General features: G+C 43.1%; 1 protein-coding gene across 1 annotated transcript; it reads right to left on the bottom strand.

The window, feature by feature from the left end:
- Positions 1-59817: 59817 nt before the first annotated feature.
- GLDN (gliomedin) lies at positions 59818-124853 on the bottom strand. Its single transcript, XM_082648123.1, has 10 exons — positions 124479-124853; positions 94959-95010; positions 80708-80725; positions 80233-80340; positions 69962-70099; positions 67539-67667; positions 64764-64847; positions 64541-64666; positions 62852-63002; positions 59818-60487 (listed from the first exon to the last, which is right to left on the bottom strand). The coding sequence occupies exons 1-10, from the start codon at positions 124839-124841 to the stop codon at positions 60010-60012; spliced, it is 1647 nt and encodes a 548-aa protein (XP_082504249.1). The 5' UTR covers positions 124842-124853; the 3' UTR covers positions 59818-60009.
- Between the last annotated feature and the right edge of the window lie 19326 nt (positions 124854-144179).

Below are 144179 nucleotides of genomic sequence, written 5' to 3'. Positions count from 1 at the left end.
TCTGTCGTACCCTATCCTGGACCCTCAGCAGTCCCCGTTCCTAAGCCTAACCCATCTCCAACACGTACTCTAACACTAAACCTCTGTCGTACCCTAATCTGGAACCTCAGCAGTCCACATCCCTAAGACTAACCTTTACCCAAGCCTTAAACTAACTTGTACCCAATCCTAACCCGTCCCCTAACATGAACACTAACACTAAACCTCTGTCGTACCCTAACCTGGACCATGAACCGTCCCCGTTCCTAAGCCTAACATGTCCCCAATCATAACCCATCCCCTAACAGGTACTCTAACCATGAACCTCTGTCGTATCCTAACCTGGACCCTCAACAGTCCCCGTTCCTAAGCCTAACCCGTCCCCAATCCTAACCCATCCCCTAACAACTACTCTAACCCTAAATCTCTGTCGTACCCAAACCTGGACCCTCAACAGTGTCCGTTCCTAAGCCTAACCCTTACACGAAGCCTTGCACTAAACCGCCCCAATCCTAACCCTTCACCTAACAAGTACTCTAACCCTAAACCTCTGTCGTACCCTAACCTGGACCCTCAACAGTCTCCGTTCCTAAGCCTAACCCGTCCCCAATCCTAACACTTCCCCTAACACGTACTCTAAACCTAAACCTCTGTCATACCCTACCTGGACCCTCAACAGTCCCCGTTCCTAAGCCTAACCCGTCTCCAATCCTAACCCATCCCCTAACAACTTCTCTAACCCTAAATCTCTCTCGTACCCAAACCTGGACCCTCAACAGTGTCCGTTCCTAACCCTAACCCTTATACGAAGCCTTGCACTAACCCGCCCCAATCCTAAACATCCCCTAACACGTACTCTAACCCTAAACCTCTGTCGTACCCTAACCTGGACCCTCAACAGTCTCCATTCCTAAGCCTAACCAGTCCCCAATCCTAACCCTTCCCCTAACACGTACTGTATCCCTAAACCTCTGTCGTACCCTAACCTGGACACTCAAGAGTCCTCGTTCCTAAGCCTAACCCGTCCGCAATCCTAAACCGTCCCCTAACACATACTCGAACCCTAAAACTCTTACTCTAAGCTAGGCCTTCAACAGTCTCCGATGCTAATCCTAACCCATCCCCAATCCTAACCTGTCCCCTAACACGTACTCTAACCATAAACCTCTGTCGTACCCTAACCTGAACCTTCAAAAGTCCCCGTTCCTAATCCTAACCCGTCCCCTCCCCTAACATGTACTCTAACCTTAAACCTCTGTCGTACCACATCCTGGACCCTCAACACTCCCCGTTCCTAAGCATAGCCCATCCCCAATCCTAACCCGACCCCTAACACGAACTGTAACCCTACACCTCTGTCATACCCTAAACTGGACCCTCAACAGTCCCCGTTCCAAAGCCTAACCCTTACACGAAGCCTTGCACTAACCCGTTCCCAATCCTAACCCGTCCCATAACATGTACTCTAACCCTAAACCTCTGTCCTACCCTAACCTGGACCCTCAGCAGTCCCCGTTCCTAAGCCTAACCCATCCCCAACACGTACTCTAACACTAAACCTCTGTTGTACCCTAATCTGGAAACTCAGCAGTCCACTTCCCTAAGCCTAACCTTTACCCAAGCCTTAAACTAACCTGTACCCAATCCTAACCCGTCCCCTAACATGAACACTAACACTAAACCTCTGTCGTACACTAACCTGGACCATCAACCGTCCCCGTTCCTAAGCCTAACATGTCCCCAATCATAACTCATCCCCTAACAGGTACTCTAACCATGAACCTCTGTCGTATCCTAACCTGGACCCTAAACAGTCCCCGTTCCTAAGCCTAACCCTTACCCGAAGCCTTACATTAACGCATCCCCAATCCTTACCAGTCCCCTAACATGTACTCTAACCCTAAACCTCTGTCGTACCCTAATCTGGACCCTCAACAGTCCCCATTCCTAAGCCGAACCCATCCCCAATCCTACCCCGTCCCCTAACACGTACTCTAAACCTAAACCTCTGTCATACCCTAACCTGGACACGCAACAGTCCCCGTTCATAAGCCTAGCCAGTCCCCAATCCTAAACAGTCCCCTAACACGTACTCAAACTCTAAACCTCTCTCGTACCCTAAACTGATTACTCAACAGTCCCCGTTCCTAAGCCTTACCCTTAACCAAAGCTTTATACTAACCTGTCCCCAATACTAACCCGTGTCCTAACATATACTCTAACCCTAAACTTCTGTTGTATCCTAACCTGGACTTTCAACAGTCCCTTTTCCAAAGCCAAGACCGTCCCCAATCCTAACCCTACCCCTAACACGTACTCTAAACCTAAACGAATGTCGTACACTAAGCTGGACCCTCAACAGTCCCCGTTCCTACGCCTAGCACTTACACGAAGCCTTGCACTAATCCGTCCCCAATCCTAAAACATCCCCAAACACGTACTCTAACCATAAATCTCTGTCGTACCCTAAACTGGACCCTCAACACTCCCCGTTCCTAAGCCTAACCCTTACCCGCACCCTTACATGAACCCGTCTCCAATCCTAACCCATCCCCTAACATGTACTCTAAACCTAAACCTCTGTCATACCCTAACCTGGACACTCAAAAGTCCCCGTTCCTAAGCGTAACCCATCCCATAACCTAAGCCGTCCCCTAACACGTACATTAACACTAATCATCTGTCATACCCTAAACTGGACTGTCAACAGTCCCCGTTCCTAAGCCTAACCATTACTCGAAGCTTACACTAACCCATCCCCAATCCTAACCCATCCCCTAACAAATACTCTAAACCTAAACCTCTGTCGTACCCTAACCTGGACCCTCAACAGTCCCCGTTCCGAAGCCTAACCCGTCCCCAATCCTAACCAGTCCCCTAGCAAGAACTCTACCTAAAACTCTCTCGTACCCTAACCTGGACCCTCAACAGTCCCCATTTCTAAGCCTACCCCATCCCCTAACACGTACTCTAACCCTAAACCTCTATTGTACCCGAAACTGGATCCTCAACAGTCCCTGTTCCTAAGCCTATCCCTTACCCGAAGCCTTACACTAACCCGTCCCCAATCCTAACCAGTCCCCTAACACGTACTCTAATTCTAAACCTCTGTCGTACAATATCCTGGACCCTCAACAGTCCCCGTTCCTAAGCTTAGACCGTCTCCAATCCTAACCCGACCCCTAACACTAACTCTAACCCTAAACCTCTGTCGTACCCTAACCAGGACCTTCAGCAGACCCTGTTCCTAAGCCTAACCCTTACACGAAGCCTTGCACTAACCCGTCCCCAATCCTAACCCATCCCCTAACACGTACTCTAACCCTAAACCTCTGTCTTACCGTAACCTGGACACTCAACAGTACCCGTTCCTAAGCCTAACCCTTACTTGCAGCCTTAGACGAACCCGTCCCCAATCCTAACTCGTACCCTAACACGTACCCTAACCCTAAATCTCTGTCGTACACTAACCTGGACACTCACAGTCCCCGTTCCTAAGCCTAACCCGTCCCCAATCCTAACCCGTCCCCTAACATGTACTTTAAGCCTAAACCAATGTCATACCCAAACCTCGACCCTCAACAGTCCCCATTCCTAAGGCTAACCCTTACCCGAATCCTTACACTAACCCGTCCCCAATCCTAATCCATCCCGAAACACATACTCTAACCATAAACCTCTGTCGTACCCTAACTGGGAACCGCAACAGTCCCCGTTCCTAAGCCTAACCCTTACCCGAAGCTTTACACTAACCCGTCCCCAATGTTAACCCATCCCTTAACACGTACTCTAACCCTAAACATCTGTCATATCCTAACCTGGACCCGCAACAGTCTCCGTTCCTAAGCCTACTCCGTCCCCAATCCTAACTCGCCCCCTAACACGTACTCTAACCCTAAACCTCTGTCGTGCCCTAACCTGGACACTCAACAGTCCCAGTTCCTAAGAAGAACCCGTCCCCAATCCTAACCTGTCCCCCAACATGTACTCTAACCCTAAACCTCTGTCATACTGTAACCTAGACCCTCAACAGTCCGGATTCATGAGCCTATACTGAACCCTAACACGTACTCTAACACTAAACCTCTGTCGTACCCTAAACTGGACCTTCAACAGTCCCCGTTCCTAAGCATAACCCATACCCAAAGCTTTACACTAGCCGTCCCCAATCCTAACCCGTCCCCTAACACGTACTCTAACCCTAAACTTCTGTCGTACCCTAACCTGAACCCTCAACAGTCCCCATTCCTAAGTGTAACCCATCCCATAACACGTACTCTAACACAAAACCTGTGTCGGATCCTAAACTAGACCCTCAACAATCCCCGTTCCTAAGCCTAACCCTTACCTGAAGCCTTACACTAAACCGTCCCCAATCCTAACCTGTCCCGTAACACGTACTCTAACACTAAACTTCTGTCATACACTAACCTGGACTGTCAACAGCCCCCGACCCTAAGCCAACCAGTCCCCAATTCTAATCCATCCCCTAACATGTACTCGAACGATAAACCTCTGTCGTACCCTAAACTAGACCCTCAACAGTACGCGTTCATAAGCCTAACCCTTACCCGAAGCCTTACACTAACCCGTCCACACTCTTAACCCGTTCCCGAACACGTACTCTAACACTAAACCTCTTACGTACCCTAACCTGGACACTCAACAGTCCCCGTTCTGAAGCCTAACCCGTCCCCAATCCTAACCCATCCCCTAACACGTACTCTAACCCTAAACCTCTGTCATACCCTAACCTGGACACTTAACAGTCCCCGTATATAAGCCTAACCCGTTCCCAATCCTAACCCGTCCCCTAACACGTACTTTAAGCCTAAACCAATGTCATACCCAAACCTGGACCCTAAACAGTCCCCGTTCCTAAGCCTAACCCTTACCCGAATCCTTACACTAACCCGTCCCCAATCCTAACCCATCCCGAAACACATACTCTAACCCTAAACCTCTGTCGTACCCTAACCAGGACCCGCAACAGTCCCCGTTCCTAAGCGTAACCCTTACCCGAAGCTTTACACTAACCCGTCCCCAATGTTAACCCATCCCTTAACACGTACTCTTATCCTAAACATCTGTCATATCCTAAACTGGACCCGCAACAGTCTCCGTTCCTAAGCCTACTCCGTCCCCAATCCTAACCCGTCCCCTAACACGTACTGTAACCCTACACTTTTGTCATACCATCACCTGGACACTCAACAGTCCCCGTTCCTAAGCCGAACCAGTCCCCAATCCTAACCCGTCCCCTAACACGTACTCTAACCCTAAACCTCAGTCGTACCCTAACCCGGACCCTCAACAGTCACCGATCCTAAGCCTAACCCTTACCCGAAGCCATACACTAACCCGTTCCCAATCCTAACCCATCCACTAACACGTACTCTAACCCTAAACCTCTTTCGTACCCTAACCTGGACACTCAACAGTCTCCGTTCCTAAGCCTAACCCGTCCCAATTCCTAACCCTTCCCCTAACACGTACTCTAACCCTAATCCTCTGTCGTACCCTAACCTGGACCCTCAACAGTTCCCGTTCCTAAGCCTAACCCTTCCGCAAGCCTAAACCGTCCCCTAACACATACTCTACCCCTAAACCTCTTACTCTAAGCTAGGCCCTCAACAGTCTCCGATCCTAATCCTAACCCGTCCCCAATCCTAACCTGTCCCCTAACATGTACTCTAACCATAAACCTCTGTCGTACCCTAACCTGGACCCTCAACATTCCCCGTTTTTAAACCTAACCCTTACCCGAAGCCTTACAATAACCCGTACCCAATGCTCACCCATACCTTAAAACGTACTCTAACTCTAAACCTCTGTCGTACCCTAACCTGGACCCCCAACAGTTTCCATTCCTAAGCCTAACCCTTACCCGAAGCCTTACACTAATCCGTCCCCAATACTAACCCGACCCCTAACACGTACTCTGACACTAAAACTCTGTCGTACCCTAACCTGGACCCTTAACTGGCCCCGTTCCCAAGCCTAACCCTTACCCGAAGCCTTACACTAACCCGTACCCAATGCTAACCCATCCCTTAACACGTACTCTAACCCAAAACATCTGTCGTACCCTAACCTGGACCCTCAACAGTCCCAGTTCTGAAGCCTAACCCGTCCCCAATCCTAACCCATCCCCTAAAACGTACTCTAACTCTAAACCTCTGTCGTACCCTAACCTGGACACTCAACAGGCCTCGTTCCTAAGCCTAACTCATCACCTAACACGAACTATAACCCTAAACCTCTCTCGTACCCTAACCTGGACTCTCAACACTCCCCATTCCTAAGCCTAACCCTTACCTGAAACCTTAAACTAACCAGTCCCCAATCCTAACCCATCCCCTAACACGTACTCTAACCCTAAACCTCTGTCGTACCCTAACCTGGACCCTCAACAGTCCCCGTTCCTAACCCTAACCCTTACCAAAGCCTTACACTAACCCGGCCCCAATCCTATCCCTTCCCCTAACACATACTCTAACCCTAAACCTCTGTTGTACCCTAACCTGGACCCTCAACAGTCCCCGTTCCTAAGCCTAACCCGTACAAAGCCTTACACTAACCCGTCCCCAATCCTATCCCATCCCCTAACACGTACTCTACCCCTAAACCTCTATCGTACCCTAACCTGGACCCCCAACAGTTTCCATTCTTAAGCCTAACCCTTACCCGAAGCCTTACACTAATCCGTCCCCAAACCTAACCTGTCCCCTAACACGTACTCTAACCCTAAACCTCTGTCGTACCCTAGGCTGGACCCTCAAGAGTCCCCGTTCCTAAGCCTAACCCTTACCCGAAGCCTTACACTAACCCGTACCCAATGCTAACCCATCCCTTAACACGTACTCTAACCCAAAACATCTGTCGTACCCTAACCTGGACCCTCAACAGTCCCCGTTCCGAAGCCTAACCCGTCCCCAATCTAACCCATCCCCTAAAACGTACTCTAACTCTAAACTTCTTTCATACCGTATCCTGGTCCCTCAACAGTCCCCGTTCCGAAGCCTAAACCGTCCTAATCCTAACCCATCCCCTAACACGTACTCTAAACCTAAACCTCTGTTATACCGTAATCTGGATCCTCAACAGTCCCCGTTCCTAAGCCTAACCTGTCCGCCATCCTAAACCGTCCCCTAACACGTAGTCTAACTCTAAACCTCTCTCATACCCTAACCTGGACACTCAACAGTCCCCGTTCCTAAGCCTGACCCATCCCCAATCCTAACCGTCCCCTAACATGTACTCTAATCCTAAACCTATCATACCCTAACCTGGACCCCAAACAGTTTCCATTCCTAAGCCTAACCGTTACCCGAAGCCTTACACTAATCCTTCCCCAATCCAAACCCGTCCCTTAACATGTACTCTAACACTAAAACTCTGTCATACCCTAACCTGGACCCTCAACTAGCCCCGTTCCCAAGCCTGACCCGTCCCCAATCCTAACCCATCCCCTAACACGTACTCTAACCATAAACCTCAGTTGTTCCCTAACCTGGACCCTCAATAGTCCCCGTTCCTAAGCCTAACACTTACCCGAAGCATTACACTAACCCGTCCCCAATCCTAACCTGTTCCCTAACACGTACTGTAACCCTAAACCTCTGTCGTTCCCTATCCTGGACCTTCAACAGTCCCCGTTCCGAAGCCTAACCCATCCCAATCCTAACCCGTCCCCTAAAACTTACTCTAAACCTAAACCTGTGTGGTACCCTAACCTGGACACTCAACAGTACCCGTTCCTAAGCCTAATCCTTACACGAAGCCTTGCACTAACCCGCCCCAATCCGAACCCTTCCCCTAACACGTACTCTAAACCTAAACCTCTGTCGTACCCTAAACTGCATCGTCAACAGTCCCCGTTCCTAAGCCTAACCCTTACCCGAAGCCTTACACTAACCCGTCCCCAATCCTAACCCATCCCGTAACACGTACTCTAACCCTAAACCTCTGTCGTACCCTATCCTGGACCCTCAACAGTCCCCGTTCCTAAGCCTAACCCGTCCCCCATCCCAACCCTTCCCCTAACACGTACTCTAACAATAAACCTCTGTCATACCCTAACCTGGACCCTCAACAGTCCCCGTTCCTAAGCCTAACCCGTCCCCAATCCTAACCCGTCCTCTGACACGAACTCTAAACCTCAACCTCTGCGTACCCTAACCTGGACCCTCAACAGTCCCCATTCCTAAGCCTAACCCATCCCCTAACACGTACTCTAACACTAAACCTCTGTCGTACCCTAAACTGCATCGTCAACAGTCCCCGTTCCTAAGCCTAACCCTTACCCGAAGCCTTACACTAACCCGTCCCCAATCCTAACCCATCCCGTAACACGTACTCTAACCCTAAACCTCTGTCGTACCCTATCCTGGACCCTCAACAGTCCCCGTTCCTAAGCCTAGCCCATTCCCAATCCTAACCCGACCCCTAACATGAACTCTAACCATAAACCTCTGTCGTACCCTAACCTGGACCCTCAACAGTCCCCGTTCCTAAGCCTAACCCTTACACAAAGCCTTGCACTAACCCGTCCCCAATCCTAAACCATCCCCTATCACGTATTCTAACCCTAAACCTCTGTCATGCCCTAAACTGGACTCTCAACAGTCCCCATTCCTAAGACTAACCCTTACCCGCAGCCTTACATGAACACATCCCCAGTCCTAACCCATCCCCTAACATGTACTCTAAACCTAAACTTTTGTCGTACCCTAACGTGGACCCTCAACAGTCCCCGTCCCCCATCCTAACCCGTCGCCTAACACGTACTCTGACCCTAAGCCTCTGTCGTACCATTACCAGGACCCTCAATAGTCCCTGTTCCTAAGCCTAACCCATCCTCCATCCTAAGCTGTCCCCTAACATGTACTCTAACCATAATCCTCGGTCGTACCCTAACCTGGACCCTGAACAGTCCCCATTCCCAAGCCTAACCCGTCCCTTAACATGTACTCTAACCCTAAACCTCTGTCATACTGTAACCTGGACTCTCAACAGTCCCCGTTCCTGAGCCTATCTCAGCCCCTAACACGTACTCTAACCCTAAACCTCTGTCGTACCCTAATCCAGAACCTCAACAGTCCCCGTTCTTAAGCCTAACCCTTACCCGAAGCTTTACACTACCCCGTCCCCAATCCTAACCCGTCCCCTAACATGTACTCTAACCTTAAACCTCTGTCGTACCCTAACCTGGACACTCAACAGTCCCCGTTCCTAAGCCTAAACCGTCCCAATCCTAACCCCTCCCCTAACGCGAACTCTAACCCTAAACCTCTGTCATACCGTAACCTGGACCCCCAACAGTTTCCATTCCTAAGCCTAACCCTTACCCAAAGCCTTACACTAACCCGTCCCCAATCCTAAACGATCCCCTAATACATACTCTACCTCTAAACCTCTGTCATACTCTAAGCTAGACCCTCAAGAGTCCCCATTCCTACGCCTAACCCTTACCCGAAGCCTTACACTAACCCGTCCCCAAAACTATCCCATCCTCTAACACGTACTGTAACCATAAACTTCTGTCGTACCCAAACCTGGACCCTCAACAGTCCCCGTTCCTAAGCCTAACCCTTACCTGAAGCCTTAAAATAACCAGTCCCCAATGCTAACTTGTCCCCTAACACGTACACTAAAATTAAACCTCTGTCGTACCCTAACCTGGACTCGCAACAGTCCCCGTTCCTAAGCCTACCCCTTACCAAAGCCTTACACTAATGCGTCCCCAATCCTATCCCATCCCTTAACGCATACTCTAACCCTAAACTTCTGTCGTACTCTAAACTGGACACACAACAGTCCCCGTTCCTGAGCCTAACCCGTCCCCACTCCTAACCCGTCACCTAAAACGTACTCTAACCCTAAACCTCTGTCATACCCTAACCTGGACCCCCAACAGTTTCCATTCCTAAGCCTAACCCTTACCCGAAGACTTACACTAATCCGTCTCCAATCCTAACCCGACCCCTAACACGTACTCTGACAGTAAAACTCTGTCGTACCCTAACCTGGACCCTTAACTGGCCCCGTTCCCAAGCCTGACCCATCCCCAATCCTTACCCGTCCCCTAACACGTATTCTAACCATAAACCTCAGTCGTACCCTAACCTGGACCCTCAACAGTCCCCGTTCCTAAGCCTAACACTTACCCGAAGCCTTACACTAACCCGTCCCCAATCCTAACCCGTACCCTAACACGTACTCTAACCCTAAATCTCTGTCGTACACTAACCTGGACACTCACAGTCCCCGTTCCTAAGCCTAACCCGTCCCCAATCCTAACCCGTCCCCTAAGACATACTTTAAGCCTAAACCAATGTCATACCCAAACCTGGACCCTCAACAGTCCCCATTCCTAAGGCTAACCCTTACCCGAATCCTTACACTAACCCGTCCCCAATCCTAACCCATCCCGAAACACATACTCTAACCCTAAACCTCTGTTGTACCCTAACCGGGACCCGTAACAGTCCCCGTTCCTAAGCCTAACCCTTACCCGAAGCTTTACACTAACCCATCCCCAATGTTAACCCATCCCTTAACACGTACTCTAACCCTAAACATCTGTCATATCCTAACCTGGACCCGCAACAGTCTCCGTTCCTAAACCTACTCCGTCCCCAATCCTAACCCGTCCCCTAACAACTACTCTAACCCTAAATCTCTCTCGTACCCAAACCTGGACCCTCAACAGTGTCCGTTCCTAAGCCTAACCCTTACACGAAGCCTTGCACTAACCCGCCCCAATCCTAACCCTTCCCCTAACACGTACTCTAACCCTAAACCTCTGTCGTACCCTAACCTGGACACTCAACAGTCTCCGTTCCTAAGCCTAACCCGTCCCCAATCCTAAACCTTCCCCTAACACGTACTCTAACCCTAAACCTCTGTCGTACCCTAACCTGGAACCTCAACAGTCCCAGTTACTAAGCCTAACCCATCCGCAATCCTAAACCATCCCCTAACACATACTCTACCCCTAAATCTCTTACTCTAAGCTAGGCCCTCAACAGTCTCCGATCCTAATCCTAGCCCGTCCCCTATCCTAACCTGTCCCCTAACACGTACTCTAACCATAAACCTCTGTCGTACCCTAACCTGGACCCTCAAGTGTCCCCGTTCCTAAGCCTAACCCATCCCCTAACACGTACTCTAACCATAAACCTCTGTCGTACCCTAACCTGGACCCTCAAGGGTCCCCGTTCCTAAGCCTAACCCATCCCCTAACACGTACTCTAAACCTAAACCTCTGTCGTACCCTAAACATGACCCTCTGAAATCCCCGTTCCTAAGCCTAACCTGTCTCCAATCCTAACCCATCCCCTAACACGTACTCTAACCATAAACCTCTGTCGTACCCTAACCTGGACACTCAACAGTCCTCGTTCCTAAGCCTAACTCATCACCTAACACGAACTATAACCCTAAACCTCTGTCGTACCCTAACCTGGACTCTCAACACTCCCCATTCCTAAGCCTAACCCTTACCTGAAACCTTAAACTAACCAGTCCCCAATCCTAACCCGTCCCCTAACACGTACTCTAACCCTAAACCTCTGTCGTACCCTAACCTGGACCCTCAACAGTCCCCGTTCCTAACCCTAACCCTTACCAAAGCCTTACACTAACCCGTCCCCAATCCTATCCCTTCCCCTAACACATACTCTAACCCTAAACCTCTGTCGTACCCTAACCTGGACCCTCAACAGTCCCCGTTTTTAAGCCTAACCCTTACCCGAAGCCTTACAATAACCCGTACGCAATGCTAACCCATCCCTTTAAACGTACTCTAACCCTAAACCTCTGTCGTACCCTAACCTGGACCCCCAACAGTTTCCATTCCTAAGCCTAACCCTTACCCGAAGCCTTAAACTAACCAGTCCCCAATCGTAACCCGTCCCCTAACACGTACTCTAACCCTAAACCTCTGTCGTACCCTAAGCTGGACCCTCAACAGTCCCCGTTCCTAAGCCTAACCCTTACTCGAAGCCTTACACTAACCTGTACCCAATGCTAACCCATCCCTTAACACGTACTCTAAACCTAAACATCTGTCGTACCCTAACCTGAACCCTCAACAGTCCCCGTTCCGAAGCCTGACCCGTCCCCAATCCTAAACCATCCCCTAACACGTACTCTAACTCTAAACCTCTGTCGTACCCTATCCTGGTCCCTCAACAGTCTCCATTCCGAAGCCTATACCGTCCCAATCCTTACCTGTCCCCTAACACGTACTCTAAACCTAAACCTCTGTCGTACCCTAACCTGGACACTCACAGTCCCCGTTCCTAAGCCTAACCCGTCCCCAATCCTAACCCGTCCCCTAAGACATACTTTAAGCCTAAACCAATGTCATACCCAAACCTGGACCCTCAACAGTCCCCATTCCTAAGGCTAACCCTTACCCGAATCCTTACACTAACCCGTCCCCAATCCTAACCCATCCAGAAACACATACTCTAACCCTAAACCTCTGTTGTACCCTAACCGGGACCCGTAACAGTCCCCGTTCCTAAGCCTAACCCTTACCCGAAGCTTTACACTAACCCATCCCCAATGTTAACCCATCCCTTAACACGTACTCTAACACTAAACATCTGTCATATCCTAACCTGGACCCGCAACAGTCTCCGTTCCTAAACCTACTCCGTCCCCAATCCTAACCCGTCCCCTAACAACTACTCTAACCATAAATCTCTCTCGTACCCAAACCTGGACCCTCAACAGTGTCCGTTCCTAAGCCTAACCCTTACACGAAGCCTTGCACTAACCCGCCCCAATCCTAACCCTTCCCCTAACACGTACTCTAACCCTAAACCTCTGTCGTACCCTAACCTGGACACTCAACAGTCTCCGTTCCTAAGCCTAACCCGTCCCCAATCCTAAACCTTCCCCTAACACGTACTCTAACCCTAAACCTCTGTCGTACCCTAACCTGGACCCTCAACAGTCCCAGTTCCTAAGCCTAACCCATCCGCAATCCTAAACCATCCCCTAACACATACTCTACCCCTAAATCTCTTACTCTAAGCTAGGCCCTCAACAGTCTCCGATCCTAATCCTAGCCCGTCCCCTATCCTAACCTGTCCCCTAACACGTACTCTAACCATAAACCTCTGTCGTACCCTAACCTGGACCCTCAACAGTCCCCGTTTTTAAGCCTAACCCTTACCCGAAGCCTTACAATAACCCGTACCCAATGCTAACCCATCCCTTAAAACGTACTCTAACCCTAAACCTCTGTCGTACCCTAACCTGGACCCCCAACAGTTTCCATTCGTAAGCCTAACCCTTACCCGAAGCCTTACACTAATCCGTCCCCAAACCTAACCTGTCCCCTAACACGTACTCTAACCCTAAACCTCTGTCGTACCCTAAGCTGGACCCTCAACAGTCCCCGTTCCTAAGCCTAACCCTTACTCGAAGCCTTACACTAACCCGTACCCAATGCTAACCCATCCCTTAACACGTACTCTAAACCTAAACATCTGTCGTACCCTAACCTGAACCCTCAACAGTCCCCGTTCCGAAGCCTGACCCGTCCCCAATCCTAAACCATCCCCTAACACGTACTCTAACTCTAAACCTCTGTCGTACCCTATCCTGGTCCCTCAACAGTCTCCATTCCGAAGCCTAAACCGTCCCAATCCTTACCTGTCCCCTAACACGTACTCTAAACCTAAACTTCTGTCGTACCCTAACCTGGACAATCAACAATCCCCGTTCCTAAGCCTAACCCGTCCCCAATCCTAACCCGTCCCCTAACACGTACTCTAACCCTAAACCTCTGTCGTACTGTAACCTAGACCCTCAACAGTCCGCATTCCTGAGCCTATCCTGGACCCTAACACGTACTCTAACCCTAAACCTCTGTCGTACCCTAACCTGGACCTTCAACAGTCCCCGTTCCTAAGCATAACCCTTACCCAAAGCTTTACAATAACCCGTCCCCAATCCTAACCCGTCTCCTAACACGTACTCTAACCCTAAATTACTGTCGTACCCTAACCTGGACCCTCAACAGTCCCCATTCCTAAGCGTAACCCGTCCCGTAACACGTACTCTAACACTAAACCTTTGTCGGATCCTAACCTAGACCCTCAACAATCCCCGTTCCTAAGCCTAACCCTTACCTGAAGCCTTGCACTAAACCGTTCCCAATCCTAACTTGTCCCGTAACACGTACTCTAACACTAAACCTCTGTCATACACTAACCTGGACCATCAACAGTCCCCGATCCTAAGCCAACCCGTCCCCACTTCTAACCCATCCCCTAACATGTACTCGAACCCTAAACCTCTGTCGTACCCTAACCTACACCCTCAACAGTCCACGTTCCTAATCCTAACCCTTACCCGAAGCCTTACACTAACCCGTCCCCACTCCTAACCCGTTCCCTAACACGTACTCTAACACTAAACCTCTTACATACCCTAACCTGGACACTCAACAGTCCCCGTTCTGAAGCCTAACCCATCCCCAATCCTAACCCATCCCCTAACACGTACTCTAAACCTAAAACTCTGTCATACCCTAACCAGGACACTCAACAGTCTGCGTTTCTAAACCTAATCCGTCCCCAATCCTAACGCGTCCCCTAACACATACTCTAATCCTAAACTTCTGTCGTACCCTCACCTGGACACTCAACAGTCGCCGTTCCTAAGCCGAACCCATCCCCAATCCTAACCCGTCCCCTAACACGTACTCTAACCCTAAACCTCAGTTGTACCCAAACCCGGACCCTCAACAGTCACCGATCCTAAGCCTAACCCTTACCCGAAGCCATACACTAACCCGTTCCCAATCCTAACCCATCCAATAACACGTACTCTACCCCTAAACCTCTTTTGTACCCTAACCTGGACCCTCAACAGTCCCCGTTCCTAAGCCTAACCCTTACAAAGCCTTACACTAACCCGTCCCCAATCCTATCCCATCCCCTAACACGTACTCTACCCCTAAACCTCTATCGTACCCTAACCTGGACCCCCAACAGTTTCCATTCCTAAGCCTAACCCTTACCCGAAGCCTTACACTAATCCGTCCCCAAACCTAACCTGTCCCCTAACACGTACTCTAACCCTAAACCTCTGTCGTACCCTAAGCTGGACCCTCAACAGTCCCCGTTCCTAAGCCTAACCCTTACCTGAAGCCTTACACTAACCCGTACCCAATGCTAACCCATCCCTTAACATGTACTCTAACCCAAAACATCTGTCGTACCCTAACCTGGACCCTCAACAGTCCCCGTTCCGAAGCCTAACCCGTCCCCAATCCTAACCCATCCCCTAAAACGTACTCTAACTCTAAACCTCTTTCGTACCGTATCCTGGTCCCTCAATAGTCCCCGTTCCGAAGCCTAAACCGTCCTAATCCTTACCCATCCCCTAACACGTACTCTAAACCTAAACCTCTGTTATACCCTAAACTGGATCCTCAACAGTCCCCGTTCCTAAGCCTAACCTGTCCGCCATCCTAAACCGTCCCCTAACACGTAGTCTAACTCTAAACCTCTCTCATACCCTAACCTGGACACTCAACAGTCCCCGTTCCTAAGCCTAACCCATCCCCAATCCTAACCCGTCCCATAACATGTACTCTAACCCTAAACCTATCATACCCTAACCTGGACCCCAAACAGTTTCCATTCCTAAGCCTAACCGTTACCCGAAGCCTTACACTAATCCTTCCCCAATCCAAACCCGTCCCTTAACACGTACTCTAACACTAAAACTCTGTCATACCCTAACCTGGACCCTCAACTAGCCCCGTTCCCAAGCCTGACCCGTCCCCAATCCTAACCCATCCCCTAACACGTACTCTAACCATAAACCTCAGTCGTACCCTAACCTGGACCCTCAAAAGTCCCCATTCCTAAGCCTAACACTTACCCGAAGCCTTACACTAACCCGTCCCCAATCCTAACCTGTTCCCTAACACGTACTCTAACCCTAAACCTCTGTCGTTCCCTATCCTGGACCTGCAACAGTCCCCGTTCCGAAGTCTAACCCATCCCAATCCTAACCCGTCCCCTAAAACTTACTCTAAACCTAAACCTGTGTGGTACCCTAACCTGGACACTCAACAGTACCCGTTCCTAAGCCTAACCCGTCCCCAATCCTAAGCCATCCCCTAACACGTACTTTAAGCGTAAACCAATATCATACCCAAACCTGGACCCTCAACAGTCCCCGTTCCTAAGCCTAACACTTACATGAAGCCTTACACTAACCCGTCCCCAATTCTAACCCATCCGTAAACACGTATTCTAACCCTAAACTTCTGTCGTACCCTAACCAGGACCCGCAACAGTCCCCATTTCTAAGCCTAACCCTTACCCGAAGCCTTACACTAACCCGTCCCCAATTCTATCCCGTCCTCTAACACGTACTCTAACCATAAACCTCTGTCGTACCCTAACCTAGACCCTCAACAGTCCCCGTTCCTAAGCCTAACCCTTCCCCTAACACGTACTCTAACCCTAAACATCTGTCGTACCCTAAACTGGACCCTCAACAGTCCCGTTCCTCAGCCTAACCCGTCCCCAATCCTAATCCATCACCTAACACGTACTCTAACACTAAACCTCTGTCAAACCCTAACCTGGACCCCCAACAGTTTCCATTCCTAAGCCTAACCCTTACCCGAAGCCTTACACTAATCCGTCACCAATCCTAACCCGTCCCCTAACACGTACTCTAACCCTAAATCTCTGTCGTACCCTAACCTGTACCCTAAACAGGCCCAGTTCCCAATCCTGACCCATCCCCAATCCTAACACATCCCCTAACACGTACTCTAACCCTAAACCTCAGTCGTACCCTAACCTGGACACTCAACAGTCCCAATCCGAAGCGTAATCCATACCCTGTCCTAACCCGTCCCCGAACACGTACTCTAACCGTAAACCTCTGTCATACCCTAACCTGGACCCTCAACAGTCCACGTTCCTAAGCCTTACCCTTACCCGAAGCTTTACACTAACCCGTCCCCAATCCTAACCGGTCCCCTAACACGTACTCTAACCCTAAACCTCTGTCGTACCCTAACCTGGACCCTCTACAGTCCCTGTTCCTAAGCCTAACCCGTCCCCAATCCTAACCTGTCGCCTAACACGTACTCTAACCCTAAACCTTTGTCGTACCCTAAACAGGACCATCAACAGTCCCCGTTCCTAAGCCTAACCCGTCCCCAATCCTAACCCGTCTCCTAACACGTACTCTAACACTAAACGTCTGTCGTTCCCTAACCTGGACCCTCAACAGTCCACGTTCCTAAGCCTAACCCTTACCCGAAGCCTTACACTAACCCATCCCCAATCCTAACCCATCCTCTAACACATACTCTAACCCTAAACCTTTGTCGTACCCTAACCTGGACCCTCAACATTCCCCGTTCCTAAGCCTAACCCGTCCCCAATCCTAACCCGTCGCCTAACACGTACTCTAACCCTAAACCTTTGTCGTACCCTAACCTGGACCTTCAATAGTCCCCGTTCCTAAGCCTAACCCGTCCCCAATTCTAACCCGTTCCCTAACACGTACTCTAACACTAAACGTCTGTCATTCCCTAACCTGGACCCTCAACAGTCCATGTTCCTAAGCCTAACCCTTACCCGAAGCCTTACACTAACCCGTCCACAATCCTAACCCGTCCTCTAACATGTACTCTAACCCTAAACATCTGTCCTACCCTAACCTGGACCCTCAACAGTCCCTGTTCTTAAGCCTAATCCATCTGCTGACACGTACTCTAACCCTACACCTCTTTCGTACCCTTACCTGGACCCTCAACAGTCCCCGTTCCTAAGCCTAACCCTTACCCGAAGCCTTACACTAATCCGTCCCCAATCCTAGCCCATCCCCTAACACATACTCTAACACTAAAACTCTGTCGTACCCTAACCTGGACCCTCAACAGTCCCTGTTCCTAAGTCTGACCCGTCCCCAATCCTAACCCATCCCCTAACATGTACTCTAACCCTAAACCTCAGTCATACCCTAACCTGGACACTCAACAGTCCCCGTTCCTACGCCTAACCCGTCCCCAATCCTAACCCGTCCCCTAACACGTACCTTAATACTAAACCTCTGTCGTACCCTAACCTGGACCCTCAACAGTCCTTTCCTGAGCCTGTCCCGTCCCCTAACACGTATTCTAACCCTAAACCTCTGTAGTACCCTAACCAGGACCCTCAACAGTCCCCATCCTAAGCCTATCCCTTACTCGAAGCCTTACAGTAACCGGTCCCCTATCCTAACCCGTCCCCTAACATGTACTCTAACCCTAAACTTCTGTCGTACCCTAACCTGGACACTCAGCAGTCACCGTTCCTAAGCCTATCCCATCCCCAATCCTAACCCATCCCCTAACAAGTACTCTAATGCTAAACCTCACTTGTACCCTAACATGGACCCTAAATAGTGTCCGTTCCTAAGCCTAACCCTTACATGAAGCCTTGCACTATCACGTCCCCAATCCTAACCCGTCCCCTAACACATACTCTAACCCTAAACCTCTGTCGTAACCTTACCTGGACCCTCAACAGTCCCCGTTCCTAAGCCAAACCCTTAACCGCAGCCTTACATTAACCCGTCCCCAATCCTAACCCGTCCCCTTACTCGTACTGTAACCCTAAACCTCTGTCATACCGTAACGTGGACCCTCCACAGTCCCCGTTCCTAAGCCTAACCCGTCCGCAATCCTAACCCGTCCCCTAACACGTACTCTAACCCTAAACCTCTGTGGTACCGTAACCTCGACCCTGAACAGTCCCCGTTCCTAAGCCTAACCCTTACCCGAAGCCTTACACTAACCCGTCCCCAATCCTAACCCGTCCCCTAACACGTACTCTAACCCTAAACCTCTGTCGTACCCTAACCTGGACCCTCAGCAGTCCCCGTTCCCCCAGCCTGTGTCTTTTGGATTCTGGTCTACTGAGGTGATAGGCCCATCGGTGGTCCTACCAGATCATATGGTAGCTTACCTTTTACCTTTAAATCATCTCCTTTCTGTTCTCACTACTGGCTGTTACCAGTTTACATCCCACCAGCTGCTAGAGTGTCCACTGTTCTCTAAAACCGCTTCAGCATGTATTGTTTGTGGACTCTTGCTGATGATCATTCTGACTATTGTGAGATGAACGTTTTTGTAGGCTGAATTTGCATGGTTTTATTAATTGCTGATGTTGAGCATTTTTCCATGCCCTTTTATTGTTAAAAAAAGAAAAGAAAAGAAAAAATGTGAGTAAAATATGCCTCTTGTAATTGTCTTTTACAAAGGTTGCCTTCTTTTGAATTTTGTGGTCGATTTTCGACCCCAGGATTAATTTTTTCGGGGCAGGTGTCATTTGCAGGCCTGTAACAATTGTGAATATTAAGTGACCATTAACACTGGATTTAAAGCTGTTGTTGCAGGAAACGGAGACAAGGCTGCAGCATTTCTCCATTCCCAAATCTGGTTACTAAGGGAGCAGTGCCTTTCTGGAAGTCGTGTTCCTAGGTTGTAAATTAGAATGGAATGTGCCAGGAAAAACCCCCATAAGTTGATTTGTCATTACTTGTTCGTTTTTCTAAATTTAATTTCTATTTTTTATCACAGCAAATTTGATTACAATATTTTGTTTGTTCTAGGTGTCCAAGATGTGGTTCTTTTACACATACACATATATCTATTCATCTTAGGATCCATTTCTCATGTAGGTGATGACACAATGTTGAGTAGTCTTCTCTTGGTATTCCCTAGGTCTTTGCTGATTATATATTTATCATGTGTTTGTATATCTCTGTTAACCACAATATCCTAATTTATCCAATCCTCACACCTTTCAATTTGGTGAACCATAAGTTTGTTTAATGAATCTCTGATTGCCTTTCACTGTAGAAATATCTTCATTGGTATCAATTTTTAGGTAACAGATATAAGTGATATCACAGGATATATGTCTTTGGCTCTCTGTCTTACTTCAAGTTGTGTGTGATTATCTCTAGACTCATCTACGGTGCTTCAAATGGCATTGTTTCATATTTTTCCTTGGCTAATATTCCATCTGTACATGTACCAGTTCTTCTTTGTCCACTAATCTGTTGATGGACTTTTTGGTTGCTTCCATGTCTTGGCTATTGGAATACTGCTGCAGTCAGTTTTGTGTCTTTCCAATTCTGTCTTCTTAAGTTATAGGCCCAGGAGTGGGCCTGCTGGATCATATCGTAGCTCAGTGTTACCTTTAAACACACCTCCATTCTGTTTTCATTAGTGGCTCTTACCACTTTACGTCCCAATTTAGGTTGAGGGTATGCATTTCTCCACAGCCCTTTCGGCATTTAATTGTTTGCAGGTTTTTTTGCTGATGGTCATTCTGACTGGTGTGAGCTGATACCTTTATGTAGTTGGATTTCCATGCGTCTAATAATTCCTTATATTGAGATATTAGCCATGTCGTTTTTTTTTTTAAAGAGTGAGTACATCTTACCTATTCAAATAGTTTTCTGGAAGTATGTGTCATATTTTGAATATTTTAGGCCATTACCTCCCTCAAGACATTTTGAGGGCAGGTGTCATTTGCAGCCCTGCATTCCTTGTGAATATGAACTGATCATTAGCACAGGTTTTAAAGCTGCTGTTGCGGGTAACGGCCACAGGGCAGCAGCATTTCTACATTCCCCACTCTGGTCACTAGGGATACAGAACCCTCCTGGAAGTCTTGTTCCTTGGTTGTAAATTAGAGTGGAATGTGCCCGGACAAACCCCCAAAGATTATCGGAGTTTATTTAATTAGAGTGTTATGATTATCTGGGTGTATAGAATCTGGTCAATTATTCATATATATATATCTGTTCATCTTCTGATCCTGTTCCCATGTAGGTTATTACAGAGTGTTGAGTAGACCTCCCTTGGTAATTGGTAGGTGTTTGGTGATTATATATTTTATATGTATTAGTGATTATATAATTTTTATATTTTATATGTTTATATACATATAACATACATGAGTATATGTATGTTAAGCCCATAATCTTAATTAATCCATTCCTCCCACCTTTCATTTTGGTTAACCATTAGTTGGTTTTACAAGTCTGTGAGTGTCTTTTTCTGTGGAAATATGTTCATTGGTAACAATATTAGGATAACATGTATAAATGATATAATACGGTATTTATTTTTCCCTTTCGACTTATTTCACATAATATGATTATTTCTAGGCTCATGTGTGGCCATGAAAACGGCACTGTTTCATTTTTTCCGAGGTTAATAATCCATTAGATACATGTACCATTGCTGCTTGGTCCATTTATCTGTTGATGGACATTTTGTTTGCTTGCATGTCTTGGCTATTGTAAATATTGTTGCAGTGCATGTTTGCCTGCCTGTGTCTTTCCGATTCTGGTCTTTTTAGGTTATAGGCCCGTTACTGGATCAGCCGGATCATATGGTAGCTCAATTTTTACATTTTAAACACAGCTCTATTCTGTTCTCATTATTAGCTGTTACCAGTTTACATGCAACCAACAGCATAGTGGGTATGCATTTCTCCACAACCCCTTCAGCAGTCATTGTTTGTAGACTTTTTACTGATGGCACTTTGAATGTTGGGTGGTAATAACTTTTTGTAGTTTGGATTTGCATGCGACCAATAACTCCTGATATTGAGCTTTTATCCCTGTCCTTTTATTCCCCTAAATAAAAGAGTGAATAAAACTTACCTCTTTCAATTGTTTTCTTGAAAACCTTTGCATGTTTTGAATTTTTGGCCATTCCCTACCGCAGGATGCTTTTTCAGGGCAAATGTCATTTACAGCCCTGAAATTATTGTGAATATTAAGTGACCATTAGCTCTGGGTTTAAAGCTGCTGCTGTGGGAAATGGCCACAAGGCGGCAGCATTTCTCCATTCCCAGATACGGTTACTAGGACAGCAGAGCCTTCCTGGAAGTCGTGTTCCTAGATTGTAAATTAGAATGGAATGTGCCAGGAAAACCCCCCGTAAGTTTATGTCCATTACTTCTTGTTCGATGTTTTAATTCTTTAAATCGGGGTAATGATTAGAATACTGTTTGTTGTAGGTGTACAAAATCTGGTTTATTTGTACATTATATCTATATATTCATGTACAGATCCTCTTCCCATATAAATTATTACAAAGTGTTCAGTAGACCTCCCTTGGTATATGGTCGGTCTTTTTGATATATGTATTTGATAGGTATTTGTATACGTATGGTAACCCTAATCTTAATTTTTCTATTCCTCCCACCATTCCTTTTAGATAGCCATAGTTTGTTTTCTAAGTCTGTGAGTGTCTTTCTCTGTGGAAATAAGTTCAATTGTGTCAGTTGTTACATAACACTTATAGGTGATATCATAGGATATTTGTCTTTTGCTTTCCAACTTACCTCACATTCTCTGATTACTTCAAGGCTCATCTATGGTGCTACAAAGAGCAGTGTTTCATTGTTTTTGAAGGCTAATATTCCACTGTGTACGTGGACTTCCTCTTCTTTGTGCATTCATCTGTTGATGGGTATTTTCATTTTTTCCAAGTCTTGGCTACTGTAAATATTGCTGCAGTGCAGGATTACCAGCCCTTGTCTTTTGGATTCTGGTCTTCTCTGGTGACAGGCCAAGCCTTGGGCCTACCAGATCATATGGTAGCTGAGTTTTTACCTTTAAATGCACCTCCATTCTGTTTTCACCTTCGGCCATTACCAGTTTACATCGCCCCAGCAGCTAGAGGGTACGCAGTTCTCTAAAACCCCTTCAGCATTTATTGTTTGTAGACTTTCTTGCTGGTGATCATTCTGATAAAAGCTCAACATCAGGAATTATTACACTCATGCAAATCTAATCTACAAAGAGGTTTCAACACAAAGCAGTTGAATGCCCATCAGCAATAAGTCTACAAACACTAAATGCTGAAGGGGTTTTAGAGAACTCTGTACTCTCTAGCTGTGGGTGAGATGTAAAGTGGTAACAGCCAATAATGAGAACACAAAGAAGCTACATTGAAAAGTAAAAATTGAGCTACAATTCGATCCAGCAGGCCCACGGCTGGGCCTTTCACCTGAGAAGACCAGAATCAAGAAGACGCAGGCCGGCAAAGGTGCACTGCAGCAATACTCACAATAGCCAAGACATGGAAGCAACCAAAATGTCCATCAACAGATGAATGGACAAAGAAAAACTGGTACATGTAGAGATGATATATTTGCCAAGGAAAAAAATGAAACAATGCCATTTGCAGCACCATAGATGAATTTAGAGGTATTCACACAACTTGCAATAACTCAGAAAACGAAAGACACATATCGTATGAAATCACTTACAGGTATTACCTAAAAACTTATACCACTGAAGATATTTGCACAGAGAAAGACAATCACAGATTCACTCAACAATCTCAAGGATAACCAAATGGAAAGGTGTGTGAGGATTGGAAAAATAAGGATATTGGGATTAACAGAAATATACAAACACATGTGACATATATAATCACCAAAGACCTACGGAATACCAAGAGAAGACTACTCAACAGTGTCATAACCTACATTGGGTAGGGATCCGAAGATAAATAGATATATGTATATGTGTAAAATAACCACATCTTGCACACCTAGAACAAACAAAACATTGTAATAAAATTTGCTGTGATAAAAAATAAAAATTTAATTTTAAAAAACGGACAAGACGTAATGAGACAAACTTATGGGGGTTTTCCTGGCACATTCCATTCTAATTTACAACCTAGGAACAGGACTTCCAGGAAGGCTCTGTTGCCCTAGTAACCAGATTTGAGCATGGAGAAATGCTGCAGCCTTGTGACCATATCCCGCAACAGCAGCTGTAAACTCAGGGATAATGGTTACTTAATATTCACAATAATTGCAGACCTGTAAATGACACCAGCCATCAAAAAAAAATCCTGGGATCGAAAATTGACCAAGAAATTGAAAACAGGACATTTCAACACAACAATTTCAAAAGGTGTATTTTCCTCCACTTTTTTTCTTTTTTTTAAACAACAACAAAAAAGGCGTGGCAAAGTGCTCAACATTAGGAATTATTAAAGACATGCAAATCCAGTCTACAAAAACGTATCCGAATGACCATCAGCAAAAATTCTGCAGACAAGAAATGCCGAAGGGGTTGTGGAGAATTGCATACCTTCAGCTCTAAATGGGATGTAAACTCGTAAGAGCCATTAATGAAAACAGAATGGAGGAGCCTTTACAAGGTAAAAATTGAGCTACAATTCAATCCAGCAGGCTCACTGCTGGGCCTATCACCTGAGAAGACGAGAATCAAAAAGACACAGGCTGGCAATCCCGCATTGCAGCAATATTTACCACAGTCAAGACTTGGAAGCAACCAAAATGTCCATCAACAGATGAGTGCACAAAGAAGTGGTCCATATACACAATGGAATATTACTCCAAGAAAAAATATAAATTAAATTTAAAAAACAAACATAAGGAAGGAGACATAAGCTTTGGAGGTTTATCCGGGCACATTCCACTCTAATGTAAAATCAAGGAACACAACTTTCAGGAAGATTCTGTTTCCCTACCAGAGTGTGTAATGTAGAAATGCTACCACCCTGTGGCTGTTACCCACAATAGCAGCTTTAAAAGCTGTGCTAATGCTCACTTCATATTCACAATCACTGCAGGGTGGTAAATGAAACCTGCCATCTAAATATCTTGAGGGAGGTAATAACGAAAAATATTCAAAATGTGGCACATACTACACGAAAACAATTTGAATATGTAAGTTTTGCTCACTCTTTAAAAAAAAAGCATATGGCTAATATCTCAATATAAGGAATTATTAGACGCATGCAAATTCAACGACAAAAAGGTATCAGCTCACTCCAGTGAGAATGAACATCAGCAAAAATCTACAAACAATAAATGCCGAAGTGGTTGTGGAGAAATGCATACTCTCAAATTTAAGTGGGACGTAAACTGGAAACAGCCACTAATGAAACAGAAAAAGGTGCATTTAAAAGGTAAACTTTGAGCTACCATATGATTCAGTGGGCCCATCCTAGGCCTATGATCTAGGAAGACAGAATTGAATGACACTGGCAGGCAATCGTGCACTGTAGCAGTATTACAATAGACAAGAAATGAAAACAACCAAAAAGTCCTTCAAAAGATGAATGGCCAAAGAAGAACTGGTACATGTACAGATGGAATATTAGCCAAGGAAAAAACTGAAACAACGTTGGTTGCAGCACCATAGATGAGTCTACAGGTAATCACACAACTTGAAGTAATTCAGAAGGCAAAAGATACATATCCTATGGTATCACTTATAGGTGTTACCTGAAAACCGATACCCGTGAAGATATTTCCACAAAGATAGGCAACCACAGATTCATTAAAGAAACATGGTTAACTGAATGGAAAGGTGTGAGGATTGTATACACTAGAATATTGGGATTAACAGAGATATACGAACACATGTGAAATATATAATTGTCAAAGACCTGTGGAATTCCAAGTGAAGACTACTCAACATTGTGCCATGACCCACAGAGGAAATGGATCTGAAGATGAATAGATATATGTATATGTATCAAAGAACCACAGCTTTCACAACTACAACAAATGAAACATTGTAAACAGATTTGTTATTTTAAAAAATAAAAATCAAATTAAAAAAATGAACAAGAAGTAAAAAGACATAAACTTATGGGGTTTTTCCTGGCACATTCCATTCTTCTTTACAACTTAGGAAACCTACTTCCAGGAAGGTTCTGAACACTCTGTATTAATTTATATGGGAAGAGGATCTGTACATAAAGATATATATAATGTTCAAATAAACCATATTGTGTACACCTAGATAAATAATATTCTAAACATTACCCTGATTTAAAAAATTAAATTAAAACAACAAAGAAGATGTACTGAGACATAAATTTATGGGTTTTTTTCCTTGCACATTCCATTCTAATTGACAACCTAGAAACACGACTTCCAGGAAAGCACTGCTGCCCTAGTAAGCAGATTTGGGAATGAAGAAACGCTGCCACCATGTGGCCGTTTCCCACAACAGCAGTTTTCAACCCAGTGCTACAGGTCACTAAATAGTAACAACAATTGCAAGCCTGTAAAAAACAGGCGCCCTCAAAAAAAATCCTGGGGTCGAAAATCGACCAAACAATTCAAAAGAGGGCAAGGTTTTAAGAAGACAATTTCAACAGCTATATTTTACTCGCACTTTTTTTTTTAACAACAACAAAAAGGGAAAATGCTCATCATTAGGAATTATTAAAGACATGCAAATCCAATCTCCAAACACATATCAGCTCACACCGGTGAGAATGACCATCAGCAAAACTTCTGCAAACAATAAATGCTGAAAGGGCTGTGGAGAAATGTGTACCCTCAGCTCTAAGTGGGACTAAACTGGTAAGAGCCACTAATGAATACAGAATGGAGATGCTTTTAAAAGGCACACATTGAGCTACCATGTGATTCAGCAGGCCCGCTCCTGGGACTATGACCTAAGAAGACAGAATTAGAAAGACACAGGCAGGCAAAACTGCACTGCAGCACTCTTACAATAGCCAAGAGAGGGAAGCTACCAAAAAGTCCATCAACAGATGAATGGAAAAGAAGAACTGGTACATGTACAGGTGGAATATTCACGAGGAAAAAAATGGAACAATGCTGTTTGCAGCACCATAGACGAGTCTAGAGGTAATCACAACTTGAAGTAAGTCAGAGAGCAAAGGACACATATCCTATGATATCACTTATTGGTGTTACCTAAAAATGGATACCAATGAAGATTCTTCCACAGAGAAAGGCAATCAAAGATTCAATCAACAAACGTATGGTGAACCAAATGCAAAGGTGTGATGATTGGATAAATTAGGATATTGGAGTAAACAGAAATATACCAACACATGTGAAATATATAAGAACCAAAGACCTACGGAATACCAAGAGAAGACTACTCAACATTGTGTCATAACCCACATGGGAAATGGATCCGAAGATGAATCGATATATGTATATGTGTAAAAGAACCACATCTTGCACACCTAGAACAGGCAAAACATTGTAATCAAATTTGCTGTGATAACAATAATTAAATTAAGAAAACCAACAAGAAGTAATGAGACTAAAACATACGGCGGTTTTTGTGGCACATTCCATTCTAATTTACAAGTTGGAACATTACACCCAGGAAGACTCTTTTGCCATAGTAACCAGATGTGGGAATGGATAAATGCCACAGCCTTGTGACCGTTTCCTGAAAAAGCAGCTTTAAACACACTGCTAAGGCTCACTTAATATTCACAAGAATTGCAGCATTGTAAATGACACCTGCCCTCAAAAGCAACCCTGGTTTCGAATATCGACGAAAAAGTTCAAAAGAGGGCAACCTTTCAAGAAGACAATTTCAAGAGGCATATTTAACTTACATTTTTTCTTTTCTTTCTTTTTTTTTTGGTTTAACAATAAAGGCCATGGAAAAAGCTCAACATCAGGAATTAATAAAGACATGCAAATCCAATCTACAAAAACTTTTACCTGACAACAGTCAGAATGATCATAAGCAAAAATCTCTAACCAATAAGTGCTCAAGGGGTTTTAGAGAACGGTGTACCCTCTAGCTTCTGGTGGGATGTCAACTGGTAACAGCCAGTAGTGAGAACAGGGAGGAAGTGCGTTTAAAGGTAAAATTGAGCTACCATATGATCTGGTAGGCCCACTACTGGCCCTATCACCTGAGCAGACCAGAGTCAAAAAGACACAGGCTGACAATCCTACACTGCAGCACTATTTACCCTAGCCAAGTCTTGGAACCACCAAAATGTCCATTAAGAGATGAATCCACAAAGAAGAAGTGGTCCATGTACACAAAGAAATATTACTCCTTTAAAAAATGTAAATTAAATATAAAAAACAACCATAAATAAGGAGACATAAGCTTTCAGGGTGTATCCGGGCACAATCCACTCTATTTTACAACCAAGGAACACTACTTCCTGGGAGGTACTGTGTCCCCAGTAAACAGAGTGGGGAATGTAGAAATGCTGCCGCCTGGTGGCCTTTTGCCACAACAGAGGCTTTAAAACCTTTGCTACAGGTCACTTCATATTCACAAGGACTGCAGGGCTATAAATGACACCTGTCAACAAAATGGGTTGAGGGAGATAATGGTCAAAAAATTTCAAAATATGGCACGTACTTCAAGAAGCCATTTGAATACGTAAGCTATACTCACTCTTAAAAAAAAAAGGGGGGAGAAGGCGGAAGATGGCGGAAGAGTAAGACGCGGAGATCACCTTCCTCCCCACAGATACACCAGAAATACATCTACACGTGGAACAACTCCTACAGAACACCTACTGAAGGCTGGCAGAAGACCTCAGACCTCCCAAAAGGCAAGAAACTCCCCACGTACCTGGGTAGGGCAAAAGAAAAAACAGAGACAAAAGAATAGGGACGGCACCTGCACCAGTGGGAGGGAGCTGTGAAGGAGGAAAAGTTTCCACACTCTAGGAAGCCCCTTCGCGGGCGGAGACTGCGGGAGGCGGAGGGGGGAGCTTCGAAGCTGCGGAGTGCACAGCAACGGGTGCGGAGGGCAAAGCGGGGAGATTCCCGCACAGAGGATCGGTGCCGACCGGCACTCACCAGCCCGAGAGGCTTGTCTGCTCACCCGCCGGGGCGGGCGGGGCTGAGAGCTGAGGCCGGAGCGCAGGGAGAGGACTGGGGTTGGCGGTTTGAACATAGCCTGAAGGGGTTAGTGCACCACAGCTAGCCGGGAGGGAGTCCGGGGAAAAGCCTGCACCAGCAGAAGAGGCAGGAGACTTTTCCTTCCCTCTTTGTTTCCTGGGGCGTGAGGAGAGGGGTTTAAGAACGCTGCTTAAAGGAACTCCAGAGACGGGCGCGAGCCGCGGCTAAAAGCGCGAACCCCAGAGACGGGCGCGAGCCGCGGCTGAAAGCGCGGACCCCAGAGACGGGCGCGAGCCGCGGCTGAAAGCGTGGAATCCAGAGACGGGCGCGAGCCGCGGCTGAAAGCGCGGAATCCAGAGACGGGCGCGAGCCGCGGCTGAAAGCGCGGAATCCAGAGACGGGCGCGAGCCGCGGCTGAAAGCGCGGAATCCAGAGACGGGCGCAAGCCGCGGCTAAAAGCGCGGACCCCAGAGGCGGGCGGGAGACGTTAAGGCTGCTGCTGCCGCCACCAAGGGGCCTGTGTGCGAGCACAGGTCACTCTCCACACCCCTCGTCCGCGGAGCCTGTGCAGCCCGCCACTGCCGGGTTCCCGGGATCCAGGGACAACTTCCCCGGGAGAGCGCACAGCGCGCCTCAGGCTGGTGCAAAGTCACGCCGGCCTTTGCCACCGCAGGCCCGCCCCGCACTCTGTGCCCCTCCGTCCCCGCCGGCCTGAGTGCGCCAGAGCCCCCAATCAGCGGCTCTTTTAACCCCATCCTGTCTGAGCAAAAAACAGACGCCCTCCAGCGATCTACACGCAGTGGCAGGGCCAAATCCAAAGCTTAGCCCTGGGAGCTGTGAGAACAAAGAAGAGAAAGGGAAATCCATCCCAGCAGCCTCAGAAGCAGCGGATTAAAGCTCCACAATCAACTTGATGTACCCTGCATCTGTGGAATACCTGAATAGACAACCAATCATCCCAAATTAAGGAAGTGGACTTTAGGAGCAAGATCTATGATTTTTTCCCCTTTCCTCTTTTTGTGAATGTGTATGTGTATGCTTCTGTGTGAGATCTTGTCTGTATAGTCTTGCTTCCACCATTTGTCCTAGGGTTCTATCCGTCCATGTTTTTTTTTAAATTTTTTTTCTTAATAATTAATTTTAATAACCTTATTATACTTTACCTTCGTTCTTTCTTTCTTTCTTTCCGTCCTTCCTTCCCTCCTTTAGACAACGAATCATCCCAAATTGAGGAAGTGGTCTCTGACAGCAAGATTTAGGATTTTTCCCCATTTACCTCTTTTAGTGAGGGTGTATGTGTATGCTTCTGTGTAAGATTTTGTCTGTATAGCTTTGCTTCCAACATTTGTCCTAGGTTCTTTCCGTCCCTTTTTTTTTTTCTAAATAAGAAGTTTTTAATTCAATAACTTTATTATACTGTATTTTATTTTTACTGTATCTTCTTTCTTTCTGTCTTTTTTCCTTCTTTCCCTCCTTCCTTCCTCCCTCCCTCCCTCCCTCCTTTCTTTCCTTCTTGCCTTCTTTCCTTCTTTGCTTCTTTCTTTCTTTCTTCCTTCCTTCCTACCCTCCTTTCCTTCTTTCTTTCCTCATACTTCTACTAATTCCCTCTACTTTTTCTCCCTTTTATCCTGAGCCTGTGGATGAAAAGCTTTTGGTGCTCCAGCCAGGAGGCAGGGCTCTGCCTCTGAGGTAGGACAGCCAACTTCAGGACACTGATCAACAAGAGACCTCCCAGCTCCACATAATATCAAACGGCGAAAATCTCCCAGAGACCTCCATCTTAACACCAGCACCCAGCTTCACTCAACGACCAGCAAGCCACAGTGCTGGAAAACCTATGCCAAACAACTAGCAAAACAGGAACACAACCCCACCCATTAGCAGAGAGGCTGCCTAAAATCATAAGGCCACAGACACCCCCAAACACACCACCAGACGTGAACCTGCCCACTAGAGAGACAAGATCCAGCCTTATCCACCACAACACAGGCACTAGCCCCCTCCACCAGGAAGCCTACACAACCCACTGAACCAACCTTAGCCACTAGAGACAGACATCAAAAACAGGAGGAACCACAAACCTGCAGCCTGCAAAAAGGAGACCCCAAACACAGTAAGATAAGCAAAATGAGAAGACAGAAAAACACACAGCAGATAAAGGAGCAAGATAAAAATGCACCAGACCTAACAAATGAAGAGGAAATAGGCAGTCTACCTGAAAGAGAATTCAGAATAATGATAGTAAGGTTGATCCGAAATCTTGGAGATAGAATGGACAATAGATTGGACAAAATGCAAGAATCAGTTAACAAGGACCTAGAAGAACTAAAGATGAAACAAGCAACGATGAACAACACAATAAATGAAATTAAAAGTACTCTAGATGGGATCAATAGCAGAATAACTGAGGCAGAAGAACGGATAAGTGACCTGGAAGATAAAATAGTGGAAATAACTACTGCAGAGCAGAATAAAGAAAAAAGAATGAAAAGAACTGAGGACAGTCTCAGAGACCTCTGGGACAACATTAAATGCACCAACATTCGAATTATAGGGGTTCCAGAAGAAGAAGAGAAAAAGAAAGGGACTGAGAAAATATTTGAAGAGATTATAGTTGAAAACTTCCCTAATATGGGAAAGGAAATAGTTAATCAAGTCCAGGAAGCACAGAGAGTCCCATACAAGATAAATACAAGGAGAAATACGCCAAGACACATATTAATCAAACTGTCAAAAATTAAATACAAAGAAAGCATATTAAAAGCAGCAAGGGAAAAACAACAAATAACACATAAGGGAATCCCCATAAGGTTAACAGCTGATCTCTCAGCAGAAACCCTACAAGCCAGAAGGGAGTGGCAGGACATACTGAAAGTGATGAAGGAGAAAAACATGCAGCCAAGACTACTCTACCCAGCAAGGATCTCATTCAGATTTGATGGAGAAATTAAAACCTTTACAGACAAGCAAAAGCTGAGAGAGTTCAGCACCACCAAACCAGCTTTACAACAAATGCTAAAGGATCTTCTCTAGGCAAGAAACACAAGAGAAGGAAAAGACCTATAATAACGAACCCAAAACAATTTAGAAAATGGGAATAGGAACATACATATCGATAATTACCTTAAATGTAAATGGACTAAATGCTCCCACCAAAAGACACAGATTGGCTGAATGGATACAAAAACAAGACCCTTATATATGCTGTCTACAAGAGACCCACTTCAGACCTAGAGACACATACAGACTGAAAGTAAGGGGATGGAAAAAGATATTCCATGCAAATGGAAGCCAAAAGAAAGCTGGAGTAGCAATTCTCATATCAGACAAAATAGACTTTAAAATAAGGACTATTAAAAGAGACAAAGAAGGACACTACATAATGATCAAGGGATCGATCCAAGAAGAAGATATAACAATTGTAAATATTTATGCACCCAACATAGGAGCACCTCAATACATAAGGCAAATACTAACAGCCATAAAAGGGGAAATCGACAGTAACACATTCATAGTAGGGGACTTAAACACCCCACTTTCACCCATGGACAGATCATCCAAAATGAAAATAAATAAGGAAACACAAGCCTTAAATGATACATTAAACAAGATGGACTTAATTGATATTTATAGGACACTCCATCCAAAAACAACAGAATACACATTTTTCTCAAGTGCTCATGGAACATTCTCCAGGATAGATCATATCTTAGGTCACAAATCAAGCCTTGGGAAATTTAAGAACATTGAAATTCTATCAAGTATCTTTTCTGACCACAACGCCATGAGACTAGATATCAATTACAGGAAAAGATCTGTAAAAAATACAAACACATGGAGGCTAAACAATACACTACTTAATAATGAAGAGATCACTGAAGAAATCAAAGAGGAAATCAAAAAATACCTAGAAACAAATGACAATGGAGACACAACGACCCAAAACCTGTGGGATGCAGCAAAAGCAGTTCTAAGGGGGAAGTTTATAGCAATACAAGCCCACCTTAAGAAGCAGGAAACATCTCGAATAAACAACCTAACCTTGCACCTCAAGCAATTAGAGAAAGAAGAACAAAAAAACCCCAAAGCTAGCAGAAGGAAAGAAATCATAAAAATCAGATCAGAAATAAATGAAAAAGAAATGAAGGAAACAATAGCAAAGATCAATAAAACTAAAAGCTGGTTCTTTGAGAAGATAAACAAAATAGATAAACCACTAGCCAGACTCATCAAGAAAAAAAGGGAGAAGACTCAAATCAATAGAATTAGAAATGAAAAAGGAGAGGTAACAACTGACACTGCAGAGATAAAAGAGATCATGAGAGATTACTACAAGCAACTCTATGCCAATAAAATGGACAATCTGGAAGAAATGGACAAATTCTTAGAAATGCACAACCTGCCAAGACTGAATCAGGAAGAAATAGAAAATATGAACAGACCAATCACAAGCACTGAAATTGAAACTGTGATTAAAAATCTTCCAACAAAGAAAAGCCCAGGACCAGATGGCTTCACAGGCGAATTCTATCAAACATTTAGAGAAGAGCTAACACCTATCCTTCTCAAACTCTTCCAAAATATAGCAGAGGGAGGACCACTCCCTAACTCCTTCTACGAGGCCACCATCACCTTGATACCAAAACCAGACAAGGATGTCACAAAGAAAGAAAACTACAGGCCAATATCACTGATGAACATAGATGCAAAAATCCTCAACAAAATACTAGCAAACAGAATCCAACAGCACATTAAAAGGATCATACACCATGATCAAGTGGGGTTTATTCCAGGAATGCAAGGATTCTTCAATATACGCAAATCTATCAATGTGATAAACCATATTAACAAATTGAAGGAGAAAAACCATATGATCATCTCAATAGATGCAGAGAAAGCTTTTGACAAAATTCAACACCCATTTATGATAAAAACCCTGCAGAAAGTAGGCATAGAGGGAACTTTCCTCAACATAATAAAGGCCATATATGACAAGCCCACAGCAAACATCATCCTCAATGGTGAAAAACTGAAAGCATTTCCACTAAGATCAGGAACAAGACAAGGTTGCCCACTCTCACCACTATTATTCAACATTGTTTTGGATGTTTTAGCCACAGCAATCAGAGAAGAAAAGGAAATAAAAGGAATCCAAATTGGAAAAGAAGAAGTAAAGCTGTCACTGTTTGCAGATGACATGATCCTATACATAGAGAACCCTAAAGATGCTACCAGAAAACTACTAGAGCTAATCAATGAATTTGGTAAAGTGGCAGGATACAAAATTAATGCACAGAAATCTCTGGCATTCCTATATACTAATGATGAAAAATCTGAAAGTGAAATCAAGAAAACACTCCCATTTACCATTGCAACAAAAAGAATAAAATATCTAGGAATAAACCTACCTAAGGAGACAAAAGACCTGTATGCAGAAAATTATAAGACACTGATGAAAGAAATTAAAGATGATATAAATAGATGGAGAGATATACCATGTTCTTGGATTGGAAGAATCAACATTGTGAAAATGACTCTACTACCCAAAGCAATCTATAGATTCAATGCAATCCCTATCAAACTACCACTGGCATTTTTCACAGAACTAGAACAAAAACTTTCACAATTTGTATGGAAACACAAAAGACCCCGAATAGCCAAAGCAATCTTGAGAACGAAAGAAGGAACTGGAGGAATCAGGCTCCCTGACTTCAGACTATACTACAAAGCTACAGTCATCAAGACAGTATGGTACTGGCACAAAAACAGAAAGATAGATCAATGGAACAGGATAGAAAGCCCAGAGATAAACCCATGCACATATGGACACCTTATCTTTGATAAAGGTGGCAGTAATGTACAATGGAGAAAGGACACCCTCTTCAATAAGTGGTGCTGGGAAAACTGGACAGGTACATGTAAAAGTATGAGATTAGATCACTCCCTAACACCATACACAAAAATAAGCTCAAAATGGATTAAAGACCTAAATGTAAGGCCAGAAACTATCAAACTCTTAGAGGAAAACATAGGCAGAACACTCTATGACATAAATCAAAGCAAGATCCTTTCTGACCCACCTCCTAGAGTAATGGAAATAAAAACAAAAATAAACAAATGGGACCTAATGAAACTTCAAAGCTTTTGCACAGCAAAGGAAACCGTAAACAAGACCAAAAGACAACCCTCAGAATGGGAGAAAATATTTGCAAATGAAGCAACCGACAAAGGATTAATCTCCAAAATTTACAAGCAGCTCATGCAGCTCAATAACAAGAAAACAAACAACCCAATCCAAAAATGGGCAGAAGACCTAAATAGACATTTCTCCAAAGAAGATATACAGACTGTCAACAAACACATGAAAGAATGCTCAACATCGTTAATCATTAGAGAAATGCAAATCAAAACTACAATGAGATATCATCTCACACCAGTCAGAATGGCCATCATCAAAAAATCTAGAAACAATAAATGCTGGAGAGGGTGTGGAGAAAAAGGAACACTCTTGCACTGCTGGTGGGAATGTGAATTGGTTCAGCCACTATGGAGAACAGTATGGAGGTTCCTTAAAAATCTACAAATAGAACTACCATATGACCCAGCAATCCCACTACTGGGCATATACCCTGAGAAAACCAAAATTCAAAAAGAGTCATGTACCAAAATGTTCATTGCAGCTCTATTTACAATAGCCCGGAGATGGAAACAACCTAAGTGCCCGTCATCGGATGAATGGATAAAGAAGATGTGGCACATATATACAATGGAATATTACTCAGCCATAAAAAGAAACGAAATTGAGCTATTTGTAATGAGGTGGATAGACCTAGAGTCTGTCATACAGAGTGAAGTAAGTCAGAAAGAAAAAGACAAATACCGTATGCTAACATATATATATGGAATTTAAGAAAAAAATGTCATGAAGAACCTAGGGGTAAAGCAGGAATAAAGATGCAGACCTCCTAGAGAACGGACTTGAGGTTATGGGGAGGGGGAAGGGTGAGCTATGACAGGGCGAGAGAGAGTCATGGGCATATACACACTAACAAACGCAGTAAGGTAGATAGCTAGTGGGAAGCAGCTGCATGGCACAGGGATATTGGCTCGGTGCTTTGTGACAGCCTGGAGGGGTGGGATGGGGAGGGTGGGAGGGAGGGAGACGCAACAGGGAAGACATATGGGAACATATGTTTATGTATGACTGATTCACTTTGTTATAAAGCAGAAACTAACACACCATTGTAAAGCAATTATACCCCAATAAAGATGTTAAAAAAAAAAAAAAGGGACATGTCTATAAGCTCAATATAACAAATTATTAGACTTACGCAGATCCAACCACAAAATGTATCAGATCACAGCGGTCAGAATGACCTTCAGCAATAAAATACAAACAATAAATCCTGAATGGGTTGTGGAGAAATGCATACCCTCAACTTTAAGTGGCTTGTAAAATGGTAAGTGCCACTAATGAAAACAGAATGGAGCTGCCTTTACAAGGTAAACACTGGGATACTGTATGATCCCACAGGCCCACTCCCTGGCCAATAACATAACAAGACAGAAACATAAAGACACAGGCAGGCACCACTGCACTGCAGCAGTATTACAATAACCAAGATATAGAAAAAACTAAAAAGTCCATCAAGGGATGAATGGACAGAATAACTGGCACGGGTACACATGGAATATTAGCCACAGGAAAAAAAAGAAACAATGCAGTTTGCAGAACTATAGATGAGTCTGGAGGTAATCACACAACTTGAAGTAAGTCAGAAGGCACATATGCTATAATATCAATTTTAGGTGCTATTTAAAAATTGATACGAATGAAGATATTTCCACAGAGAAAGGCAATCACATATTTATTAAACAAACTTATGGTTAACCAATTTGAAAGTTGTGAAGATCCTAAGATATATTATGATATTGGGGTTAAGAGAGACATACAAACACATGTGAAATATATGGTCACCGAAGACCTACGGAATTCCAAGAGAAGACTACTCAACACTGTCATAACCTACATGGCAAATGGATCCCAAGATGAATAGATATATGTATAGGTGTAAAACAAATGCATCTTGCACATCTAGAACAAAAAAAAATTATAATCAAATTTCCTGTGATAAAAAATTAAAGAAATGAACAAGAAGTAATGAGGCATAAAATTATGGGGGTTCTTCCTGGCTCATTCCATTCTATCTTACAAGCTTGGAACACAGCTTCCAGGAAGGCTCTGTTGACCTAGTATCCAGATTTGAGAATGGAGAAATCCTGTAGCATTTTGGCCTTCCTGCAACAGCACTTTTAAACCCAGTGTTAATGGCCAGTTAAACTTCACCTCAATTGCAGGCTTGTAAATGACACCGGCCCTCAAAAAATTTCTGGGGTCGAAAAGCAACCAAAAACTTCAAAGCAGGGCAATCTTTCAAGAAGAAAATTTCAAGAGGCATATTTTACACACATTTTCTCTTTTCTTTTTTTCTTTTTCTTTAACTTAAAAAAAGGGCATGGAAAAATGCTCAACATCAGAAATTAATAAAGACATGCAAATCCAATGTATAAAAACATTCATCTCACAACAGTCAGAATGATCATTGGCAAAACAGTCCACAAACAGTACATGCTGAAGGGGTTTTAGAGAACTGTGGACCCTCTAGCTGCTGGTGGGATGTAAATTGGTAACAGCCAGTGGTGAGAACAGAATGAAAGTGCGTTTCAAGGTAAAAATTGAGCTACCATATGATCTGGTAGGCCCACCTCTGGGCCTATCGCCTGAGAACACCAGAATCAAAAAGACACAGGCTGGCAATCCTACACTGCAGTAATATTTACCTCAGCCAGGACTTGGAAGCCACCGAAATGTCCATCAACCGAGGAATGCACCAAGAACTGGTCCATCTACACAATGGAATATTAGCCATGGAAGACCATGAAACAGTGCTGTTTACACCACCACAGACGGACCTAGATATAATCACACAACTTAAAGTAAGAAAGAAACTGAAAGAAAGATATCCTATGGTATCACTTATAGGTGTTACCTAAAAAATGATACCCATGGATTATTTCCAAGTAAAGGCCACTCATGGATTACGAATCCAAAATTACGTTTAACCAAACGGAAAGGTGTGAGGAATGGATAAATTAGGATATGGGGGTGACAGACCTATACTAATACATATGAAACATATAATCACCCAAGACCTATGGAATACCAAGAGAGGTCTATTCAACACTCTGTAATAATGTACATGGGAAATGATCCAAAGATGGATAGATACATAGATATAATGAGCCAGATTCTATACAACTAGAAGATACACAACATTTTTATCAAATTTGCTGATAAAAAATAAAAATTAAATTTAAAAACAAAGAAGAAGTAAGGAGATATAAGCTGTTGGGGCTTTGCCTTGGCACATTCCACTCTAATTTACAGCCTACTAACACGATTTCCAGGAAGGCTCTGTTGCCCAAGTACCCTGAGTTGTAAATGTAGAAATTTTGCCGCCTTCTGACAGTTTCCCGCAAGAGCGGCTTTAAATCACGGCTAACGGTCACTTAATATCCACAAGGACTCAGGGCTGTAAAGGACACCTGCCCTCAAAAATAGGTTCTGAGGTAAGGAGTGGCCAAAAAAACTCAAATGAGAGCAAATTTTTCAAGAATTTCGTATGAGAGGTAAGTTTTACACACTCTTTAAAAAAAATGGAAAATGGATAAAAGGTCAACATGAGGAATTATTAGACTCATGCAAATCTAATCTACAAAACGGTTTCAACACACACCAGTCGAATGGCCATCAGCAAAATGTCTAAAAACAATAAATGCTGAAGAGGTCTTAGAGAACTGTGTACCCTCTAGCTGCTGGTGAGATGTAAAGTGGTAAGAGCCAATAATGAGAACAGAAAGGAACTGCGTTTCAGAGTAAAAACTGAGATACCATTCAATCCAGCAGGCCCACCACTGGGCCTTTCACCTGAGAAGACCAGAGTCGAGAAGACACAGGCTGGCAAAGGTGCACTGCAGCAATATCCACAAAAGCCAAGACATGGAAGCAACCAAAATGTCCATCAACAGATGAATGGAAAATGAAGAAGTGGTCCATGCACACAATGGAATATTAGCCATGGAAAACAATGAAACACTGCTCTTTGCAGCACCATAGATGATCCTAGAGATAATCACAGAACATAAGTTTAGTCGGAAAGCAAAAGACAAATATTTTATGATATCACTTATAGGTGTTATCTAACAACTGACACAAATCAACTTATTTCCACGGAGAAAGACACTCACAGACTTAGAAAACAAACTATGGTTATCTAAAGGGAAAGGTGGGAGAAATGGATAAATTAAGATTAGGCTTACCACACGTATACCAATGTATATTAAATACATATAACAAAAAGACCGACCGTATACCAAGGGAGGTCTACAGAACACTCTGTATTAATTTACATGAGAAGAGGATGTGTACATGAATAGATACATATAATGTACAAATGAGAGATTGTGTACACCTAGAACAAATAGTATTCTAATCATTACCCTGATTAAAATAATTAAATTCACACAACGAAGAAGATGTACTCAGATATAAACTGATGGGGGTTTTCCTGGCACATTCCATTCTAATTGACAACCTAGGAACATGACTATCAGGAAAGCTCTGCTGCCCTAGTAAACAGAATTGGGAATGGAGAAACGCTGCCGCGGTGTGGCCGTTTCCCACAGCAGCAGCTTTCAACCAAGTGCTAACGGTCACTAAATATTAACAACAATTGCAAGCCTGTAAGTAACAGGCGCCCTCAAAAAAAACCTTGGGGTCGAAAATCGACCAAACAATGCAAAAGGGGGCAAGGTCTTAAGAAGACAATTTCAACAGGTATATTTTACTTGAACTTTTTTTTTTTAACAATGACAAAAAGGCGTGGAAAAATGTTCATCATTAGGAATTATTAAAGACATGCAAATTCAGTCTCCAAACACGTATCAGCTCACACCGGTGAGAATGACCATCAGCAAAACTTCTGCAGACAATAAATGCTGAAGGGGCTGTGGAGAAATGTGTACCCTCAGCTCTAAGTGGGACTAAACTGGTAAGAGCCACTAATGAATACAGAATGGAGGTGCTTTTAAAAGGCACACATTGAGCTACCATGTGATTCAGCAGGCCTGCTCCTGGGACTATGACCTAAGAAGACAGAATTAGAAAGACACAGGCAGGCAAAACTGCACTGCAGCACTTTTACAATAGCCAAGAGAGGGAAGCTACCAAAAAGTCCATCAACAGATGAATGGAAAAGAAGAACTGGTACATGTACAGGTGGAATATTAGCTGAGGAAAAAAATGGAACAATGCCGTTTGCAGCACCATAGACGAGTCTAGAGGTAATCACAACTTGAAGTAAGTCAGAAAGCAAAGGACACATATCCTATGATATCACTTATTTGTGTTACCTAAAAATGGATACCAATGAAGATTTTTCCACAGAGAAAGAGGAAATCAAAGATTCAATCAACAAACGTATGGTGAACCAAATGCAAAGGTGTGAGGATTGGATAAATTAGGATATTGGTAAATAGAGATATATCAACACATGTGAAGTATATAAGCGCCAGAGACCTGCGGAATACCAAGAGGAGGCTACTCAACATTGTGTCATAACCCACATGGGAAATGGATCCGAAGATGAAGAGATACATATATATGTGTAAAATAACTATATCTTGAACACCTAGAACAAACAAAACATTGTAATCAAATTTTCTGTGATAACAAAAATTAAATTAAGAAAATCAACAAGAAATAATGAGACATAAATATATGGGTTTTTTTCTTGGCACATTCCATTCTAATTTACAAGTTGGAACATTACACCCAGGCAGGCTCTTTTGCCCTAGTAACCAGATGTGGGAATGGATGTACTGAGACATAAACTTATGGGTTTTTTGTCTGCAGCATAACCCCCATAAGGGCTTTTGGGGGTAAGCTGGGACGAAGTGAGAGAGTAGCATGGACATATATACACTACCAAGTGTAAAATAGAGAGCTAGTGGGAAGCAGCCACACAGCACAGGGAGAACAGCTCAGTGCTTTGTGACCACCTAGAAGGGTAGTGATAGATACACAAGAAGGGGAAGATATGGGGATATATGTGTATGTGCAGTGATTCACTGTGTTATACAGCACAAACTAACACACCATTGTGAAGCAATTATACTCCAATAAAGATGTTTTAAAAATAAATAAAACTGCCAACATACAAAAGTCCAGGACCAGATTGCTTCACAGGCAAATTCTAGCAAACACTTAGAGAAGATCCACCAGACAGCAGAAGCAAGAAAAACTACAATCCTGCAGCCTGTGAAACAAAAACCACATTCACAGAAAGATAGACAAGATGAAAAGGCAGAGGGCTATGTAGCAGATGAAGGAACAAGATAAAGCCCCAGAAAAACAACTAAATGAAGTGGAGATAGGCAACCTTCCAGAAAAAGAAATCAGAGTAATGATAGTGAATATGATCCAGGACCTCAGGAAAAGAATGGAGGCAAAGATCAAGAAGATGGAAGAAATTTTTAACAAACACCTAGAAGAATTAAAGAACAAACAAACAGAGATGAACAATACAGTAACTGAAATGAAAACTGCACTAGAAGGAATCAATAGCAGAATAACTGAGGCAGAAGAATGGATAAGTGACCTGGAAGACAGAATGGTGGAATTCACTGCTGTGGAACGGAATAAAGAAAAAAGAATGAAAGGAAATGAAGACAGTCTAAGAGACCTCTGGGACAACATTAAACACAGTAACATTCACATTATAGTGGTCCCAGAAGGAGAAGAGAGAGAGGAAGGACTCTAGAAAATATTTGAAGAGATTAAAGTCGGAAACTTCCCTAACATGGGAAAGGAAATAGCCACCCAAGTCCAGGAAGTGCAGTGAGTCCCATACAGGATAAACCCAAGGAGAAACATGCCAAGACACATAGTAATCAAACTGGTGAAAATTGAAGACAAAGAAAAATTATTGACAGCAGCAAGGGAAAAATAACAAATAACATACAAGGGAACTCCCATAAGGTTAAGAGCTGATTTCTCAACAGAAACTCTACAAGCCAGAAGGGAGTGGCATGATACTTAAAGTGTTGAAAGGGAAGAACCTACAGCCAAGATTACTCTACCTGGCAAGGATCTCATTCAGATTCGATGGAGAAATCAAAAGCTTTCCAGACAAGCATAAGCTAAGAGAATTCAGAACCACCAAACCAGCTCTACAACAAATGCTAAAGGAACTTCTCTAAGTGGGAAACACAAGAAAAGAAAAACACCTACAAAAACAAATGCAAAACAATTAAGAAAATGGTCATAGGAACATACATATTGATAATTACCTTAAATGTGAATGGATTAAATGCTCCAACCAAAAGACACAGGCTTGCTGAATGGACACAAAAACAAGACCCATCTATATGCTGTCTACAAGAGACCCACTTCAGACCTAGGGACACACGGACTGAAATTGAGGGGATGGAAAAAGATATTCCATGCAAATGGAAATCAAAAGAAAACTGGAGTAACAATACTCATATCAGATAAAATAGACTTTAAATCTTACCAGAGAAAAGGAAGGACACCACATAATGATCAAGGGATCAATCCAAGATATAACAATTATAAATATATATGCACCCAACATAGGAGCACCTCAATACATAAGGCAACTGCTAACAGCTCTAAAAAAGAGGAAACTGACAGTAACACAATAAGAGTGGGGGACTTTAACACCTCACTTACACCAATGGACAGATTGTCCAAAGTGAAAATAAATAAGGAAACAGAAGCTTTAATTGACACAATAGACCAGATAGGTTTAATTGAGATTTATAGGACATTCCATCCAGAAACAGCAGATTACACTTTCTCCTCAACTGAGCATGGAACATTCTCCAGGATAGATCACATCTTGGGACACAAATCAAGCCACAGGAAATTTAAGAAAATTGAAATTATATCAAGCATCTTTTCTGACCACAACGCTATGAGATTAGAAATGAGATACAGGGAAAAAAACATAAAAAACACACACAAAAAAATGGAGGCTAAACAATAAGTTACTAAATAACCAAGAGATCACTGAAGAAATCAAAGAGGAAATCAAAATATACCTAGAGAAAAATGACAATGAAGACAGATGATCCAAAACCTATGGCATGCAGCAAAAGCAGTTCTAAGAGGGAAGTTTATAGCTATACAAGCCTACGTCAAGAAACAAGAAACATCTCAAGTAAAATATCTAACCTTACACCTAAAGGAACTAGAGAAAGAAGAACAAACAAAACCCAAAGTTAGCAGAAGGAAAGAAATCATACAGATCAGAGCAGAAATAAATGAAATAGAAACAAAGGAAACAACAGCAAGGATTAATAAAACAAAAACCTGGTTCTTTGAGAAGATAAACAAAATTGATAAACCATTAGCCAGACTCATCAAGAAAAAGAGAGAGGGGACTCAAATCAATAAAATTAGAAATGAAAAAGGAGAAATTACCACAGACACACAGAAATACAAAGCATCCTAAGAGACTACTACAAGCAACTCTATGCCAATAAAATGGACAACCTAGAAGAAATGGACAAATTCTTAGAAAAGTATAACCTTCCAAGACTGAACCAGGAAGAAATAGAAAATACGAACAGACCAATCACAAGTAATGAAATTGAAACTGTGATTAAAAATCTTCCAACAAAAAAAGTCCAGGAGCAGATGCCTTCACAGGTGAAATCTACCAAACATTTAGAGAAGAGCTAACACCCATCCTTCTCAAACTCTTCCAAAAAATTGCACAGGAAGGAACACTCCCAAACTCATTCTATAAGGCCACCATCACCCTGCTACCAAAACCAGACAAAGATGGTACAAAAAAAGAAAATTACAGACCAATATTACTGACAAATATAGATTCAAAAATCCTCAACAAAATACTAGCAAACAGAATCCAAAAACACATTAAAAGGATCATGCACCATGATCAAGTGGGATTTATGACAGGGATGCAAGGATTCTTCAATATAAGTAAATCAATCAATGTGATAAACCATATTGACAAACTGAAGAATAAAAACCATATGATCATCTCAATACATGCAGAAAAAGCTTTGGATAAAATTCAACAGCCATTTATGATAAAAACTCTCCAGAAAGTGGGCATAGAGGGCACCTACCTCAACATAATAAAGGCCATATATGACAAACCCACAGCAAACATCATTCTCAATGTTGAAAAACTGAAAGCATTTCCTCTCAGATCAGGAACAAGACAAGGATGCCCACTCTCACCACTATTATTCAACATAGTTTTGGAAGTCCTAGCCATGGCAATCAGAGAAGAAAAAGAAATAAAAGGAATACAAATTGGAAAAGAAGAAGTAAAACTGTCATTGTTTGCAGATGACATGATAGTCTACGTAGAGAATCCTAAAGATGCCACCAGAAAACTACGATAGCTAATCAATGAACTTGGTAAAGTTGCAGGACAGAAAATTAATGCACAGCAATCTCTTGCATTCCTATACACTAATGATGAAAAATCTGAAAGAGAAATTATGGAAACACTCCCATTTACCACTGCAACAAAAAGAGTAAAATACTTAGGAATAAACCTACCGAGGGAGACAAAAGACCTGTATGCAGAAAACTATAAGACACTGAAGAAAGAAGTTAAAGATGATACCAACAGATGGAGAGATATACCGTGTTCTTGGATTGGAAGAATCAATATTGTGAAAATGACTATACTACCCAAAGCAATCTATTCAATGCAATCCCTATGAAATTACCAATGGCATTTTTTATGGAACTAGAATAAAAAATCTTAATAATTGTATGGAGACACAAAAGACCCCGAATAGCCAAAGCAGTCTTGAGGGAAAGAAACGGAGCTAGAGGAATCAGGCTCCCTGACTTCAGACTATACTACAAAACTACAGTAATCAAGACAATAAGGTACTGGCACAAAAACAGAAACATAGATCAATGGAATAAGATAGAAAGCCCAGAGATAAACCCACGCACCTATGGTCAACTAATCTATGACAAAGGAGGCGAGGATCTACAATGGAGAAAAGACAGTCTCTTCAATAAGTGGTGCTGGGAAAACTGGACAGCTACATGTAAAAGAATGAAATTAGAATACTCCCTAACACCATACACAAAAATAAACTCAAAATGGATTCGAGACCTAAATGTAAGACCGGACACTATAAAACTCTTAGAGGAAAACATAGGAAGAACACTCTTTGACATAAATCACAGCTAGATCTTTTTTGATCCACCTCCTAGAGTAATGGAAATAAAAACAAAAATAAACAAATGGGACCTAATGAAACTTCAAAGCTTTTGTCCAGCAAAGGAAACCATAAACAAGACGAAATGACAACCCTCAGAATGGGAGAAAATATTTGCAAATGAATCAACGGACAAAGGATTAATCTCCAAAATATATAAACAGCTCATGCAGCTCAATATTAGAAAAACAAACAACCCAATCCAAAAAAGGGCAGGAGACCTAACTAGACATTTCTCCAAAGAAGACATACAGATGGCCAAGAAGCACATGAAAAGCTGCTCAACATCACTAATTATTAGAGAAATGCAAATCACACCAGTTAGAATGGGCATCATCAGAAAATGTATAAATGACAAATGCTGGAGAGAGTGTGGAGAAAAGGGAGTTGGTGGGAATGTAAATTGATACAGCCACTATGGATAACAGTATGGAGGTTCCTTAAAAAACGAAAAATTGAATAACCATATGATCCAGCAATCCCACTACTGGGCATATATCCAGAGAAAACCATAATTCAAAAAGACACATGCACCCCAATGTTCATTGCAGCACTATTTACAACAGCCAGGTCACGGAAGCAACCTAAACGCCCATCGGCAGATGAGGGGATAAAGAAGATGTGGTACATATATACAATGGAATATTACTCAGCCATAAAAAGGAACGAAATTGGGTCATTTGTAGAGACATGGATGGATCTAGAGACTGTCATACAGAGTGCAGTAAGTCAGAAACAGAAAAACAAATATTGTATATTAATGCATGTATGTGGAACCTAGAAAAATGGTACAGATGAACTGGTTTGCAGGGCAGAAATTGAGACACAGATGTAGGGAACAAATGTATGGACACCAAGGGAGGAAAGTGGTGTGGGGGTGGGATGAATTGGGCAATTGGGATTGACATGTATACACTGATGTGTATAAAACTGATGACTAATAAGGAACTACTGTATAAAAAATAAATAAAATTTAAAAATTAAAAAAAAATATTTAGAGAAGAGCTAACACCTGTCCGTCTGAAACTATTCCAAAAACTTGCAGAGGAAGGAACACTCCCAAACTCATTCTATGAGGCCACCAACACCCTGATACCAAAACCAGACAAAGATTCCTCAAAAAAAAAAAAAGAAAATTACCAGCCAATATCACTGATGAACATAGATACAAAAATCCACAACAAAACAGTAGGAAACTGAATCCAATAATACATTTAAAGGATCATACACCATGATCAAGTGGTGTATGATTTAAGTGGAGATTTATCCCAGGGATGCAAATATTTTTCAATATCTGCAAATCACTCAGCATGATTCACCACATCAACAACTTGAAGAATAAAAACCATGTGATCATCTCAATAGATGCAGAAAAAAAATTTGACAAAATTCAACACTGATTTATGATAAAAACTCTCCTGAAAGTGGGCATAGAAGGAACCTACCTCAGCATAATAAAGGTCATGTATGACAAACCCACAGCTCACATCATTCTCAAAAACTGAAAGCATTTCCTCTAAGATCAGGAACAAGACATAGATGTGCACTCTTTCCACTGTTATGCAACATATTTTTGGAAATTGTATCCTCAGCAATCAGATAAGAAATAGAAATAAAAGGAATCCAAATTGGAAAAGAAGAAGGAAAACTGTCGCTGTTTGCAGATGACATGATACTATACAGAGAAAATCCTAAAGATGCTACCAGAAAACTGCTAGAGCTCATCAATGCATTTGGCAAAGTTGCAGGATACAAAATAAATACAGAGATCTGTTGCATTTCTATACACTAACAATGAAAGATCAGAAAGAGAAATTAAAGGAACAATGCCATTTACCATTGCATCAAAAATAATAAAATACCTAGGAATAAACCTACCTGAGGAGGCAAAAACCTGTACTCCAAAAACTATAAGACATTGATGAAAGAAATCAAAGATGACACAAACAGGTGGAAAGATATACTATGTTCTTGGACTGGAAGAATCAATATTGTCAAAATGACTACATCACCCAAGGCAATGTACAGATTCAATGCAATCCCTATCAAATTACCAATGACATTGTTCACAGAACTAGAACAAATTTTTTTTAAATTTGTATGGAAACACGAAAGACCCTGAAGAGCCAAAGCAATCATGAGAAAGAAAAACAGAGCTAGACGAATCAGCCTCCCTGACTTCCAACTATACTACAAAGTTACAGTAATAAAGACAGTATGGTACTGGCACAAAAACAGAAATGTAGATCAATGGAACAGGATAGAAAGCCCAGAGATAAACCCACGCACATATGGTTACCTTATTTTTGAAAAGGAGGCAAGAATATAAAATGGAGAAAAGACAGCCTCTTCAATAAATGGTGCTGGGAAAACTGGACAGCTACATGTAAAAGAATGAAGTTAGAACACTCCCTAACACCATACACAAAAATAAACTCAAAATGGATTAAATACCTAAATGTAAAACCAGATATTGTAAAACTCTTAGAGTATTATAGGCTGAACACACTTCAAAGTAAATCTCAGCAATATCTTTTTTGATCTGTCTTCTAGAGTAGTGGAAATAAAAACAAAAATAAACAAAAGGGACCTAATTAAACTCAAAAGCTTTTGCAGAGGAAAAGAAACCATACACAAAATGAAAAGACAACCCACAGAATGAAGGAAAATATTTGCAAACAATGAGACCTAGATTAATTTCCAAAATTTCCACACAGCTCATGCAGCTCAATATCAAAAAAACAACCAATTGAAAAATGGGCAAAAGACCTAAATAAATATTTCTCCAAAGACATACAGATGACCAAGAGGTACATGAAAAATGCTCAACATTACTAATTATTAGAGAAATGCAGATCAAAACTACAATGAGATTCAACCTCTCACTGGTCAGAATGGCCATCATCAAAAGGTCTACACACAATAAATGCTGGAGAGGGTGTGGAGAAAAGGGAACCCTCTTATATTGTTGGTGGGAATGTAAACTGGTATAGCCACTATGAAGAACAGTATGGATGTTCCTTAGGAAACTAAAAATAGAGCTACTCTATGATCCAGCAATCCCACTCCTGGGCATATATCTGGAGAAAAACATGGTTCGAAAGGATACATCCACTCCAATATTCATTGCAGCGCTGTTTACAATAGCCAAGACACAGAAGCAACCTAAATGTCCGTCAACAGATATATGTATAAAAGTGTGGTACATATATACAATGGAATATTACTCAGGCATAAAAAATGAAATAATGCTATTTACAGTAACATGGATGGAGCTGGAGATTATCACACTAAGTTAAGTAAGTCAGAGAAAGACAAATATCATATGATATCGTTTATATGTGTAATTTAAAAAATGATACAAATGAACCTATTTACAAAACAGAAACAGACTCAAAGACTTAGAGAATGAACTTATGCTTATCGGGGGCAATTGTTGGGGGGAGGGATAGATTGGGAGTTTGGGATTGACATGCACACACACTACTATATTTAAAATAGAAAACCAACAAGGACCTACTGTATAGCACAGGGAACGCTGTTCAGTATCCTGTTATAACCTAAATGGGAAAATAATTTGAAAAAGAATAGATACATGTATATGTATAACTGAATCACTTTGCTGTACACCTGAAACTAACACTGTTAGTTTAACAACACTGTTAATCAACTATGCTCCAATATAAAAGAAAAATTAAAAAAAAGAAATTGAAGGTACAAAAAATTCTGTGCTCATGGATTAGAAGAATCAATATTGTTAAAATGTCTGCTCTACACAAAGCAACCTACTGATTCATTGAAATTCCTATAAAAATTCCAAGGACATCTTTTCACAGAAATAGAACAAATAATCCTAAAATTTATATGGAACCACTGAAGACCCCTAATAGTCAAAGCAATCCTGAGAAAGAGGAACAACACTGGAGGCATCACACTTACTGATGTCAAACTATATTACAGAGCTATAGTAATAAAAACAGTATGGTATTGGAATAAAAACGGACACGTAGGTTAATGGAGAGATAAGTTAATAAGTTAACAGAATGGAGAGCCCAGAAATAAACCCAACCACATATGGTTAACTAATTTATGACAGAGGAGCCAAGAATAGGCAGTGGAAAAAAGGCAGTCTCTGCAATAAATGGTTTTGGAAAAACTGGACAGCAACATGCAAAAGAATGAAACTAGACTACTATCTTATACTATACACAAAAATCAACTCAAAATGGATTAAAGACTTGAATATAAGACCTGAAATCATAAAACTCCTAGAAGAAAACATAGGTGGTAAGTTCCTTGATATAGGTCTTGGCAATGATTTTCTTGGATTTGACACTAAAAGCAAAGGCAACAAAAGCAAAAACAAACAGGAATGAAAAACAAGTTTTTCATCAAACTGAAAAACTTCTATACAGCAAAAGAAACCATTAACAAAATGAACAGGCAACCTACTGAATGGGAGAAAATATTTCAAATCATACATCTGATAAGGGATTAATATCCAAAATAAATAAAGAACAAACTCAATAGCAAAAAAACACAAAACTGATTAAAAATTGGCAGAAGATCTGAGTAGATATTTTTTCAAAGAAGATATACAGATGGCCAATAGGTACAGGAAAATATGTTGAACATCACTAATCATCAGATAAATGCAAATTAAAACCATGATGAGATATTACCTCACACTTCTCAGAATGGCTATTTTCAAAAAGACAAGCGGTAACAAGTGTTAGTGAGGATGTGGAGCAGGAACCCTCTTGCACTGTTGGTGGAAATGTAAATTTGTGCAGCCACTATGGAAAACAGTATGAGGGTTCCTCAAAAAATTAAAAATAGAACTACCATATGATCCAGCAATTCTACTTCTGGGTATTTAGCTGAGAAAATGAAAACACTAACTCAAAAAGATATATACACCCCTATATTCATTACAGCCTTATTTACAACAGCCAAGATATGGAAGCCACCTAAGTGTCTACTGTTAGACGAATGGATAAGGAAAATGTGATATACATACAATGGAATATTATTTAGCCATGAAAAGAATGAAATCTTGCCAATTTTGACAACATGGATGGACCTCACCAGCGTTATGCTAAGTGAAATAAGTCAGACAGAAATACAAGTACCATATGATTTCTTAAAAGTGGAAAATATAAATCCCAAACTAATAGATACAGAGAACTGACTGGTGGTTGCCAGAGGAGGGTGTTGTGGTGGTGGGGGAATAGAAGAAGGTGTTGAAAAGATACAAACTTCCATTTATATAATAAGTCCTGAGGATGTAATGTACAACATGCTGAGTATAGTTAATAATACTGTATTACATTTTTTTAAGCTGCTAAGACAGTAGATCTTAAAATTTCTCACAAGGAAAAAAAAGTTTTAACTATGTGAGGTGACGGATGTTAACTAAACTTACTGTGATAATCATTTTGCATTATATATACATATACATACATTTATCAAATCATTATGTTGTACACCTAAAACTAATGCTATATGTCAATTATATCTCAATAAAACTGGAGGGAAAAAAACCAACCAAACCAATGATTGCCTGTTCCCCCCAAATGTGAAATAAAGACTTAAATGTGCTAAAGGTCAATGTCACCAGCAGATCTGTACAATAAGAAATGTAAAAGGAATGTAAAGGCAGTCAGTCTTTGAAACCAAAAGAAAATGATACCAGATGGATGTTTGGATCTACACAAAAGAGTGAAGAGCACCAGTAGCGGTAACTATATAGATAAATTATATAAAGACTTTTACCTCACTATTTATATCTCTTTAAAAGACAACTGAATATATACACTACTATGTATAAAATAGATAACAAATGAAAACTGACTGTATAGCACAGGGAACTCTGCTCAATGCTATGTGGTGACCTAAATGGGAAGGAAATCCAAGGAAGAGGGGATATACGTATACGTGTGGCTGATTCACTGCTGTACAGCAGAAACTAACACATTGTAAAACAGCTATACTCCAATAAAAAAAAAGACAATTGATTGCTTGAAGCAAAAATAATAAAAATATACTTCTGGTTTTATAACCTATGTACTGGTGAAATACATGACAAAAATATCACAAAGAGTAGGAGAGAAGAATGAAAGTATATTGTCAAAAAGTTCTTACACTATGTGTAAAATGGTGTATTGCTTGAAGATAGACTGTGATAAACAGTATAAACTAAAGTAAAATAACACAAAATAATGTAACTAATAAGCGAAGAAAGGAAGTAAAGTGAAATTATAAAAAAGTTTTCATTAGTCCACAAGGTAGCAGAAGGAGAGAAAAAAAGGAACAAAGGACAGATGAGACCATAGCAAGATGGTAGATTTAAACCAATCATATCAACAATTACATCATACATAAATGTTGTAAACCACAGATCAGCAAACATTTTCTTAAAGGCCATATAGTACATATTTTACCTTTGCAAGTTATAAAGTCTCTGTTGTCACTACCTAACTCTGCTGTTGTAGCACAAAAGCAGCCACAGTCAATACATAGAGAAATGGATGTGGCTGTGTTCCAATAAAACATTTACAAAAACAGGCAGCACAGCAGGCCATAGTTTACTAGTCCCTTGTTTACCTCAATTCAAAGACAGAAATAGATTGGGGAAAAAAGCAAGACCTAAATATATGCTGCCTACAAAAAAATATTTTAACATGATACCTACCGATTAAAAGTAAAAGGATGGAAAAAGATATACCATGTTAATATGAATCAAAAGAAAGCTGGAGGGCCTATGTTAATATTAGCCAGAGTACACCTGGAGAGCAAAAAGAGGGATACAGTGCAAAGAGAGTTAGCAAGCAGAAAGATAGCTACATCTTCTGCCCAATGGATCAGGTTGCCAATACGTATTTCAATGCCAGACTCCTAGGAATGGGGCCAACCAAGTAAGACAGAAAAGGACTCGTCGAACCTCCTTCATGTGGGTGTGCCTTTAGCCCTTGCTACTGTACTAGAAGGGTCAAAGGAGCTGGAAAGAATGGAGGAATACTAAGCTTCTTTCTGAGAGGCAGTAAAGAATAGTTACTAACAGTGTGGGCTCTTGTGTCAGACTGCCTGAATTTGAATCTTAATTTTACCATTTACAAACCGAGTGAGAGTGAGTGAGTTTCTCTCTTTTAATCTGGAAAATGGGGATAAGATTTGTACCTTATGGGCTTCCCATGAGAATTACATGAGTTAATACATGTGAAGCATTTAGTACAGCACCTGGCACATAGTCAGTACTTAATAAATGTGAACTATGATGATGACACTGATGTTGCCAACCACTGTGGTATTCCTTTGGAGAAAATGAAGCATTGTATCCTGTTTGTGCAACAATCTTTAAGTTGACACAATGACCCCCATCCTGTAGGAGTAAAATGTTCTTAAATATAAGTACCATTTGGAAAATAGATAACTAATAAGGACCTACTATATAGTACAGAGAACTCTACTCAATACTCTGGAATGAACTCTATGGGAAAAGAACCTAAAAAAGAGTGGATATATGTATATGTAAAAAAAAGTACCATTTGGGGTGGCATGACTTAACCCAGGTGAATAAGGAAAAACTCAGTTTTCCACATTTCCCCTTTACTCTCACACTCCTACAACACACAATACTTCTGACACCAGATGTGTGGGAGTTTTCTCCCACTATGAAATTCTTGGATACTGGTTGGTGTCTTAAAATTCAACTCAATTCTGACATTATCTACCTGGAGATAGCATGAGAGCCCACAGGATAAAGGCTCAGTCCTACAAGGTTGCCCCTGCTTCAGATGCCAATTGCAAGTCCACATTGTTACCTGTGCTTCTGACTAACCGGCTATAGATCAGAAGTTCCAATGACTTCCTCTTTGGTTTTGATTAATTTGCTACAGCATCTCACAGAATTCAGAGAAACATTTTCCTTACTAGATCACCAGTTTATTATAAAATGATAAAACTCAGGAATAGCCAGTTGGAGGAGAAGCATAGGGCAAGGTATGGAAAAAGGACTTGGAGCTTTCATGCCCTGAGGGCACCACTGTCCCCAAATCTCCACACGTTCACCAACCCAGAAGTTCTCCAAACCTTGTCTTTTTGGTTTTCTTATGGAGACTTCATTATACAGGCATGATTGATTAAATTATGACTACATAATTAAATCATTGGTGATTGATTCAACCTCCAGCCCCTCTCCCCTCCCCAGGGGTTGGTGTGGGACTGAAAGTTCCAACCCTCTAATCATGGTTGGCGATAATGGCAACCTGCCCCTATGCTATGTTACCCTATGCTAGGGGCTTTCCAAAAGTCACTTCATTAACAACAAAAGACACCTTTATGGCTCTCATCACAAGAAATTCTGAGGTCTAGGAGCTCCGTGCCAGAAAGGAGACAAAGACTAATATATATTTCTTATTATAAATCACAAGATCACACCAGGTTTCAGCAACTTGAAACCAGGTGTAGGTGAAATCTGGCCCACACCTTTTTTGTGCAGTCTGCAAGCTAAGAATGCTTTTTATGTTTTTAAATAGTTAAAACCATTTTGTGACACATGAAAATGATAACATTCAAATTTCAGTGTCCATAAGTTGTATTGGAATCAGCTATGCTTACTCATTGGCGTACTGTCTGAGTGTTTTCAGCCACAACAGCAGAGTTCAGGAGTTGCAACAGTTCAGAGACCGCGTGCCCCACAAAGCCTAATATATTTATTATCAGACCTTTCACAGAAAAAAATTTGCCAACAAGCTTGATTTAATGCATCCTTGAACTTCCCCCTTGTTTCTAAATGACCACAAACACTACACAAACTGCAACTTGGAAACTGCCGACCCAGATTATCTCCATCCCAAATGGCAGAGTCCCAATCTTCCTCTGGCCAGGTCCTCACCTGGGTATAGCGACTTTCTTCTGTTGGGAGGTTAATCTTCTTTGGAGCGTGGCAAAAAGCTTCTTTGGAGCTGATCTTCAAGACTGGGGTCTGGTCCTCAGCTTTTTCTGCCCTTCTACTTCAGGAGACAAGAGCCTTTTTGTGCACTGCTAAGGAGGCCCTGAGCTTTCCCACATAGCTTTCAGTTGGCAATTAATTGCTCTCAGCTTTTTATTATCTTTTTCCTTTTAGAGGGTCAATCAAGCTTAGCAATAGCCACCTGATTTCATTATCCTTTTAGTCCCTATTTCTCCATGATCTCAAACACCTGATATAAAACATTAGCTGATGTATTTCTTTCCACTGCTATACCAAGTCCAGCTTCCCACCAATGAAAGTTCTAATGACTGGACCACCACATTGTTCCAGTGGCTATCTGTGCTCAATCTACTCTCAGCCATGAGGTCCTTATTGCAAACAGGGTGGTGAAGCACTCAGCTCCAAAGCCCCATCAGTGGCTTCATTCTGGGACCACATATGGTTAGGGTTCCCAGACTTGGTAAATGTAAATACAGGACTCTCAGTTTAAGTAAGAATTTCGGAAAAACAAAATTTTTTAGTGTAAGTATATCCCATGCCTTATCCGGGACATATTTATATACTTAAAAAATTGTTGTTCTTTACCTGAAATTAAAATTTAGCTGGGCATCCTGTATTTCACCTAGTAACTCTACAACAGGTTGTGTTCCTCAGGAAGCAAACTCTGAGATGGAGTTTAGCTAGTAGGATGTCATTAAAGAGTGCCCTTTTTATCAGTACCTTTGGAATGATTGGAGGAGAAGGAAGCAAGAGGGCAGAAGGAAATGTCAGTCTGTGATGCAGGTCCAGTGACAGATTTGGCTGAGCCCTGGGGATCTCTGGCACTAGAATGGCCCTTTAGAGTAGTTCCAAGTTGGGCTGAGCTGTCCAGGCCCTTATACTCACACTGATCCGTCATTGGATGAGGGAGTGCTTTCTGGATGGAGGGGATCTCTGCAGACGAGGCAATTCCTGAAGGGACTGACGGCTGAAGGCTATAATGCCAACAGCACTCCCAGCACCAGGGGCAGAAAGTCTTTCCTGAAGTGGAATCCATGCGGTGAGTGCATCACAGTGTCTACTACGCTTGGAGAGAGGATTAAAACATTGAGCAGAGAGAACAGATGATATTTAAGGACTTTTCCACTTGAGCATCTATGATTAAGTGAAATAATGTGTTCAGATTGCCTAGAAGAGACCATGGCCCATAGCTGGTAAACAACAGGCAGTAGTTGTGTTGATGTCTCTAAAACTTTGGGCGGGAAGGATTGTCCAGTGGTGGGGCAGTTTTTAGAGTAACAGGTGGTGCTGCTTCAGCATGCTTATCTACCAACAGTCAGAAGGTGATGACTGTTGAGAAATTCTTTGGTGGGGAGTGTTCTCTGCCTGACTAGGCTTGATTTGGCATTTTCCTCTAGATAGAGCTTTTCAAAAAGGAATGCCTTTTGAAACAATCTTCAAAGTTAATTATTTTCTCTTTCCTGTTACAGAGACCAGATCTTTCCTTTGAAAGTGGCAGAGTTAGGTGGAAAACTTGATCATAAAGTCAGCAAACAGTGTCTCATGTTTACCTTGGCACTTAAGCTGTGATGTTGGGTGAATCTTCTCTGGCCTCACTTTTCTAGGCTTTTAAATGAGAGGGGATTGGAGTGGGTATTCTGTGAAGGTTCTATCTAGTGTTGACCATTTGTAATCCTGTGATTGTGTATGTGGCCTCTTGGCAAATGAGTTTGGGACACTGACCATGCCAGATTGCTAGACACAAGACTTCAGCAATTTTAAAATTAATTTTTTAGATTTTAGAAAGTAGTTTAACCACCACTTTTCAAGTAGCTCAGTTTTTGAGACTGATCATGGCAAATTGCTTGGAGGGAAAGGTAGGAAGACAAGTTAATTTCTTTCTTATTTTAAATCTCAGAGTGAACAGCTATAAGATTGGATATGTTAACATCCCATGCAAGGTCTGAATGGTTCAATTAAAGGGGCAAGGCTATGTTCTTCATGGGCTTTTATTTCTTTTTTGCTTTGTATTATTTTAAAGACAAAAGTCATCATTAGCGCATGCGTGGGCCTCCCAGTAACAGAGACACTTCTAGGGAAGGTTATAAAGAAGCTGTGTAGATCAAGGCAGCAGGTCCTTGAATTGTTTTTTCATTATTTGAGGGCAGTTTTATTGTAAATTTGTTGTGTGACTAAGGGACCATTTTTTGGTGACATGAAGTGTTAACTACCTCATCAAACAGACCAATAGATAGAAACTGTTGATGCTGTGCCCCTCACTCATCTCTGCAGCCCTTGAATAAGGCTGTAAGAATAACAGGGTCACCCTGGTTCCCTGTAGGGATGAACTATAAAAGTTGCATTTATAATTTATTAAGAATCATATAATTTTTAGAGCGTTTCTCATTTCACATAGAAAAATCAAAGGAGGTACATAGTACTATTATCCACATTTTACATATGAAACAGAGGCTCTGAGGGATTGAGAGACTTGCCCAAATTCACACAAATCCAATTTAAAAAATTTCTTCTTCTTTATTTTTAGCCTAAAAAGTCATGTCCTTTGTAGTTGCCTCACCTAAGCCAATAAGTTAGCAAATATTCATTGCATTTATGTCTGTAAGTATCTAGTTTTAGTAACTAGTTGTACCTTTTTCATGTTTTCCTATAGAGAAAACATAGTCCATATCAATGATTTTTTTCAATATTCAAAAGAGCTAGCAAACTGTGAGAGTTTGAACAGAGGAGCAACAAATATAACTCTACCACAATATTGGTTTTTGGTTGTTATTTCTTTTAAATGTTACATGTAAATTAATAAGAGGTAAAGATAACACTACACTTGTTTCAACACGTGATTGTGTTCAGCAATGATTATTTTTATTGACTAATTAGATTAAAGTTAAATAAATTCCAACCAAAAACGAGACATTCACCATGATTCATTTGTTGTTCAGAATAGTTCAGAATCTGTCGTTACAGACTGGATATTATGGCTTTGAATGCAGTGTGGTACACCAGGTCACAGCAGCTTCATGAAGACTGAAAAGCCTGATCACGAACTTCTCCTTCATCTGGTTTGTGAACAGCCAGTCACAGCCAAAGTGTAGTCTGCGCAGCTATAAAATGACACCTGGTTCTTCAAGCATTTTGGTGTCTCGTTTGACTTTTTTATCTTGCAAACTTGGAAGGTAAGAGACTGTGAAGGTACCTAAGATCAGAATTCCTCATTTTAAAACTTTTCCCCCAGGACTCTTTCTTTGTCGTAACACCTGTGCTTAGTGATACGTTGAGCCCATAACCACCACATGGCTTCAATAGGACACATTATCAGTTTGCAAGAAAATGCTTTGAAATAGGGTTCACCCACATTTGAGGTTGGGAGGGGTGGTTTTATTTACTTCCTGGTGGGAAGCTATCTGCTTTAGATTAAAGAAGAATTAGAGAATTATCTGGTTTGATTCTGACATCAGAAGTGCAAACATTTGGAAAGTGCTTTAAAAGTAACTTTGGTTATAAGTGACAATGTAAACTGCTAAAATGATATCTTGACTTAAAAACATTAGGTGGTACATTCTATTTTAGCAGTGAGCTCAAACCTTTCTCTCTTTTATTTTTTTTAAATCAAACACTGTTTGCAGGAAAGAATTAGTAAAATCTGATTTCTTCTCACTCTGTAAAGACAAACTTGTCACCCTTATTATGAAATTACTCATTTTTGTTTGTTGGTCAAACTCAGTTGTCCTTATATTACTCTGCCATAGCAAAAAAGAGAGAGAGAGAGAGAGAGAGAGAAATCCCAGCATAAACTTCGCTATATGTGAGTATATGTGAGTGAGTGAGTATATGATTCCTTACCAAAAATTAAGGGTGCTAAGATAGTTCAAATATAAAGACTAGGGTTTCTAAAACTTTTTTTCTAAAAGAAATATGTGCTAACTCAATAAGTAACCTCTTTTTGCTGCTACTGTATATACAATTAGTATTGTATATATTACTATTACAACTATCACTATGAAATTATATACATATTCAGGTCCCCTATGTCCAGAAACAGCAATGCATATTTTTAAATAGTTTAAAAGAAGACTAGTATATATTAAACACATTGATCCTGAACATGAAACTCTATTTTACTTTGTTATAAAACATGAATCTGAAGAGAGTATTTTTTAAAAGCTGTGATGACATGGCACAACCAATCTAATTAAAAAGTGAGGAAAAAAGTTTCAAATACCCATTATTTTGAGAACACAACAATAATAAATTCCCTAATAGCTGCCTACGTTTATGCAGGGTGTGGGGAGATTTAAATATTTAAATCTGTACATTCCCTAAGTTTTAAAATGCTTCTATTAATAAGGTATAAAACCAGGACTCAGGGCCACTGAGAATCGATTTGGCTCCAGTGAAAAAGTTTCAGAAGCTCTCCCCCCAGTACATTCATGTACTCAGTGAGGGCAAGTTGCTGAAAAATCTTTACATAAGTATTTCCCTAGGTCTCTTTCCTGGCTGCAGGACCGCAGAAACTTTCCAGATTCCTTTCGACTCTCAGTGGCGCTGCCTGGGCCTCAGTGCTGGGCTGAAGGATGTTCGAAGAACTGAATTGGCAGAAAATATGCGTATCTAAGGGCATTTAGGAGCAGGTTAAATTATATTTTCTCCTTGCATCCGAAGGAACCAGATCACATTCTTTAAAATTATATTAGGGTAAGAACAGTTCATTAACTACTTTTTGGGAGGGCCACTTAATTTTATGCTGTTCTCACCCTTCTTCTTTACCAAAAACTCAAGCCATATAAATGACCACTTTTTCATCTGGAACAAAACAAAATATAACAAACAGGCTCAGGTGAATAAGCCCTTTCAAGAATCAGGCTCACTTTATAGTCTAGATCAGGGGTTGGCAAACTTCTGCTGTAAAGGGCCAGAGAGTAAATGTTTTAGGTTTTTTGGGCTGTTACTCAACTTTCTCGCAGTGATTCAGCTCTGCCAGTGTCGAGGAAAAGTACTCATATACTATAATACATAACCAAATGCCTGTGACCGTGTGGAATAAAACTTTGTTTACAAAAACAGACGATGGGCTGTCTTTGGCCTGAGGGTCATAGTTTGCTCATCCCTCTTCTAGATAATAACCACGAATGGTGCCTCTCTTCTGAAAACTGCAAAGTTCTTCCCAAGGTTCTCGCCAGAGTAATGCCCACTAGCACAGAATTTACTCTGATAGCAGATCCATATCTGTGGCAGAAGAACCCTGCAAGACCTGAGGATTCAATGTTTATGACCCAACCTGCGTATCAGCATGATCAAAAATTGATAGGAACCTGGAAGGGCCTGTTTCTGTTTCATTAGGAAACACGAGCAGGTAGCTGTTCCTGGCTTTTGCTAATCTTGGAGTGGTAATCAGGAGCTGAGGATAATGGCCACTCTGGTGATCTGGCAGCAGGTGCAGATGCAGAGAAAGGTAATACATTAGGGGTAATAAGGTACCTCAGCAGCCTTAAGGGGTCAGTGCAGCTTCCAAGGCACCAAGTCATCACTAAGGAATTTGTTGCTCAAGCAATCAGGTTGATCAACTGAGAGGTAAAATTGCTCAGCATGTAGCTAAAAACCAAAAAAACAAAACCAAATATGTAAAAGTTGTGAGAGCGGCAACAACTAAGAATCACAGAATTCCCTACAACTTGAGGAAATCTTACCTATCATCTTAGCCAGCCCTTTCATTACCAGTGGGGAAAACAAAACCTAAAGAGGGAGAGGTAACTTGCCCAGCTAGTTTGTAAAGGAATCACCAAATATCAGCCATTTTTGAGTTCCAATCTGTTATTTTCTCCTACAGAATCTGAATTAAAAGTGGGTCACCAACCATATAAATACCCATGTCATGTGATTATGACAGCTAAGTACCTGACCACCCTTAAAGACAAGTTTTCTATTGGGATATGCATGGTACCAGAGAACAGCTGAAATTTACTGAGGGGAATAGAATGCATACCATCACTGGTTTAATGTAGCTGACAAAAACTGTACAGGATAAAGCATTAAATGGCCATCTTCCCAAGAATATAAATTCTGGTCTCTCATATTGTATGATAACATGGCAAGAACAGATGGGGAAGTTCTTAAATCGAAGTTTGCATTGATCTGTTTCCCTCCTAACAAATCAAAGGCAAATGTTATCCTCATATCTTTGGTGTCCGTGACATAGAGGATCCCTCGGGCAATGAAGGCGTTGCCAGCCTTGGATTTGGGGTACGTGGTGTTGATGTGCTGCACCACAGAGAAGGTCCTCTCGTCCAGCTGTGCGACAAGGATGCTCGAGCCATCCACACTGGAAGCATAGATAATCCAAAGGCCCTTTTCATCTACAGCTAAATTGAAGTACGTCTTGGAATTTGCAAAGAGGTATTTTCGATCAAAATACAAGGCATTTTCAAGCTTCAGAGTTTGGGATGTCTCTTTGCCAAATTCAAATCTGAAATGTATAAAAAAGTAGATATGAGCCACCATTTTTGTGGACAAGAGTGGTTTTTTAGGCTCCTCCATTAAACTGGGGTGGGGCCTGAGATACTGCATTTCTAGTAAGTTCCCAGGTTGTGCTCATTCTACTGTTCCATCTGCAGTGCTGTGAGCAGCAAGGATGTAGAGGATGGTGACTACATCTCAGTGTCCACCTACTAGCCATGTGACCCCGATAAAATTCCTTAACCTCCTGAATCCTCAGGTGTTTGCTGACCTCCTGAAATGCCCTCTCAAAGTTGCAAGGGGCCTTAAAAGATAATCTAGTCCAGTCGTTTCATTTTACTAATGAGAAAAGGAGAAGTGACTGGCCCAGGAACACAGGTAAGTATCAGAGCCAGAGTTTAAACTCAGGCTTTTGACTCCAAGTTTGGGGGTTCTTCGTCTACTCCATGCTGGAGTTTTAAGACAAAAGTTTCACAGGAGGCTCAACGAAGGAAGTCACCAACTGAGAAGCAAAGCAGCAAAGTCATGGCTGTGACGTCATTTTTCTTGTCTGGTAAGTGACTGGATCAATGAAGTGACGGCATGAAAGCCCATGCCCCTCAGCTCCCAGAGACCGTCTGATTTGGCAGACTCCACATCTAGATCATATCAAAAGTGGATTATGATTCAACTGCAGGAATGAAAATTCAGGAACTTTAGGCTTTATAAAGGAAAAGAAAAAACACTAGAGGGCGCCATTGAGCAGCAGAAGAACTGTGAAGGGTGTGAAGCTGCGGGTATGCACTGGAACATAGCGACCTTGAAACCAATCAAGAAACCCTGAAGTAAGCTTGAAAAGAAACAAGAGTGAGGCCCTGCTTGCCCATCTCAGCTCTCGGGGTTCTCCTTCCTCTGAATGCCCGGGATTCAGGACTGCCATTGGGTTCCTGACTAGTACTGGCACCTACAACTGCATTCCTTGATGAGGCTTGCCTCTCCCAGCAAAAAAAGCGTCTAATTCCAGTCTGCCTCTCCTTCTCCTCCCAGTCTGTGGCCTGGCACTGGAGCAGGGCCCCAGCATAGGTCTCCTAACCAGTGCCTCACGCAAACTTAGTGTCATTAGAAGACTCTTTCTTAGGGTGGCCAGTCCTCCTTTGGGCTCATTTACCCCAGAGCTCCCCTCCTACCACCCCATGTAACAGCGGTCCCCGGGAGCCACAGGATTGAATGAAAACAAATGTCACAGAAAGGAGTGTGTCTGGGGAGAGAGGGCCTCTCAACGGGAGGAGGGTCAGTTATCTTGTTCTGTTAGCGCAAGATGCTGTCCAGATGACGAGGTAGTGCAGAAGCCCAGTAGAGGGGGGTAAGAGGCACAGGAGGGGATGCTTGCAGCCACGGCTGACACGTGTGTCTAATGTGGCTGGTTTAACTGCACGATGTACTAGGAGACCTGCCCCGATCCTAGCCTAGCTCTGCAGCACCAACAAGGTTGCTGAAGCTGGATCTCACAGAGGGAGAGAGAGAAGGGACCCAGTCCTCCCTCAAGATCCTTGTCTCTTGTTTGGAATGACGAGGACCATGGCTTTCGTAACACTGGAATTGTCATTTCAGAGTGGAGGGCTGCAGAGGCTCTGGTCCGCCTTTGCATTTTTAATGAGGACATGGAGATCATAGGAGGCGGAGTCTCTCCCCTGAGGCCACGAGTAAGTAGGCAGGAGAGTTGGAACTTGAGTTCACTGCCCTCTTGATTTGCCCAAGATGACCCGCTTCTGCCTCTAAAGCCCAGAACTCAATTTCTTCCGGAGCCATGCAGACAACTTTCAGCAATTCTTGTGTGAAGCCAGGAAGCTTGGGCTGCTGCCCTGGGCACCGACTACCCGTGTGGCCACCTCCCCTCCCCGTGGGAAAGCGGAGGGAGCAGGGGAGGTGGCCTGGCGAGGGCTCCGTCAGGATGACAGAGCGATCTGAAGGCGGGAACCCTGACTTTGCCTTGCAGTCTCTAGTCCTCGGTGATCTCAGCCGTGACATGAAATTCTTCATACCCAACATTTTTCAGAGCAAAACTGATTTCAGGGTATGATACCTTCCTGCTAGAGGGAGCTCAGGGTTCCACTGCTTCCTTTCCCAAAGGATGAGAAAGCTCCTGCTGTTATCACTCCAGGCCTCCTTCTCTCTGGCCCTGACCTTACTCTTGGTGTCCAGACCAGCAATAAATGCAGATATGGGGCTCACTCATCGTGTCCTGTGGTTCATTTGGTCAGCAAACCCTCACTGATCTCTGGCTGTGTGTCACCCCTGAGGACATAAAGATGATGGAACCAGTCCCTTCCCCTAAGTCGTTGAAGGATGGGCTGTGGGGCAGAGAGGAGGGTGCCAGGGGCCCCAGGGGACTCACCTCACTATGGTGTTGGAGCCTCCTTTGTGGTAGTAGAGAGAGTTGTTGTGAACGGTGTGCCCACAGCCATGGAAATAGTGCGGGAGGTGGATGAGCGTGTAACTGCCGTTCAGCAGTGAGGGCTGGTCCTGGAATTCCTTCACCCTGAGGCCTGCAGGAGGGAAGCCAGCGAAAGGCAATCACAGCTTGGCAGTGAGTCGGGGGAGGAAGTTAAAAGGATGGAAGGTGAGAGTGAGATGTCCTGTAAGGGTGCTTGTCCACTTTCAAGAGTCTCAGGCTCTTAAACTCAAAGGCCAATTCTCTTCTATGGATTCCCGAACCATCGTTTTTTTTTAGTTTTTTTTTTTAACGTCTTTACTGGAGTATAATTGCTTTACAGTGGTGTGTTGGTTTCTGCTGTATAACGAAGTGAATCAGCTATATGCATACGTATATCCCCATATCCCCCTCCTCTTGTGTCTCCCTCCCGCCCTCCCTATCCCACCCCTCTAGGTGGTCACAAAGCACCGAGCTGATCTCCCTGTGCTATGCGGCTGCTTCCCACTAGCTAGCTATTTTACATTTGGTAGTGTATATATGTCAATGCCACTCTCACTTCATCCCAGCTTATCCTTCCCCCTCTCCGTGTCCTCAAGTCCATTCTCTACGTCTGCGTCTTTATTCCTGTCCTGCCCCTAGGTTCTTCAGAACCATTTTTTTTTCAGATTCCATATATATGCGTTAGCGTACGGTATTCGTTTTTCTCTTTCTGACTTACTTCACTCTGTATGACAGACTCTAGCTCCTGCCACCTCACTACAAATAACTCAGTTTTGTTTCTTTTTCCGAACCATCTTTTCAACATAGTAACCACAGAGTTGGCTTTGATCCTCCCAGGAAAACGGCATCACCCTCTCCCCTACGATTTTATAACATTTTCTATCAGGCTGACATAGGCCTGTATCGGGAAGAGCACCGTGCAGTCACCTTCTGCCTCTTGCACTCCACAGTGGCCATGCTGACTCATGACCTTGTTCTTTCCTTTTGAGCCACAGAATCCTTCTCAGCTGGTCATCCAGGCAGTCACTGCCAGCTGACGTGTGAGCCTTGATGAAATGAAGCAGCGTATCTCAGCTATTGCTCTGACTAGTAGGTATGGCCAGGCCTCTTCTGTCATGGGGCCACTGCTACTACCACTGGCAATTCCAGACCACATTCCTTTGAGGCAGTGTGACCAGGGTCATGCTCAGATGCAGCAGATCTGCAAGATGACACTTCACCCTCTCCCCTGGGCTCTCTGCCCACGGATATCTTAGAAAAGTGGCCAAAAGTACTCTCCTTAAAGAAAGATAGACCATGCAGAAGAATTTGTCTCCGACATTTCTTCCACATTACGGTTTTTGGGGTTTATAAACCCATAAGTCATAATGCTATTTGTTTCCTTCTGGACACTTTGCTGAAAATTGGAATAAGCTACACTGAGGGTGCCCTGGTCATGCCCCTGTGACCTGAACTGCAAGTCTTGTCACCAGTGTGCTCAACTGAGAAAAGTATTCTGCCTACTCATTTGGGCTTTCTAAAATAAAGAGCAAGTCTGTTACACCAATTAGCAGGGACTTCAGACACAGAAATAGGATAAGCCTGAAAGGGGGCAACTGATGAAAGGTACAATTACAACACAGATATGGATCATCCGCCAAGTGAAAGCACCTGAAAAATGTTCAGTAACCCAGATCCGTTCATCACTCTTGTTAGCAGACTCTCTTATCCAAGTCCCAAACGTCTCTTTAACTTTCAAAACTTGTGTTGGGTTTCCAATGGACGTGATCATGGATTCTACCAAAAGAAGAGAAAGGAAAGTTACCCACCTACCAATTATGACTTTTAGCCATCTGATTTCTGAATTTTAAAACAGGATGCTTTGTTTCTGTACCTGCTTGCAGGGAATGGTGTTCACTGACTTTCTCATCAGCTTTCCCAACCAAGGTATCATCATTTGGTACAGCACACGTCTCACCTAAAACAACAACAATGATAATCAGAGCAAACTAGTTGGCACAGTGAGATATATATAGCTTTATAACTGGTTACATAACCTCAATCCAGACTCTAGTTCCATAAGCATCCTTTACAATAGGCTCACCGAGGTTTTTGCTTGCTTGCTTTTAAGCCCCAAGTCATACACTTCCAAATTTTTTCCCCTCCCCGGGGAGTTTCCAACAAGCGTTCCATGACGATAGTTGCTAAGATACTACAATCAGGAAAATGTCACCTGAGTCAGCCATCCAAGCCCTGAGCAACCTGGGAGAAAGACAGGCTTACTGATATGTTCCTGGTCCCTCTGGGCCAGTGGGAATCTATCACAGTCTGCATTTTTCTGGAGGGATTTTCACTTTCAGGGAAGCTGATGGGGATGAGGGAGCAGTCTCATCATGGGATGACCCACTTTACCCTGTCTTCCTGAACTGCCAGGGAGTAGAATCACAGAGGAAGAAGGAGCCTAGAGGCAGCCCAGCACAGAGAGATTTGAGCCCTTTCCCACCTCATTTCCCACCTGTTTCTGCTTGAAGGCCTGTAGGACCCAGGTCCTTGAGGGGCACCTGATCCATAGTTGGTTTGAGGCTACAACTGAGCTCAAAATCATCCTCCTTGGCTTGTCATTGTTCCCCTTAGCAAACAGGCTTAATTCAGACCTTTGGTGGAGAGGTGGCTCGGGGTGGCAGAAGCAGGACAGGAGGCAGGGAGGAATATGGTCATTGTGAAGATGAGAGGGAGTGGACTGCCTGGGGGTAAGGACCCCCTACCTGGGGGCAGGTTGGGGCAAATCAGGCTTTCTGAGAAAGGCCAGGCCCACTTCCCTAGACAAATTCTGAGGATTTCCAATCACCCTGTGGTTGCTTGATAGAAAGGAGCACCTCAACTGTCACTAGGGAAACTCCCAGAATAAACTAGAGAGGTTTCTTTATCGGCAAAATAAGGAGGCAGGACCCTCCGTGGTCTCTAATCTTCCTTTAGCTGGATGAGCCTGTGTCTCTCTGAAGTCCTTTGTCACCCAAAGAGAGCAGTCTCGGGATCTGTTAGACTCCCCCACCACCACGCAATGCTGCTGTCCTGGGTTTCGTCTGGAGTTTCCTCTTAGGGGCTTGGGCTTTGCACAAGAGGGGGACAGAGAGACCCTCCCATTCTTAGTCTGAAGAAAAGGCCCTCATTAAGTCATGTAGCGCCCACCAGCTTCTAAGGCTGTGGGAGTGGGATGGGGGTTAAAGCAAGGGAGTTGGAGCAGGAGAGAGGGTCAAGTTCAGATGCTGGGTGCAAGGAGGACTCATTTCCAGGAGGAAGAGTGGAAGATAACGGGCTCTCTTTTAAAGCAGTTTTCACAACCCTGGAGCCCATCCCCTGCAGACCAGCCTCTTGGTGGACAGGCAGGGTGGAGGAGAGCACCTCTCCAGCACCCCTCTCGCTGCTGACAGAGCCTCTGGCAAATCAGAATTCCCAAAGAGCAAGGTCAGACCTCGCCTCCACTCGGGGGAAGGTTCCCACTGAGCTCACAGTCCAAGGGAGGCTGAACAAAGGGTGATGCTAATGGAGGGGGTGGCACTGACCCGGGGCGGAAGCAGCTCTGTGGTGATTTAACAGGCAGATAACTGCTGGGCAGGATGTAATTAGGCTCCATTTACTGGGGGTGGTAACATCTTTGAAAGCTCAGATTCACCCACTCTGACTGTGTGTGCTCCCCAAATGTCTTCCAGAAAGAACAGTGCACCAGACAGAATGAAAGACGGTTTAAGAAAGTGGCAATGAAATCCACAGCAAGTGACAAAGAAACTCCAGTCAGGACCCTCCTCTCTGCCAGGAAGCAAGGCATCAAGTTGTGCTTTCTCACGGCCTAAGTTAGGTGAATTAGTCCCCGGTCACCACTGTGGGGAGAAGTTCTAGCTCTACCCTAGAAGGATTTCCCGTTAATAGGGCCCTTGATTTCTCCTTAGCTTTCAACCCCATGGCCACCCCTGTAACAACTGGCCGAAGAACAAACCGTCCAGGCCTGCCAGAGACCAGGTGTCCCTTGGCCTTGACTGCCTTATTCTCAAAGTGTGGACTTCCGTCTCTGAAAGGAAGATGCTCTAAGCAGGGGCTTTACAAGCAGGCACATCTGGGTTTGAATCCTAGCTCTGTCACTTACTAACTGAGTGACCGTGGACAGGCTATGTAGTTCCCTGGGGTTTCAGCTTTGTATCTGTAAACTGGTAAGAATACGACTCCTATATCATAGGACTGTTGTAGAATTAAATGAACTGAGCGCTTAGCCCTGTGCCTGGAACATCAACATTAGTGGTGGTCATGGTAGTACTGGGGTGTTGTGGGAAGTTAGCCGATCTGAATCTCCCCATCATCTCCATCTCCCCAGCATCAGTCAAGCCCTTCATGCTCCAGGGATGGCGGATCTGGCAGGGAGGAGCAAAGAGTCTGGTGATAAGTGAAGGGAGAGGGATGAGGGCAGGGGGTGGGAGGCCCAATTCTAAACCTGCCGCCAGTCCTCACCCCAGGCAGACTGCTCAGGCCTCCCAGGAACATGTCGCAAGGTGGGGACACTCGCTTTGGGCAAAATTTCCCTCTGTTTAAAACAAATCTGGTCACAAAGCCTGGGTGAAGCCTGAGAGTTTGGGATCATTAACTGAAGAGGTGGTTCCCTGGGGCAGGGGTGGGTGACCTGGGCACTGGCCGTTGAACATGTTTGGCTGACGAGGGCCTTTGGATCTTCTGCTTCCGGGGGGCCCTGGGGGACCCGGAGGGCCCGGGGGCCCAGGTGGGCCGGGTGGGCCTTGGTCACCTTTGGCACCTGGAGAAAGAGAGAGAGAAGAAGGGATGGGGGTTGATTAAAGAGCCATTGGCAGAGATGGGCTTCAAACAAGGGAGAAGGGGACCCAGCATCTCCAGGAAGGCTTGCTGAGTCCCCCTTCCCAGACACAGATGTCCTCCAGCACTTGTTCACACAGAGTCGAGGGAGCACCCATAGCAGGGGCTGAGTTCCAACTATGTGCTAGAAATTGTGCTAGGAATTTTATAAATCTCCTCCCCTTTGTCCTTCTCAGCCACTCTGTGAGATAGTATCAGCGGTTCCGCAGTGACCCGAGTCTCAGGGAAGTTCAGTGCTTTGCCCCAGGTCACAACTGGAATAGTGCTGGGACTCACCCTTAGGGGTGTCTTGCTCCTAAGCTCAACCTTTTTTCATTGGCTGATGTTGGGAAGGCTCAACCCTGACTACTTATTAGAATCACCCAAGGGGCTCAAACACAATTCTAATGCCTGGGCCCCCTCCCGGATCAATTAGATCAAAATGGTGGGGAAGCTGGTCATCTGTATTTTTAAAAACTGCCTAAGATGTTTTCTTCCTAAGATGTTTTCTTCCTAAGATGTCAGGTATGAGAAACATGCCTCTATGTGGTAGAAGAAATCAGGGGCTCCTATCCTGCTCTGTGACCTTGGGCAGGCAGCTTAACCCTCCGAGACTGGTTCTTCATTTCCAGATTGTCTCATACTCCCTGTCCTGACTTGTGAGAATCCACTGAAGTCATCGGGGTGAGTGCTCGGACAGTTGGATTCTCTACACATCAGCAGGTGGAATCCCTACACACTTCCAGCTTCAGGTGGCCAGTGTGGGTACAGCCCTTTGCAGGGGCCATTGGTTATGGAACTTTCATAAAGATGCCGCTAGGCTGGGATATTCAGTCCTTTTGTTCTACCCTCCTTTCCTGGGCTGACTGGTGATCTAAGATCTCCTTAGCTGCCTCCTCCCAGCCCCACCAAATAAGCACTTTCAGTTGCTTTGGAGTGGGCAAGCAGGGGTCACAGAGGCTAACAGTGGGTCTAAGCCCACTGTGGAAGGGGCAGAGATCTGCAGGCAGGGCAAACACAATCCAACCCTCCTATTCCTTCTCTGCTCTCTGGCCGAGAGGACACTTAGCTCTGGCCTGTTCTCTAGAACTGGGGTACACTCAGAGATGTTGCTTTCCTGAATGGTTTGTGGTCACCCTCACTTGTCTGGTAGTATAGGGGAGTGTGGTATTCTGGATGTGTAGATTTCCCGTATAACTGAGTATAACATGACCTTATATTTTCAAAGTATATTCACATATATATGATCCTGTCAAAACACTTATTACATTTTACGTATTTTGCATGGCAACTTCCCTGTTTGTTAAACAAAGCATGCTAAACCTAATTTGATCTTTCCTTGGTGCTTTGGTCTTAGCACAGTACCTGGCAAATAGCAGATGCTCAATAAATTTTGAATGGCTGGATGCGCAACTGATTCAGGGTCATTGTTCTGAACATCTATCATCCTAGCTTCTTGAGGACAGATATTATGTCTTAACTCATTTTCATATTCCTATTTCCAGCTACTACCAAAATCCCTAATTCATAAATGGTGTTCTCTGATATTAAAAAATGCTTATTGACCACATTAATAGGATAGTTATGTTTTTATGGTATAAATGGTCTCCAAAGTAGTGTGCTTTTAAAATTCTTCTGCCTCTTTCTGTGCCATGACCATCAGCTGTCGCCTACTCTTTCCACCATGTAATTGTCTTTCTGAGGCTTGCTGTGCCTCCACCTCCCCCCCCATAGACAGCAATTATCTGTTTTTAACCTGGGCTGGAAACCAGAAAAAGAAGATCAGCAACGATGTCTCCCCCAATTCTATGTCAAAAGTCTTAGGATAAGGGCCTGAGGATGGCTCTAGCTCAACTCTGAAGCTGTGCTTTCTGTCTGTTGTCCTCTGAGGTATTTGAAATTGCTCGCTTACTTGTCTTGTTCTGGATTGTGCTGGATTTAATAGCTATTTGGAAAAAGAAAGCTTCCTTCATCCGAAATCCATCCAGCCATGACACTTAGACCTGCATTATCTCAACTGCTCATGCTTAGATATCAGATTTGGTCTCACCAACAAACATTGGGCTTACATGCATGGTTCTCTCCTTGTTGAAAGCACAGAACTCTAAAACATGCTGAGAAACAGATGGGCACATAGGCAGCTAAGGAGAGAAGACCCGGAGCAGCCTTGGTGCTAGAAGCCAGGCCAAGTTCTGGGCCCATTCACCCTGGGAGAGAGCCTGAGCGCCAGCCCCTTACCTGAAGGAAGTACATCATTAGACACGTCCCCTTTGTCTCCCTTGTCACCCTTCTGCCCTGCTGGGCCCTCGTTTCCAGTCAAGCCCAGCTCACCAGGGTCTCCCTTTTCCCCTGGAGTTCCTGTGGCTCCAGGTGGCCCTGAGAAAAAAATGATTTATTAGCCTGTTGTGCAGGGAATTCTGGCACACTAACTACTTTGTAATATCGTACTTTGTATTTTTATGGTGAAGTAGCTTCAGAAACCAAATACATAACACTTCATAACCATTTTAGGACAGCAGCATGTTCTCAATTCATGAACGAATAGTATCTCCAGGTGGTTCTGTTGAATTCTTTTTAGAGACATTTGGCTGGGCCAACAGGTTGGAGAGGAGTGAACCCCTAGAAGGACAGTCACAGCAAGAGTAGAAAGAAGGTAAAGCCTAATTGGAAGTCTGCCCTCCCCCACCCCACGCCCTCCTCACCCCAGCAGGAAGGACTGAGAACTCAGAGGGGTTTGTTTGGCACCATAAGGGTGGATGTTGTCCTCTGCATTATCTGGTATATTCCTCACAACATGGGAGTGGTAGGCTGGTCAGTTATCCTTACTCTCATTTTACAGAAGTCGGAACTAAGGCCTCAGGGGTTACAATTGATGCTAAGTGAGAAGCAAAAATCTTGATTCCAACTCCAATGCCCTTTTCTGTGACATTCCAATGCAAAATGCTTTTAATCAAAGTAGCAAAACAGGTAAAGCTGCTTTAGGACAAGCATTACAAGGGATGGTGATAGTGTGAACAAAATATAATGGAGGAAATCTCTGTCTCTGCTCACAGGGAGGCATCACTATAGGAACTACAGTCCTACCACCCACAGCTAGGAATAGTCAAGATCTATGCAGTGACTCATCTCAGCATTGTACGACAGCAGCATAGTTAGTATTCTGATGCCTGGGAGAAAGGAAGCAAACAACATGCATAATATGATTGCCTCGGCTCATAGTAGTTTCCACACAGCAGCTCAGGGACGGGGAACCTAAACAAGGCCCACCAATTTCACTGAGGTGAGGAGACAAAAAGTAGAGTTTGGGGAGATAAAGGTGGCTAGGATTCATGAGACAGAATATGAGAGAGGGGGTAATCATGTAGAAAGAGCTCTGGAGAACTTCAGAGGTGTTTCCTCAAGTCTTTGTCAGAGTAATAGTCTGTGCAGGGTGAAAATCTACAAGGTAGGGAAAAGAATGAAAAGAAAGCCACTCACTACACAACTCTCAGAGCTTGCACAGGGAAAGGTTCTCATTCCCACCAGTCAAAGCAGAGAGATCTCAGAGAATGGTGCGCTGTTAGGTCGAGTCCTTGGAAAGTCTTCTCTTAGTACTGAGGCTAAATTAGCCCAAGAGTCAAGGCTGCCGTGGATCTATCATAACAAAGCTTAAAAACAAGCTTCAAAAGGATTAAACTGAGCAGAAAGTAGTTTAACTACCCAGCCAGATGTCTCTAAACTGTAGTTTAAACTACTGAAAGTAGTTTAATCATTTAGTCAAAGTAATGTAGCATATTAATAATTTAAGCAAGAAAAAAATTATATGACCATCTTGGTGGAGGCAGAAAAGACATTTGATAAAATACAACACCCATTCTTAATAAAAATTCTCATCAAATGAGGAATAGAAGGGGACTTCCCTGGTGGTGCAGTGGTTAAGAATCCACCTGCCAATGCAGGGGACACAGGTTCGAGCCCTGGTCCAGGAAGATCCCACATGCCGCGGAGCAACTAAGCCTGTGCGCCACAACTACTGAGCCTGCTCTCTAGAGCCTGCAAGCCACAACTACCGAGCCCACGTGCCACAACAACTGAGCCCGCGTGCTGCAACTACTGAATCCCGTGTGCCTAGAGCTTGTGCTCCGCAACAAGAGAAGCCGCTGCAATGAGAAGCCTGCACACCACAACGAACAGTAGCCCCCACTCGCCACAACTAGAGAAAGCCCACGCGCAGCAATGAAGACCCAAAGCAGCCAAGCAGCCAAAAACAAATGAATAAATAAAAATTTATGAAAAAAAAAGAGGAATAGAAGGAAACTTCCTCAATCTGAAAAAGGGCATCTATGAAAAAACCTACAGCTAACATCATCCCTAATGATGAAAGACTAAATGATTTCCCCCTAAGATCAGGAAAAAGACAATGGTATCTATTCTCATCACTTTTATTTCACACTGTACTGGAGGTTCTAGCCAGTGCAATAAAGCAAAGAAAAAGAAATAAAGGCAAACAGATTAGAAAGGATGAATTAAAATTGTCTTTATATGCAGACGACATGATTATTTATGTAGAAAATCTACAAAAAGGTTGCTAGAACTCATGAGCACCTAGGCACACTGAGAGTGAAAGTGATTACTTACTATTGTGCAAAGGTATTGCCAGATATGGATCAGTTAATACGATACCCTATTGCAGGGATCATTTGCTCATTTTGACAAGAGCCTCCTGGAGATACTGCTCAATAGAGATATTTTTCAAAGGGGCAGAGATTTCAGGCAATAGGGAAGAGCCAGAGGCAAGTTTTAGTGCAAAACTTCAGTTTCTCTCAACCTCTTTAACCAAGAGGGCTTAGCATTCATTGTTTTTTCTAATTACCTTGCCAGTCCCAAGCCCCTTCTTATAGGTTCTGGCTGAGTGACTGCCCATTCACCCCTCTCCTGTGCCCCATCAACTCGGCCAATCCCCATTCTCCAATTGTCATTCTGTGCCATTGCAATTGTCTTCCCCCCAGATTTAAGACCAATTCTGAACCCTACCCCCAACTTCCTACCAGCCCCATAGGATTCCTATACAGCTGTCCGAAGAGAATCATAGAATTCCAGATCGGAAGGCACCTTAGGGGTCACTTAGATTAACCTCCCATCCAACCCTGAAAGCCCCTCTCCACCACCCGACTGGCTCCTTTCAAGCCCTTGCAGCAATGGGGAGGTTATTATATCACATCACACCACAGATCGCGCTGGAATACTCTGCACTGCCATCGGAGGCCATTATTCCCTAAAACATACATCTGGAGCTCTTAGCAGCTTTCCCTTATGCCGAGGGAATGATAAGGACTTCCAGACTCAAGGCACCCTACAAAGACCATCCCAAGGAAGTCAGCAGTATATGAAAGAAACTTAAAGTGTTGATCACTGTTAAAAAATGTGGTGAACAAAGAAACATTCACTAGATTTCAGCCAACTACTAAAAAAAACAACTCAGTGGAAACCATGCAATTCAGCTGTAGATGGGGGTCAGAAGCCCCTGGTTCCCTGCCTCTGCCAGGGGTGATCTTGGGTGTCATCTTGCACTGATGGAGTTGCTGGGGACACAGTGGAAGAGGATGTGAAGAAGAGCAGGGACCTCTCTTAATCAGGGACCTCTGCATGAGCACATGTTCTTTTGTCAGTATTTTAAATAGGCAATTTAGCACATTATCTGAAGGACACAAAAGAGAACGTTGCCATAGTGTCCAGCCAGCACAATGCACCAAGTATAACTGATACCTTCTAAAGGTGTCACATGACCTACATTCAGCAATGCTCAGGGAAATGGTATCTTCTAGTTACTTAAGGGGTTTCTTTTTCAGGCATTTATTCTAGTCACAAAGAGCCTCTCTGCATCATCGTTTGATTTCCCCTTCTTTTCTTTTATTCCTTCCTCTTATGCATTTTTCCCCCTTTCTCAAAAAGGCAAGGCGTGAAATAGAAAAACGTTCATACTGTAATGCAGCTGCTATAATGCAGCCTGCACAGGGGCAGGTGTTTAAAGCTCAGGATATTAAGGACCTTTGCTTATGGATGTATTCTGACTCTCAGCTATGTCTGCATGATAATTTTTAAGCTTTCATTAAGAAAGGGTAGGGGATGTTTTGACTACGTACCGTCTTTGCTGCCTCCACAAAGTTTTCCCTTGTCTTGCCACGCACTGGCCATGGTGTGTCAGAAGTATACCGCCACCTCATCAGAGGACTTGAATGTGGCACTTTCTACCTTCCCCTGACTCAGCTGTGCACAGGGACACTGTTAAACATTGTGTGGCCTGGACCTCGGCATTGTTGTCCCGTGATTCCTGGCAGGCTTTGAGTCAGCACATTCTGCCAGGAAAGAAAGGCCAGATTCCTCTTGCTTTGCTCGGGCGCTGGGTGTGGCTTTCTGCTCTTTTCCTTCCCCGGTGGCGCCCACTCAAAACAAGCTGTTTTCCCAGCTTTAGAGTTTGGGGTTGTGTGACCAGCTGGGGTCAACGCCATCATCTTCACTGCAAGGGGTGAGGGAGGACATCTTATTTTTGGCAGGACCATCTGTGACCGACTGAGGCAAAGGAAACGGAGCCAAGGGTGTTGGGAAAAACCCAGACCCAAGACTGGGATGAATAAGGAGGAGGGCGTTTATTTCTGTTTTGGTGGAGATTCGATTCTTAGAGAAGACACTGAGGCATTAACTCTTGAGTGAGAAAGTGAGAGGCAGATGGAGGGAAAGAAAATGCTTGGTTTTGAGGCATAGCACGTCAAACTTCGAAAAAGACGCTAGTTGCATAATTGACAACATGTAAGTCCAATTCTTCTCTCTAAATCTAAGTCGGTGTTTTCAAATAAATACAGGCATTTCCACTCAGATTTCCTTCCTCACCCTTGGAAACAACAACAACAGTAATATCTAACACTAACATAGCACTTGCTATGTGTCAGGCCCTATTCTAAGCACTTTATATATATATATTAATTAATGTAATCTTCCTTACAACACTATGAGGCTGATACTATGACTGTTCTCATTTTACAGATAAGGAAACAGAGTGATTAAGTAACTTGCCCAAGTGCACACAGCTAGTAAGCGGAAGATCCGGGACCCAAACCAAGACTTCAAGCTCTGGCTCTGGCCTACTGCACCCTTGTTCTTAGCATCCCTAAGGTCAGACATTGAGGGTTATCTTCATATTTCAATATCCTGGAAACAACTGTTGGTCTAAAGCTCTAAACTCTGGTTTCGTCAGGTTAGTCTTCTTCTCAAGAGCCCGCAGTGGCTCCCGGCGGCCTCCAGCAGACATGGAGCTAAAGGCCCTGACCCCACCCCAGGCTCACCTGGGTCCCCTCTTATACGCAGGGGCAGCCTCCTTAGAAGTTCCTCCGAGCGTGGCCTTTCTGTTCTCCCCCCTGCAGTTCCCTCCCCATCTCCCCTCTGTTTGTGTCCAAGATGTTGATCACACTTATCTCTTGTCCTTTACACTTGTCTCTACTGTACAATCCGTCCTCTACACTGGATCCTATTTGTTCATTATCTGCACAGCAAAGTTCAGATTTTTCTTCCAGCAGTATTCTCTGGTGTGTAGTATAAAGCATCTTCATATCAGAATAACCAGTTATTGAATTCATCCTGTATATACACTATATCTTCTCTTTCAACAGGACTGTAAGCTCTTATGGACAGAAATTATGTTCTATTCTTCTCATTCATGCATTCCTTCATTTTTCACTCATTAATTATTTACTGAGCCTCAGCTGGGGTTGGCTGAGAGCTATGCCAAGTAATAGTCTCTCCTTCATAGGCAAACACTAGAGCAGGCTGTTTAAAAACCGGAAGCCATGCTAGAGTTGTTGGAAGACAACCTCCTTAGCGTACAGAGGAGACCAAGGCCCGATGAGGGACTGACCTACCCAAGGCCTCAGAGCCAGTCGGGGTTCGAGGCAGGTGCTCCCGGAACTCCTTTCCTGGCTCCCCTCTGCCAGGAGAGCAGGGACCATTCTTTCTGCCTGACAGGTTAGTACTCATTGAACTGTGCGTTCCTGCACACGTCCTGCGGGCCTCTCTGAAGGGCTGGCGCTCTCCCAGCCTCCCGGGAAGACTCAGGGTCAGACTCAGCATCATCCTTCGACAATTAACAGCACTAGCTCCCAAGGCCCAGCCTTCCTTCCCTCGGCTCGGGCTAACGCCGCTCTCACAGCTTGGGCCCGACCCCCTCAAGCCTAGACGTTTAGTGCAGTCGTGTTTAAGAGCAGGGGTCCAGGAGTCAGAGAGGCCTGGGTTCAAATCCCACCTCCTCCACTTATTAGCTTTTGGACATTGGACAAATTACGTCCATCAGTTCAACCATGACTTGATTGCCCTCTTTCGCTGGCTGTTCCAGGCTCTGGAGGTTGAGTCTAAGCGAGAGTGACATGGCCTGGTTCTCACGGACCTCACGTTCTCCCTAGGGAGTCAGACCATCAGCATATCAACAGGCAACACTGGGAGAGAATTTCAGGGAGGGATATGTTATTGGAAAAGAGCAGGGAATGTGACTGAGTTGGTGAGGCAGGGGCCAGACACAGAGGTCAGGGACGATCTTGAAGAGGAGGTGACTTATAAGCTGAGATCTGCTCTGTGGGAAGGACGGGCCTCAGGAAGGGCCGGGCCACAGCAGTGCAAAGGCCCTGGGACAAGGGTGGGCCTGACCTGTTTGGAAAACAGAAAGATAAGGTTTCTTCATCTGGGAAAAATATGGCTGGTAAAAATACCCATCTCCTTGGGGTTGTTGTGAAGACTAAATGAGGTGAGTGTAGAGAGGACTAGGTAGTGTGCCTGACAGTAAATGTCAGCTATTTACTATTGTCCAGAGGATCACTGCTAGAGGGCATGGTCCAGCCTAACCCAGTCCTATCTCTGTGGAACACAGTCTCTTTTTCCTGATTTTGGTAATAGCACTTGTTGTTCCCTCTTTCTGGAACGCATGCCCACTCCTCCCCTCTCCCACCCCTTGCCTGGCAAACCACTAACGATCCTGGAACTCTCAGCTGAAATGACGGCTCTTCGTTCTCCACAGCCATGATCCTGGCCCAGCAGGTCACATCCTGCATGAGTCCCTGTGGCTGACAGAGAGACCCCAGACCACTAACCTGAAGGCTCTGGAAGGGCCTGGCCCCCGCCTCCCATCTCACCTTGCTGCACGCCCCCTCCCCCAGCTGCCCCAGCAGGGCCTTGGCAGGTGTGTGCCCTCCACCTGGGCCACCCTCTGCCTCGCCCTCATCCCTCAGGTCTGACCTCAGACGTTACCTCCCGACCCGCCCTCTCTGCACTGTAGCTTATAACACCCTGATCTTTCCTTCAAATGTGCACCTCACATTGTGATTACAGATGTATTTGCATTGACTATTTATGTCTGCCTCCCCACCAAAGATGGAAAGTTCCACAATAGGGGCTACGTCTATTTTGTTTCCCCACTAGTACTTGGAACCCTCTCAATAAGTATTTGCTGATGAATGTTCCCATCCTCTCCTGCTGTTCTTCCTGCTGCTCAGTCTGTCCTTGGCCTCCTTTGCTGGCTCCTCCCCTTCTACTTGGTCACTAGACGCTGTTACTTCTCAGGGCTTGACCCAGGCTCTCCTCTGCTGGTAGCTCCCTCCCTAAGGGACTGCACCCTGGCCCACAAGCCCATTGCCTTGGGTGACACCCTAATGTATACCTCTAGCCCCAGGGACTTCTCCAACTGCAGACCTGCATCTTCAAGGCCCCCCTCCTCCTGGGTGTTTCAAGGCATTTCAAAGTCAGCACATCCCATGCTGAGCCATGACTGTCTCCCTGGACCTGAGCCGGTCTGGGGCCCCTCACCTCAGGGAAGAGCAGTCAGGCAGGATGAAAATCTCACAGTCAGTCTTGGTGACCCCTTCCCCTTCCTTCTCATATCTACCTTCCCCCAAGTCCTGTTGATTTCACCCCCAAATGTCACTCAGCTCATCGGCCTTTGCACACCCCACCTGCATCCCTTCCGCCCTCACGCTGAGTAGCTTCTGCCCTGTTTCCCTAACAGCAGCGCCTGTGCGCTCACTCCAGTGTGTCCCCCACCAGCAGCGGCGGGGGTATTACAGAAAGGCAGATGTGATCATGTCACTCTCCTACCTGAAACCCCTTCGTGGCTTCTCATGGCTCCTGGAATAAAGCCAATTCCCCTCCGTGGGCCTGCCAGCTCTCGTCCTGCCTCCCACTTCCTGCAATTCTGTTGATTGCTGGGTGGGATGGGAATCCATCCTGGGCTCAGGAAGGGATCAGGGGAGGGAAAGCATAGCTATGCGGCTTTGGCAGGGTGACGGGGACAGCACAGCCCTTGCTCTGGCGTCGGATGGTCCAGGCTAGAGTCTGAGCTGGCCGAGGGCTGAGTAATGCTTGCAACAACCTATTCATAGAGGTAGCCTTTTCAAAACCTCCTCCTTTCCCTCCTGCAGGCTCCTTTGTGTGGCTGCCAGGGAGGTGTGCAGGGCAGGTGTTTGAGTACAAACCCCAGTTCTTAAAATGCTCAGGGCTAACCTGATTTGGTCTTGTTACCTCTCTGGTTTCAACTTGACCATGCTCACCTCTCATCCTTTCTGTACGGCTACGCTGGCTTCCCTGCCACTCCTCAGCATCTGCAGGTACACTGGACTTACAGGCTCCACTGGAACCCTCTCCCCCAGACAGTCCGCCACCTGCGCTCTCCTCTCCTCCAGGTGTCTGCTCAAAGGTCCCTTCTCAGGGGGCTCACCTGGCCTCCCAGCCTACAGTCACGCCCCACGCTACACACTTCCTATCCCTTCCCCTTGCTCTATTTTTCTGTTTAGCACTTAGCACCGCGTAACAGACAATATATTCTACTTATTTCTCTTGTTGATTGTCCGTCCGCCCAGACTAGGATGTCAGCCTCATGAGGGCAGAGATGTTGTCAGCTTTTTCATTTCTGGATCTCCAGCATCTAGAATAATACCTGCCACATAAATATGTCTTACAGAAATAAATAGACTTTTTCTTTTCTGCCCTCACTGGGTTGTGGGCTGCATGCTAAGCATATCTCTTCAAAGCTAGAGATCTGTCTCAGACCTTTTTGTAGCTACCCCTTTCTCACCTGACCCACATCCAGTGCTGCATGGTGGTCCCTCCCCCTCACTGTTGGCTCTCATAATACTCATTACTGAATCCTCAGGACTGGATCACATTTCTGGGGTCTTTCTGGGATAAACCAAGTGCCTGAACACTGACGGTCATCATTAACTGATGCTGATATTCATTTATAATTATAGTTATTATCTGACATGTAAGGGTCCATTCTGCTCTGCAGTTCTGGCTGTAACTGCTGGACTTCTGGGGACGGAGTTGACATGGGCTGCGTGGGCCCATTTTCACAGAGGCTGCCCCTGGGAGCACAGGTATGCAGGCTTTTGGCAAGTGGCAGAGCCCCTCAACAATTTTCTCCCTTTCCACTGGCTCTCACTCAAATTGTTTAAGAGCAGAAACGCTGGAAGGGGTTCCTGTGTTGTCTGGAAGAGTTGTTCTAGTGGTTCTTCTAGCCTGGGGCCTGTCCAGGTGAGTTAGGGCAGTGTAACCAAGAGATTGAAAATAGATAAGAGGGTTAGTGGAGCCTCCACCCTCAGCTGTGGCTAAGAACCACGCCTTCCTTGAAGCGTCCTGAGGAGTCTCTAACCCCTGCCCTCAAGCCTCCACTGTGCCATGTGCCAGCTCTCTTCAGGTGACTCTACCCCGGCCTTCCCCATGGACTTCCCAGGACTGGTGCTCAGAGCCCCTCAGAACTCACCCTGCCCCAGCCCCCAGACCCTGCCAGGCCTTACCTGAGCCCCTGCTGGTCACTGCTCCCTGACACATCTGACACCTTGGTGTTTCCAGGTCTTTGCTTGGGTGGTGGCAATGCCACCACTCACAGCAGGGCACAGGAGGTCTCTCAGAGATGCCAGCCACATCTTCTTAATAGTCCTGTGACCCCTGGACAGGAGACCCTGACAGCTGGGACCACACAACCTGAGTGTCAGCCTGGATGCTGCCTTTCTACTCAAATCATTCTAGTGATTCCTCCAGCCAGGAAAACCTAGAGGTCAGTATCAGTCAACTGATTTTCAGTCAAACACAAAAATCTGCTGGGCAGGAGCAGGCAGTGAGAGGGTCGGGCGGGAACGACCCTTGAGAGAACTTGGGGTACCAGCACAGACAGCCTTCACAGCCCGTGTAGTGCCCCTCCCCAGGACTGCTCACTCTTGCCCCTTCCATCTGTCTGTCTGCATCAGAGCAAGCAGAGGAGTGGACATCAGCTCTCAGGTATACTGCTTCTCTCGGGCAGACTGGATATAAATCTTATCAGGGTTGGACCAAAGAGAAGGCCCTTGCTGCCCCAGAACACAGCAGCTTCCAGGCAAGGATTAACCAGCCTTGCATTCAGAGATGCAGCACTTTTCCCCCACTGTGCCAACTTTGGTTCATCCAAAATGCAATAATGGAGACAAAAAACAAGGAAATGAATTAGAAGAGTGACAAAATACCCATTTTTCCTCTTTTTCCATTTGCTCCTTTTTCGCCTTTTGGGCCCTGGGGACCAGGCCGTCCATCTGATCCGTTGTGTCCTGGTAACCCACCAATTCCTGGAGGTCCTGCATCAAAACACGGGAAATGGGAACATTTAAAAAAATCTTAACAGACGTTAACATGACTTCCTTTAGACAGTGAAACTGGCCAGGCATTGACGCCTCTTCCAGATCTTCTCCTGCTTCTTCTTTTCCTTCTCTACCTTCCCTGCCCCCGCCTGAAGCAGTGACAGGTGGGGAATGGTAACAGCAAGTTCTCAAGTGGGAGGGAACAGGAGAGCTGGTGATTGGGGCAGAGAGGAGGGGGACACAGTGATAGTCAAGGCTGCCTTCAGACTCTTCTTCCTTCCCTGCCTCAGTCCCTTATGAGTGATCCTGGGGGGGCAGCCACCCATATCCTTCCCATGAACTTGGAAAATCCATGGGCTCTTACCTGCTGGGCCAGGTGGTCCTACAACAGAAAAAGAAATTTAGATGATAAACCACAGATGGAAGAAAGTGAAGCCAACACCACAACCCAAAAAACAAAGAGCACCTTCCCCCTCTTAAAACATACTAATCATCTATGGGCCCTAAGGAACCACCTCATGCCTTTTATTTAGAACTCAGTATATTTGCCCAAAGATTCTTAAAAACAATTCAACAAAGACCCGTTTGCCAATCAAAACCACTTTTGCTGAAGTTCCAATGGACTAAGAATAATTTCTAAGTGGCTTCACTATAGACTCATAAATCAGTCATCTCTCAAGCAATCAATGTAATTAAATGAGGTTTGGTGACAATGTGGGTGGGCACTAGTGAAGCCCTGGCACAGGTAGGTGTCAGGAAGTGCTGCTTTTGCATGGCTGAGATCCAGGTGTCCCAGGAGCAGCCCCAAACACGCTCATCCAGCCAGCCTGTCTCTTCTAGGCCACCAAGGGGAATTGAGAGCAGAAGCTGGTTTGCTTGGTCTCTATTTTGTTGCATAAAATAGCCTGAGAAAACTCGAGGGCCCAGATCAGGTAACAGATACCTTTCTTAGTGTGTAATTACCCAAGGATCTAAGGGGTTCACGTGAATAATTTACACATAATCTAACACAATAATTTTGCTTCCACAAATAGTCTTAGTGTCAATTATTCCATTTAAGCACTCGGACAAGCCAGTGAGGTCGCAACATGAACAGTTGAGGGTCTTTTGTTTCTCCGGAACACATATAACAATCACCAATATTGGAGTGGGTAGGTCTTTCTAAAGATCCAAGCCTGTGACTCTTCAGAAAACCACCATTTATACTGATGAACCTAGTGGCAGGGCAGGAATAAAAATGCAGATGTAGAGAATGGACTTGAGGACACTATGGGGGAAGGGTAAGCTGGGACGAAGTGAGAGAGTAGCACTGACATATATACACTACTAAATGTAAAATAGATAGCTAGAGGGAAGCAGCTGCATAGCACAGGGAGATCAGCTCGGTACTTTGTGACCACCTAGAGGGGTGGGATAGGGAGGGTGGGAGGGAGGGAGACGCAAGAGGGAGGAGATATGGAGGTATATGTATACATACAGCTGATTCACTTTGTTGTACAGCAGAAACTAACACACACAACATTGAATAGCAGTTATACTCCAATAAGAATATATATATATACACATATATATCTATGTGTATATATATATATATATATATATATATATATATATATATATAAAAGAAAACCACCATTTACTAAGCACTTCTGTGTGCACCAAAATCTTCCCATAAGTAGAAATCTTGATCCTTGTGTCTGCTGTGTTTGCAACCTATCTGAGGAAGGTGAATACTTTGAAACCACAATGAGATGAGGGAGCTACAGAGAAGCAAACCCCTACAGAGGTACCGGGGAAGTCTGGGCACATGGCAGTCAGAGAAGGCCCTCAGAGAGAGTGAGCCTTGAGCTGTGGCTCTGAAGACACAGTGGCCTGAGATGGCTGCAGAGGTGAGGGCTGGGCATCCCATGCAGGAGACCAGCTGGAGAAAAGGTACAGGGGTGGGAGCTTGCGTGATTCAGGGTGAGAGAAAGGAGGAAGAATGGCTCAGCTGGAGTGTGTAGAGATGAGGCTGAAGTGTATACTTGGCAGAGGGATGTGGGGCAGCAGCACTTAAAGACCAAGTGGAGGGGTGTAGACGGTATGTGCAAGGCAGTGCGGAGCTACAGTAGATTCTTAAGCAGCGGGGGATGACACTGATATCTGCGTGTGTTTGATATCCTCTCCGTAGATGGATGTGGAATAGAACTAGGGAATGAGAAGGGAAGGAAGGGGGTGGGGCAGGGAGAAAATATCCAGAGGATCTTTGTAGTTAAAGTTTGGGACAAGGTTGTAGATAAATGCGGTTGGTGACTGTAGAGTTCTAGAGGGAGCTAGACATTCGAGAGGTATTTCAGCAGAAGAATGGGCAGGACATGTCCATGTCTGATTGGGTAGGAGACAGCTGAGGAGGCCTCTCAGACGACTGAGCCTGGATACTGATGAGCCTATTTGACAGACATGAAAACTTTTGGAAGAATAAGTGTTTGAAGGTATGCTTTCAATACATACAGTCCTATGTTGGGCAAAAATGATTTGCTGAAAACGGCACAGCATTTTCTAGGGTCAGTGTAGCCTGTAGTCAGTGAGGTCAGTTTACCGCCAGATGGCACACACATGCCCTGGTAAGGAGGTGATATGGCCCTTTGAGAGCTGTCAGAAGAAATCAATCAATCGTCAGTCCCGACTGCAGATGGAGCCAAATTCAGATGTGCAGATTGGTAGAAAAAGGTAAACAAGCAAGAATCAACTGTATATAGTAGGTTTCAAGAGTTCTCAGGGAGGGATAAATTGGGAGATTGGGACTGACAATATACACACTACTATATATAAAATAGATAACTAATAAGAAACTGCTGTAGAGCACAGGGAACTCTACTCAATACTCTGTAATGATCTATATGGGAATAGAATCTAAAAACGAGTGGATATATGTATATGCATAACTGATTTACTTTGCTGTACAGCAGAAACTAACACAACATTGTAAATCAACTATACTCCAATAAAAATTAATTTAAAAAAAAGAGGACAGTCCAATAACCATTTCCATGCAGTGGAGTATTGGAGAGAGGGCCTGGCTGGAGCTGTATACTTAGGACACATTAGTTATGGCCAAGGGTATCACTATGATGAAGTGTTTAGATTAGGGTTTCTTGACACTGACTGACCTGAGATCCTTGATACCCTATGGCTACAGTTTTTACACATTTGAGGCCACAAAATCAACTAGAATGCTTGTAAAAATGCAGATACCTAGGCCCCATCTGGAGGTTCTGATTTGGTTTGGATTTAGAGTAAGGCCCAGGAACTGGCATTTTTACCAAGCACCACAGGTGTATGGGATGCAGTTGGTCCTGGGTCCCCTCGACCTGATGTGAAAAATTTCTGGGAAGAGAGTCAGTCACTCTCCTTAAAGGGGTTCCTGACCTTAGAAATATTGGGAGCTACTAGCCTTCAGGTAAGAGTGAAATGTCTGAGCCAAATTTGGGGATGTAGAGGGGGGGACATACCCCATCTGGAGGGAGGCAGGTGATAGAAGAAGCACCAGGAAAGAGAGAGTGATCTGAAGATGGAGGAGGGAAGCCAGCAGGTCTCATGCCTTGAAGCTAGAGAATTTCAGAAGAGAAAGGATGACAAACGGTTCCAAAGAGCTCAGGAGCAGAGTGCTACAGTGATGATGACTGTCCCAATATCCTGGGACGCCAACTGAGCTGCTCACGGCCCCTTACACCCAGAAGAAGCCCCAAATATAAGTCATTATAATAATGTCAAATGTCAAATGTGTGCCTACTAGCTATTTAGCAAACCATCTTTCAGAATTTTTTTTAGCTCCTGACCCTTCTCCTCTTCTGGAATAACAGACCCTCTAGGAACACGTGTGGGCAGCCACATTCATGTTAACACTGTACGCAGGGCTGTTTCCTGGGCCTGCCAGCAGTGCAGCTACACAGGACTCCACGCTAAGAAGGGAGCTCCCTGCTTGGGTTTAAATGCTCTGCAGTTGCCGTTTGGACATTCTTAACCATTTTTTCTTTGAATTTGTGCTTTGTAAGTGAAGTCTGATGGGACAGTGGAGCACGGCCCAGGGGCTTTGAGTCTTGGTTGGTATGTGGCCCTGCCTCCTATCTCCTCCCTGCCTCCCTAGGACAGATTTTCCACTGCCTGCTCCTGTGCCCCTTGACGTGTCCTCCCCACTCCCTGCCCCATCAGTGTCTGCTGCCACCTGCCACCCCAGTGGGGGCCCAGGCTCGAGTGCAGGGGAGGCTAGCGTTGGGTGTGTGCCCTGCACGCTTTTGTCCCAGGGAGCCCCTATGCCTGTGAGGGTCTGTACTCATGCGGTGAGTAGCCCATGCCTCAAGGAGTACAACATTAAGTAGCAAATAAAAAGCCCCACCATGGCAGGTCAAGAGAGGTTGTGGACGACAGGAAAAAGCCTTTTTCCTGCTTCATGAACAAGGGACCCTGCATTTTCATTTTGCACTGGGCCCTGCAAATGGTTGGGTGATTACCCCACCCAACACTCCTAGCTGGAGTTGATTAGAATTGGGTAGATGCATGGTAGGAGCTGAACCACTTAGATTTTTTTCTCCTTGCAGTCTAAAGTTGACCCACAATGTCCTTACTTATGTAAAGTAGAGGTCTGTGGACGGCCATGCACAGTGAAAACTGTCAGTCTGCAGAGAGAAGAAAATGAAGGAGAGAGAAGCAGAGATGAGGGACTGGGTGTCTGCTAGAGAGTCAGAAAGGCTGAGAGAGGAGCTGTGTGGGTTCCCAGTGGCTTTCCAGTTCCTGGCTCCAGCTCCCTGGGTCAGGCTGCTCCCACTGCCCTCCTGGTCTGTCTGTGAGATACCCTTCTGTCTCATGAGGCAAGCTTTGTTTTCACCAGACTGGGTTTCATTGTCATCTTCCTGGACCCACAGACTGCGTTTCCCTGCCTTCCTTCCATGGTGGGGGTGGGGAAGTGAGATACCTCCAGGCCTGACCTTTTAAAGCACCCAATGGGTACCATCCTTTGTTCTCCTCTCTTCCCTTGGGAGTGACCTTGGTGCCTGGTGCTCAGATGATGGAGCTACAAGACAGCAGCACTTGGATCTCTGAGTCCCCAGAACTGCCTAGGAGAGTCACCCAAATTTCGCTGGACTTTGTGCAGTGGGAAATAAGCCTTTGCTATGTTAAGCCGCTGAGATTTTAAGGTTTAATTTTTACCAGAGCATGACCAAACCTAGCTTGACAAATACATCCCTCTATCTTTTTAATAATTTATAATCTCTCACCCACTTTTCCTCAGATAAGCTCTAATGGGTCCCTGCTACAAGCAAACAGTAGAATCTTAATCGAGACAGGATATATAGGCACCAGAGTTATGGGGAGTGAACAATAAAGAAGTGTAAGTCTCACTTCCTGTCTTCAAGGGCAGGCGCTGACCAGTGGCTAACGCTACAGGCTTCTGAAAAACCTGACTCCTTGGATCCTCCCACCACAGCCATTCCAAGTCATAGGAGAAGATGTTTATCTCTAATTTCCATTTACTAGCCTCCCTTTTCACCCTGGATTGGTGTCAGAACTGATGTTGCCTGACCCAAGTGACCTGCTTAGCACATCAATGACCACAGAGGAAGTGGCTACACATTTCCCAAAGCCTTGCTGGTAGAGGAAAATAAGAAGCCAAAAAATCCAAATAGATTTATCATTGCAACAAAAAGAATAAAACACATAGGCATAAACCTACCTAAGGGCACAAAAGACCTATATGCATAAAACTATAAGACACTGATGAAAGAAATTAAAGATGATACAAACAGATGGAGAGATATACCATGTTCTTGGATTGAAGAATCAACATTGTGAAAATGACTATACTACCCAAAGCAATCTACAGATTCAATGCAAACCCTATCAGACTACCAATGGCATTTTTCACAGAACTAGAACAAGAAATTTCACAGTTTGTATGGAAACACAAAAGACTCTGAATAGCCAAAGCAATCTTGAGAACGAAAAACAGAGCTGGAGGAATCAGGCTCCCTGACTTCAGACTATACTACAAAGCTACAGTAATCAAGACAATATGGTACTGGCACAAAAACAGAAAGATAGATCAATGGAACAGGATAGAAAGCCCAGAGATAAACCCACACACATATGGTCACCTTATCTTTGATAAAGGAGGCAATAATAAACAATGGAGAAAATACAGCCTCTTCAATAAGTAGTGCTGGGTAAACTAGACAGCTACATGTAAAAGAATTAAATTAGAACACTTCCTAACACCATACACAAAAATAAACTCAAAATGGATTAGAGACCTAAATGTAAGGCCAGACACTATCAAACTCTTAGAGGAAAACATAGGCAGAACATGCTATGACATAAATCATAGCAAGGTCCTTTTTGACCCACCTCCTAGAGAAATGGAAATAAAAACAAAAACAAATGAGACCTAATGAAACCTAAAAGCTTTTTCACAGTGAAGGAAAACATAAACAAGATGAAAAGACAACCCTAGAATGGGAGAAAATATTTGCAGATGAAGCAACTGACAAAGGATTAATCTCCAAAATATACAAGCAACTCATGCAACTCAATGTCAAGAAAACAAACAACCCAATCCAAAAATGGGTGGAAGACCTAAACAGACATTTCTCCAAAGAAGATATACAGATTGCCAACAAACATGTGAAAGGATGCTCAACATCATTAATCATTAAAGAAATGCAAATCACAACCACAATGAGGTGTCACCTCACACCAGTCAGATGGCCATCACCAAAAATCTACAAACAATAAATGCTGGAGAGGGTGTGGAGAAAAGGGAACCCTCTTACACTGTTGGTGGGAATGTAAATTGATACAGCCACTATGGATAACAGTATGGAGGTTCCTTAAAAAACTAAAAATAGAACTACCATAAGACCCAGCAATACCCTGAGAAAACCAAAATTCAAAAAGAGTCATGTACCACAATGTTCACTGCAGCACTATTTACAGTAGTCAGGACATGGAAGCAACCTAAGTGTCCAATTGACAGATGAATGGATAAAAAAGATGTGGCATATATATACAATGGAATATTACTCAGCCATAAAAAGAAACGAAATTGAGTTATTTGTAGTGAGGTGGAAGGACCTATAGTCTGTCATACAGAGTGAAGTAAGTCAGAAAGAGAAAAACAAATATTGTATGCTAACACACATATATGGAATCTAAAAAAAAAAAAAAAAAGGTTCTGAAGAACCTAGGGGCAGGACAGGAATAAAGATGCAGACGTAGAGAATGGACTTGAGGACAAGGGGAGGGGGAAGGGTAAGCTGGGATGAAGTGAGAGAGTGGCATGGACATATATACACTACCAAATGTAAAATAGCTAGCTAGTGGGAAGCAGCTGCATAGCACAGGGAGATCAGCTCAGTGCTTTGTGACCACCTAGGAGGGTGAGATAGGGAGGGTGGGAGGGAAACGCAAGAGGGAGCAGATATGGGGATATATGTATACATATAACTGATTTGTTATACAGCAGAAACTAACACAACATTGTAAAGCAATTATACTCCAATAAAGATGTTAAAAAAAGTTAAATTATTAAAAAAGAAAAAGGAGACATGTACCACAGTGTTCATTGCAGCTCTATTTACAATAACCAGGACATGGAAGCAACCTAAGAGTCCATTGACAGATGAATGGATAAAGAAGATGTGGCATATATATACAATGGAATATTACTCAGCCACAAAAAGAAGTGAAATTGAGTTATTTGTAGTGAGGTGGATGTGCCTAGAGTCTGCCATATAGAGTGAAGTTAAGTCAGAAAGAAAAACAAATAACCGTATGCTAACACATATATATGGAATCTAAAAAAAAATGGTTCTGACGAACCTAGGGGCAGGACAGAAATAAAGTTGTAGACGTAGAGAATGGACTTGAGGACATGGGGAGGGGGAAGGGCAAGCTGGGACGAAGTAACCGAGTAGCACTGACATATATACACAACCAAGTGTAAAATAGATAGCTAGTTGGAAGCAGCTGCAAAGCACAGGGAGATCAATTCGGTGCTTTGTGACCACCTAGAGGGGTGGGATAGGGAGGGTGGGAGGGAGACGCAACAGGGAGAATATATGGGGATATATGTATACGTATAGCTGATGCACTTTGTTATACAGCAGAAACTAACACAACATTGTAAAGCAATTATACTCCAATAATGATGTTAAAAAAAAAAGAAAAGAAAGTAAGGCCTGGTTCTGCTGCCAAAGGAAGAGCTAGTGAAAGATGCAACTTCATAAACCTGATATTTCCAGGCCTGGAACACCTCCGAGGTCTGTAGTCTTGACTCTTTCCTACTCCTGCTCCCAGCAAGGACTCCCTGGGGCTCAGGATTCATGCGAGCCACAGCTTCAGTGCCAGAGAGGAGCTCTGGCCAGAGTGGGGGTGATCCCCTCTTTCCCTTGGGAGGCAGGCATGCTTGGCTTTCCTTACGGGATGGCCTGACAGGGTCCAAGCCCGAATCCACATTTGGAGCCCGAATCCACCAACACTAAAACAACTTGCCAGTTTGCTCAGTGAGGCCAGTTGAGTGAGAACATCATCAGCTACACTAGCTGTTCTGAGAATGGCCTATCCATTTGTTTACCAAGGGTTGAACTGTCTACAGATTTGAGGCCTCAGTTCCCACCCTCTGTGTTGCTGGTCCATCCTCTGCAACCACCCCTGCTGCCAGCTATTCTGCCAGTCCCAGGGCACCTGACATGGGAAAGTATGTATCTTTCCTCACATGCCCCCATTAAACTGAAGCTTTGGTCCAATCTCATTTATTTGGTGCATTTCAACTTTGGATTATGACCATGGCAACCTTAAAAATGAGTACAGTAGGGATGGCAAATACGTTTTTTTGTTTTTAATTTCATTTTTTTTTGCCATGTTGGGTCTTAGTTGCGGCACGCGAGCTCTTTGTTGCGGTGCATGGGCTTCTCTCTAGTTGTGGCGTGTGGGTTTTCTCTCTCTAGTTGTGGCGTGCGGGTTTTCTCTTCTTTAGCTGTGGCGTGCAGGCTCCAGGGCGTGTGGGCTCTGTAGTTGTGGCGGGTGGGTTCCAGAGTGCATGGGCTCTGTAGTTTGCAGCACGCAGGCTCTCTAGTTGAGGCGTGTGAGCTCAGTAGTTGTGGTGCGTGGACTTAGTTGCCCCGTGGCATCTTAGTTCCCTGACCAGGAATCGAACCCGTGTCCCCTGCATTGGAAGGCGGATTCTTTACCACTGGACCACGAGGGAAGTTCCAGCAAATAGCTTTTATTTCAAGTGCCAATTCTAATCAATTAGTACAACTTTCTGCAACACCAGAAAAGAATGACCTGAGACCCGAGGCCATGCTTGGCAGCAACTGTGATCCACTATTGATGTCTGCCTGGAAATAGGATAAGAAGTGTTATCACTGGGTTGGAGTCGTGTGGCTGCAAGGAGAATGGGCACTGTGGATTTCAAGCAACTCTGTTGCAACAAGCAGTTCAGCAATATTATGGTTTAGAGATTTTCCAACAAGCCCCTACGTGGAGGCCACTGGAGGTGAAGAATTACCCAAGACCTGCCTTCTTCAAGATATCTGCTCTTCCAGCAGATATGCTTCTGGGGTCCCAAGGAAACCTGGGCTCAGGGGTAAGATGCATCCAGAAAACCACATGTCATTTGACAAACTCTGCACTAGCAAAAACCCCAGACTACTCTAGCTAGTGAAGTGCCCTCACTATTCACCTGAGAGGTCACCAGATGCACAAAACTACACGGCATCTGTCTTTGTCCCCAGAGCAACCACAGCTGAGTCCTGGGAAAGGGACAGGAATGGGGTTTCATGGTCACAGCTGGACTAGCCTCAAGTCACATGCACCTGCTTTTTTAAAGATGAATCCAGTGTGGAGCTACATCTTGTTCTCAGGCCCCAAGCCCAGGGTCTGCCCTGGCAATCCTTCCTGAAGGCATTTTCTGGGAGTTCTGGACCAAGGCTCTCTGCCCCTCTCCCCGAAGTTCCCCAATTCAGTCCTGGGTCCTGTCATCTCCCCGCCCCCAATCCAGGCAGCTTGGCCTATCCCTAGGTACCTCCTTGCCTTTCAACTTGCACTTTTCACACCTAAGTTTTAATTGAAGGGCTTTCTGTGTAAAAGGAGGCCCAATTTCAAGCTATCATGAAAAATGAAGGGGCTGGCATTTGAAAAGCATTTTTAGGTGCCAAAGAATAACCTCCTCAACCCATTTCCAGCATAGATGCGATCCCGCCAGTCTCTCCTAAGTGGTCTCAATAGCTCCAGCCCACATTCACTGAACAGCTTGGCTCTCATTCTATCACTATAAAATTCAGAAAGAAAGAGGCTTTTCCTGTGCCTCTCAACAGGGCTTTTGTGCCTGTAATTCCATCCATTTGAGCATTTCTCTAGCGCTCATTACTATCACACACGGGAACGCTGAAAAGGGACTCCCGGAGATGGAAGAAAGGTGCTTAAGCCACAAGGGTTTCAGAATAAAGGATCAAGCTGTTCTGAAGATATTTAATTTTCTGTGAGGGCTGAAATGTGACTTGAGTAACTCAATTAGCATTTTCTAAGAAGCCACAGGATTATGGCTTTTCTCTCTGAGGCTAAACTAAGCGAACAAGAGTCAGACCTGGACACAGAGTTCCTCAGAGAAGCATCTTTCTTACCAGCCCACCACTCCTATTAATCACTTACATAAATCACAGGTTTCGTCATTCAACAGACTCAACCAGAGTTGAGCTCCTAACACACAGCAGGTAACGAGAGGTACTGGGGAGAATATTGCAGAAGAGGTTTCTTACAACTGCACACACACTGTGCACTGTGAAGTGACCAGGACCTCCCCAGAGCCTGGGGCCATAGACTGAGGAGATCCAACACAAGCTTCAGATGGCTTCAAAGTCTTGTGGTTATCTTTAAAGTCCATGAGAGCTGTGCATTTACTCCATAAAAGGATTTTTTCTTTCTTTTTAAAATTGAAGTAGAGTTGACCTACAATATTATATTAGTTTCAGGTACACTACATAGTGATTCAACATTTATATACATTATAAATTGATCACCATAAGTCTAGTAATTTGTCACAGTACAAAGTTACTGCAATAATATTGACTATATTCCCTATGCTGGACACTACATCCCCATGACTCATTTATTTTATAACTGGAAGTTTGTACCCCTTAATCTCCCTCACTTATTTCACTTACCCCCTAACCCCCCTTTCCTCCCTGTTTGTTCTCTATATATGTGAGTCTGTTTCTGTTTTATGTTTGTTCATTTGTTTTGTTTTCTAGTTTCCACATATAAGTGAAATCATACAATATTTGTCTTTCTCTGTCAGACTTATTTCACTTAGCATATTACCCTCTAGGTCCATCCATTTTGCCGCAAATGGCAAAATCTCACTTTTTTTTTTTTTTTTTTGTGGTACGCTGGCCTCTCACTGTTGTGGCCTCTCCTGTTGCGGAGCACAGGCTCAGGACGCGCAGGCTCATCGGCCATGGCTCACGGGCCCAGCCGCTCCGCAGCATGTGGGATCTTCCCAGACCGGGGCACGAACCCGTGTCTCCTGCATCGGCAGGCGGACTCTCAACCACTGAGCCACCAGGGAAGCCCTCATTCTTTTTTAGTGGCTGAGTAGTATTCCATTGTATATATATACCACATCTTCTTTAGCCATTCATCTATCAATGGGCACTTAGGTTGCTTTCATATTTTGGATATTGTAAATAATGCTGCAATGAACATAGGGGTTCCTTCTGGCTATGAAGTTTCTGCTGAAAAATCAGCTGATAGTCTTATGGGGGGTTCCCTGTACATAACTAGTTTTTTATTGCTGCTTATAAGATTCTTTAACTTTTGACATTTTAATTATAATGTGTCTTGGTGTGGGCCTCTTTGGGTTCATCTTTCTGGGGATTCCCTGTGCCTCCTGGACTTGGATGTCTATTTCCTTTGCCAAGTTAGGGAAGTTTTCAGATATTATTTCTTCAAGTAGGCTTTCTGTCCCTTTCTCTCTCTCTCTCTTCTTCCTATGGGACCCCTGTAATTCAAATGTTTGCTTGACCCAGAGGTCCCTTAAATTATCTCATTGTTTAAAATTCTTTTTCTTTTCATTGTTTTGATTAGGTGATTTTCACTATTCTGTCTTCCAGATTGCTGATCTGTTCTGCATCCTCTAATCTGTTATTGATTCATTCTAGTGTATTTTTCATTTCAATTATTGTATCCTTCAGTTCTGATTGGTTCTTTTTTATATTTTCTTTCTCTTTGTTGAAATTCTCACTGAGTTCATCCATTGTTCTCTAGAGTCAGTGGGTATCTTTATGACTATTACTCTGAGCTCTTTATCTTATAAATTGCTTATCTCTGTTTAATTTAGTTCCTTTTCTGATGTTTTGTCTTGTTTTTTCATTTGGAAGGTATTCCTTTGTCTCTTTATTTTGCCTAACTCTCTGTGTTTGTTTCTATGTATTAGGGATGTTGGCTAAATCTCCTAGTCTTGCAAGAGTGGCCTTATGTGAAAGGTGTCCTGTGGGGCTCAGTGGTGCAATCCCCCCTGGTCACCAGAGCACTGCTGTGGGCATGCTGATGCACGGGACTGGCCTCAGTGCAACTGACTTCGAGGCCAATCTGGGACTATTGTGGGTGCTCTGTGGTATGGGGCTGGCCCCCTGGAGTGGGAGCCACTTTGGAGGGATGCTGGTGCCAGCCAGGGCTGCCCAGCGGTTGGGGCAGGGCAGAAAGTGTTTTGGAGGGACCAGCTGGAGTGGGTCCTCAGGGGAAAGTCAGGGTGGGGCACACAGTGTTAGTCAGGTTGATGGACAGTGACAGAAATGGTGCCTGCCAGTGCTTCCATCCCCAGAACCCTGCCCCTCCAGCACACGGCTTAAAATTCATCAGTGAGTCTCCTTCTCATGTGACCCAAGCACTTTCAAGCTGCTGCCTCTGTGCTGGGAGTCAGAGTGAATGAATGTGTGTGAAAGCCCCTCAGGAGAGTCTCAGTCTCCCACAGCCCTTCCACTCGCCTAAACGTAAACCTTACTGGTTTGCAAAGCCAGGCATTATGGGGGCTTGTCTTCCCAGTACAGATCTCCCAGGCTGGGGAGCCTGATGTGGGGCTTGTAGCCCTTGCTCCTCAGGGGGAATCTCTGTGGCTGTGACATCCCTCCTGTGTGTGGGTTGCTGCACTGGGGGTGTGGGTTGGACTAGACTGTGTCTCTGTCACTCCTGCCTGTCTCACTGCGTCCTTTGCTTTCTATTCTTAGTTTAGAAAATCTGTTCTGCTAGTCTTCAGGTGGTTCTCAGAGATAGTTGTTCTATAAGTAATTGTAGTTTCGGTGTGTCTTTGGGAGGGAGTGAGCTCAGGGTCTTCCCACTCTGCCCTCTGGATGTGGACCTCTCCATAATACACATTTAATGCAAAAATAATTTCCCTCTGTTTCCTCAGAATGCTACACCCCCTTCTCAGAGGCAGGAAATGCAGTGTCTGAAATTAGGCACCGTAGGCCCATCCTTGGGCCTGGTTAGTGCCTGGCTGGGGCAGAGGGTGATGAATTGGGTGACTGGCCTCAGCACAAGGTACCACACATTTCTAATTACCCAAGATCAAGTTATTTTCCATGGCCATATTGAAAATATTATTTTTCATAATTACATTATAATTGGTTTTTAGCCCAGTAAAAACATATGGTAAAAGCAAACCAACACGTATTTTCATAACCTAAAGAGTTCCTAGGTATTCATTCTGTCCCTGGCCCATTGGCCAGCAAAGGTGCTCCCCACATGAGCTTCTGAAGGGCAGGAGGCAGGCGTCCCTGCCCTGAGACAAGAGGCTGGTCTCTCTCAGACTCTGGAATAATCACATCAAGACCATTCCCCTGGGACTTCCCTGGCGGTCCAGTGGTTAAGACTGTGCTTCCACTGCAGGGGGTGTGGGTTCAATCTCTGGTCAGGGAACTAAGACCTTGAGCAGCCAAAAGAAAACAAGACAAAAGACCACTGTGCTCTTCCCCTGCCCCATCCACCAGCCATTCCAGGTCCTAAGGCTTGATGTGCCTTGAGGTTAATTCCCTCCCTCCTTTCTACTTGTCCTTGATTCACTGCGTGGAGCGGGACAGAGTATGACCAACCTCCAGTCCCACCCAGCACATAGTAGGCACCACACAAAGCACTCTTCATAAAAAGTATTTTCTTAACTAATTAGCGGTTTGCATCTAGAGCTTCCCATTCAAGCTGTATGTATGATATAGGGAAATAATTACTTCTGGTAAGAGCTCTCTACTATTTAGCAAGGTCTTTTTCCTTTCTTTTCCCCTTTAAAAAACTAATGGAAATAAGGAAAACATCAATGGCCTCAGTTCAGGGTACCACAATATTTCTAATTACCCAAGACCTAGTTATTTTCCATGGCTGTATTTCTGTGGCAGTACCAAAAATATTATTATTTTTCAAAATTATATTACTATTGATTTTCAGCCCATTGAAAACATCTGGTATACAAGTAAACCAACATATATTTTTATAACTTAAGGAGTTCCTAGGCGTTCATTCTGCCCCAGCCCTTTGGCCAGCATATGTGTTTCCCACATAAGCTGCTCTTGGTCAGTGCTCGGCCAGCCTACCTGTCAGGCAGATACCCCTGGTGCTGTTGCACAGGTCCACCATCACTCGGATCTGCAGGAAGAGAGAACCATTAATAGTGGTATGGTAGGCAGTGGACCCTGAACTTGCCCTTTATTCAGACAAGCAGAAAGCAATGATAAAAATTAACAAAATAACTTCAGGAGAATATGTAGAAGTCTGAGGAAAAGTTAACCTAAAACTGAAAAGAAACCCTTAAAAGATCTAAAGATTTTTTTTATATCTACAGCTCATCTATCAACATTGTCAACAGAATCTCCTTGATTTCTACCAAACTCTGAGAAGGCCGAGGATGGGGAAGGAATCACCAAATCTACAGCCAGGCTGGCCCCCACAGTGTCTGAAGGGCTCAATCTGAATAAAGAGGGCTGGTGAGCTTAGCAGTCAGAAGCAAACACTTAACTATCTGAGTGAGTACGGGTGAGGTACTTAACTCCTTGACACTTTGGTGTCCTCTGAAATTGTAGATTATATGAGTAGCTGTCTTGAGGGTTAGGCAGCTCCATGTCTGGCATGTGGAAACTGCCCTTAGAGGAGTGATTCTCATGCCATGTGGACACTGCCTACTTGCCACTGGATGGCCACCTGGAATACATGGTCACTGCACTGTGGTACCATCCTTACACCTGGTTCCCACACACCACTTTACACTCCTCCCCCCATGCATTTTCCACGCTGCTGCTAATGAGCTTCACAAAACCCAAATCTGATCAGGTCAGTCCTGCTTCAAACACTTTTGTGACTCCTTGCTGCTCTGAAGATACAGCAAAATTCCTCCTTCTCCGGCCTCAGCTCACACCATTCCCCCCTCCCTTTCTGTTCTATAGTTCTACTCTGCCTCAGTTTGCTCATCTGTAAAATGGGGATATTTGTAGTACTTACATCTTAGGATTGTTGTGAAGCTTTAGTGGAGTTATATGTGAAGCTCTTAGAACAGTGCCTGGCATGTAGGAAGCACACACAAAAGTGTTTTCTGTTTTGTGGAGGCAGCAGAGAGTGCAGATAGAGGCATGAATCCTGAAGTCAAACTGCTTGTGTTCTAATCATGGCTTTGCCATTCACAAGCAGTGTGACCTTGGGAAAATTACTTAACCTCTCTGTGCTGCAGTGTCCTTGTCTGTAAATGGAGTTAACAGTACCTACCTTACTTAAAGCATGGTTATGTGGATAAATGAGTGAATACATGCAATACTCTTACAACAGGGCCCGGCATATGATAAGCAAACTCTATTTATGCTACTCTTTTGATGGTTCCTTGGATATGCCTGGAATGACTTAGTTAATTTATCAATTTACCATCCAAGAATTTAAAATTTATACATAGAGCAATTTTTAGACCCAAATAATGTGGCATTTCAAAACTGTGGGAAGAAACATTATTAGTTGGGAAATGGAGTTGAGACAGCTGGAAAGAAATGTGCGGAAAAATTAAAAAGATGGATCCCTATTGCACTCCTTACACTAAACAAGTTAAGTGAGCCCCATTAATCAAAAAATTCAAAGTTAAAAACAAACTAGTGAAAATACTGAAGGAAACCTTGGGAAAAATATTTATAATGGTATTAGAGTAGGAAAGACTTTTCTAAGAAAGAAACAACCCTCATGCTATATATAGGAAAAATGTGATAAATTCAACTGTCTAATAATTAAAAATTTCTGCAAGAGGTAAAATATTACAAACAATAACAAAGGAGAAACACAAACTTAGAAAAATAATTGCAAAGGGCTTGTATATAAAGAGCTGTTACAAAGCAATAAGTAAAGGGAAAAAAACAAAAACAAAGGAAAATGGGCATTGGAACCAGGCAGAAAGTTCAAAGAAAAAAAATAGTGCCTTATCTTCACTTACAGTTGAAGAAAAACATCAAATAATGAAATACTATTTTTACTTCTTAGGGTTGCTAATAAAAAGAATAACAGAGCACTTCTCACAAGGGTGTCAGGAAAGTAGCACTCTCATATTGTGTTGATGGAAATGTAAAGGGATACTGCCTCTTTGGATGGCATTTTGACAATATCTACTAAAATTTAAATGGATCTACATTTTGACTCATCAATTACACTTTGAGATTTATTCTACAGATACACTCATATATGCATGAGAAGATGTAAGTACAAAGATGGTTGTTGCAAAAATGTGGGCAAAAGCAAAAACTAGAAACAACCTAAATAATTATCAGTGAGGTCTGGTTAGAGAAATTGTAGCATATTCACATAAGGAAATACTGTGAAAAAGAGTAAATTTAAATCCATAAAGCTGATATTGAAAGATCTCCAAGATAAACGAAAAAATACAAGGTACAGAACAGTATGTATAGTGTCCTTTCATTTATATAAAAAAAGTAGTACATACGAAAATGCTACTTTATGCTTCTCTCTTGCTGCTTTCCAGATTCTCTCTTTGTCTTTGACTTTCTAGAATATTTCTGGAGAGAAACCTAAGAAGGAGAACTGAAACCTAAAAACTCCTCCTCAAGTAAGGAGCAGTAGAGAGCCAGGGTCAGAGGGAGCTATACTAAGCATGATTGGCCCTTCTGTTTTATTCAAAATTTTCGCTGATTTCTCTCTCAATTAAACTCTTTGTAAAAAGAACATGTTTCGGTTTGAAGGGAAAATTTGTTTTGTCTTCTACCTAGGTTTATTTTGTTTGCTAGGAGATCCAGAGGGAAACTTGTACGGTATTTACTTTTTGTGAAGTGTGTCAGCAGGTGCTTACTAACTGCTTTAGAAATTTATTGTGAAATATATCATACGTGTCACAAAAATATGAAAGGTGTGCCAACAGTTTAAAGATGAATAATAAAACAAACATGTATACACCACCTTCAGCTAAGCAAGGCTTTAGAGCATCCCAGGTGCCCCTCAGAAAACACACCCTTCCCTCCCAGACACAACCACTCCCTGAGCTGAAGTATATTGGGCCATGAAACTCTCCCTTTTGTACAGATAGCAACAGAGAGGCTTAGCGAGGTGAGGTCATTTATTCGGTCACACAGCTTGCTCTTGGAAAAGACAGGCTCAGCTCCAGGTTTCCTGATTCCAGGTTTACTGCACTTTCTATTATGGCTCTGATGAGTATCTTAACGTAACCAGAAGAAATTTCGATTCACTGTGTTTAGTCACGCTCATAAATTAATGCAATCAGCTGCACTACAAAATTTATCATCTTAAAAAATGTATAATTGTCCATTGAGAGGACCATTAGAGGCTTCACAATGCTTCATCTGTTGCCTGGGGGATCACAGCAGAAGGAGTAGTTAGAAACAACAGAAGCATCAATAGGGAAAATTAACCTTTCTCTCTTTTATGCTCATCACTGGTCTGCAGTTGGCACAGCTTCTATAAAAAATGATGAAGAAGGAGTTTTCATTCCCTGATCTTTTGGCTTCATTTATATGCTAAAAGTTAATTTAGATAAACTGTGTTAATCTTCACTCGGGAATATTCTTTTAACAAACATGGTCTATATAAGATTGTACCAAGGTAAAACATGGTATGAAAAGGTATGGCCATAAGAAAATCAGAAACTTTTTTTTTTTCCTGATAATAATGATTAAGAGTTTGGAAGAAAATAAGAAAAGTCAAAATTGAAAGTCACAAAATCTAGCTTGTCAAATTAAGGAGTCATATTTGGTATACAAGGCTTCCTAGATCTTGATTTAGGATTTGAGAACGGTGAAGCTGGAAGAGGTCTTAGAGCTCATTGTCCTGGGGGTGTCAGGCAGAACCCATCCAGGAGGTGGCCCTGCCCCTTGTCGAGGCCATCTCCCCCTGCTCTCCCCCATTGTTCTGCTCCAATCACACTGGCCATCATCACTGGTCTTTGCCATGCCTTATAAGGCATGGGGACTTGTTTTCAGCTTTGACAACATATGGCAGCAATGGGAGAAAAGACAGCCAAAATGGGTCCCATTAGTGGCCTGACCAGACCTTCCAGTTTTCTCTCTGGATACAGAACTGGTCTCACTGGATCAGTAGGACTCATGGGATCTTAGGAAATTCATGGGCAAGGAAGGGGCCCCTGAAGAAAAGTAATGGACTTCTTGCTAATCTGGCATCAGATGGCTTGAGCTGGATCTAATTCAAACTAAAAATAGATGGGACTAATTTGGCAGCCTCTATGAGAAAGAAAATGCTATGAATTGGGAATCTCACTTGCAGGAAGCTTATACAAGGATATCTGGGCAAGAATGCTTATTGCAACATTGTGATGGCAAAGGCATGCAAAAAATCTAAATGTTCACCAGTAAGGCACTTGTTAAACAGATGAGAAAGAATGAAGTAGATCTATATGTACTAATCTGGAAAGATGGCCTTGGCATACTGTTAAGTGATAAAAGCAAGGTGCAGCCCAAGCCATATAACACAATACAACTTTTTGGTTGAAAAAGAATATTTAGATATGTCTGGATAAGCACAGAGAAAAGTTGGAAGGCTCATGAACCAAACCATTAACAGATTTTTTTTCTCCTGGAGACTGAGACCAGGAGATAAAAGGGGGATTTTCATTTCTTAGTTTGTATTGTTTTAAAAGATATGTTGGGATTATGGGTGAATTTTACTTTGCTATGCTTTTAATAATTCAGAGAGAGAGAAGAGAGCATGCAAGCATTATATGAAGCCAAAAGATGGGTCTAATGATCCAGCTTTCCCGGGAATCCAAATATCATGCCTTCACAATAACCCCCATCACTTGGAATAACCTGGACAGATCTCTGTTGCTTCTAGACAAATGGACATAGAATGAACTAGAACAGCTGTCTAGTGAGTTTCAAATTGTTCATTAGTCATAAGATTTTTCTTTTTCCCACATAAATTGCCAACCCTCCAAATAAAAAAACAAATAGAATGAAGCTAGTCTGGGTTAACTTATCTGTAAAATGAGAGGGTTGGACTAGATAGATGATTTCAAACTCTGCTCCCAGGAGGAATCAGGGGAGGAAGTGGGGAGGGACACCTGGAGACCTAGAGTCAGGGGAGGAGGGATAAGAAAGCTGAGGTCCAAAGAAAGCAAGTGAAGTAGCTGGCCCAGCCTCCCCTAGCTGGTTCCAGAATAGAGTCCTGTTTTTCCTCCGCATCTACTTTTTCATACCATTTAGCCTTGCAAAAGGAATTGTCTGAAATTCAACAGGAAATGCAAATTTTTGCTTTAGTTTACTTTGAATGTGAATAAGATATTAGATTTTTACCAGTTGATTATGCATCAACTTCAAGAAATCTCTTCTGTGCAAAAGAGAAAGGTTTAATCAAAAGTGTTTCTCATCAGAATGAATAGAGCTAAATGCCGTGTGCTGCCACTGATCATCAGAACACAAAACCTCAGGTGGTTGGCTGGCCTCCCTCTTGAACTCCCTTCCTCTCGCCTTTTACTCTCAAGACTGATTCACGAAAAAGTAAGGGAGCAAACCTGCCTGTCATCACCAGTTTATGTATTGCTAAAATAATGTGTCCTGTCATGGCTCCTCTGAAGTTCCCCAAGTACAGGTTCTGGTTTGCTGGGGGGAACAATGTTAAATTCCAAGTCACCTTTCAGATCTGACCTATTTTGTAACTTAAATTCCATTTTCTTAGACAACTGAATACACTTTATGGTGCTCCTTAATTATGCAAATTGCTGTTATTTTGTGTACACAAATGATCCTTTAGAAAACATTGAGCTATGAATGTGGTGGCCCAGCTGCTGCAGGTTTAGACCACAGGTATTGGCGGAAGCCCTCATGGGGTCTGAAGCTGCGGTGAGCTACCCTGGACTCATCCCTCTGAAAGGCAGGAATTCACACTGGGACCAAGACGTGGTGATGACAATCTGCAAACCCCAACAGGAAGGTGGGGTTTGCTATGTACGGGGTGAAATACTGAGTCACGACCTTCTTCCTGCAGCTTCACAGGAAGATCAGCCAAAGGTCTAGGCATTTGTCGCAAGTGAACAAACCCTGGCCATCCCACACTAATGGCCTGGGGCCGAGTGCTCTTGTCAGTTGAAACTGGTATCCTCGGAGCCCAGCTAAATCCTAACGAGTCTTCCCCAAAGACACCCATTCCCACTAACTGCCCCCTTTACAGCCCAGCAGCATCACCACATGGCTGCTTGTTGGCACGCTCTGTCATGTTTTTCGGGCTCCTCAACCAGATAGGCTCCTATTGGTAGAGACGTACTCTTCCTGTACACCGCATTCACTCATCTGGTCCCTTTGCCAGCATTAGAATGGCATTGAGCACATAGTAGATATTCAATAAATACTTCATTATTGACTACTCAATCAATTGGGAGGGGAATGTGCTCTTCAACCAAAGATATTATTCCTTTTTTCACCAGCAGTATATGGGAACCGAACATCCAGCATGTGGTTACCTGTTTCTCTTTGTGCCCGTTTGCTTAAGATAAACTTTTTGGCAAACACTCCACTAATCCTTAGAAAATAGGAGCTTGGAGATGCTAGGGTTATCCTATAGGGTCCCTGATACATGGCTAACAGAAAATAACAGAAACACTTCATGCTGTCTTGAGTAGAAATACCTGGTTAGGGCTGAGTTGGCCAGGTAGAGACTGGGGTGCTGAATGAAAAGGAGTCTCAAACATCAATGAAAATGCAATGCCATAGGGAAAACATGGTATTCCCCAGCTCTTCCTGCTTTGCTAAGTAGATCAGAATGGAGTTGAAGACCAGCCTGCCCTCCAAGGAGCAGGGGTCTCAGACTACTTGTCCCTAAGGCATTTATTTTCCTGAGTAGCTTACAAGGGCTGAACTGAATTGCTAGTGACGGTGCGGCCTCCCATTGCCCTCTTTCTCACCCTGCCTCAGTAATTGCCTGGATTCTCTAATAAAATGCTGAACAAACAGTTAACATGTATTGCTTTAGAGTCCACCCACAGCCTTGGCCAGCCCTCTTGCACACAAAGGCTGGGGAGTCACAGAAGTTGAAGCAGCTCAGGCTGGGCCCAGGCCTCCTCAGCAATCCCAGTTGGAAGGGGCAGTTCCAGCAAATGCCCTCACCCAGTGTCTCCGGCAAGATTACTTTCAGCTCAGATCAGGGCCTGGGGGAACAGCCCTGTGACATTTATTAACCCTGGGGACACCTAAAAATGCATGACAGAAGTCCCTGAAGGAGCAATTCCTTCCCCGGCTGTGCTTGGAGGCCTTCTTTAGGTCTGACCTGATGGGGGAGATGAGTGACTTGCTTCTTGTTGGCTGAGCAGGATCCCCTACTAGCTCCCCAGCCCCTTGACAAAACAGGACTCATGGCAATACTTACCCCAGGGAGTGGCTGTGAGGAGTAAATGAAGGAGTCCTTATAAAAACAGCTTTTTGGTGTTCGTACTAGTGTTACATAAACATGATTTCTCATGATTTGAATGTAAATCAGCTGATTCTGCTTTTTAAAAAATCGTCAATTCATACTATTTTAATCAAAGCCTGATTACTAGCTTCGAAATGTAAAACAGAGTAGGATTTATAGAAATAGCCAGATATAAATTGATAATTGCCCTAACCCATTAAATATAAGCCTCGATTGGTATTATAACTCTCTTCCTAAACCATTCCCTTCTCCCACCAGGAGCCCCTCAGGTGCCAGCAAGCCCCAGTTCTCAGCCTTGTCCTGTCTGCAGTTCAAGCAGCTGCCTCTCAGGAATGGCCTGTCCTTTTGCATTTCCTTCTGTCGCCTGCTTAGTTGGTAGCTGCTGACAGCCTGGACTCCTCACGCTAACATGCTGACCCGGCTCCAGAACCAGGAGTGATGGGCCACTCTCAGAGGAGGCTCAGAACGCCTTCTCCCACTACCTCCTGTGCTCACACCTTTCTTCCTCCAGGTCAGAGATAGACCCAAACATGGAGACAACATGATGTTTTATGTACTTATACAGCATCTCATCCTGACACAGTTCTCTCCCAATCATAAGAAGAAGTAGCAGCTAAAAATCAAGTTACTAAGTTCAAATCCAACTTTAAGAAGTTGTTTTGTATTGAATTGCCTATTTTCAAGCCCAGCAATTGTACAATTTATTCTGGCGAGTTGTTTCTTAAAGGGGAAAAGCTCTTTCTATCTCTGTGTATTTTAAACACATGCAAATGTAATGGAACAGCTTTCAAGTGAAATTATATGTAACTATGAGAAAATATTGGTAACTATTTGATCTTGAGACCTGAGGTAGGAAAGAACATTTTAAGCATAAAAGCAAAAGAAGAACCCATAAATGAAGGACTTTATAGATTTGACTACATGAAAATGGAAAATTTTAAATACTTCCCACCAAAAAAACCCCCAGCAAACAAAATTAAAAAATAACACCCAGGGCTGAACGGTGTGGTGTAAAGAACATGAGTTTTGGGAGTCAGATACAGCTAAGTCTGATCTGAGTGCCAATTCCTTCACTCACTGGCTCTGTGTCCTTGAGCAGGATGCTCTCTAAGCCTCAGCGACCTGTCTGTAAAATGGGAATAATCATAATAATGATAATAATAGCAACTACCTCATAAGGTTGTTACTAGGATAAGAACTTTTTTGACACACATATGTAATGCTCTTAGCATAGTGCCTGGCAAGTTTTAGGTTCTCAATAAATGTTATAATCATTACTAAGGGAAAAATATTGCAACATGTGTAATACACTAAAAGCAAATAGTTTTTCTATATAAAAGGTATTTGTAAGTTAGTAAGAAAAAATTTTTAAAAACAAATTAAAAAATGAGTTAAAACATGAAAAATCTCCCACAATGACTTCAGGTCACCAATAAACATATGAAAAAAAAATTCATCCTCACTGTAATCAAACACCTGCAGCCCCCTCCCTGATGTTAGGGATGTAACCTGTCCCAGGGTTGGGTCCCGCTTATTTATTTATTTACTTAGTGTCCTACAATTCAACTAATTCTTCCTTTCAAAAACTTGTGTTTCAGGTGTACAGTATTATAGTTCAACATCTGTATACAGTAGAGTAGACTACCATAAGTCTAGTTACCATCCATCAATACACAGTTGACTACTTTCACCCAACCCTCCAACCTCCTTCGCCTCTGGTAATCACTAATCTCTTCTCTGTATCTATGAGTTTGTTTTATTTTGTTTCTTGGGTTTTTTGTTTAAGATTTCACACTTGAGTGAAATCATATGGTATCTGTCTTTCTCCATCTAATTTCACTTAGTATAATACTCTCAAGGTCCATCTATGTTATCACAAATGGCATGACTACATAATGTTTTATGGCTGAATAGTATTCCATTCCATCTTCTTTATCCATTCATTCATCGATGGGCACTTAGGTTGTTTCCATATCTTGGCTATTGTAAATAATGCTGCAATGAACAAAAGGGTGCATATATCTTTTCAAATTAGTGCTTTTGTGTTCTTTGGGTAAATACCCAGAAGCAGAATAGCTGGGTCATATGGTAGTTATATTTTTAATTTCTTGATGAATCTCCATACTAATTTCCATAGTGGCTGCACCAATTTACAGTCCCACCAACAGTGCATAAGGGTTCCCTTTTCTCCACATCCTCCCCAATATTTATTATTACCTGTATTTTCAATAATAGCCATTCTAACAGGCGTGAGGTGATATCTCATTGTGGTTTTGATTTGTATTTCCCTGATAACCAGTGATGTTGAACATTTTTTTCATGTGCCTGTTGGCCTTCTCTATATCTTCTTTGGAAAAATGTCTATTCAGATCCTCTGTCCATTTCTTGAATCAGGTTTTTGTTGTTGTTGATGTAGGAGTTTTTAAATATATTTTGGAAAATAACCCCTTATCGGATATATGATTTGCAAATAACTTCTACCATTCAGTAGATTGTTCTTCGTTTTGTTGATGGTTCCCTTTGCTGTGCAGAAGCTTTTTAGTTTGATTTGGTCCCATTTGTTTATTTTTGCTTTTGTTGCCCTTGCCTTTGGAGTAAGATCCACAAAAACATAGCTAAGACTGACGTCAATCAGGTTACTGCCTATGTTTTCTTCTAGTAATGGTTATGGTTTCAGGTCTTTCTTTCAAGTCTTTAATTTATTTTGAGTTAATTTTTGTGTATGGTGTAAGATAATGGTCTAGTTTCTTTCTTCCTTTTTTTTTTGGCATATGGCTGTCCAGTTTTCACAACAATATTTACTGAAGAGACTGTCTTTCTCCATTGTATGTTCTCTACTGCTCCTTTGTCATATATTAATTGTCTATATATGTGTAGGTTAATTTCTTAGTTCTTAATTCTGTTCCACTGATCTATGTGTCAGTTTTTGTGCCAGTATCAGTATAGTATAGTATAGTATAGTACAGTACAGTATAGTATAGTATAGTATAGTATAGTACAGTATAGTATAGTATAGTTTGAAATCAGGGAATGTGATACTTCCCCAGCTTTGTTCTTCTTTATCAAGATTATTTTGGCTATTCAGGGTCTTTTGTAGTTCTGTACAAATTTTAGAATTATTTGTTTAAGTTCTGTGAAATTTGCCATTGACATTTTGATAGTGATTGCGTTGAATCTGTAGATTGCTTTGGGTAGTTTGGACACTTTAACAATATTAATTATTGCAATCCATGAGCACAGAATATCTTTCCACTTATTTATGACTCCTTCAATTTCTTTCATTAATGTCTTGTAGTTTTCAACATATAGGTCTTTTACCTCCTTGGTTAATTTTTTAATATAAATTTATTTATTTTATTTATATTTATTTTTGGTTGTGTTGGGTCTTTGTTGCTGCACACAGGCTTTCTCTAGTTGTGGCAAGTGGGGGCTACTCTTCATTGTGGTGCACAGGCTTCTTATTGTGGTGGCTTCTCTTGCAGAGGAGCACGGGCTCTAAGTGCACGGGCTTCAGTAGTTGTGGCTCATGGGCTCTAGAGCGCAGGCTCAGTAGTTGTGGTACATGGGCTTAGTTGCTCCACGGCATGTGGGATCTTCCTGGACCAGGGCTCCAACCCGTGTCCCCTGCATTGGCAGGCAGATTCTAAACCACTGCACCACCAGGGAAGCCCCTCCTTGGTTAATTTTATTCCTAGGTATTTTATTCTTTTTGATTTGGGTTTGCATTGCTAATGGGTTTGTTTTCTTAATTTCTCTTTCGGATAGTTTGTTCTTAGTGTATAGATATGTCACAGATTTTTTTTTTTTTTTTTGCCCACACCAAGCAGCTCTGAGGGATCTTAGTTTCCAGACCAGGGATCGAACCTGGGCCTCCTGCAGTGGAAGCGCAGAATCCTAACCACTGGACTGCCAGGGAATTCCCACCACAGATTTTTATATATTGATTTTGTATCCTGCTACTGTTCTGAATTCATTTATTAGTTCCAACAATTTTTTGGTAGAGTCTAGGGTTTTCTATGTATATTGTCATGTCATCTGGAAATAGTGACAGTTTTTACTTCTTCCTTTCCTATTTGTATACCTTTTATTAATTTTTCTTGCCAAGTTTCTATGGCTAGAACTTCCAATACTATGTTGAGCAACAGTGGTTAGAGTGGGCATCCTTGTCTTGTTTATGATCTTAGAGGAAAAGTTTTCAGCTTTTTGTTGTTGAGTGTGATGTTAGTTGTGGGTCTGTCATATATGGCCTTTATTATGCTGAGGTATGTTCCTTTTATACCTACTTTGTTGAGAGTTTTTTTTATCATTAATGGATGTTGAATTTTGACAAATGCTTTTTCTGCATCTATTGTATTAAAATATATCTAGTCTAAAATGTGAAGTGGATAGCTGGTGGGAGGCAGCTGCATGGCACAGGGAGATCAGCTCGGTGCTAAGAGGGGTGGGATAGGGAGGGTGGGAGGGAGACACATGAGGGAGGAGATATGGGGATGTATGTGTGCATGTGGCTGATTCACTTTGCTGTACAGCATAAACTAGCACAATATTGTGAAGCAATTACAATAAAGATGTTAAAAAATAAAATACATCTGGTTTAATGTGTCATTTAAGTCTGCTGTTTCCTTATTGATTTTATTTCTGTATGGTTTATCCATTGATGTAAATGGGGTGTTATAGTTCCCTACTATTATTATATTGCTTTTAATTTCTCCCTTTAAGTCCATTACTATTTGCTTTATATATCTTAGTGCTCCTCTGTTGGGTGCATATACATTTATAAATGTTACATCTTCTTACTGGATTGACCCCTTTATCATTATCTAATGCCCTTCTTTGTCTTTTATTACAGTCTTTGTTTAATGCCTATTTTGTCTGATATGAGTATATCTACTCCAGCTTTCTTTTCTTTTCCATTTACATAGAATATTTTTTCCATCCTTCAACTTTGGTCTGTGTGTGTACTTACTTCTTCTTCTGTTTTTTTTTTTTTTTTCAAAAATCTTACCTCTTCTTCTTATTTTTTTGTTGCACTTTTTTAAAACTTTTTATTTTATGCTGGAGTGTAGCCAATTAATAATGTTGTGATAGTTTCAGATGCACAGCAAAGCAACTCAGACATACACATACACATATCCATTCTCCCCCAGACTCCCCTCCCATCCAGGCTGCCACATAACATTAAGCAGAGTTCCCTGTGCTATACAGTAGGTCCTTGTTGATTATCCTTTTTAAATATAGTAGTGTGTGTGTGTACTTACTTCTGAAGTGAGTCTCTTGTAGGCAGTTTATAGATGAGTCTTGTTTGTTTGTTTTTTTCAATCCATTCAGCTACTTTGTCTTTTGATTGGAAAATTTATTCCATCTACATTTAAAGTAATTATTGATAGGTATTTACTTATTGCCATTTTGTTAATTGTTTTCTGGCTGTTTTTGTGGTTCCTATTTGTTCCTTTCTTCTTCTCTTTCTATCCTTGTGTTTTGGTGGTTTTCTTTAGCGGTATATTTCAATTCATTTCTCATTTTCTTTTGCGTATTTACTGTAAGTTTTTCCCCTGTGGTTACCATGAGGTTCACATACAACATCCTATGTAAGTAGCAGTCTGTTCCAAGTTGGTAGCAACTTAAATGTGAACACATTCCAAAACTTTATATTTTTACACCCCTCCACATTTATACTTGTGATGAGACATTTTAAATCTTTTAATTTTATGTATCCCTTAACTAATTATTTTAATTGTAGTTAATTTTACTACTTCTGTATTTTTAACATTCCTGGTTGCTTTATAGGTGATTATCCACCAGCTTCATATAATATTTACTTTTTCCAGTGAAATCTTTTACTTTCATACGTTTTCATATAATTAATTAGTGCCATTTTTTCAGCTTAAAGAAGTCACTTTAATATCTCTTATAGAGCCAGTTTAGTGGTGGTGAATGTCTTTAGCTTTTGCTTAACTGGAAAACTCAATTTTTCCTTCAATTTTGAATGATCGCCTTGCTTGGTAGAGAATTCTTGATTGGAAGCTTTTTCCTTTCAACACTTTGAATATGTTATGCCACTCCCTTCTGGCCCATAAGGTTTCTGCTGAAAAATCTGCTGATAGTCATATGGGGTTCTTCTTGTATTTAACAAGTTGTTTTTCCCTTGCTGATTTTAAGATTCTCTCTTTATCCTTAACTTTTACCATTTTAATCATAATGTATCTTAGTGTGTGTCTCTTTGGGTTCATCTTATTTGGAACTCTCTAGGCTCCCTGGTCTTGAATGTCTGTTTCCTTCTGCAGATTAGGAAAGTTTTCAGCCACAATTCCTTCAAATAATTATTCTGGCCTTTTCTCTCTCTCTTCTCCTTTTGGAACCCCTATAATGCAACTGTTATTCCACTTGATGTTGTCCCAAAGTTCTCTTAGGGTATTCTTCATTTTTTTAAATTATTTTTTTCATTTTGCTGCTCTGTTTGGGTGAGTTCCATTGCTTTGTCTTCCAGTTCACTGATTTCTTCTTCTACCTCATCCAATCTGCTGTTGAACCCCTCTAGTGGATTTTTTTCAATTCATTTACAACTTCTGTTTGGTATTTTCTTATATATTCTATCTTTTTGTGAAATTCTCACTGCATTTGTCCATTCTTCTCCTGAGTTCAGTGAGCATCTTTATGATCATTATTATGAACACTTGATCAGGTATATTGCTTATCTCCATTTCACTTAGTTCCTATTTTGAGGTTTTGCCTTGTTCTTTTAATTGGAACATATTCCTCTGTCTCCTCATTTTGCCTAATTTTCTGTGTTTATTTCTATGTATCAGCTACCTTTCCCAGTCTTGAAGAAGTAGCCTTATGTGGGAGATGTCCTGTGAGGCTCAGAAGTGCAATCCCACCTGGCCACCAGTGCCAGTAATCAGGGGTGTCCCTTATGTGGGCTGCATGTGCCCTCCTGTTGTGTCCAGGTTGTAGCTACTCCTGCGGTACATTGGTGGGTGGAGCTGGACCCATGAATGGTTGTGTAGCCTGGTTGTGGTGGCTGTTGTATGCTGGTGGGTGGGGCTAGTCCTTGAAATGGCTGTGTGGCTGCCACGGTGGCTTCCATGCACTGGTGGATGAGTTATTGCACAGCTGGCTGTAAGGCCTGGCCAAGGCACAGGGGTAGGCAGGGCTCTTGGTGGGGCCTGCCCATTGATGCTAACAGGTTATATAGAGATCTCCAAAATGGTGCCCTCCAGTGTCAGTATTAGCAAGGCAGCCTGAGATCACAAAAATGGCTCTCGTCAGTGTCTCAGTCCCAGGGTAGTGTCCCAAATGGTTCCTGCCTCTTTGGCAGATACTTCAAGATTTGTAAGTGGGTCCCCCTCACTTATGGTCCAGGCACTTTCAATCTGGTGTTTTTGCACTGATTTTCAGGTTGAGTGAGTCTGTGCATGAGCTCTTTAAGCTGTGGTTTTCTGTTCTCTGGAGTTCCATAATTTTCCTGGACATATTTCCTGTTGGTTTTCAAAGCCAGGTGTTTTGGGTGCTCATCTCTCCTGTGCATGATCTAAGGGCTGGGGTACCTCATGTGGAGCTCAAATCCCTTGCTCCTCAGAAAAAACTCTGCCTTTGTGATCCTTCCCGATTGTGGATTTCCATGGCTAGGGTGTGGTTTTTTTCCTTGGCATGACCATATTTCTGTTTCTCTTGTTCGCCTTGATGTTGTCCTTTTACCTTTTGTTCTGGAGACTCTGTTCATCCAGTTTTCATGTCCTTTTTAGAGGGAATTATTCCGTATGTAGTTGTAGATTTATTGTGTCTGTGGGTGGAGGTGAGTTCAGGATCTTCCTATGCTGCCACCTTGAACCCTCTCCTGGGCCCTCCTCTTTTAAACATCAAACTACCAAGCCTCTAATATCTTCTCCCACCTGATCTGGCCAATGATTCTCCAATTTAGGATGTATTAGAATCACCTAGAGTGTAATCTACATACAGATTTCCAGACTCAACCTCCACTGATTCTGACTCAGCAGATCCAGAATGTAGCCCAGACATCAGCATTTTTAAACAGATGCTCCCAGGTCTCTTTGATGAAGATGACCCCCACCCACACTTTGAGAAGTTCTACCCTGTACCATCAAAAACAAGGGCTTGTTCCAGCGTCTTTCAGTTCCTGCAGTCTCTCTCTCTCTCTGTTTTCCTCTCCCAGAAAACTCCCTAAGAACTCAGACCTTGAGAACAGAGTCCTGACTAACGAGGTGGGGCTCTTTTTGTTCTTCTCCTGATGATTCTTCAGCAATTAAAAAAAAAAAAAACCAGAAAGGATCACAGGGTAATTTCTCCATAAGTCACCATGCTTTGTTAACTTATTGACGTGCAAACCACTTTTAAAATTAGAGTTTTTATATCTTTCTGTATTTTCCAAGTTACTATAATGGAAACATTAACAATCAGAAAAAAGTTGCAAAACTCCTAGTCATTCTCACACTTCGTATATCATTCTAGCGGTAGCTCTGATGTCGCTTTCCCAAAAGTCTTTCTTCCCCATCTCAGGTTGGAGATGTTCTTATCTCCCCCACAGCATCCCTCACTTCTCCCATCAGGGCACTCTTGTCATCGCCTGGTTACTTGTTTGTTCCCCACTAATTGTAAGCACTTTGGGGAGGGGAAGTATATATCTTGTTTATTTTTATAACCTCAACACATAGCCAATAGCTTTCCACATAGTAAGCTGTGAATGAATGAATTCTTCATTCCTCAGCAGGAAAGAGAACATTCAAGAAGCTAGAGGCAGGCTTCCCTGGTGGCGCAGTGGTTGAGAGTCCGCCTGCCAGTGCAAGGGACACGGGTTCGTGCCCCGGTCCGGGAAGATCCCACATGCCGCGGAGCGGCTGGGCCCGTGAGCCATGGCCACTGAGCCTGCGCATCCGGAGCCTGTGCTCCGCAACTGGAGAGGCCACAACAGTGAGAGGACTGCGTACCACAAAAAAAAAAAAAGAAGCTAGAGGGAAGACTGAACATGTTAAATAGCAAATTAAAAAATATTAAAAAACACCCAATTCCAATTTATAGAAATGAAAGTTAGAATGTCTGAGGTGAAAAGTACACTGAGTGGGACTAAGAGCAGAAGAAAGATTAATGAATTTGAAGACATAACAATAGAAACTAGACAAAATGGAACACATGGAGAAAAAAGACTTAAAAAGCAAACAGGTCATCAGTGAGCTGTGGAAAAACTTAAAGTAGCCCAATACATGTGTAATTAGAGTCCCTGGCTGGCAGGGTGGGCAGAAAAATATCTGAAGAAATAATGGCAGAAAATTTCCCAATTTTAATGAGAACTATAAACCCACATTTCCAATAAGCTCAGCAAAACACAAGCAAAAGAAACATGAAGAAAATGACACTAAGGCATATAATAATAAAACTGCTTAAAACATTCAGTAAAGGGTAAATCTTAGGAGCAGCCAGAGGAAGAAAAGACACAACCCACAGAGAGGAACAAAGACAAGAACAGCAGGCTTCTCATTGCAAACAGGCAAGTGAGAAGATAGTGGGGTGACGTCTTTCAAGTACTAAAAGGGAAACATTCTCAATTCTATATTCAAAATAATTTTCAAGAATGAAGGCCAGGACTTCAGACATTTCTTACATCTCCCTCTATCATGCTCCACCTAAAACGAACCACCTGCCGTTCAAGGGCCTTTTTCCCTTTCTGAAGCCATGCCCATCTCCCAAGTTTCAGCTCAAATGCCACCTTCTTCTTGAAACCTTTCTTGATTGCCCATTGGATTTTATTCTTACTTCTCTTCGGGTCTTACTATCCTTCGTTCTGTCATATGTGCTTGAGGATTTTCCCCTCCCACTAGCTGATGAGTTCCCTGAGGGCTCCTTTCTTGTTTTTCCTATCACCACAGTGTGCACCCACACTGCCTGGAACAGGCGCTTAGCATCTGTTATACTGACTTACATATTACCTAATCCCTGAAAGATTTCTTTTAAACTTCTTTCCAAGGTATTTCTGACGACTTAGAAGTACCTATTTATTCATTAACAAATACTTGATAAGTTGGGCCCTATGTTTATAAAGGTAAGACAATCTCTGGGTACAAAAAGCTTGCAATATAGTTAATTAATATAATTTGTTGTTTATACAAGAGTTTTAAGTAAAATAATCTGGGTTTAATAAGAAGTAGATAGACTCTTGGTTAGAAACTCCCTGTGTCCAGGTCATGAGTATTATCATGCTCAGCATCTCCACTATTTCCTGGGTATACCTCCAACTGGAATTCCTTCCCTCCCAGACTCTGGTATTCAGCTGCCTCTTCAATATCTTCACTTGAACATCTAACAGAAATCTCAATGTCAACATACCCCAAACTGAACTCCTGATATTCCCCTCAAAACTATTCCATCTGCAATTCTTCTATCTCATTAATGGCAATTCTATCTTTCCACTGCTTGGCCACTAACCCTGAAGTCACTGAACTCCTTTTTTCCCCCCCTCATATTCAAGCTGTCAGCAAATTCCATCAGCTGGACATCAGATATATCTGATATATCTGATATATAGATATCAGATATCTACTGCTACCACCCTGGCTTCAGCCACTGTCTTTTTTTACTGCAGTAGCTAAATAAATGGCCTCCCTGCTACCACTGCCCACCCTCCCCACACAGAGAGTCTAGTCCCATCATAGTGATCCTTTGAAAAGGCAGGTCAGATCATATCACTCCTCTGCCTAAAATCCTCCAAAGACTCCCCATAAAGGCTTTACAACAGCCTGCAAGGCCCTACTTGAACTGGTCCTCTTGTCTTTCCTTCCCCCAGTTATCCTCTCCCAGTCTTCTTGCTGTTCCTTGTGCTCTGGGGACACTCTCCTATCTCAGGGTCTTTGCACTTGCTGTTCCCTCTGCCTAAACAGCCCGCCCCTAGATTTCCACATGGCTCACTCCCTCACCTCCTTCAAGTTTTTGCTCAAATGTCACCTTCTTAGTGAGGCCTTCCCCACCCAGAAGACTTCCAGTTGCATCTTCCCCTTCCTGCTCCCTAGTCCTCAACGCTGCTTTATTGCTCTTCACAGCACTCATCACTTTCTAATATTGTAGATAATTTACTTACTTTGGTTCTTGTCAGCTCCTCCCCTCTTCCCCCACTGAACATAAGCCCCAACAGGACAGGGATTTGCATGGTTTGTTCATACTGTTTCTTGTGCACCCACAGTTGTGCCTGTGATATAGTAGGTGCTCAGTAACTACATGCCGAAACTAACACACACCTCCAAAACTCTTAGTATGAAAAGGAACTAGGTTCAGAGACTGTCAGATACCTTAGTCTATATTTGCCCTTGCTGAGTTGTGGATGCATTTTATGAGTGAAGAGGTATTCATCAAATACCTCACTAGAGGTCTAGCGAAGAGTGGAGATATATTTAAAGAGACAAGGTGACCAAAGATGACAAATTAGAGACCAAAACTGTACACAAACAAAGTTTTAGTTGTGTGATACAGACAATAAGTGCAGAAGAGGTTAGGGGTGGAAGAGATGAGTGTTTTGAAGTGAGCTAAGAATCACTTGTCTCCCCCAGGTCTCTAATGGAGTTTTCTGAAGCAGGAGTACTGCTGGAATAATCTCTCACTAACTGTTAATAACAATATTTTGTGCTCACATTGTTTCCTTCAAGAAGCATCTTCAGTTAATTTTTGATTTTTATCTAAGCATTCTTATCTTCACCTTATAGTCAGAAAAGTATACATAAACCATAGTTAAGTAACTTGTCCAATGTTGGGGGAATGGACAAAAAATTAATCCATTATCCCAAACTCTGCCCTTTGGCATTCTTTGTACATAGCAAAAACATTTGTGAAGATGTTTTGTCAACCTACTCCCTGCTCAGTCTCCTTCTCCCTCCGCTCAGAGAATAGCTACAAGTGGTTAGCCCAGAAAATATTTAGAGGAGGCCCTTGGGTTGAGATGCTCACCCACAAAATAATTGTTGATGATGTTAGCATCAGAACACTGGCTGGATGGAACTGTTGGTTTGACAAACATGCTGTTCCTATGGGGTTCAAAAGATTTGGTCTATGAAAGGATAAATGCATGAGTTCACCTTGAACATGAATAAAATATTTGCAAATTATCCTTAGTATAATTAACGTCCCTAAATTCAATACCAAGCATATATATTGAACCCATGAACCATAAAAATGACTATCTGGGAAACAACATTCTTTCTAGAAGTCTGTGTGTTTCCCTTATGGCACCCGAGACGCCAGACCTTGGAGTTATTCTAGAACCTGCCCTTTCTCTGGCAAGTTCTATTGATTCAATCTCCATTGTTTTAATTACAAGGCTTCAAAAGTCCCTGAAGCACAAAAAGGAAGGATTTGAGAAATACTAAATATCAGTAACAACAAGCTAACATATATTGAGTTCTAGGCACCATGCTAAGGACTTCACATAGATTATTGAATTGAATCCTTATGATAACACCTAAGGTAGATACTACTGTCATTGCCTTCTTAAGAATGAGGAAACTGAGATTCAGAGAGGTTGAGTGATCTGTTAAAGGTCACACAGCTAAGAGGGGAGCTAGGAGTAAACACACATAAAGGCTTTCGGGTCTGCCTTTTAATTTTTAGACTTGTAAAGACCTCTCATAGAGAAGACAGAATTCTTCTTGGAAGAAATGGGTTCTCCTTTCCTTGAATATTCTTTTACCCTTCAGTTTTCCTTCCCTCTTTTTCCTCTCATATTCAGTCTCAAAACAAATTTAGCATCCTCACTTCTAAACTAACCCACTTTAAGTTCCTCAATTCTGTCCATGATGCTACCATCTTTGGATGGATCTGGACCAGGTGGCTCCTTTCTCTTTCTTATATCCAATTAGTTCCCAACTTCAATGCATCCTTATTTCTTGGTATTTCTAGGATCTATATCTTCTCCATTTCTGATGCCATCACCTTAGCCAGACAGAACCATTTCCTGCCTGGACTAATGCAATAATTTCCTAACTTTCTTCCTGTCTCTTGTCTCTCCCCTGTGCAGTCCTTCCTGCATTGTACAGACAGACCTGTCCTATAAAACCACATTCTTCATGATTGCCCCTTGAAAAATTCTCCCAATTGCCCATCAGATTCATTCTCAACTTTTCAGAAGTAGAAATTCAAGGCTCTCTCTCATGTAGCCATCTTAATTCCTCTCCCACAGCCCAAACTCCCCAGTGCAGGAAAGCTTCTTGCTCTTCCAAGCCTTGTACTACGTTCATTCCTGTCCCTAGACCTTGGCTCAAGTTATTACCTGAACTTGGAATGATTTTCCCTCCTTGCCTGCTCAAATCTCACCAACCCTTCATTGCCCATTACAAGTTCTGTCTCCTCCATGAAACCTGCCTTCATCACTTTAGTGAGGATTGATTTTCTCTCTTTGTCACTGCCCTGATGCTTACTGTAAAGGATTTTTCTCTAAAGGTCTTCCTGTTCACAGGGATTGATTCCAAGGTCCTCAAATGCTGCCTAAAGGGAGAAGGCCTTTTCTACCTTTGAGAGAAAGGATTCCAGACCCCAATCACACTAAATTACTGAAAAACTGGGGAATTATTTTGCAGCTGCCAGCTCATCATTTTAGCTTGGGTACAGTTATCCACAATGCATTTCCAAGTCCTTCTCAGTTTTTACATACAGCCAATGCAGGATCTCCAAAGTTCCCAGCACTTTGATAAGCACAAGAAACTTTCTGAGTGGCAAGATGAAGGGGTTATTCTACCTATTGTGTTCAGAACAAATTGCATTTTAAGTGATCTTTAGTTGGCCTTGTTGTTTTAACTCTACCTTTCAGTAAAGAAAATTGTGTCTCAACTTTAGTCAGACTAGAAGTAAATTATATCTACTTAAAATATAGAGCTATTAAAACCCAAAGAGCTACATAAAAAAAAAAAGCAACTGATGGGCTGAAAAATGCTCCCTTTGTAGAAGAATTACAACCTAAAATCATCATCTTGTTTTACACAACATGACCTTTAGTCTGTAGATAAAATGCATGTAAATGAAACTTGAATGTCAACTAGATTTGGCCAAGGATTTTTTCTGGTGCGGGGGGAGGGAGGGAAGGAGAGTTTGAATAATGTAGATTTTTTTAAACGTCTTTTTTTCCAGATAAGTATGTTTTATCAGATATAAAGACTATTTTGATAGTTCTCACATAGGTACCTACATCCTAGAGAACATGAGACCCCTAAGAAGTAAATTGTTCTCCTTTCTTAGAAGTTTTTTGCTCTACCTTCCACTCACATTTTGTCAATTTTCCAAATGAAAGCACCCAAAACTTTTTTCAGGACTGCCACCAACAGGAATCAGCAGGAGTTAACAACAGCTACGCCAGTCAGAAATGGGGTGAATGTGACTCTCTTCTAGTGGGTGTCAAACCTCGTCATCAGTGGCCATGAAGAAGGGGTGAGGCCCCAGGAAAGCCTGAACTGTTGAAGAAGGCTTGTTCCCATATCAAGGCTAATTCTGTTTTGTTTTCAATGACAAGATGATTTAGGTTGGTGTGATGCCACCCTAGGCTTCAAAAGGCCAAATATGATCCCGAAGCAGCAGCTGATAAAAGCACATATGATCAGACAACTTGGCATTCTGAAGAAAGTGGAGATGAAGAGTAAACCCAGAAACAAGATACTGAGGGCTTTGGACAAGGAGGGCTGCATGATAAAGTCATAGTGATTAATCTCAGTAACAGCAACAATGAACACTTACTGGAAATCTGACTATACCAGGCACTGTCCTTTACCTACATTATTTCCCTTAAACCTCCTAACAGCCCTATGAAGTGCATGCTATTATCTTAATCTTACAGAGGAGGAAACTGAGGGTTGGGGAAATTAAAAGACTTGCCCAAGGTCACCCAGCTACCAAGCTGTGGGCCCGGGATGAGAATCCGTCTGACTCGTGCATCAGACGACTGCCACAACATACCTCAGGGAAGCATCAGGGAGAGAGAATTGGGCTGCAAACCTGACTGTGAAGAAGGAATCCCAGGTCTCTCAAGTTAAGGGCAGGAACACAATGGCTGAAGGTGGCAGTAGCGCCATGTGGAGGTGAGCTTGGAACAGCCAAAGATGGATCCTGAGACATGGGCTTTACAGAGGATGAACAGCCCCTTGGCATTGGAAGACCCGTGATCTGAGCAGTTGTTCTGCAACTCACCCAGACAGGGCTCTCCGCCCAAGGATCTCAGCCTGTCATCTAGTGGGCAGTGGTACAAAATGACAGGCAGGTCTGAGGGATTCTGCTGTCTCCCCAGAGTGGAGTGGCACTTTTCCAGGGGGGACCATGACTTTGAGTTCATTTTATCCTTGGCACAGTGTCAGTGAAGGTTGAAGGAAAGGCAGGGAAACAGCAGAAAAAGATGAGAGTGGACAATTCACCAGGCCCAAGCAGGTCCATCCTGCTCAGGCTGTAAAGGCTCAGCAGGCTTGTTCCTGTTGCCCTCACCTCTGCTGCTTTGGCTAGAAAGAAGCTAGGAACTTTTGAATAGCCACAGGACCTGAGAGCAGGTCCAAATGGTTTAATGCCTTTCATGTGGTCAACACAACTTCCCTGTCCCTACGGGTCCAGATGCTCAGTCTTGACCCATTTGTTTCTCACATAAATCCTTAGAGAATCATGACAACTGTACATCTACACTGAATGCTTTATTTTCATGTGTGCAAAATATGTGTCAATGAAGAAAGTGTCTGAAGGATGTAGCTAAGGGGCCAACTCTCTCCTGTCTTCCTCACATACCATCATGACCTGATACGTGAGTGAAGTTTATGGCTGTGTTCACAGTACCAATACCAGACACAGTCTTAGCAGAGATGTAGCTTCAAATTCTCTCTTACCCTTGATACCTGGAAATGGCTTCTAACATGCAAATTAACCCCACAGTGTCAGGTGTGACATCCCAAGTGCCCACGTGCACATGCTGCTATGAGGAAGGCCACAGAAACCCACCTCCCAGTCTCTCCGTGTGGGTTATTACTTTGGCTGCCCAGTCTTTTTTTGTTCTGCTCTATCAGGCCTCTGAGCTCTCATTAGGGTCCACTTCATGTGACAGGACCTAATGGGGTATATGTTTCTCCCCTTCAACTGAAGAGAATAGATGGGGTGTGAAACAAGGCCTAGATATGGGGTTAAATGGGTGGCTAAAAGCTGTCCTAACACTGACTGCCCTTGACTTGGGAAGTCAGCTTATGGGGAGCAAAGGCTTAAGGGCTGGTTCAGCCCCACAGCCTCCCTCTAGAGTGAAACCACAGTCTCAGGGCAGCTCTGTCCTGGGCTCTGTTTCCTTGTGGGAGGTCTTAAACTCCAGGGTTAACCCTATGCTAGAAGAACCCTGATTTTACTAAATTAGCTCTCCAAAGGAACCATCCCTAGCACCCCTCCGTTCCCATGGACCACTGTCTAAATGAGAGGTTGGCAAAGTTTTCTGCAAAGGACAAGACAGAAAATATATTAGGCTTCGTGGGCCGTATGGTCTCTGGCGCAACTACTCAGTTCTCCGGTTGTCATGTGTCAAGCAGCCACAGACAGTACATAAACAAGTGGGCATGGATGTATTCCAGTAAAACTGTATTTATGGTTACTGAAACCTGAATTTCATATAATGTTCAGGTGTCGTGAAATATTATTCCTCTTTTTATTTATTTTTTCCTATCCATTTATAAATTTAAAAATCATTCTTAAGTCATGGGCTGCACAAAAACAAGTAGCAGCCTTGATTTGACCTTAGGCCATAGTTTGTTAACCCCTGGTCTAAATCCTCAGCTTTTACACCCTGGAAGTGACCCAGTTCGAGTGGGAAAGGCAGGGGTTACCTTCCTTTTCTTCAAGGAAATATAGCATCCATACAAGCAGAAGTTGTAACTACAGGTAATGTAATTTTTGTCCCCTGTAAACAAGATAATGCATAGATCCATATAAGTGTACCTCATAGCAATCATCATGAAAAGTTCTGTTTGCTATAATGCATTACTGCTTAACATAGCTGGAATCTCCTCCTTGAGAATGACCTTCAGAACACATGTTTGTGAAAAGCCATAGTGACAGGAAATCTCCATCCTCCGAAGGTGGAGTTAATGTTTAGAGACAGCCAGAAACAAAACAAAATGAAACAAACCAAACCAAACTGAATGCAAAAAACCATCTCCATTTAACCACCAATAATGATAACAATGGCCTAGATACCACTATCCTTTCAGAACCAGGCTGGGAAATCAGTGGTGGGGGTGGAGGTTGTGCTGGAACTAAATAAAGCCATTTTTGTTCAAAACTACTCATTATTATGAGGTGAGCCTGCTGCAAACTAAGCTTGGAAGTCCTAACATGGCCCCTAACAATGTGAGTGTTGTTTGCCCAACACACTGCCAGTCAATTCAAAAACATTTTGAGGGAATTTTTGTCAATACTTCAAAGCCAAGAGATTTCACATAAAATGTCAGATTTTTTACTTTTCTTGACAAAATTAAAAGATCAGGCACACTGGGCTCTCGTTCTCATACAGCAGCCACAGCAAAAGCCTCCCCTATAGACACAGCACATGAACCGTGGGCTGGAGCAGTCCCTACCATGCCCTATGGCCCCCAGCCCAGGGGCAGCTGCCATGCAACCTTGTGCTTATGGCCTTTTCACTCACTATAAGAGTAACACAATCACATGGTTCAAAAGTCAAAATGATGCACAAAGCTATGCAGTGAAAGGCTCATTCCCACCTCATCCCCACCCTCCCTAAGTAAATACTTTTGTTAATTTCATTTATTTTTTCCCCCTTCTTCCTTACACTTTTGTCACTTAAAATATATCCTGGGGATTGTTCCCATAGCAGAACACAGAGAATTTACTTATTCTTGTTTTACAGCTACCTCGTATCCCAGTGGATGTATAGGTCAGTTTATTTAACTAGTCCTGTAGTGGACACAGGTTAATAGTCTTCTCTTTTTACAAATATTCTGCAATGAATAACCATGTGCATACGTCATTTCAGAGGTGATAAAGTCTGTTGTGCAGGATAAATTCCCACAAGCAAGATTACTGGGTCAGAGGGTAAATGGGTTTGTAATCCAAAGGTATTGCCAAATTGGCTTCCATATGGGTTGTAGCATTTTGCACTCCAAACAGCAATGCAAGAGCATGTCTGTTTCCCTTCAGTTTCCCCAACAGAATATGTCGACAAACCTTTGCAGTTGCCATTCTGACAGGTAAAAATTATATTTCAGAGCAGTTGTAATTTGCATTTTTGAATCAAGAGTTCTTTTCCTGTGTTTTTAAGAGAAATTTGTATTTCTTTTCCTGAGAACTATCTGTTCCATACTCCTACTGAATTCCTATTTCTGTTGCAGATTTCCCTATTAAATTCTTATCTTTTTAAATCAACTTCTAGAACTGCTATATATATTCAGAAGAGTAGCCCTGTACCTATGATATGAGCTGCAAATATTTCTTTCCAGTTTGTCATTTATCTTTTGCCTCTGTTTATGGTGTATGCATTTGTTTTTATTGTTTGTGATGCAGTTTTGTTGTTGTGTGTGCCTTTTAAATGTGGTTAAATTTACTTATTTCATTGTTTGCTTCAGGCTTTTGAGTTATAGTTTGAAAGAAAGGTATTCCCCATTCCAAAATTAAAAATGAATTTACTCATATTTTCTTCTAGCAATTTTAGAGTTTCATTTTTTAAATGTAAATCTTTGATCTATTTAAAGCTTGTTAAGGTGCACATTGTGAGAAGTGAAACTTTCTTGGGTGCTCGACCTAAGATTTCAGGGAGGATGATAAAGCTACCAGAACATCAATAAGAGTGAGATCTGAAGAATGGGTGAGAAAGAGCAACTGATGAGAGGAAGAGGGAGAAGAGGGGTGGTGAGGGAGTGGAGACTAAACAGAAGCAGCATCTCCTGCAGGAGTTCCTGGCAGATGGGTTCCATTACTCACTGGTACCCAGGGCCCCTTTTATTACTTTTCTCCAAAGTAGCCACTTACTTTTAAAGATTTAATGTGTTTGGCCGTACCAAACTAACTGTACTTAAGTAATAATTAGTTATGTTGCCCTTTCAACAAAGTCATTTACAGCTGCCAATCAGTTTCCGGTCAGACTGTGCTAACCAGAATGACCACGCTGAGTTGATGTACTTTCAGCCAAAAGCACAGAACTTAGAAGTGTCAGTTGGCTTAAGAAGACTTTTTTGGAAGACTTTTTGAAATGCTGAAATTAGTCTGCATACAGCTTACTTCTTTGTTCCTAGATCTCTAAGGACATGGGGCTTCTGATTTCACCCTCATTCAAGACATACTGGTGCTATATAAAAGGGCAAGGGAAAGTGTAGACTTCAACCTTCAAAAGTGGGCACACTGAACTCCATGCTGTACACTAAATAGTTCTCTTAGCAGCTTTTCTACTCAAGGTGCCCTGAGAAAGTTCTTAAAAATTGTTTCCTCATGTGAATAATGCTCTGTTCTGAGAAAAACAGAGAGTAAAAATGAGAAAAATCTGCAAAGGTGAATGGTGAGAGTGTTGCTAAAATAAAGTATGTAAAGGGCTTTTCACCAATTAAGTTGGTTCCTCTGCCCAAAGTAGAGGCCTCAAGGGAGAACTGATGAGCGTGCGATGCTTAACACAGCTGACCGTCATCAGGAAGGCATGCCAAGGTCCTTTGTGTTGGTGAGTGGGCACCACCCCTATCAATTAATTCAGAATCTCTGGGAGGTGGGGCCTACGTATCAGTCATGTTTAAACTCCCCATATGATTTCAATGTGCAACCACTGCTCTGGAACGTTGTTATTCAAAGTGTTTTTCTCAGACCAGCAGCACTGATGTCAGCGGGAACTTGCTACAAACGCAGAAGCTCAGGCCCCAACTTAGACCTTCTGAATCAGAATCTGTATTTTAACAAGATCCCCAAAATATTCACATGCGCATTAAAGAAGCCATGGGCTAGAGGAGCTTTTCTCAAAGTGTGGCACCTAGACCACCTGTATGAAACTCATCAAGGGGTTGGGAAGGTGGGGGAAATGGGGATCAGGAAGGAAGCCAATTCTGGAGATTATAATTCTACAAATCTGAGGGTGGGGCCCTGAAATCTGCATTTTTAATATGTTCCCAGGTGATCCCTAAGCCTACTGTTTGAGAACTACTCCCAAGAGGAATATGATAGTGGCTTTCTCCTGGCCTGCATAGAAAGTCCCTCAGTGACTCCAAAAGGTCAAAGCACACCCATTGCAAGTGGAAGATGAGTTGGGGATAATCTACAAGTGCTTCTCAGCCTGACAAATGTAATGTTTCTGCTGACTTGCAACAGAGCAGGTGGTGGTAGTTAAATCAGCTTTCATATTGACACAGAAATGAGTCTCTGCGTTCTCTTGGGTTAGCGACCGAACAGGATGCAATTTGGATACATAAGCCTCTACCTTAAAAGCAGGATTAAAAATATAAAATGTTGATGTTCAGATGCATCCTTCTCAGATGATTTCAAAAACCTCTCAAAATGCGTGGTGGAGAGCCAAGAAAGAGTGAATTCTCTTAAGGAGATCTCTTTGTTTTACAGAGTTCTTTTTTTCGAAATTTTTGCTTGGGCCCAGATTTCTAAATGATAACGTGGGTAAAAACTGAATCCAGGAATGGAAAATGTGATCTTTCTCAAAAGATGTGTTTGAAGTGTGTAGTACTTCCATGTAGTTTTACTTTATCTTTTTTATATAAAATACTCCTTGATTGATTGATTGATTTTTGGCTGCGTTGGGTCCCTGCCGCTGCCCACGGGCCCTCTCCAGCCGCGGCGAGCCGGGGCCACTCTCAGCCGCGGTGCTCGGGCCCCTCATTGCAGGGTCCCCTCCTGCCTCAGAGCATGGGCTCCAGGCGCGCGGGCCTCAGCAGTTGTGGCTCCCAGGCTCACTAGTTGTGGCTCACGCAGGGGCTCCAGAGCGCAGGCTCAGCAGCCGTGGTGCAGGGGCCCAGCCGCTATGCCGCATGTGGGATCCTGCCGGACCAGGACACGAACTCTTCCCCCACCCTCCTCCTCCCTTCCCCCCTCCCCCCTCGCATTGGCAGGCGGACTCCCAACCACTGGGCCACCAGGGAAGTCCTCCATGTAGTTTTAAAAGCACTTCAGCTCATGTAAGATATTTTTAAACTTCTATAACAGGTTTAAGTGGATTTATCTTCAAATACCTAGGATTCCAAAATACGGCTCACACTTGACTTGAGGTGACAGAACTGAAATCTTTGTAATTTTAAAGTGAAATAAGACCATAGTGGTTGTAACGGATAATGAAATGAAATGGGGAACTGCAATGTGATCTAAATGTATAATTACTGAGTTAAAATCAGCAAAAGCAAAGAAAGTTAACACTAGAAAACAGATTTCTGAGGCTTTGCTTTAAATACTTTTTTTAACAGCAGTGTTTCTTAAACCTTCTGGGGGTAGTGCAATGGAGCCCCTTTGAAAATCTAACGAAAAGCTATGGACTCTCCCTAGATGCACGCGCCTGCGAGAGCACACGCTGACATTTTCTGAAGCTCCATAGACTTTTTAGAGCCCATATGATGAACCTCAGCTTTGACATTGCGTTTTAAGAAAATTGCGCTATGTTGATTTCCACTATTTTTAAGCACTTTAGACACAAGATTAAGTTTCTCCGTAGAAAGGTCCCGGGGTTGGTAAAATTAGGGCTGATTGTTTTCACTTAAACAGAGACTATTAGGTCGGCAGTCTTGTGCTGATGAGCCGAGGCCAGGTGAAACGCCAGACCACTAGATCATGCCAGGGAAAGAATCCCTTTATTGAAGAAGCCTGCGCTCTCTCAGAAATGCTACCTCCGTGCTCTCAGGGGGCCCCTACGAATTGCACAGGCACAGCCCGGGGCTGCTGTGGCTCCTGGCACACCAGAAGGTGAAAACTTATGTCCAAAGTTAGGAAGCAGGCTCTTAAAAACACTGCCTACTCCGCTCATTTATCTGCAGACTGAACGACGTCAGAGGTGGAAGACTTACCCCTTCACTCCCTCCCCCATTTAACAATGAAGAAACTGACCCCAGAGGGTTAAGGTGCTTGCCAAGGTGACTTCCCCAGAGGGCTCACACCCAGGACCTCTCCCCACGGCACCTTGCCGTCTGGCCGGGGGAGGAGAGGGCGTCTAGGGCTCTCTCCCCACACTGTACGCCGCTCACCCCGGCGGGGGCGTCAAGGGGAGCTGAGACCCCGCCTACCGGCACCATGGAGTAGGTCATCATCAACAGCATGTCGTGGCTCTCGGCGCGGATGTGCTGCGCCGGCTCCCCGCCGTGGCTGCGCTTGTTGCGCGCGGCGCTCACAGGATCTGGCGGTGGCGCGGGCGCCCGGCGAGGTGCGTGACTCAGCTCCGCCAGGAAGGCGCGCAGGGCGCTGTCCTCGCGCTGCTCCCGGCCACGCTGCGCCTCCAGCGCTCGCAGCGCCGCGCTCAGCCCGCGCCACTGGCACAGCGCGAACACCGTGCCCACAGCATTGAGCGCCGAGAGCAGGGCCACGGCGGCCAGGGCGCCGCGCAGCCCCCAGCCCGCGTCCCCGCGGCCTCGCTCCGCGCCTCCGGCCATACTCTGTGCGCCTCGGGCCAGGTCGGGCAAGGCTCTGCCACCTTTCAACCCCGCAGCCTTTATACGCTGTGGGCAAGCTGTGGGCTGGTGGCAGCGCCGTGAGTCACGCCGCCCTTTGGCCTGGCTGGCGGGGCGGGTTGGGGACAGTAGTGGTGGCGCCCGAGCAGCCCGGAGGGACAGGCAGGCGGAGAGGGGGAGAGGAGAAAGTGGAGACAGTCCGCGGAGGGGGGCAGGGCTCACGCTCCTGGTGCCCGGCCAAGCAAACCAGCAAACCCGTCTCTCCTTCCTTTTCCCCCGCTGCCCTGCGCGTGGGCATTGCCGTGGCCCAGACGGGCAGAACGAGGGTCAGACTGAGGGGGAGAGCAGGAATTCTTATGGCCTGAGAAGTCGCTGGATTCCACCCCCTCCTCCCCCCACACTGCCCTCTCTGGAGAAAAGGATCAGCATGCCCAGATGCCAAGGCATGTGCCCACTGTCCCTGGGAGGTCTGCTGCTGGGCTGGGTCCCAGGCTGCCTATCATTCCTCCCCAGGGTCATAAGGCCTCATGTGGCCACTGAAGACCCCACTCGATCTTTCCTAGGAAGGGAATGGCTAGAGACAGGGCAACAGCTGGCATTGGAGGGTTAAAAAAGCCACCCATCCAGAAAAGCCCAGCCCTGCATGACAAGCAGGAATCATCTGTGAAGGGAGATTATTCAGGATGTGACAGGCCAAGAACTCTCCCATGAGACCCATATCTGGGAGGTAGCAAGGTGATGAGAAAAAAAACTCCAGAGTGGAAATCAGGAGAACTGGTTCAAACCCTATCATGCTGCTAGCCAGCTGGGGGGCTTTGACATGTCCCAAGACCACTCTGGACTGATTCTGAAGTGCTTTCTGGCTGAAGGGTTGGGACTCTGGGTCCCTGCTGGACCTTACCTTACTTAGCCTGTCTTACTTGAGGGGGCAGTTGCCTCATACCTCCTGGCTACCCCTTCACAGCCCCCACCATTTCCTGTTAGCTCATTTGCTTGCTGTGCCTCAAGGGCCACTGTCCCCCCCTCCCCCAAGTGACTGAGGTCACTTCTCAGTCTCCTCCAAGGACCTCTTCATCCCTATTTTTCTCAGCTTTCTCTAGAATGGCTCTGCCTCCCTGGGGCCCCAGGGCCTGCAGGAGGCCTTGGTCGTGTGGGAAGCCACAACTAGAAGACAAAATTGCGGTTTCCACAGCCCATTATCTCAGAGAAGGAGGTGGCTCCCTGCCACTGAGCCAGCTGGAGCTTCAAGGTTCTGTGTCAAGGTCTGGATTCCTGAGTTTTAATTGGGACATTGACCAACTTGCATATTCTTAAAAGAACATCCAGGATGAGGAATCAGGAAAGCATGAAGGCCCAAGTGGTTCATGAAGGACCTCAACTATGGGGACATGATGTATGGGAGGGGATGGGGGTGATACAGAAAATGTTGTCCAGTTCCTCCCAACTCCAACATATTATGACCTATTGGAAGAACTGCCATGTGCCCTCATCTCTTTTCATCTAGGCATAGGATGCCAACTGTCAGGCTTAGGACCAATGGGGAGAAGCCATGGAGAGACAGAGTTGGAGGTTGGTCGGCTCCAGTAAGATTTTCATTATGTCACTAAAAACTTACTGAGCTCCTACCGTGTGCTGGGCACAGTAATGGGTGTTGGAGGTACAGAAATGAACAAGACAAGCAGCTTTTTCAGTGTAAGCAGTTGGAGTCCCATGGAGCCTCCTGAGCTTCTCTTTAGCCTAACATTCATACAGTTTCTATTGCCAGACCATCTGTCACCAATGCCCACCATTAACAACAGAGTACACAGCTCCTGAGGTTAGGGGTCACATCCTGTTTAACCCTGTCTCCCCCCAACAACCAGCACAGTCCCTCGCTTAAAATGGCCATTCAATAATTACCTGTTAAATGAGCAAATTAACAAACGAATGAAAGGCTGTATGGTGAGGGCAAGGCTATGTTAAATGATGTGTGTGTAGTGGTGGTAGGGCTTAAGAATGAAACCCTGCTTATGCCACAGAACAGGCCCCACCTTCCTTGGAAGGCTGCCTGTCTAATGGTCAGGAGAGTGAAAGTAGCCTGACACACACATCCCCACCCTTTCTGGTTCAGAGCCCACAGGCAGTAGAAGATGTTCAATGGACTTTAGTGTGGTTGGCTATGGGCTGTCTGAACTTGCTGATATCCATATACTGTGCCTGTGCTGTTGACCAACTTCTTAGTTCTTCCAGATCTTAGTTCTTTAGTTGGGTTATAGTATGCTTAAGGAAGGGACCTCTCTTCACTGTGTCCATCACAGCATGGACTTGTGCAAAGTAGTAATATTTGATTAATTGATTGTCAATGCTTTTTAAGGAACAGAACTTTGAGTGGGTGGTAAACTTGGCCTTTTGTCTGAATACAGTGACTTTGAGATTGGTTATGTGGGGCGCTTCAATCTGTGGCTTCCTAAGCCTCCTGAGACTTTTTGAGAGGCTGGTATGTCTGTGTAGGCTGCCCTGTCTAGTATTCTCTGGATGAGCTGGTACATTCTACTTATTATTAAAAAATAAAGTTAGCTATTAATCTGGCCTGTTTTGTTGATATAGGGGGTTCAAGATACAGCGAGGACATGGGGAGATATCTGAGTTTCCTTTTCTGGAGACCAAAGAAGCCAAGAACATCATGTGCTATCTTTACGGTGAGAAGTAGTTTTTCCATTAAAAGGCAGATGCTTCGTTTCCAAAGGTTAAATAGAATGGTCCTTAGAAAATGATTCCAGCTGGTTAACTTTAGGGCCCTGGAGAATACAATCCAATTCAAGAATATGCTCCAACTTTAATTCCATGGCATTTTCTCCTGATTGTGAAGTGAATAATTTTCATTTACTTTAAGGCCTGGCACTTGGGTATTTTGGTCCAAAGGTTGGCAGCTATGTTGTGACTTCTGATGGTGCCTTGCTGCCTCCCCAGCCCCACCCTTCCTCTTTGCCACCGGTTAGGGAGAAAGTCTCTCTAATAATTGCCAGCATGTACGTCTATCTTCCGCCCAACCACCTCTGGTTTTAACTCCCCATTTCTACATTTTAACCCCAAGAAACTTCAAGCCACCCAACCAAAGTTAGAAATTCTCTCATTTTCCTTGTTTGTTCATTCATTTAACGATTCATTTATCCACTTATTCAACAAATCGAGTGCTTACTATCTGCCAGGAACTGTGCCAGGAACTAGGAATAAGATAGAGAGCAAACCCAGACACCATTCCTGCCTTCCTGAAGCCTACAGTCTAAGAGGGGAGACAGATAAACCAAGTACTCACAGATGAGAGGGTATAATTCTAAATGAGATGATGAGATGGATGCCCTGAAATAAAGGAGTGTGATTCTGTGAGATTATATCACCGAGGTACCTGTCCTAGACGTGGAGTGTGGTGCCAGGGAAGGCTTTCCAGAGGAACTGATGGTGCTTGAGTTGGAAACTAAAGGTGAGTCGTCATTAACTAGGTAACAGTTTGGGTGGGAGAGTTGCAGGCAGAGGGGAGAGCATGTGTGAGGCCCTATAACAGGAGGTACCATGGCTTATTTGAGGAACCATTAAGAAGGCCAATGTGGCTGCAGCATGGAGAGCACTGGAAGCAAGGAGGGGAGGGAGTGAAATGAGGCTGGAGACAGAGTTAGGGGCCAGTCTCTGTGGGTGGGACTTTGTAGGGCTGGGGTCTTTACTGTTAGAGGAGTGGGAAGCCAGTGAGGGGTTTTAAGTGTATGTGTGTGTGGGGGGGGGTTGGTTTGGTGGATGACAGATGGCAGTGTTTCGTTTTCAAAGATTACCTTTTCTTGCAGGGTTTGCAGTGGCTCCTGTCACTACAGAAACTATGTATGATCTCTGACCCGCACCAGGCTAAATCTCAGCCTTTAAACCCACTTTTCCAAATGAAATAAGAAAACATTGAGTTCTAGAAAGTGCCACTTTCTCTTTCACTGTACATTTAAAGGTAGTTGAAAAATATAACTGCAACTAACATTGAGATGATTTGGCTAATCTTGATACTAGCTGGGGTTTTTATATAATACCCAGCAGATATTTGCATTTTCTGAGAAGTCAGCCTTTGGTGCTTCAGGCTGAGACCACCAAATCAGGTTATGCCTAGGGTTAGGAATAAGGCTAGATGATATTGCTTCCCTTATGAGATTTTGGTCTAAGTTGATCAGGTAACAGATTTCCACCTATCATAGTTAGAGTTTCTTAGGCCTTTGAGCAGCCCAATTATTGTTGGACATGGAGCTATCCAAGGTTGTACAGCAGTGCTATCTCAAATTTCCCCTCTACCCTTTCTGTGCTTTGTTTCCTTTGTTTACAGTAAACATACCCCCCCATCCCATCCTGCCCTTTTAGCACATGGTAGCCAATTGTCACAGACTGGGTTCCCTGAAGCAGATACTGAGATACAATTTGGGGTGCAAGATATATATTAGGGATCAGCACCTATGAAGGAAAGAAAGAGGAAGTAGGATTGGGCAGAAGGAGAAGTCCAACTCAGTGCAGTTCTGCCAAGCCTTGGCCAGCCCACTGGGAAGCTCTGGATTGAGCATTGCCCATCAGTGTCCTGTGTCAGGCCAGAATGACTGGGCTTCCTCCCTCTTCTCTCTGGGTCACAGGGCAGATGTGGGCTGCCCTGGAGAGGGTGTGGCCTTGGGCCAGGCGGCTCTTGAAGCTGAGGCACACCTTGACCTCACTCCCTGCAGCAAGTCCTTCCTTGAAGGGGGACATGGGCACATCTCCATGTCCACATTTCCACCTGATTAGTGACAGACAGGTCCCCAAATTCCAACATTAGTAGACTCTTAATTGTAACCTTGTCAGACTGTTGAGAAAAGTCTTCTTTTTCATCTGGAGTTATGGCCTTTCAGTACATAAAAAAAGTGATTGTTTTCAGAGGCTGAAGGAAAAATATGAAGAGGAGCTCCAAGACTGGCTTTGAAATGGCTATATCCGTGGAAGTAAGATAATACTGCAAAGCCCCACTTAAGAAACTTGAACTGCTGTTTTTGCAAGGACAAAACAAAGCTTTATATGTGTAGAGCAGTTCAGTTTCCAAAGTACTTTCTCATGTCATTTGAACCCCATAATAAGCCTGTGAAGTGAGCAGGGTAAGTCTTACAACCATTTCACAGATGGAAAAGCAAGGCTCAGGTGGGGTTAAGTGCCTTGCTCAAGATCATCCTGTTGTAACCTCACCAGCATTTATCCATGCCCTCTTCATTGAAAGTGGGAACCTTCTTGGCCCAAATTTTGGCCAGTTAGGAATGCTCAAGATCATGGGCAGAAAGTAGGGGAAAATAGGGCAGGGAAAGGATTCAATTTGATGAAATGGAAAAGGGCTTAGAGTGGCACTTGGCTCCAAGGCTTAAAAACAAAGGCGGCGTAAGCACTGAATGCTAGAATGTGTGAGCTTCACAAGGGAGAGGAAACCAGTCCCCAGTCTAACATTTTATGGAGGGTTCACAGAGAGCAATGATGTCAGAATATGATTTCCTGGAGACTAGGTAGTGGAACCATCATCTCTGAATCTCAGAGATGAATAGTGAACCTGAAAGAAAGGTTAAGTAGGAGTCTGAGAGCCCAGGACCTTTTCTTCCTGGGATCAGAAGCCAGAGTGACAAGCAAGATTATATATGCCTCATCTCTCCAGACGCTAAGTGGGAGGGACCAAAAGGGATTCCTGCCAATATCAAGACTGGAGAAGATGGCACTACATCTACAAAGCCAGGGGACTGAAGCCAGGCATTGGAGGACTGTCCCCAGCCAGGGGGAGTGCAGATCAGACTACAGAGCCTGACTGCGATGACTTCTTTTTCTTTTTTTCTAAGAGATGTGCACAGCTGTGATACTGGGCTTTATCTCTCCCATCCTTCTCTCTCTCTCTCATTCTTTTTTTCACGATCTTACAAAACAACTAGGAATGAATTATTCTTGTGTGTCATTTTACCTTCTTTCAAAACATGTTATCGTGGTAAAAACACTTAACATGAGCTCTACCTGCTTTACAAAGTTTTAAGTATATGATACAGTATTGCTGACTATAGGTACAATGTTATACAGCAGATCTCTAGGATGTATTCATCTTGCTTAACTAAAATATTACATCCTTTGATTAGTAACTCTCTATTTCATCTTCCCTGGCTCATCCCCAGTCTCTGGCAACCACCATTCCACTCTTTGTTTCTATGAACTTGACTATTTTAGATACCTCACATAAATGAAATCATGTAGTATTTGTCTTTCATGATGACTTTTTTCATAATGCCTTTTTAGCATAATGTCCTCAAGGCTCATCCATGTTGTCTCATATTGCAGAATTTCTTTCTTTTTTAAAGGCTGTATAATGTTCCATTGTATGTATATACCACATTTTCTTTATCCATTCATCTGTTGATGGACATTTAGGTTGTTTCCACATCTTGGCTATTGTGAATAATGCTACAATGAACACAGAAGTGCAGAAATCTCCTTGAGATCCTGATTTCAATTCTTTTGGGTGAATACTCAAGAGTGGGATTGCTGGATCATGTGATAGTCCTATTTTTAACTTTCTGAGGAAACTTCATACTGTACCATAGCAGCTGTACCATTTTACAATCCTACCAACAGTGTACAAAGGTTTCAGTTTCTCTACATTCTCACCAACACTGTTGACTTTTGGTTTTTTGATGATAGCCAGTGTGAAATGATATCTCATTATGGTTTAGATTTGCATTTTCATGATGATTAGTGATGCTGAGCAGTTTTTCATGTACCTGTTGGCCATCTGTTTGTATTATTTGGAGAAATGTCTATTTAAGTAGTTAGCCCATTTCTTTAATCGGGTTATTAGTTTTTGTGCTATGGAGTTGTAGGAGTTCCTTATATAGTTTGGAGATTAACCCCTTATCAGACATATGGTTTGCAAATATTTTTTCCCATTCCATATGTTGCCTTTTTACTCTGTTGATTGTTTCTTTTGCTGTGCAGAAGCTTTTTAGTTGGATGTAGTCTCACTTGTCTATTTTGCTTCTGCTGCCTGTGCTTTTTGTGTTAGATCCATGAAATCATTACCAAGACCAATATCATGAAGAATTTCCACTATGTTTTCTTCTAGAAGTTACAGAGTTTCAGGTCTTACATTTAAGTCTTTAATAAATTTTGAGTTGCTTTTTGTGTATGATATAAAGGTCCAATTTCATTCTTTTATATATATATATATCCAGTTTTCACAACACCATTTGTTGAAGAGACTATAATTTTCCCTTTGTGTATTTCTCAGCACACTTGTCAAAGATCAATTGATTGTATATGCATGAATTTATTTCAGGGATCTCTATTCTGGTTCATTGTCTATACTTCTGTCTTCATGCCAGTACCATACTGTTTTGACTACTATAGTTTTGTAATATATGTTGAAATCAGGAAGTGTGATGCCTCCAGCTTTGTGCTTCTTTCTCAAGATTGATTTGGCTATTCATGGTCTTTTGTGGGTCCATATGAATTTTAGAATTGTTTATCCTATTTCTGTAAAAAACTGCCATTGGGATTTTGATAGGGATTGAATCTGTAGATAACTTTGGGTACTATGGACATTTTAACAACATTAAGTCTTCTAATCCGTGATCACAAACTGTCTTTCCATTTGTGTATATTTTCTTTGATTTCTTTCACCAGTTTTATAGTTTTCAGTATGTAAGTCTTTTACTTCCTTAGTTAAATTTATTCCTAAGTATTTTATTATCTTGTGCTATTGTAAAGGGACTGTTCTCTTAATTTCCTTTTCAGATAGTTTGCTCTTCGTGTATAGAAACACAACTGATTTTTGTATCTTTACTGAATTTGTTTATTCTAACCGTTTCTAATGGAGTCTTTAGGGTTTTCTATTTATAAAATTGTGTTTTCTGCAAACAAGGTCAACTTTATTTCTTTCCTTCCAGTTTGGATGTCTTTTGTTTCTTTTCTTACCTATTTGCTCTGGTAGGACTTCCAGTAATATGTTGACTAAAAGTGGTGAATGTAGGCATACTTACCTTGTTTCTGATCTTAGAGGAAAAGCTTTAGTTCTTCACTATTGAGTATGATGTTAGCTGTGGGCTTCTCGTATATGACCTTTATTATATGGAGGTACTTTTATGCTGTTCTTAGTTTGTTGAGGGGTTGTTATCATGAAAGAATGTTGAATCTGTCAAATATTATTCTGTATCTATTGCAACAATCATGAGATTTTTTTCCTTTATTCTGTTATGTGGTGGCACACATTAATTAATTTCCATCTGTTGAAAGATTTTAGCAACCCAGAGATAAATTCCATTTGGTTATGGTGTATGATTCTTTTAATGTGCTGTTGGATTCAATTTGCTAGTATTTTGTTGAGGATTTTTACATCTATATTTATCATGGAGGTTAACCTGCAGGTTTTTTTTTTTTTTTTTGCGGTGTCTTTATCTGCCTTTGTTATCAGGGTAATGTTGGCCTCATAAAATGAGTGTGGAAATGCTCCCTCCTTTTAAATCTTTTGGAAGACTTTGAGAAGGATTGGCATTAATACTACTTTAAATGTTTGGTAGAATTCACCAGTGAAGCCGTCTGGTCCTAGGCTTTACTTTTTTGGGAGGTTTTTGATTACTCATTCAATCGCTCTACGAGTTACAGGTCTATTCATATTTTCTATGTCTTCATGATTCAGTCTTGATTCTTGTCTTCATGATTCAGTCTCATGAAACATACATGAGTGTATGTTTCTAGAAACTTACCAATTTCTTCTAGGTCATCCAATTTGTTGGTGTATGATTATTCATAGTAGTCTCTTTTGATCCTTTTATTTCTGTGGCATGGGTGGTAATGTCTCCTCTTTCATTGCTGATTTTATTTATTTGAGTCTTCTCTCTTTTGTTCTTAGTCTAGCTTAGGGTTTATCATTTCAAAGAACCAGTTCTTAGTTTTGTTGTTTTTTCCTGTTGATTTTCTATACTCTATTTATTTCTGCTCTAATCTTTATTTCCATTCTTTGACTAACTCTGGCCTTAGTTTGTTCATTGTTTTTCTTGAGGTGTAAAGTTAGGTTTTTATTTGATATCTTCCTTCATTTATAGTGTAGGCATTTATCTCAATAAAATTTCCTCTTAGTATTTTTTTTGCTACATCCCGTATGTTTCAGTATATTGTATTTTGTTTCTGTTTGTCTTGAGGTAGTTTTCTAATTTTCTTTTTGATCTCTTCTTTGAATTAATTGTTGTTTAAGAGTGTGTTGTTTAATTTCCAGACATTTGTGAATTTTCCAGTTTTCCTTCTGGTATTGATTTCTAGTTTAATTCCATTGTGGTCAGAAAAGATAATAATCTTAAATTTGTTAAGACTTGTTTTGTGACCTAACATGTGATCTACCCTGGAGAAAGTTCAATGTGTACTTGAGAAGAATGTGTGTTCTGCTGTTGGGCAGAATGTTCTGTGTATATCTGTTAGGGTCATTTGGTCTATAGTGTTGTTCAAGTCCCATGTTTTCTTATCAATCTTCTGTCTGAATGTTCTATCCATTATTGAAAGTGAGGTACTGAAATATTCTACCATTTTTCTATTGATTTCTATTTTCCCCTTCAGTTCTGTTGATGTTTACTTATATGTTGAAGTGCTCTGATGTTGGGTGTGTATATATGTATATATATTGTTATATCTTCCTGGTAGATTGACACTTTTATCTTATATATTTATTTGTCTCTTGTAACAATTTTTGCCTTAAAGTTTATTTTGTCTGATAGAAGCTTAGCCACTTTTACTCTCTTTTGGTTACCATTTGTATGGAATATCTTTTTCAATCTCTTCATTTTCAGCTACGTATGCCCTTAATCTAAACTGAGTTTCTTGCAGACAGCATGTAGTTGGGTCTTGTTTTCTTATCCATCTAGTCACTCTTTGTCTTTTGATTGAAGAGTTTAATCCATTTACATTTAAAGTAATTATTTATAGGGAAGGATTTCCTATGACCATTATGGTAATTGTTTTCTGTTAATCTTGTAATTCTTTTGCCTGTCTTTTTCCTCTCTTGCTGTCTTACTTTGTATTTTGTTGATTTTTATTTTTGTATTGATAGGCCTTGATTCCTTTTTCTTTTGTGTAACTTTAGGTATTTTTGTGTCTATGGTTACTTTGAGGCTTACATAAAATATCTCATAGTTATAACAATCTATTTTAAGCTGATAACTCAAATTCAATCACATACAAAGACTCCACCCTTTAACTTCTCCTGACCCTCCTTATGTTACTGTTGTCACAATTTACATGTATTCATGTTGTATCTCTTTTAACATATTTTTTAGTTATAGTTATTTTTAGTACTTTTGTTTTTTAACTTATATACGAGAATTAAAAATGATTTACCCACCACCATTACAGTAATACAGAACTCTGCATTTGTGTATATATTTACCTTTACCAAGATTTTCATGCTTTCTTATACTATTGTGTTGTTTTTAGTACCCTTTTATTTCAATTTGAAGAACTTCCCTTTAGCATTTATTATTAGGAGGTCTAGTGGTGATGAACTCCCTCAGCTTTTGTTTGTCCGGAAATTCTTTCTTTCTTTCTTTCTTTATTTGCTGCACTATACGGCATGCAGGATCTTAGTTCCCCGACCAGGGATCGAACCCACACCCCCCTGCAGCAGAAGCGTGGAGTCTTAACCACTGAACGGCCAGGGAAGTCCCTTATCTTCATTTCTGAAGGGCAGTTTTTGCCAGGTGTAGTATTTTTGGTGGCAGTTTTTTCCTTTGAGCACTATGAATATATCATACCATTCCCTTTTGGCCTGCAAAGTTTCTGCTGAGAAATCACTGATTGTTTTATGGTGGCTCACTTGTATGTGACAAGTTGCTTTCCTCTTGCTGCTTTTAAAATTCTTTGTCTTTGACTTTTGACAATTTGATTATAATGTGCCTAATGTGGGGTTTTGTGGGTTTTTTTTTTTTTGGTTCACCTTATTTGATGTGTTTTGGGTTTCTTGGATCTGGATGTCTATTTCCTTCCCCATATTTGGGAAGTATTCAGCCATTATTTCTTTGAATAAGCTTTCTAGTCCATTCTCTCTTTGATCCTTCTGGGATTCTCACAATGCATCTATTGGTCTATTTAATAATGTCCCATAAGTCCCTAAAGCTTTCTACACTCTTTTTCATTCTGTTTTTCTTTTTGCTCTTCTGACTGAATTATTTTCAATGACTTGTCTTTGAGTTCACTGATCCTTTTTTCTATTTAATCTAGTGAGTTGCTGAGCTCCTCTAGTAAATTTCTCAGTTCAGTTATTGTGTTCTTCAGCTCCATGATTCCTGTTTGGTCCTTTTCTTAACATTTTCTATCTCTTAGTTAAAATTATAATTTTGTTCATGCATTGTTCTCTTGACCCCAGTGAGTACCTTTATGACAGTTATTTTTAATTCTCTGTCAGATAGATCATATAATTCCATTTCATTAGGGTAGTTCTCTGGAGATTTATGTTGTTACATTGTTTGGCACACCTTTTCCTTGGCTTTCTGTGTTAGTGTCTGTGCACTAGACAAAGCAGACTGGCCTTGTACAGGAGGAGACTCCCACCAGTCAGCCTGGCCAGCAATTCTGAGGGCCTCTCAGTCTTTCATGCTAACCTAGTCCATTTCTTTTGTTCTTTGCAGTCTCCAGGTGTCTAGGGTCATTGGACACTCTGTCCAACTTCTTCCCTCCACAGGGAGAATCTGGGAACTGGGTTTTTTAAAAAAACCTGCTTGCTCTATGCTGAAACATGAAAGGATACTATGGTGACTGCCAGCCCAAATCTCTCTCTGTTCTCACTAGCCCCCAGGTGGCTAGATTTTGCCAGGTCACATCAACATTCCAAGACAAGCAAGTCAGATGCCAGTCCTGTAGGAAACCCCCAGAAAGTTGTGGTATTAGAAGCCTGAAGAAATCTTTCCCTTGCCAAGGAGAATCAGGCAGCTATGGCTTTTGTTTGTTCACTCTGTGCTGAGTAGAGGGGAGAAGCCATGGTATCTACCAGTCCACATAGCTGTCTCTGTTCTCCTCTGTGTGGTTAGACTGTGCTGGATACATCAGAGCTCCAAGACTGGCAAGATGGAAGCCAGTTCTATGGGAAGCCCCCTCAGAAAAGTTGGGGCACTGGACATGTGAAACAACTCTTTTCCTTCCTAGGAGAAACTGGGAGCTAAGGTTTTTCTTCTTGATCATATAGAGCTGTGCTGGGGGTAGCAATTCTGGCAAAAGGGTGTCCCTAGTAGCTTCAGCAAGTCTGGCTTACTGTTTGCCTGGGGTGCATGAGACTTTCAGTTGGTTTCTGGATTTCTCACTGAGAGAATCTGTCCATGAATTGCTGCTGAATTGGTGTGTTTGTGGGGGGAAGGAGGGCCCAGGTCTTCCTACTCTGGATCCATCTCAGATATTACTCTGAGATGACTTCTTGAATGGAATCATCCTGCTTTCTTAAAGCTGGGCATGTAAGCACCTGATCTCTAAATTGCCCCTTCTTCTGTGTTCATAAGAAGGCACCAGTATCTGGCATCAGTAGGTATCCTGGCAAAGGGACCTGGCTAGATGAGAGGGAGAGGAATCATACAGGTGCACTGAGTTTATCTTTGTTCCTGAGAGTAGGAGATGTGAGAAAACTGGGAAATGAGAGTCTTCCTCCTGTGGCCTTGATAAGGGGACTAATACCCACCATTTGTGGGTCTGCTCCTTCTTAAGGTACCCTAGTGGCTGGAATGGAGCCCAGAGAGCAGACATAAGAAAAGACTACCATAAGAGGGACGAGCAATACTTAGAAGAGGCTTGCATGAAACCAAACCAATAGTAGAGAACAATGATAACTTTAAAAATAAGATCAGGATGTAAAGATTGCAGTAGAGCATAAAAAGACTTTCTGAAACCAGAAGATAAGATCTGCAGACAAATTAAGTAGATGGAAAAGAGGTAGTACTTAAGTAATAGGAAGTAAAATTTCCAAGCTAAATTAAAGGACTGAGTCTGCTGGTTGGAAGGTTTCAGTAAGTTGTGGGCAAGACAAATGAGTCATAGCTTGGTAAATTACTGGTCTGAGAATAAAAAGAAAACCTATACTCTTCCAGAAAGAAAGTACAAGTTACTTACAGAGGAAGAAGTATCATGGGGGCATCAACTTTCTTATCTATAACACTTGAGGCAGAGAAGACTGGAGTGAATCATGCAAAGATTACCAGAAAAAAAAAACCTGTATACTGAGAATACTGTAGCAAGGTCTTACTCCCCTGTCAGAGGGATAGGAATATATTTGAGGATATGCAAGGATTCAAAGGACATGTCACCCACATCTTTTATCAGAGAAAAAGATGTTAAGAAACGATCTAACCAAACAATAAATGAATCAGCTTAAAGGCTTCAGGATAGAGGGAGGATGGAAAAGAAAACAAATAATGTTGAGCAAGAATCTGTACAATATATAATTAGTTATATTTGGATGGATAATAAAAGACCATTTAGAAATGTGTAAGAGAAGTGCTCAAAATAGAAGAGACATATTTCAAGGGAAAAAACCTGGAACTAAAAGTACTGAAGAAGAAAGAGGGGAAGTAAAAGTTTTCCACAGGTCTCATGTTGCTGTGTGAGAGTGGGAAGTGAACGCATTCTAAAGATTTCATCCTGCAGAGGAGGAAGAACAGCAGGAGAATAGAGAATCTGGAGGAAATAGTTGGACACATCTTCATATAATGGGTCTGACTGAGTGACACAAAGGAGGCAGCTGGTAGAATGGAAGAGTACAGCTCCCAAACTAACAAGGAAAATAAAAGAATTGAACAGCAACTTGAGTTAATTAATACAAAGGAAATGGGGGAGAGGGATGAAATAAATAATGAACATTAAGTGAAATAAAAGAAGTCACTGATGACTTGTTTGCTAAATACAATACATACTTTTCAGCCTAAAGGTCAGTCTTGTTTGACCTCACTGCAACATTTGGCACTCTTCATCAATCCCTCCTTCTTGTCACTCCTTCCTCCCTTGGCTTCCATGACATTACTTTCTTCTAGTTTTCCTCCTATTTCTCTGACCATTCCTTCTCAGCCTCCTTCAACTGCTCTTCAACCTCTGTTCACCTTGATGGCCAGTATTCTCCTGGGTTTTGCCTTACAGCCTCTCTGTAGACTCTCTCTTGGTGACTTCACCTACTTCCAAAGCTTCCGACCACCACCTACCATGGAGGACTCCCAAACTCTGTCTGTAGCCTAGGCTTCTCTTTTGAGCTCTAGACCCACAGAGCCAACTACCAATGGTCTCCACCTGGAGGCCCACAGTGACCTCAAACTCAACACATCCAAACTTTCCCCAAGTCTCCTGCTCCTTTATTCCCTCAAACAAAACAAAAACCCTTATCAAGCTGATGGAAGGAAACAGCATACCATTTTACTTTTTATTGCTTTATTAGTGATGGCAAGGTTTTAAAAAATATTTTATCAATCAATTGCATGTATGTGTGTGTGTGTGTGTGTGTGTGTGTGTATACGAATCCTTTCCCCACTTGATATTCCTTATACCCCTTCCTTCCTCTCTGCCCTGTGCCTTAATTTGGGTCCCCATCATGCCTCAACCAGACTACTGCAGCACTTTCCCTAATGCTCTTCCTGTTCCCAGTCTGCTAGTTAATGCACCTATATTTGACTCTTCAGTCCCAGTGATATGTTTATCATACAAATCTGATCATGTCACTCCCTTGCTTAAAATATTTCGGTTGCTTCCTATTGCCTTCAAAGTGAAAAACAAACTTGCTGGCATGGTTCATACAGGGCCCCCCATGATCTGACCCCTGCCTATTCCCTCTGGCCTGTCTCTCACCATTCCACACTGTACCTTATATTCCTTCTTCCAGCTTCCGGGAGGTACCTTCTCCTTCCCTGCTCCCTGCCATAGCACCGCTCATCTCTAGCCTGTTTTGTCCTTCTTCCCTTCTCTATTTGCCCAACTTAAATTCATTCTTCAAAATTATGCTAAGTGAAATAATTCAGACAGAGAAAGACAAATACCATACGATATCACTTATACATGGAATCTAAAAAAATAAAATAAAAGAACAAACATAACAAAACAGAAATAGATCAGATACAGAGAACAAACTAGTGGTTGCCAGAGGAGAGGGGAGTGGGAGGATGGGCAAAATAGGTAAAGAGGATTAAGAGGTACAAACTTACAGTTACAAAATAAGTCATGGGGATGTTCTGTACAGCACAGGGAACATAGCCAATAATATTGTGATAACTTGTACGGTGATAGATGGTAACTAGACTCATAGTGGTGACCATTTCATAATGTATAAAAATACTGAGAGGACGAGAGGAAGATGGCAGAAGAGTAAGACGCGGCGACCACTTTCCTCCCCACAGATACACCAGAAATACATCTACACGTGGAACAACTCCTACAGAACACCTACTGAACACTGGCAGAAGACCTCAGACCTCCCAAAAGGCAAGAAAGTCCCCACGTACCTGGGTAGGGCAAAAGAAAAAAGAATAAACAGAGACAAAGAATAGGGACGGGCCCTGCACCAGTGGGAGGGAGCTGTGAAGGATGAAAGGTTTCCACACACTAGGAAGCCCCTTTGCGGGTGGAGACTGCGGGTGGTGGCGGGGGAAAGCTTCGGAGCCGCGCAGGAGAGCGCAGCAACAGGGGTGCGGAGGTCAAATTGGGGAGATTCCCACACAGAGGATCGGTGCCGACCAGCACTCACCAGCCCGAGAGGCTTGTCTGCTCACCCGCCGGGGCGGGTGGGGCTGGGAGCTGAGGCTCGGCTTCGGTCGGAGTGCAGGGAGAGGACTGGGGTTGGCGGCGTGAACACAGCCTGCAGAGGGTTAGTGCACCACGGCTAGCCGGGAGGGAGTCCGGGGAAAAGTCTGGACCTGCCGAAGAGGCAAGAGACTTTTTCTTCCCGCTTTGTTTCCTGGTGCACGAGGAGAGGAGATTAAGAGCGCTGCTTAAAGGAGCTCCAGAGACGGGCGCGAACCGCGGCTAAAAGCGCTGACCCCAGAGACGGGCATGAGACGCTAAGGCTGCTGCAGCCGCCACCAAGAAGCCCGTGTGCGAGCACAGGTCACTATTCACACCCCCCTTCCAGGAAGCCTGTGCACCTCGCCACTGCCAGGGTCCCGGGATCCAAGGACAACTTCCCCGGGAGAACGCACGGTGCGCCTCAGGCTGGTGCAATGTCACGCCCGCACTCCGTACCCCTCCCTGCCCCCAGCCTGAGTGAGCTGGAGGCCCTGAATCAGTGGCTCCTTTAACCCCGTCCTGTCTGAGCGAAGAACAGACGCCCTCCGGCAACCTACACGCAGAGGCCGGGCCAAATCCAAAGCTGAGCCCTGGAAGCTGTGAGAACAAAGAAGAGAAAGGGAAATCTCTCCCAGCAGCCTCAGAAGCAGTGGATTAAAGCTCCACAATCAACTTGATGTACCCTGCATCTGTGGAATATATGAATAGACAACGAATCATCCCAAATTGAGGAGGTGGACTTTGAGAGCAAGATTTATTATTTTTTCCCCTTATCCTCTTTTTGTGTGTATGTGTATGCTTCTGTGTGAGATTTTGTCTGTATAGCTTTGCTTCCACCATTTGTCCTAGGGTTCTATCCGTCCTTTTTTTTTTCTTTTTAAAAAAAATGTTTTTTTCTTAATAATTATTTTTTATTTTAATAACTTTATTTTATTTTATCTTACTTTATTTTATTTTATCTTCTTTAGTTCTTTCTTTCTTTCCTTCCTTCCCGCCTGCCTGGCTTCCTCCCTCCCTCCCTCCCTCTCTCTCTCTTTCTTTCTTTCTTTCTTTCTACTTTTTCTCCCTTTTATTCTGAGCCGTGTGGATGAAAGGTTCTTGGTGCTACAGCCAGGAGTCAGTGCTGTGCCTCTGAGGTGGGAGAGCCAACTTCAGGACACTGGTCCACAAGAGACCTCCCACCTCCACATAATATGAAATGGCGAAAATCTCCCAGAGATCTCCATCTCAACATCAGCACCCAGCTTCACTCAACAACCAGCAAGCTACAGTGCGGGACACCCTATGACAAACAACTAGCAAGACAGGAACACAACCCCACCCATTAGCAGAGAGGCTGCCTAAAATCATAATAAGTCCACAGACACCCCAAAACACACCACCAGATGTGGACCTGCCCACCAGAAAGACAAGATCCAGCCTCATCCACCAGAACACAGGTACTAGTCCCCTCCACCAGGAAGCCTACACAACCCACTGAGCCAACTTTAGCCACTGGGGACAGACACCAAAAACAACAGGAACTATGAACCTGCAGCCTACAAAAAGGAGACCCCAAACACAGTAAGATAAGCAAAATGAGGAGACAGAAAAACACACAGCAGATGAAGGAGCAAGATAAAAACCCACCAGACCTAACAAATGAAGAGGAAATAGGCAGTCTACCTGAAAAAGAATTCAGAATAACGATAGTAAAGATGATCCAAAATCTTGGAAATAAAATAGACAAAATGCAAGAAACATTTAACAAGGACCTAGAAGAACTAAAGATGAAACAAGCAACGATGAACAACACAATAAATGAAATTAGAAGTACTCTAGATGGGATCAATAGCAGAATAACTGAGGCAGAAGAATGGATAAGTGACCTGGAAGATAAAGTAGTGGAAATAACTACTGCAGAGCAGAATAAAGAAAAAAGAATGAAAAGAATTAAGGACAGTCTCAGAGACCTCTGGGACAACATTAAACGCACCAACATTCGAATTATAGGGGTTCCAGAAGAAGAAGAGATAAAGAAGGGGACTGAGAAAATATTTGAAGAGATTATAGTTGAAAACTTCCCTAATATGGGAAAGGAAATAGTTAATCAAGTCCAGGAAGCACAGAGAGTCCCATACAGAATATATCCAAGGAGAAATATGCCAAGACACATATTAATCAAACTGTTAAAAATTAAATACAAAGAAAACATATTAAAAGCAGCAAGGGAAAAAACAACAAATAACACACAAGGGAATCCCCATAAGGTTAACAGCTGATCTTTCAGCAGAAACTCCAAGCCAGAAGGGACTGGCAGGACATATTTAAAGTGATGAAAGAGAAAAACCTGCAACCAAGGTTACTCTACCCAGCAAGGATCTCATTCAGATTTGATGGAGAAATTAAAACCTTTACAGACAAGCAAAAGCTGAGAGTTCAGCCCCACCAAACCAGCTTTACAACAAATGCTAAAGGAACTTCTCTAGGCAAGAAACACAAGAGAAGGAAAAGACCTACAATAACGAACCCAAAACAATTAAGAAAATGGGAATAGGAACATACATATCGATAATTACCTTAAATGTAAATGGACTAAATGCTCCCACCAAAAGACACAGATTGGCTGAATGGATACAAAAACAAGACCCATCTATATGCTGTCTACAAGAGACCCACTTCAGACCTAGAGACACATACAGACTGAAAGTAAGGGGATGGAAAAAGATATTCCATGTAAATGGAAACCAAAAGAAAGCTGGAGTAGCAATTCTCATATCAGACAAAATAGACTTTAAAATAAAGACTATTAGAAGAGACAAAGAAGGACACTACATAATGATCAAGGGATCGATCCAAGAAGAAGATATAACAATTGTAAAGATTTATGCACCCAACATAGGAGCACCTCAGTACATGAGGAAAATACTAACAGCCATAAAAAGGGAAATCGACAGTAACACATTCATAGTAGGGGACTTCAACACCCCACTTTCACCAATGGACAGATCATCCAAAATGAAAATAAATAAGGAAACACAAGCTTTAAATGATACATTAAACAAGATGGACTTAATTGATATTTATAGGACATTTCATCCAAAAACAACAGAATACACATCTTTCTCAAGTTCTCATGGAACATTCTCCAGGATAGATCATATCTTGGGTCACAAATCAAGCCTTGGTAAATTTAAGAACATTGAAATTCTATCAAGTATCTTTTCCGACCACAACGCTATGAGACTAGATATCAATTACGGGAAAAGATCTGTAAAAAATACAAACACATGGAGGCTAAACAATACACTATTTAATAACTAAGTGATCACTGAAGAAATCAAAGAGGAAATAAAAAAAATACCTAGAAACAAATGACAATGGAGACACAACGACCCAAAACCTATGGGATGCAGCAAAAGCAGTTCTAAGAGGGAAGTTTATAGCAATACAATCCTACCTTAAGAAACAGGAAACATCTTGAATAAACAACCTAACCTTGCACCTAAAGCAATTAGAGAAAGAAGAACAAAAAAACCCCAAAGTTAGCAGAAGGAAGGAAATCATAAA

Source organism: Grampus griseus, assembly GCF_964374135.1.
Source record: "Grampus griseus genome assembly, chromosome: 2".
NCBI lineage: Eukaryota > Metazoa > Chordata > Mammalia > Artiodactyla > Delphinidae > Grampus > Grampus griseus.
Note: the sequence above shows the minus strand (reverse complement) of the source record. Positions and strands in the feature narration are given on the sequence as shown.

What these genes read in the sequence shown, in the direction of transcription:
- GLDN (XM_082648123.1), bottom strand. Translation starts at nt 124,841, where the DNA reads ATGGCCGGAGGCGCGGAGCGAGGCCGCGGGGACGCGGGCTGGGGGCTG. An exon ending in TGACCTACTCCATGGTGCCG is followed by an intron (nt 95,011 to 124,478) that starts GTAGGCGGGGTC and finishes CTCTTCCTGCAG; the next exon opens with ATCCGAGTGATGGTGGACCT. An exon ending in TGGAAAAAGAGGAAAAATGG is followed by an intron (nt 70,100 to 80,232) that starts GTATTTTGTCAC and finishes TTTTTTTCTCAG; the next exon opens with GGCCACCTGGAGCCACAGGA.